The sequence below is a fragment of the Leptidea sinapis genome, chromosome 36, assembly GCF_905404315.1.
Source record: "Leptidea sinapis chromosome 36, ilLepSina1.1, whole genome shotgun sequence".
NCBI lineage: Eukaryota > Metazoa > Arthropoda > Insecta > Lepidoptera > Pieridae > Leptidea > Leptidea sinapis.
Genome location: NC_066300.1, coordinates 1,895,985 through 2,040,163, shown reverse-complemented (window position 1 = coordinate 2,040,163; position 144,179 = coordinate 1,895,985). Strand labels below are relative to the sequence as shown.

General features: G+C 35.9%; 2 protein-coding genes across 3 annotated transcripts; both read right to left on the bottom strand.

Annotated features, from left to right (window-relative positions):
- Positions 1–33,349: 33,349 nt before the first annotated feature.
- Positions 33,350–138,345, bottom strand: LOC126975585 (fibrillin-1-like). 2 transcript variants are annotated; one of them, XM_050823536.1, is made up of 57 exons: positions 138,228–138,345; positions 99,146–99,300; positions 87,603–87,685; positions 85,116–85,250; positions 83,955–84,059; positions 82,449–82,556; positions 80,548–80,726; positions 79,331–79,492; positions 78,468–78,555; positions 76,922–77,077; positions 75,568–75,742; positions 74,744–74,881; positions 74,210–74,326; positions 73,528–73,744; positions 72,563–72,773; positions 72,133–72,237; positions 71,514–71,773; positions 71,209–71,386; positions 69,311–69,418; positions 68,403–68,572; positions 68,085–68,217; positions 67,589–67,750; positions 67,151–67,485; positions 66,534–66,690; positions 65,879–66,031; positions 65,334–65,514; positions 64,598–64,790; positions 62,686–62,859; positions 61,365–61,531; positions 60,485–60,624; positions 60,138–60,254; positions 59,663–59,809; positions 58,762–58,878; positions 58,181–58,284; positions 56,956–57,211; positions 56,749–56,842; positions 56,049–56,279; positions 55,381–55,498; positions 54,154–54,269; positions 53,454–53,623; positions 52,736–52,937; positions 51,059–51,178; positions 50,075–50,232; positions 49,629–49,729; positions 48,782–49,021; positions 48,053–48,272; positions 46,088–46,270; positions 45,480–45,588; positions 43,496–43,623; positions 41,741–41,870; positions 40,538–40,685; positions 39,718–39,862; positions 37,830–38,036; positions 37,277–37,431; positions 36,706–36,945; positions 36,198–36,288; positions 33,350–35,515 (listed from the first exon to the last, which is right to left on the bottom strand). In XM_050823536.1, exons 1-57 carry the CDS (start codon positions 138,228–138,230, stop codon positions 35,145–35,147), a joined length of 9,066 nt encoding a protein of 3,021 aa, XP_050679493.1. In that variant the 5' UTR covers positions 138,231–138,345; the 3' UTR covers positions 33,350–35,144. The 2 variants fall into 2 exon arrangements, with proteins under 2 accessions (XP_050679493.1, XP_050679494.1); XM_050823537.1 differs by having other exon boundaries at positions 71,272–71,386.
- Positions 138,346–140,382: 2,037 nt separating this feature from the next.
- LOC126975539 (uncharacterized) lies at positions 140,383–143,755 on the bottom strand. Its single transcript, XM_050823468.1, has 3 exons — positions 143,157–143,755; positions 141,929–142,291; positions 140,383–140,435 (listed from the first exon to the last, which is right to left on the bottom strand). Exons 1-3 carry the CDS (start codon positions 143,752–143,754, stop codon positions 140,383–140,385), a joined length of 1,014 nt encoding a protein of 337 aa, XP_050679425.1. The 5' UTR covers position 143,755.
- Positions 143,756–144,179: the final 424 nt, after the last annotated feature.

Below are 144,179 nucleotides of genomic sequence, written 5' to 3'. Positions count from 1 at the left end.
TGGTAGGTACGTAAAGTAAATCATGCTTTCTTAATGTTCGATTTGGAGTTCGTAACGCAATCATGCAGAGGAGTTCAGGACAATCCACCACACTTTGGGCTATTTTTACAAGAAACCTAATATCAGTCGAGTCTCTTCTAAGCTGTAGTGGTAACAGATGAAATTTCTGACAGCGCTGAGGGTATTAAACTCTAGGTACTCTGAATTTATAACAGAGGAAACGAGTGAATTTCTTCTGAATCTTTTCTATATTATTTATATATGTGACATAACAAGGGTTCCATATTTCAGACGCGTATTCTAAGTGGGTTCGCACATAAGCACAGTAATGAACTTTCAACGTTTTCATTTGCTTGAAGTCCTGAGATGACCGGATAACAAATCCTAATGCTTTGTATGCTTTCTCAGTAATATCATTAATATGTTCACTAAATGTTAATTTGGTATCAAAGGTAATACCTAAATCTCTGATGGTTTTAACACGAGATACATTTTGGCTTTTAATCTCATAGTGAAACTGAATTGGTTCCTGTTTGCGAGTAAAATTAATAAAAAGCATTTCGCAACATTAAGGTCCAATCTATTGAAAGCACAATATTGGTCAAGTCTCAAAACATCTTCTTGCAGATGAAAAGCATCGCTAGTGAAACCAATAGATTTAAAGACCTTCATATCGTCAGCAAAAAGTAGAAATTTAGAATGTTGAAAACAAGTGTTGATGTCGTTTATAAATATTACAAATAAAAGAGGCCCCAATAAAGACCCTTGAGGTGCTCCAGATGGAATTTCAACCCAGGTCGGTGAATACCCATTTAAAACTACTGACTGGGATCTATTGTGGACATATGACGTGAACCAACGGTAATAATCCCCATGAATACCTAACGCAGATAGTGTAGCTAATAACAAATTGTGGTCAATGCGATCGAAACCTTTACTGAAGTCAGTGTATACCGTGTCAACCTGATTACCGTTATCTATAGCTTCAGAAACAAAGTCACAAAAAACGACTAGATTCGAGACTGTAGACCTACCTCTGAGAAAACCATGCTGCTGTGGAATAAATACGTGCTTAATTTCATTATATAATTGATCGAAAATGATTCGTTCAAAAACTTTCGCTAATAAGCATAGCTTAGAGATGGGTCTATAGTTTTCAACCACGTTTTTTGGACCTTTTTTGTGGATGGGGGTGATATAGGCTGATTTCCACATATCAGGGATTAACCTTCTAAACCTTCTTTTAATGAACGTTGGAATAGTATGCTGACTGGGACTGAAAGTTCTCTAGCGCCACTGGTTAAAAGAAGAGCAGGAATTGTATCAGCACCCGCTGATTTCTTAAGGTCTAATTGCTTCAACTCCTTGTACACATGTGCTGCTGATATTGCAATTGAGGATATGCTGCATGGTGTGAAATCGATTGAGGAGGTAACAGACGGTGGCTGGTCATTAGAGGGTAAAAAAGTAGAAGAGAAATAGGTGGAGAAGAGTTGGGAACTACCTTGTATATTATATATGTATATTATATTGTGAACAAATGTGCTCTACGCTGGACTATCTTCGGATATCAAAGATGCAGGCAATTTTAATACATTTAAGCTCCGTTTAGGCAAATGTATTATTACAGATGACACTTACCTTATCTAGCGTATACACTTATCGTTAGTTTTTTAACCTACGTTTATCAAACGTACAATTCATAGATTATTATTTACAAACATTCCTACATGTAAGTGACAGTTTATATGGTTTTGATGAGAGAAAATGATCTTTTTTTTTAAATGGATTAGGAGGACAAACGAGCGAACGGGTCACCTGGTGTTAAGTGATCACCGCCGCGCACATTCACTTGCAACACCAGAGGAATCACAAGAGCGTTGCCGCCCTTTAAGGAAGGTGTACGCGCTTTTTTTGAAGGTACCCATGTCGTATCGTCCCGGAAAACAAATGACAAACAACAACAAACAATCTTGAAACCAAACAAAATGCAATTCAACGTAAATGAAACCTACGGAGGCAAATTCGCGGGCGTTCGCTTGTATTACATAAAAATATGTCTGCAAAGTTGAAAATTGCTTACTATTCCAAATTGCTGCAAGTTTTTTAATATAATAAAAATATTTTGTAAATGTTGCTCCAACATTAATATTCTTGTTCAACCCTTTGATAAAAATGTTCTTACACTTTTCTTCCTTTAAAAGTTTCTATGACATTTCGTATTCACTGGCAGCGATGAACGTGGAACTTTATTTAATAATGTAAAATCCTTTATCCAGCAATTTGAACAGTTTGCATTCACTAAGACATATTCACATGTTTTTGCAGCTGTGAGTTGTGACATTAATTAGACAACGTTTAAATATCTATAATTCAGTTTGGAAATAAAATGCTTTTGTTATTTTAACCTTCAAGCCAACACTATCACTGTTTATCACCTTATCGAGAATATTCGTTACTCTGTTGCGAAAATACTTCATGCTACAGATACCAACAATTACTTAAATACCGTATAAAAACTTAGATTTAAAAAAAATTTAAGCCCCACGTGAAATTTTTTAGTAATACTGTTACAATCAAAAGCAATTAATGACATCAATGTATGTATCAGAATGTATCAGCGTATGTACTGTGCCCACCCCTATTGGAATACGCCACATACATACAGATATAACATATTCATAAATAAAGTCCGGAACTGCGTAAACTCACTTAGTATAACTTAAATAATCTAGATAATCAATCACAAATTGTATATATTTAACATGTTTATTTGTAACATTCTTAATAAATTTAAAGTTAAAAAAAAGCGTTCGTCTCTGGATGCAAGGCAAGAGAAGTGATAAACTAATCTAAGTTGAACAATTTAATATTGAACTTTGTTTAACTTGAGAAAATATTAGGTTATCACTTAAATTTTATGTATATTAATACGATAATGTAAGTAAATGAAACTTATTAATTAAATCATTCATTAATTACAATATATATTTTATTCTTCGTTACAATTCTTGAATTCTTAATGAAATCTTTAACATCCCATAAGAAGTTATCACTTCATTACTAAAATTAAATGAAAGTCTACTTAATGCACAATAAAATTAAGGTTCAAAATAAGTTGCAGTGAAATAGTTGGTATTAGGGCTGCATCACAAGCGGAGTTTGAACTAATACCACGTCTTAGGTGTTTTAGATTTATAGTGTGTTAGAGTTTTAGTTCTTGTGGGAGAAGCCATAAATTGTGACGTAACTGTAATATCGAGTTTGGTAGTTAATGTTCGGACAAGCAAAAACAAGTTGGGAATTCTCTTGTGCTTAGAGTGTTAGTACTTTGGTGATATTATAGATATAAGATATAAGCTGGAAAGTACGAATTGATTATTAAGTATTTAAATTTAATATTTAAAAAAGATCTATGGTTATGTACGGTGTAATCTCTCTGATCTATGGTGCTAAACCTTTTTTGGAATTCGGCTTTTATTATTACGGCTTATATTGGGAGGCTGGAAGTCATCAAACCTGCACACAAGACGATTCGTGATAACCATAGAAAACAGCTTATATACATGGCTCAGAAGTGATAACATGCGTCTACAGTTCTTCAAAAGCTTTTTATCCCCCTTTTTGAAGAACAGCACAACTATACTTCTGTGCTATGCATGCGGAGTTTTGCCCTCGAGAATAACGGAATTGATAAGCTTCTGGAGGATCTTAAGCACTGGAGTACCACCAGCTCTTAGAAACTTGGCTGTAATTACCTCATCACCCGGCGCCTTGTTATTTTTAAGCTGTTTTAGGGCCATTCCAATCTCGTACAGGCTGACTTCTGAGATATCTTAATAGGTGCCCGTGCAATCGTGTATAAAATAATCGTTTGTGTACGTACAACTTCTGAACCTCCCTCAAAAGTTCAGGTTTAGAGGAAACGACCCTTCAGTCACCGGTCTTCAGCTTCGTCAGTTGGCTCAGAGAATACTTTGGAGCCTTTGTTACGCTCTATGGCCGCCTTCACACAATCTTAGTTGTGGCGGCGTTTATACCTAGTCTTGCCATAAATGATTAATACTGTATGTGTTAATTTAATACATAAATATTAAACAATTTAAAAAAAAATCCTTATTCGAAGTCGTCTGCATTGGCTGCAATACAATCCTTTAAACAATGAGGAACTGACCTCAATAGAAGGACGAACTCTTTCCATGGGAAAATTCTTCACTGCCAATCGTACGGATTGTTTTAGGGACTCTAAATTATCATGGCGTTAAGAGCAAGCTGTATTCTCTCAAACTGACTATAAACCATAATCCAACAGATTAAGGTTTAGATATATATAGTCTTCAGCTCTGATGAAGTACGAGACGTTCGTTTCCAACCAAGACTGCGTAGACCGAGCTTTATTACCCGGGCCGAATCTTGCTGGAAGAACATGGTGTTGATAAGGGGCTTCATTACCTTCTCAAGTATGATATCTTGATACACTTATGCCGATGTTTTGATTAGCAAAAATATGGCGCAGTCACTCTTTTATAGCTAATACCCCACCAAACCATCACTGAAGTCGGATAGTGACCACGTTGCACTCTGTCGACTAATTCTACAGCTTCCTTAGAGCTTTGAGCATAAATAGGATCATGTTGTTAGTTAAAATGATACTCAATTGTAAAATTTATCTCATCCGTAAACAAAATTTATCTTTGACCTCCCTTTGTGTACCGCTTTAGTAGTTATTTCGATTTTACCAGCCTATTCTTTTTTAAATCGTTAGTTTAGAAATGACCAGTACGTCTCTTAGAGACTGCAAGTCCTAAGTCATCTTTTAAAATACGCGACATAGTTCTATGTGCTATCCCGCTCCCGAGATATAATATTTTGCTTTCGGACAGGATTTCTTCGAATTCTTTCCCTTACTGGCTTACTTTGACCACCTCTTTCGTACGAACACTGCGTGGATGGCCAGATCTTTCTCTGGGACAAACAGAAGAGTTCTCATTGTACCAATAAATATCTCGGTACACAAACTTTTTACTTATACCAAGCGTATGGAGAGTTTTAAGAATTGCATTTGGCTCCATACCTACTTTGTGTAATGTAATCACACCGATTCGGTTCTCTTTATCACCCCACTCCATTTTAATATCGCAAAACATTGTAATATAAAAATTATAGATTCCAAATTCAAATGTTATGTTTATTTTTAATTGTAATCGTATTTATGGCCAGACTAAGTATATGACAAGAAAACTGAAACATTTGGATAACTGTATTTATATAAATTGTCCTATATTGGACTATATGAACAGTTAACGAATATTCACACTTAATATTAATTGTATCACCGTTCTAGGCAACTAAAAATAATAAAATGATATTATACTCGCATTAAACATACTATTTACTTTATAATAAAAAAAGGGAACTCCAACCAACTTGAAAATGTTGAAAATATTTTTTTTACGTTTTAGTTACCTTGTTGCGTAGTATTGTATGGTTAAAGTTGGTGTTTTCTCTGTAAACTTTGATTTCTTTAATCCATTTTACCGTATATAATTTTGTGATTACTATTTGATACATTGTTGAAAATGTAATATTACTACATCTACCTAAACACCAAGTATCAAATCATTAACTTTACTGGTCTCTGACATACAAAGTTGACATTGAAACCACTTCGTGAAGATATACGGTTTTAGTACGCCACCAAAGTAGCCCAATACAAAGTAAAACTAAAATTAACCTGAGCAAAGTTGCAGACCGTAAGTTAGTCCGCAATACCCAGAACTGGCTCAACTTGTTAATTTACAATCGTGATAGATCGTTAAGTCGATTTTGGCGTGATACAAACCCGGCCTGACCGTCGTCTGTGTTTCTAGAAGTGAGGCAATGTAACAATGATTGTAGTAAAATAGCCGAGATGTCGTATCTCACGGACCACAGCTATTCTAAATTAAACTCTGTCCAGAAACTACCTGGCCGGTGCCCACCTAGATTAAACTTTGAACACGACCTCCACTTACACCGTGCCACCGAACCCCCTAACCACAACGCACAATATTACCAGCTCTTAGATTCATTGCGTGCTATAGTAACTGCATTAAGTTCTCTCCCATTATAATACCTAAACTAATAATATTTAGAAAATGAGCCTCAATGTTGATCCATGAAATCTGTATCTAAAAGAGCTTTGTTTCACTATCAATAAATTTCAAAACGTTTTCATTATTGAATTTCAAATATAATATGTTAGGATAACGGATATTTTAATCACCATATGAATTAAAATTTATTATCTTTAATACTTTATTATACATTATTACTTTAAAAGTTCAAAATAATATTATTATATGAAAATAGCCCCAGTCAACAGTCTTTGTAGTCAACCCAAATGTTTTTAAGTATACCCTCAATTTTATTACTGACCGCTCAAGTACTAACCAGTAATATGTATGATAGACAAATGTTATTTATTTTCTCGTAGAACTGTTAATTTTTTTTTCCATAAGTTAAATTCTTATATACGCTTTTATGTATTGAAGTTATCTGTAAAAAAAGAATGTATCTGGAAGTAACTAGTATTAAAATACAGGCCCGGCCTAGTTTAATGCTAGTGACAACTAAAATAATATAAAATATTTTAACTAATTATTAGAAACACTACTTATCCTACGGGATTAGTGGTGCGATTATTTTCAAAAGCATTGTGAATATTTGAAAATTATTTTGGTGTATTTTGGTGTTGTTTGTCCAGAAAAATGTCGTGTATGTTCTATTACTTGTATTGTTATTATACTATAATAATATTAAGTAGAATTAAGTGAACTAAGTAATGTATGAAGGATTTATAATAAAGAAATACAATATCTCTGTCTGTATGAAAACAAGAGGTGTCGTATATCAGACATCAACGGACGAGCTCTCTTGATAGTATCGTTCCTCCTGATTATAGTGCCTTGCGTACGTACCAAGCGAGTGTTATTTATTTTTAAAATCATATCCGAATTGCCTTTTGGCGTTTTGTAGATATGTAGGACATTGTAGATATTTTATCGCTAGCACGTCATGTTCTTTTCTAAATTGTTATAATTTATACAGGAAACCATACTTCACTAATATAAAATTTCGGCAGCACTTTGTTGTCTAGCATTCTTCAACTTCGCATTTATTTCCAAAACGAGATCTTATATCAGAGTCCGGTAACGCATTGTTATTTCAAATGTCCATGCTATATTAACATGAACATAATATCAGAACCAGGGGCTTGCATATCATATAGGCAATTAGGCAGTGCCTACCTTGCTATGAACCTTAATAAATATAGCACTAGTGTTAAAGTTAATTTATTACCTACGGTAGGCAGCCTACAGATTGCATATACGCAAGCAGCGGTTCATACAACTTATGTCGTACTGCCGGAATAAAACGCAACTACGACTAGTTAGATCTAAAATGCCTACCTTGCTAGATAAACAATGCACGAACCGTTGATTATTAAATAAGAGAACAATAATTTATTCCGCCTTAGACGCATAAAACGATATCATGGTCACTGTGTTGTTACGCATCGGTGTAACAGCAGGCGCACTTAATTCGGGCTCTTTAGAACGGGCGGCCTCTCCTCGTCACTCTAGATTTAATCAGGCCAGGACTTGTAGTTAACGGCCACAGTAAAGCAATAAGATCGCTTAAGCCATTATGTCCCTTATTTACAGCTCTAATCCTGCATATCAATGTCAATTGTATTATCATCATTTCGAAATTTATTCTAACTATAATTATTTTTACTCATAGAAAATTATAACAATTAATTTTAAGAATATCTGGACGACCGAGACTTGCTCGGATATTTAAGAATGTACAAAATCTGGATACAAACCCGGGTCTTCTGCTTTTCGGATCACCCAATGTCCCATCTGAGCTATTACAGTCTTGTATATAGTGGCGAAATTCACCTTTGTATTCAAATGTTATTATACCTGTTTCTCATTAAAACACGGTCAAAACTACATTTTTTTAAATTGAAACCTAGCTTGATCGATTTATCATCCCCGAAATCCCCTGTATACAAAATTTTTTGAAAATCATTGGAGGCGTTTCCGAGTTTCAGATTATAGTATATATACAAGAATTGCTCGTTTAAATATGTAAGATATAAAACAGGTTACTAGCTTTTAAGATACTTTAAATACCAAATACATTACCAGAGGCACAAAGTAGTGATAGTGACATTCTTATTACCTACACGGAATACTTTTTTTTTAAAGTAGTACAAACGAGCTTATTATGATGGTAATATGTGATCACCGCAGCCCATACTCTTATTGGTATTATACCAGAGGAACAAGAACGTTGCGGACCTTATAAAGCATGGAATAAACGTCGAAATTAAGTGGTGGAGAAAGTTTCTTCACAATATATTATATGAAAACACAAAGTATTATTTAACTAAAGCATACATTATATTACAAGTGGGAGTCTCCATTGCACAGGATGCCGGCTAGATTATGGGTACCTCAACGGCACCTATTTTTCCGTGAAACAGTAATGTATAAGCATTATTGTGTTTAGGTCTGAAAAGCACCGTAGCTAGTGAAATCACAGGGCAAAAGAGACTTAATATCTTATGTCTCAAGGTGACGAGCGCAACTGTATAGCCGCTTAGAATTTTTGGGTTTATCAAGAATCCTGAGCGGCACTGCACTGTAATGGAAAGGGCGTAACAAATACCATCAACTGAACGTCCTGCTCGTCTTGTCCCTTATTTTCATAAAATAAAAATAAATATTATGTGCCATTTTGCTCGATGAACTTTTACCATATTGTATGCAGTGACATGTTCTTGTTTAGAAATTTTAGGGCTGCAGATCTTAATAATGGGACAAGTATTTCGGCATTCCTCTCTTGTAGTTAACCTAGCCTAAAGCTTAATAATTCTGAAGACAACAAAACAGGTGGTAATCTGGTCAGGTCAGGAAAGCATTTCCAACCCCCGACCAAACTCTCTTAATTATTACTATCCTCTCTATTGATCAATTCAGTTACTTTCTCTCAACTTCTTACTTTAATCTCATAATTTTTTTGGCAGTAGAGAGCTTTTTTTAAATGGGCAGAAACTGTTTGATAGTCTATTCCCTGTTCTTCACATTATTATGTCGTAACTAGGTACTACTTTGACGATCTTTCACTCAAAAATATCTCACCCTTGCGTATAGGCTTCCGTTATGATCAAGCATGATAAAGTTATGAACATAAACATAATTCTCTGTGAATATTCTGTCACACAAGTCTAATAATAAATGGTGACTCTATAGAAATAGAGAATATGTCCTTAATTTTTAGCCCTTTTCATTTCCTTCATAAGCGCTTTTGAAATAGCATGAAAGATCCATAAAATAATGAAAACCTTAGTATCAAAAGCTAAAACACTAATTAATTTGTATTCATTTGATGTTTAATCTCCCCTCAATCTCAATTACCTAGTTGCAAGATATTCCTCCTTATTTCCAATCCTCTTTACAACACCAAACAACATAATCATATCATTACATCGTCTTATCTGACAAACTTGTACACTTAGATGAATATCCAGAATTGTAAATTTAGTTAATGTAATTTAACTCTGTTATAACTCGGCACTATTATGTTAAATAAATGTAATTGTAAGCTTAGAATCTGCTTTGTAATTATAAGTATTTTTCAAAGTAATCACCAGGAATATGATATTCAAACAAAACAAATCTTATAACTATATTTACAATACTATGACTACATAAAATTAAAACTATCATTACGTGGAAGGGTACCAAGAATACTGGCAGCATTCCGCGTTGGATAGCTAGGCTGATCCGTTGACCGAGATAGATTTCGGAACAGTTTAATGATAAAATTGTTACCATTTCCCTAAATTAAATTGTTAAAAAAGAAACAAAGTATACAACAATCACTAAATGTATACCGGGTAGACATAAAAAAATATATAGTACAGAAATAAAATTTTATGAACTATGCGGGACTCGAACCCGTGACCCACGCGTTCCTTGCGAGGGATTTTACCAACTGAGCCAACCATTCGAGTCACGTATCGTCATAAAATCTTGAATGCTTTGTTCAACTCTCAGGTTGTGGCTTCATCTACAGGATCTACTCTACAGTTGATAACCTGCTCAACCCAAATATTTGCATATTAGGAAATTGACTTGAGATGTCTTACAAATCTAAACAATTTGTTATGTTTCAAAGTGATAACCCTCACTTCTGGGGTTAAATTTACTACACAAACAAAATTTTATGAATACGATGCAGAACTCGAAAGAAGTAATCCATTTCCGAAACCTTTAGGTATAATATTAGCTACAAAATGTTTGCAGTGCAAAGTGGCGCAGGAGACAGTCATATGACCAAAATGAGGGTAGTTAGAAATTTTAATTGAACCATCAGATTTCTGAACCACAATCATTTTCACATTCATCGATCAGATTTCAAGATTCAATTCGTCCACATCCTGGAAACAACGTGAAAAACTTCACCCTAACTGTTGCGAGGAATAAAGTTGATTTATAACACTTAAGAAGAACACGGAACATTCAGGTGATAAGGACGGTGGTTGTGTCGTAATGTACGATGCTCTAAATCGGAGACAGGAATAAAAAACCTTTTCGCAACACTCTACATGATGGATGCGGAATAAGTTTGGATTACGTACTCGTATATGTCATAGTACAAGAGAACTTTGTTATATTGTAGTAGCTATCACGTTTTAGTCCATGTTGGGAACATTAATAACTGTGAAGACTTATCGGAACGGAACTCAATATCATTTACGTCAGTACCACACAGCACACACGCAAATTTATGTAGTAAAAAAACTTATTGCAATTCAAATTCAAATATTTTTATTCAAAATGATGATTCAAAATCACTTATTGAACGTCAAAAACTACCGCCCATTTAAAATAGACTGCTATAGACCTGAGATGAACGTTTGCAAGAGATTCAGCGGGTTTTTCTCAAATTAATTAATTTAAATGTACCATAGGTATTTCCTATGAACAGCAACATAGAAAACGAAAGCGAATCTATTATTATTGTAACCAATTTTTATTAGAGTCATAAACAGTCAGCCTTGGCCTTTGTATTTTGAATATTAAACTAGATGACCAATGATTCTCGTTTGACAAATCTTTGTTCATTATTGGACTGTAAGAGCGCTTTCGCACTACGTCCGATCAGAGTCCGATCCGTATCCGTGAAAACACGGTCCGGAGTAGTCATAGAACTATTTCTATAGTAATTTACGCACTAGATCCGGCTTCCGTCATCCGATTTCTTTCCGTCAACCGTAGAAATAGTTTTATGACTACACCGGACCGTATTTTCACGGGTACGGGTCGGATTCGGATCAGACGTAGTGCGAAAGCGCTCTTAGTCTATGAAATTTACTTTGAGCTTTTCATGGTACATGCACTAATATTAGGAGTGTTTACTCAGCTCTTTTTTTATTGAAGAGGTAAAAAGTTTGTTTAATATATGGATCGACTGCTACATACCATCAGCCTACACTCAGATCACCGGGGCCCGTACTTTCTTGTGTTGCCGACCTTATAAAGCATCGAATTCTTTCCCTCAAAGTGAATGGTAAGGATGTCTGGTCCATGCGTGAACTCACGAATGGGTGCTGTATTTGTTGGATTCGATTACTAATTATGACAGCAATTACGACTATCAAGTTCACGAAGCATTCTTACACAAACAAAGATTTCAAGCTCTACAGCTTGATGTATCCAATATACGAGAATTTGTATTTATACTGTATATTTTTGATTAGTTTTTATGAAATTTTTCATATTCAAAACGCTTTTAACTTGTAACACGATTTATATATTAGATGTAGCATCTTACAAACTATTTTGTTATGTGTATTGTGTGTAGTGTAGTTTTGATTGATGATGATTAATATAATATTAAAGATAATAACCCTTGAGATTCTTGTAAGTTCTAACGAGTTAGTAAGTCTTTTGTTGGTTTCTAAGTCGAGACTTAGCCGACTAGTGGGCATCATAAGTTTATGTCTGTTCTTGGTGTTAACATTATGGTTATGACAGTTTCTGGCAAATTCACTTATGTGCCTATGGACATACATTACATTATCAAGATATATATATATTGAGAGAATATATTGTGATATAAAAAATAGCTTCTCTTTTAAATTCATTTTATCATTTTATCTTAAAAATCCAGTTTTAATAATATATATCAGTTAGGTACTCGGATTAAAGTACTGTTTTGAATTTCTGTCGAGAAATTTTACAAAGAGATTGCCAAACTGCGCTTCTCGCAATAGCCCGTCTGTACTCTCAAATTCAACTTTAATACCTTTAAGTAACAATTGTTACTTTAAGAACGTCTGGTGAATGCACTCACTGTTATTGGAGTACAGTACAGTGTAGACCTTATGCAAAGTTTGCACACACTTAGCAACTAATGATTAGAACTTGTAGCATCCACTAAGCTTCGTATAAAATTATTGCATTGCTAGGCTAAATACTTGTAGAAGTAAATATACATACTTTCATATACATCCTACTAATATTATAAATGTGAAAGTTTGTATGTCTGGATGTATGTTTGAACTTCTTTAACGCAAAATCTACTGAATAGATTTTGATGAAACTTTATAATAATATAACTTACACACCAGAATAACAAATAGGCTATAATTTATAAAACTATAGTGTGAATTATACAAAATATAAAAGAAGTGTGATTGTTACTAATGAATACAACTAGCGCTATCTTTTATCAACTAGCAAGCAAAAGATCAAAACAATTTATATTGCAAAACAACGTTTGCCGGGTCAGCTAGTACTTTCATATAATGGTTTCACTGTATTTAGTACATTCTGAACGTTGTCTACACGTAAAAAGTCATTTGTTTCCTACGCTATTATTATTATATTTACCGCTTTGCATATCAAAAAACCAAAATTTAAATTATGTATCTATTTATCTATTTCTCACTGCCATTTTTCGAAAATGCTGGACCTATTTTGACGAGATTTTCGCTGGCTATATATAACCTATGTTAAAGAGTGGACTAAAGTTAAAACAGTACTCTCTAGTACAAAAATAAATAGTAGTAGTAAAATCTCAAAAGGGATTTGTAACCAATACATTTGATATGGAAAGGATGCGCAGTATTGGCGATTGACTTTACGCAAGTGTGCGAGACAAGAAAGTAATCACAATAAAAAATAATAAGAATCTATAACCTGCAGAGATAGTTTCAGCTAACGAATTAATACTTAATAATATTAATTAATTATTTTCATAAAAAAAATCATATTACTAGTTGTACGTTTTGATGCGCTAAATGTATGCGAAAACATTACATTTATACATTACTTTCTAAAAAATGTGTATATAAATTAAATTTCTATTTTTATAGCAGACGTGAAGAATAACAAATTATCTAATACATTCCTCTTTTTACTAAATACTTTGAAAAAAATATGATTAAATTAATTTAAAAGTACACATGATTTAGTCACTACTAAACTGATGTGAACGGAGCTTAATTTGAAAGAAAGTTGTGCAAGCGTTACACAACTATCATATTAAATGGAGCTTAAATTATGGAAATACTTTCGTCATTATGTTGTTTGTCTAGTTTCATTTTATTTTAAATTTAACTTGTTACAATTTTGTGTTTTCCCATTGCTAAAAATCTTAATCAGTTGAATTCTTTCTGAAAACCTCACGCAACGTCACTTCATTTTATGTTACTCTTAAAAACTGTTGGCTATCACGGTGTGCCCGGCAACTTCTCAGTTAATATTCAAATTAAACCAATGAAAACATCTATAAAAAAAACGATCAATAAATTTTTATAAATATTTTTATTGGTGTCTCATTTGTTGTACCAGAAGAAGAATAACAAACAGACGGAGATATTAGTTATAGTAAAATTTATTAGTTTAATATTTCAAATAATTCCTATTTAAATTCAGATAATAACCTAATTTTGTTAGATAAACTTTTTTTGGGAGGTTTAATCCTATATCTGATATCTGAGATAAAATACGTCAATTTCCTAATATGCAAATATTGGGGTTGAGCAGGTTATCAACTGTAAAGTAGATCCTGTTGATGAAGCAACAACGCTGTTTGTGGCTTGTCTTGTCTTGTCTCCCACGCTGTGGGAGGTGTCCAACATATCATTGATATGCAGACGACAGCACTGGTGATGCCGTATACACGGGCCATGCAGGTCTCTCTCGGGAAATCGTCGACCAGTGCCGGGAGAAGGTCGCGGAATGGGGAAAATTGAACCTTGTCCAATTTAACCCCCAGAAGACTCAAGTTTGCGCGTTTGCCACTAAAAAAACCCCATTTGTCGTATCACCGCTCTTCGACAACACTTCCCTCAAAGCCTCGCCTAGTATCGGCCAATTTCGTGGTCATCTGGAAGGCAAAGCCAAATTGGCTTCCAAGAAACTGGGCGTCATTAATAGAGCACGGCAATACTTCAAGCCGGCCCACATACTAGCGCTCTACAAAGCGCAGGTCCGGCCACACATGGAGTATTGCTGTCATCTCTGATCTGGCGCACCCCCATTATCAGCTCGATCCATTTGACCGCGTGCAACGCAGAGCAGCTCGAATTGCCGGGGACCCAGTGCTCTGTGAACGGTTGGATCACTTGGCGTTGCGTAGAGACGTCGCTTCATTGTGTGTCTTCTACCGCATTTATCCGAGGGAGTGTTCCGAAGAGCTGTTTAATCTGATTCCTGCCGCCGAATTCCACCTTCGCACGACACGCCACAAGTTAGGATATCATCCTCACCATCTGGATGTGTGGCGGTCCCCCACAGTGCGGTTTTCAAGGAGCTTTCTTCCACGTACTACAAAGCTGTGGAATGAGCTTCCTTGTGCGGTGTTTCCGGGACGATACGACATGGGTACCTTTAAAAAAAGCGCGTACACCTTTCTTAAAGGCCGGCAACGCTCTTGTGATTCCTCTGGTGTAGCAAGAGATTGTGGGCGGCGGTGATCACTTAACAACAGGGGTCATCTGTACGCTCGTTTGTCCTCCTATTCCATAAAAAAAAAACCTGGTGAAAGGGGAAATACGTCAGATATGAAATTGAATATAGCCATGAGTTATAAGCAACGGTGGAATAAGAACAGCTGAATATAGAATCAGCCAAGTACAGAAAGTGCTTGCGCAAACGAATAAGAACCATCTCCAAGTAAAATGAAAGAAAATGAAGAAATAATCATAAATGACTTGGAAGTCAATCTTCTTTCATCAACCGTTTTCTACAGTCGACCAACGTCTTATATTGAATTTTGTGTATTAGAATATTAATAATATTTGTTTACACTGGTTCTTTAACAGCTCATAATACTCTCTGATCCACATCATCAGAACATCAGGTAGTTTAAGATAATAAACAAGAGAACGAATATTGTAATAATATGAGTATATAAGTGAATATTGCAGTATACTAAATAGATACGGTAACAAAATTCTTAAAAAACTTGGCACCGATATATCCTAAAGATAATAGTCATTGTTATATATGTATGGGATCAATAAGCATTAATTGTTGTTTGTCTGATAGTAATTGTAGATATCCTCAGCAAATATATTGATTTCTGGATCACTGGGAAGATTCTGAAGCCAGTTTAAAGTCTTATTGAGTTCTCTATTTATAGTGAACCTGATTTAATTTGTTCCTAAAGCATTCATACTCTGAAAAATCTTGAAATGAAAATAAATTAGAAACCTCCATCGTTGACCGTTACCATTCATCACAAGCCTCTACTAGAGACAAGGAAATGGTGTGATACATACATTGAAGGATGTATATACACCTTTTCATTATTGAGTCGAAGATACCCTAGAGAACGAGGTGTTTCCCAATTCGAAAATTAATTACCAACTTTTACGGTTTCGTTTCGTGCCCACAGCGGCAATTAATTACAATCATAGAGGACATCATCTAGATACATAATCTTGTTACACTGGCGTACTTCCGACCATACTGCAGACCAGTGTTGGGCTATAGAACAAGAAGGTACGTAGGTATTTTGTTCGGCTTATTACAGCCATTTATAAGCTATAAGTAGGCATTTTTTTAAGGTACAAACTTTGTGATATGGAAAGTTTGAAGGTTTTCTAAAGTAACAGGTCTTTAAAAGTAAGTATAAAACCTCTCTGTCCTCCAGTTGCATCGCTAGCCTGTTTGCCCTCTTATATATAAAATGTACATAAAAACAAGAAAACAATCTAAAAATAAGGAAAAATGTTATGTCGAACAATATACCACACCACGACATTCTTTAACTTCCCACTAAGAATATCGCAATTTTACGAAAATTGGGGAATGGTGCTACCCCGTTTTTCGAAAATCGAGTTTTCATCAGATCTCCACGTTTTAAGATCCTAGGAAGCTTCCCTATTCCCGCGATAGTGTCCGTACGTCTGTTTATATGTACGTGTGTGTGTGTGTGTGTGTATGTATGGATGAATGTAAATATCTAACTCTTATAACTTTTGAACGGCTTGACCGCTTTCATCGCGGTTGGAGCAATTCGTTAGGAGTTAACCAAACTTAGATTTTGAATACAATTCGGACCGGTAGATTTTGTATGCTGTGTATAAAATAAATAATATGGGGCCCAAAATAGATCCTTGTGGTACTCCATTTGCAACCAGTAAAATCTCAGATGTCAAGGTAAAACAAAAACTGCTTTACCAATCAATTCCAAAAACAAATTAGCTCTTAACATCAAAAAACCACGTCGAGTGAGTTATCGTTGACGAAAAAAAACCTGACTAACTTGAAACTCAAGGATTCTTTATGAGGCTCAAATAACGTTAAAATCGGTTCATTCATTCAAAAGTTATTGGCAATTGAACATTCAAAAAATAGTATTTTATTAAAATTTTACCAGAATTTTGAGCGCGAAGAGCTCAAAATCGTCATAAGTACAATTTGAATCGTTTAGTTATGGAATCAGGGGGAAGTTGCGGGGATGGCCTTTAGGGTCAACCGTTTTACTATTTTTTTTAATTGGAAACATATTAGTACTGATAAACTTTCGAACTTGATTTGGTAGTATTATTCAGGCAGTTAAAAAATAAAACGCTACATAAGAGGTACTAGTAACGACATTGAAATTCAGAAAGAGAATATTTACGATGTGGCCAAAAGTTAGTTAAACTGAGGTGGTATTCAACTAGCACACTTCGTGATACCTTTCGCTGTTTCCATGGCCCCACATTGTATAAATTAATTTACCAGTATCCTCTTTGTCGCTGTAGCAGCGACGCGACGCGAAAAAGCCCCCGTACCTAATAAATCGTTTACGCTATAGCAATTGTAGTCAAGCAATTCACTGTACAACGTAATTATTAACATAATATATTAACATATTGCTGCTTTGTACTCGAACATCAAGGTTTATATTCGTTCACTCAGAAGGAATGTATTACATACATAAGTATCTACGCTTACTCTGTGGTATTACTGTGTCAAAACTCGAAAGACATTTTAGCTCACAGTATCACATGACTACAGTCGATATCATTTCATATTTGGTAACAACAACGGCTCGCTTATGTAGTCCCTCAGACAGCACTTAGTAAAGTTACGTTTTCACTTATTAAATCCAGTGATGTTTAAAATGTTACAAATAATGTTCAGTGTTGATTCCGCGAAGTGATTTAGTGAAATTAAGCGAAAACATATCATTTATACCGCTGGGCTAAAGATAAGCTTGTAACGATTTCATGCGGTACTTGGTGTCAAGCGGGATATCTGGCCCATATCAGCCTGAGAACTCGGCTCAAGCGTACTTGGAGTGATACTACTGGGAAATTTTCTACTTTTTTCTTCTCTTTCGGAGTGCCATTTGTTTCCGTTGCATAATTTTAAGTTTAGTTATAAGTGTCATTCAACGGAATAAATTTTTAGGAAATAAATGAGTTCTATGATTGCCATTAATCAGTTTACGTAAAATTAAATTCAAATTGTGTTTCGCTGCAGGAAAATAAAATATTATGAAAACAGTTCAATTCGAACCAGTGGTTGACAAACTGAGCTCAGCTGTTTTTAGGTGAATTTTATTAAAGATTTAGCAATGCTGATAAAAAAATTAAATGATTCCAATGCTGTATGTATTTTAGACTTTAATAAGATGCCTGACATTGAAAGCACGAACACAAATTGTTTACAATATGAAACTTCTGATTTTATTTAATTCAAATTTAAGACGCGTTAGTTTATGTAGGTACTCTTAAATAAATAAATACAATCGATAGATATACCAACACATTCTCTGTCAAAGAAGATCAGGATGCTCTTAAAACTAAAAAGGCAGTTTATCTATGTTAATGCCAGAATTCCCCATAATTCTATCTGGAAACAAATAAAATACCACGAAAAATGAAGATTTCCTCTAGGACTGCTTCGCGTATAATCAAATACCTGAAAACTTGGTGCATATCGTCGCTATACAGGACTGCCCTAAATCGAAAATGGCCGAAAAAGTACAGAAATATCCTTTTCACTGCTGAAAAAAATTTCGCAAATAGGCAGCGCTACAACAAGCAAATTGACAAACTGTACACTCAAAGCTTCAAAGACGCTTCTCAAGTGGAACTAGGTTATCATTCTTCATCAGTCATGGTTTGGTGGTCATGGTCGTCATTTTTGTGAAAAAGGGGAGAAGACTTCAGCTAAAATACACTGGCCTGCAAAAGTAAGTATCACACTTTTCAAATTAATTTTTTTTTCTTAACTATAGAAGGTAGAGATTTAAGATTAAAAACGTTTTGTTGCAAATTTTATAGGCTTTAATTCTTAGAAACTAAAATTATACATTAGAAACATTTTTAACTTAAAAAAGATAAAACAATGAAAATATATATTTTTAGTTTAGTGTAAAAAAATTCAACTAAAATGTATTACATGTTATTTAATTTTTAATAACTGGTATTGCCTCCTCGAGCTCTGATAACAGCTTCGAGCCGGTTTGGCATACTGAACACTAGGTTGCGGAGCTGATGTTGGGGAATATTCTCCCATTCTTCTACCAGGGCCTGCTTTAGTGCCCTGACGGTAGTAGGTGGTGGTCTGCGATTTCTGACTAGCCTCCCAAGCTCATCCCAGGCGTGTTCAATCGGGTTGAAATCAGGACTTCTTGATGGCCAAGCCATCACGCTGATACCGACCTCCTGAATATACTCTTGTACGATATGAGCCGTATGTGGCCGGGCATTATCATGCATCAGCATCGATCCATCACCCATATTTGCTAAATACGGCCCTGCATACTCATTGAGAATCTCTTGAGCATATTTTTGCCCAGTGAGGGTGCCATTTTCTATAGCTACTAGCTCTGTGCGACCTTCTGAAGATATGCCAGCCTATACATGTACACTGCCTCCACCGTATAGGACTCTTTCTGAGATGCAGGCTTGAAGGTATCGCTCACCAGGTCGCCTGTAAACATTTCGCCTTCCATCAGAAGTGTAAAGGGGGGATCGAGACTCATCTGCAAACAAAATTCTTGACCATTCTTCTTCATCCCACTGCACGTGTTCACGGGCGTAACGCAGTCTCGCTACTCGATGCTGTCTCCCGAGTTTTGGGCCACTCGCTAGTCAAATTTGCTTCAGCAAGTCTTCTTCTCACTTTACTGTCACTAATGTAGTACCTCCGGGTCTGAAGTAGCTGTTGCTGGACTTCAACTGCATTTTGGTGGCGATTTCTTAACACAGTGGAATTAATATAACGATCTTCTCGGGTACTGGTACACCTGGGTCTGCCATTACAAGGTCTCCTCAGATGGTGTCCAGTCTCTTCGTACCTTCGCTTTACCTTCTGGACCGTTCGTACCGTCACACCCACCATTCTTGCAGTGCGACGCATACTGATGCCTAGTTCCAGAAAAGCCATGATCCTAGCACATTCTTCAACAAGACCCATCAATCTTAAAAAAAAATTAAAACAGAAAGAAAAATGTGAATGGTAAAATTGTAATTCGGAAACGTCCACTTTGAAAAAGGAATGGTTTTGTTTTAACGAATATACGACGATACGACATGGGTACCTTTAAAAAAAGCGCGTACACCTTTCTTAAAGGCCGGCAACGCTCTTGTGATTCCTCTGGTGTAGCAAGAGATTGTGGGCGGCGGTGATCACTTAACAACAGGGGTCATCTGTACGCTCGTTTGTCCTCCTATTCCATAAAAAAAAAACCTGGTGAAAGGGGAAATACGTCAGATATGAAATTGAAAATAGCCATGAGTTATAAGCAACGGTGGAATAAGAACAGCTGAATATAGAATCAGCCAAGTACAGAAAGTGCTTGCGCAAACGAATAAGAACCATCTCCAAGTAAAATGAAAGAAAATGAAGAAATAATCATAAATGACTTGGAAGTCAATCTTCTTTCATCAACCGTTTTCTACAGTCGACCAACGTCTTATATTGAATTTTGTGTATTAGAATATTAATAATATTTGTTTACACTGGTTCTTTAACAGCTCATAATACTCTCTGATCCACATCATCAGAACATCAGGTAGTTTAAGATAATAAACAAGAGAACGAATATTGTAATAATATGAGTATATAAGTGAATATTGCAGTATACTAAATAGATACGGTAACAAAATTCTTAAAAAACTTGGCACCGATATATCCTAAAGATAATAGTCATTGTTATATATGTATGGGATCAATAAGCATTAATTGTTGTTTGTCTGATAGTTATTGTAGATATCCTCAGCAAATATATTGATTTCTGGATCACTGGGAAGATTCTGAAGCCAGTTTAAAGTCTTATTGAGTTCTCTATTTATAGTGAACCTGATTTAATTTGTTCCTAAAGCATTCATACTCTGAAAAATCTTGAAATGAAAATAAATTAAAAACCTCCATCGTTGACCGTTACCATTCATCACAAGCCTCTACTAGAGACAAGGAAATGGTGTGATACATACATTGAAGTATGTATATACACCTTTTCATTATTGAGTCGAAGATACCCTAGAGAACGAGGTGTTTCCCAATTCGAAAATTAATTACCAACTTTTACGGTTTCGTTTCGTGCCCACAGCGGCAATTAATTCCAATCACTAGATACATAATCTTGTTACACTGGCGTACTTCCGACCATACTGCAGACCAGTGTTGGGCTATAGAACAAGAAGGTACGTAGGTATTTTGTTCGGCTTATTACAGCCATTTATAAGCTATAAGTAGGCATTTTTTTAAGGTACAAACTTTGTGATATGGAAAGTTTGAAGGTTTTCTAAAGTAACAGGTCTTTAAAAGTAAGTATAAAACCTCTCTGTCCTCCAGTTGCATCGCTAGCCTGTTTGCCCTCTTATGTATAAAATGTACATAAAAACAAGAAAACAATCTAAAAATAAGGAAAAAATGTTATGTCGAACAATATACCACACCACGACATTCTTTAACTTCCCACTAAGAATATCGCAATTTTACGAAAATTGGGGAATGGTGCTACCCCGTTTTTCGAAAATCGAGTTTTCATCAGATCTCCACGTTTTAAGATCCTAGGAAGCTTCCCTGACTATTCCCGCGATAGTGTCCGTACGTCTGTTTATATGTATGTGTGTGTGTGTGTGTATGTATGGATGAATGTAAATATCTAACTCTTATAACTTTTGAACGGCTTGACCGCTTTCATCGCGGTTGGAGCAATTCGTTAGGAGTTAACCAAACTTAGATTTTGAATACAATTCGGACCGGTAGATTTTGTATGCTGTGTATAAAATAAATAATATGGGGCCCAAAATAGATCCTTGTGGTACTCCATTTGCAACCAGTAAAATCTCAGATGTCAAGGTAAAACAAAAACTGCTTTACCAATCAATTCCAAAAACAAATTAGCTCTTAACATCAAAAAACCACGTCGAGTGAGTTATCGTTGACGAAAAAAAACCTGACTAACTTGAAACTCAAGGATTCTTTATGAGGCTCAAATAACGTTAAAATCGGTTCATTCATTCAAAAGTTATTGGCAATTGAAAATTCAAAAAATAGTATTTTATTAAAATTTTACCAGAATTTTGAGCGCGAAGAGCTCAATAAAACATGCAAATTATATTTTTGAGCTCGATGAACTCAAAATCGTCATAAGTACAATTTGAATCGTTTAGTTATGGAATCAGGGGGAAGTTGCGGGGATGGCCTTTAGGGTCAACCGTTTTACTATTTTTTTTAATTGGAAACATATTAGTACTGATAAACTTTCGAACTTGATTTGGTAGTATTATTCAGGCAGTTAAAAAATAAAACGCTACATAAGAGGTACTAGTAACGACATTGAAATTCAGAAAGAGAATATTTACGATGTGGCCAAAAGTTAGTTAAACTTAGGTGGTATTCAACTAGCACACTTCGTGATACCTTTCGCTGTTTCCATGGCCCCACATTGTATAAATTAATTTACCAGTATCCTCTTTGTCGCTGTAGCAGCGACGCGACGCGAAAAAGCCCCCGTACCTAATAAATCGTTTACGCTATAGCAATTGTAGTCAAGCAATTCACTGTACAACGTAATTATTAACATAATATATTAACATATTGCTGCTTTGTACTCGCACATCAAGGTTTATATTCGTTCACTCAGAAGGAATGTATTACATACATAAGTATCTACGCTTACTCTGTGGTATTACTGTGTCAAAACTCGAAAGACATTTTAGCTCACAGTATCACATGACTACAGTCGATATCATTTCATATTTGGTAACAACAACGGCTCGCTTATGTAGTCCCTCAGACAGCACTTAGTAAAGTTACGTTTTCACTTATTAAATCCAGTGATGTTTAAAATGTTACAAATAATGTTCAGTGTTGATTCCGCGAAGTGATTTAGTGAAATTAAGCGAAAACATATCATTTATACCGCTGGGCTAAAGATAAGCTTGTAACGATTTCATGCGGTACTTGGTGTCAAGCGGGATATCTGGCCCATATCAGCCTGAGAACTCGGCTCAAGCGTACTTGGAGTGATACTACTGGGAAATTTTCTACTTTTTTCTTCTCTTTCGGAGTGCCATTTGTTTCCGTTGCATAATTTTAAGTTTAGTTGTAAGTGTCATTCAACGGAATAAATTTTTAGGAAATAAATGAGTTCTATGATTGCCATTAATCAGTTTACGTAAAATTAAATTCAAATTGTGTTTCGCTGCAGGAAAATAAAATATTATGAAAACAGTTCAATTCGAACCAGTGGTTGACAAACTGAGCTCAGCTGTTTTTAGGTGAATTTTATTAAAGATTTAGCAATGCTGATAAAAAAATTAAATGATTCCAATGCTGTATGTATTTTAGACTTTAATAAGATGCCTGACATTGAAAGCACGAAAACAAATTGTTTACAATATAAAACTTCTGATTTTATTTAATTCAAATTTAAAACGCGTTAATTACGTTATTAACTTAGAAATTTCCCGCCATTTAACATTTATTTCGAGGTTATGATTAAATTTAATTACAATAATGGAATGGGGTGTTACAGAAAACCCCAAACTTGCACAAAGTAGGTGTGGAGCCGTCAGTAATTTTCAAGACACTTTAAAAGCAAGGTACTCGTACCACTCGTTTATCGAACAATTTTTTTAAATTAAATAAGTTGTAAGCAGAAACGCAATTATATTTTTTTAAGTATGTTGTAGTTTATGTAGGTACTCTTAAATAAATAAATACAATCGATAGATATACCAACACATTCTCTGTCAAAGAAGATCAGGATGCTCTTAGAACTAAAAAGGCAGTTTATCTATGTTAATGCCAGAATTCCCCATAATTCTATCTGGAAACAAATAAAATACCACGAAAAATAAAGATTTCCTCTAGGACTGCTTTGCGTATAATCAAATACCTGAAAACTTGGTGCATATCGTCACTATACAGGACTGCCCTAAATCGAAAAAGGCCGAAAAAGTACAGAAATATCCTTTTCACTGCTGAAAAAAATTTCGCAAATAGACAGCACTACAACAAGCAAATTGACAAACTGTACACTCAAAGCTTCAAAGACGCTTCTAAAGTGGAACTAGGTTATCATTCTTCATCTATCATGGTTTGGTGGTCATGGTCGTCATTTTTGTGAAAAAGGGCAGAATACTTCAGCTAAAGTATATCAACATACTGTCTTAATTTAATATGCTTTTTAAAAATGTCCCTTGGACTTTCAGTAAGACCCTGCAACTGGTCTTTAGGGACGACTTACACAAGCTAAGCTGGAAGTCAACATTCCAGTCTTGGTCAAGAGCCTACCTGACTAACCCTCGTCTAGCCCAGATTTGAAACCATTTGACAACAAATTTTGGTTAGTTTTACAAGACATAGCCTGGTCTAAACGACACGCCAACATCGACTCTGACTCGACTTCGGATCCCGGACCATCTGTTAATTTAAGTACAAATTAAATTTATATTTGTTATCACAGTAGTGAGGGATATAACTTAAAAAATAATATGTTTATGAATTTAAAAACTTCCCATTATTTACAAATATCTCCATCGATGGTTACACAGAACAATTTACAATAAATGAGAAAAGATAACTTCATTCACATCAAAGCCGGTGAAAAAATTCAGCTAAATTAAATGCTTCATATTGTTTCACACAAGAAAACTTTGTGCGGGGAATTTTTAATATTTGTACGAACATTTGGCAACTCCCACATTTGATCCTCCGCTGAATGTTTGTAAAGCCACAGCGTCCATCCCCCCGCTCCGGACCTCACCTGCGGGGACGTCATACCTGTAGCGGCCCGAGTTGTGCTTATTGTTATTCATACATCATTTTCAAAAAAATTGTCAGAGATCGACAGACGGTCCTGAGAGGCCACTTCATATAAATGGTAATATAAAGTAAAAGAAATGGTAATTTCAAATTGCTGACCACGAACTTCTCTAAATTAAATAATATTAGACGAAGAGAGCAATTCTATAAATATGAGCGATGATTCTTTCTAGGACCAGTCTTACTTACTTAAAATATCTCCTATACCAGTACAGGAGATTATCTCTTAATCGTTATTTTATCTTTCCTACGAATTTTCACATCAAATTAACTTCGAATAATATAAAATTTAACGTGCGCACTACAGATATCAACAAACTATCTTTACAAACCACAATCTCCCTTATTTCTATTGGCATTCGATCCAGAAACCTCCAGCTAAAATCTGACAATAACAAGGCAAACTAGAGCCGCCCAACAATTTACGAAGTTCAAACTGTTTGAGAATTTTCATCTACATTTCGTCTGTAGATCATTTTATTTTGAATATTCCTGCGATGGAGTTTGAAATAACTTATACATGTTTCTGAAGATAATGTATTCAAAGGTTTTGTAAATAACTTCCGTTTGCAGTGGAACTCAGACACATACTGTTTTTATTCACTCAGTGGGAGGCTCTTTTGCTAAGAATAGCGGTTAATGGGTATCACAGCGAAGCCTTTTTCTGCCACCAACTAGTAGTGTGCAAGCTTTATTATACTTCGGTTTTAAGAGTGCCGTAGCTAGTGAAATTATGGGGCTAATTATAAGACTTAAGATTATATGTCATAGAGTGACGAATGCAGTTGTAATAGCTAGCCGCTCAGAATTTTCTATCTAGAATCCTGAGCGGCACTGTATTATAATGGGCAGCGTATCTTATTAATGCTTACTAAAAGGTGAAAATTTTTCTCATAAAAAATACTCTGATTGATCATAATGAAAGAATGCAAAATGAATAGAATAATGAACCCAAAAAAGAGACAGGAGAGGAAACACTGATGAAGTAAAATAGAAAAAAAAAACATAAAACTTGTGTCATTACAAGTAGTGATAATAAAGAGTTAATGAAATCAAATCAAGATTACTTTATTCATATAGGTCACAGACACTTATGAATGTCAAAAATATATTTTTCTAATTGAATTTACCGCCATTTCGTAATGGGTTGAGCTAACACTTTTTTAAATCAAGATTTACATTTTCATCAATTTAATAGTATAGTAATTTCGTATCAAATTATGATTATGATGAATTTAGTAGTACTTATAGATAGTTCATAATCAATATTATAATAGTAGTCATTTCATCAGAACTTTCTATACCTAGTTACCCACAGAGATATCACAGATATTTTCGTCCTTAAATCTATTTCTTCACTTATTTGTAACACGATCTCCATCGTTGAACAACACAACTCTCGAAAGCTTCCTCATAATTTTACTGTTATAAGATGGAAATTTTAATTTTCTTGTTATCTTATATTTTTCGGGATTTCGTTGAGTTCTCACAATTCGCAAAGTTTCTCGAACAACTTTGAAATATTATGTGGCCTCGCAGAACTCCGTAAATATAAGGGAGAGTTATTTCTCATTATTTTTGGAAATTTTATGATTAAATTAAAATTTGTTGGAAGCTAATAATTTAATGTTAAAATACGAAGTGTATTAAATTTATTTTACATATTTATATTAAGGAAGTGGAAAATAATTTACAGGTTAAGAAAGAGAAACAGGATATAGTCGATACCGCTGTTTTTCTTAGATTAACAATAACCTTTTAAGCACACTTAGTTCTGTCTCATAGGCTAAAAAATATACGTGTGCATTGTGTCATACATTATTTATTAGTCACAGTTGAGGGTGCTTAAAACTATACTTCGTAAGCGTAAGATTTAAAATCAAGAGTAACAGGAATTTTGACAGAGGGCAGCACATTGTCATACCATTTATTTATTTCTTAATTATTTCTAATAATGTCCCAAATAATTTAAATAGCATTATTTTACCAATATTGCTTAGCAGATATGTGTGGGAGGAGTGGGAGGCTCTTTGCACAGGATGCCAGCTAGATTATGGGTATCATAACGGCACCTATTTATTTACAATAAGGTACAACAACAGATAACAAGATAAAACTATAATCTAATAACACGTTCAACATATTTTTGTGATCCTGAGATCCAATTAAAGTTGTACACATCATTCAGCTAATAAAGTAAAAAAATAATAAGTGGACACAACAGAAATTACATAATAATGAAATTTAAGTTAAAAATTAAATTATTCTACGCAAACTAGCAAATTTTATAAAGAGTATTTTTAAACAAGTGTATATTAAAATTTATTGAAGTGTTTTGCGGAAATCCATAATTATACAAATGATTCGAGTTTTCTTTAGTGTTCGTGCCAGATTTTGGCAAGACAACACGTCCTGAAGATGCCTCATGTAGAGGCGAAACACGGGTCGAATTGTTTAAAGACAAATATTGGCGGAATTAACACTAAAGAAAACTCAAATCATTTACTGTACAAGTTTATACTTGTAAGGAATATATCAAAATCAGCACACATTTCATTATATTCTCTACAAATTCTCATAATCGGGTAACAACCCGATTATAACAATGCAATACATTATTATTTGAAGAATTGATCGAAAATAGACAAAGAATACGGACAGATCGTGTTGGCACTTAAAAAGTTTATCAAACTTCAAAGAGGACTATTTCTACCGTGAAGTATTAATGTGTAAGCATTATTGTGTTTCGGTCTGAAGATTAGCTAGTGAAATTACTGGGCAAATGAGACTTAACATATGATGTCTCGAGGTGATGACTGCTATTGTATTGCCGCTCAGAATTCTTGTATTTTTCAAGAATCCTGTCCGTGTTATTCATTGCTGAAGGTCGTGTTCACTCAGTTCAATGGTCTAGGTCACGGTTTTAACCAGCTTTCTCCACTCCGTCCTGTCCTCGGCTTTCCTCAGGACTGTTGTCACTTGGAGGCTTGTAAGTTTGGTAATTTGGACCAACAACGTGGTGAGCGGCCAATTGGTCGTTTTCCGTCCACTTTGCTTAGCACCGTCAGTTTGTCAGCTTTCAGGTTGACTACGGCACATTTGACCGAAGTAAAGAAGCCACGATGATAGCAGTTCATTGAAAGTCTGGTTTGATACCAAATTCTTGCAGGATCTAGTCATTGGTCTACTTTGCGCTCCACGGTATGCGCATCATTCTTATAATTACCATAAAAACCACTACAGATATATCTTCTAATTGCACCACTTTTCATGTTGTAACCATTACATAAGAACAAGGACAAACTCTTTCTATTGCAGGTGCAGTTTGAGTGTGATATGCTTTCCGTGTAAATAATTACTTTGCGCACATTGCAGGAAAATCAACTGCTCACTCAACACACATGTGATTATCGAAACCAATCTACAACATACCCAAATAATAAACACTAAATCAATGCTGTAAATAGTCACACTGACGGATATTCACATTCATGCTGCTTAAATATAAACTACCTACCTCAAAATATGGACAAAAATATAAAAATATTAATAAGTTTTGGTAAACATTTACTTTTATATTGTTTAAACTTTATCGAATCTGTGTTCATGAAAACTGGTTTAACTATGTTGAACACTTTATTGGTATAACATATTGCAAAATAACGCTGCAACTCATCAACTATAAGAAGGAGCCACGTAAAACCTGTTCAAGATTAGATAGTACTCATTAGATTGTACTAATTGGCAGCCGTGCTCTGCTTTGGTCAATATGGCAATAACCTCATAAGCATAACTAAATAATAACCACCAGCAAACGTGTCTTATCTGAAGTTACTCCTGTTTGCTTTCAGACCTGATCAAATATTTGAATACAGAGCTACCACATAACTGGAAACACAATTTATAAATGATGCATATAACTTACTAGGGAATACCAGCGGATCTTTAACTGTGCTATTAATGAATGCGAAGTAAAGTTGTTCCAAATTTAAAACTTTTTGTCTTTATCTTACCTTTGTCACTACAGAATTAAATGACAGGAAGAAGTAATTTTAAACTTCCAGTAACTCTTCATAGTGTTTCTTAATAAGACAGTAGGTGTAGAAGTATTGTGTTTAAAGGCTTATTATCTTCAAGAGTTGTCCTTTTTGTATGAAATTATCATTGTACCAACCATACCAAGGTATTACAGATATATTTTACAAGTTTCATCCAATTTTTCAAATACAACTTTTATAAAATGTTTTTAAAATACAAAAATATAAAACTTGTTGAAGACAAATGGACATGGACACGAAATGGCATTCCGGAGAAATGGCCAACAAATTCACGATAACCAGCACTCAAAAGAAGAAGCTTGAAAAAGTAAATTAAACTAAGGTAGTTAAATATTTTATTAGCAACTTTTCGATAGCTATAAGTCTCTATATATTTTACTAGCTGACCCGGCAAACTTTGTCTTGCCATATAAATTGTATTGATCTTTTCCTTGCTAGTTGATAATAGATGGCGCTAGTTGTATTCATTAGTAACAATCACACTTCTTTTATATTTTGTATAATTCACACTATAGTTTTATAAATTATAGTCATATCATTGCATTATCATTTAAAAGTAAAGGTGTCACCTATGTTATCACGAGACCTAAAACACTCACGTTGGCAAACGGTCATTATTCACATAAATATAATACGAACATAAAACTTAAATTTTATTTCATTTCTAAAGCCGGAAAGAATACAAGATTTGCGAAATGTCCAATTAGGCGTGATATCCACGAGAAAACCGCTGGACTTTCCTCGCGAATATAAAATAGTGGAGCCTCCAAATATAAACCTAATCCCCGCTGCCGCATAATTAAGTGCTTAATGCGCGTTCGCAAATCGCGAGCGAGACATGTTTGTGTTTCTATTAACACCCTTAACTCAACTGTATAAGATTGTAAATGCAATGTACTGATAATATTTCAGTATTGTTATGCATTGTTATAATTTTTCAGTGTCGGCGACTCGCTGAGGAACATTCAGACGTTTATTACCAACTTGTCTGAGAAAGAATTAATGGCGTCTGGTATGTTCTTGAATATTTATTTGAGTTTTTAACTTTTTAAGGCTCACCTATCTCTCTGATAATCCATAAATAATCTGAGAAAAAGAGAAAACTGCTCTTGGTCAGTTTACGTATACTCCATCCACAGTTTGCAATAGTTGTAATTAGTAAAATAACTTTTTCACTCGATGCATGTTTTGTTAGTCATTTGACCCTAACCATTTACTGTTCAATATGACCAGCTATTTGAAAGGGTAGAATACGCTGTTGTTGGATGAGACTTACGTCTACAATCTGAGACTTACGCGGCAATAAATGCTGAGGATTTGTTCGTACAGGAATGTTTAAATGATAACCCACATGTTAATAACCATATGCAAAAATATGGCAACTGGAACAAATCCTCAGCATTAATGAAACCTACTCTGCAAATTGAATATTATTTAATTGTAACTATGGGAGCCAAATCAATACCCCAATACACAAGGTGATTTGGAACATTAAAAAGTTTGTAGTAAGGAAATTAATCAAATTACAACCATAAAATTAAGCAACATTATACATACATTACAGATTATATTCGTGTTTTTTTATGAAAATAAGGGACAAGACGAGCAGGACGTAAGCTGATGGTGATTGGTACGACCTGCCCTTTTCAATGCAGTGCCGCTCAGGATTCTTGAAAAACTCCAAAAATTCTGAGAACTGCGCTCTGTACCTTGAGACATAAGATGTTAAGTCTGATTTGCGCAGTAATTTCACTAGCTACGGCGCCCTTCAGACCGGAACACAGTAATGCTTACACATTACTGCTTCACGGCAGAAATAGGCGCCGTAAGGGACTGCCTAAGTTAAAATTGAAATTTGGTTTAGTATGAAACGTGCAGTAATTTGGCATAAGTTTGAAATAGTAGTAATGACAGTATGGCGATTGGCGACGAAGTATAAGCCAACTAACTTTGAAAGCAAACAGTTGCTTAAAACGTAGTGAATTTCGGCTATCTCCTTTTTTAATTGATTTAATTGATGGCGGCGCCACAGTGACACTGTTGACATCGTGCGCGTATTTAAATTAACTTTTTATATAACCAAGCGTTAAAAATTGTGTAAAAAGTGCAAATACATATAAAACTAATATTACCATCCTTGGATAATATAAAAACTAAGTGTTAAACCTACGAAACTAGTATTAAAAAGTATAAATTACGATACATCAAAAGTGACTCATAAGCTGTTCAGAAGTGGGCATCAAGTCGTGAACAGTTAAATATACTACTGTTGTGTGCGAATATTCATCAAAACTAAGATAAGTACCTATTTTCAAAAGTAGAAATACCAATTCTATTCAAAATCCAATGTTAATGGTCCATATGCCATTGTCTTAAAACTATAATTGTCAACTATAAAATAATGACAAAACTACTTGAAGTTTCACAAGTTGCAATAAGCATATTTGTACTATATTATTAATTGATATATTAATAATATTAGTACAATGCTAACTCGGAAAACATTAGATCGAAAAGAAGAAGCAAAACTACAAACGGCATTAATAGAGTTACAAAAAAGCCAAGACCTATGTGCCAAATTAATTACTGAAAGGGATGGCAACGAAAGGGAATTTATGAATGTTCTTGATACAAATCAAAAACCAAAAATTGAATTGTCATCATTACACAAAGACTATACGAATATTATTGACGATCGGGACAGGCTACAAAAACTTACTTACTTCTCAATAATCTTAAACTTACTTCTCAATAATCAGGAGTGTATGATGGAGTATGAACAAGCGCTCAAAAGAATAGTTACTTTGGAGAAGGAACTTAACATTGCTAACACATTTATATCTAAATTCGAGGAGGATTCTCAGAACACGACATCTCAACAGACACAAAGTTTATACGACAAACTTTTAATAACAATCGACAGCCAGTTACAATTTACGAGCAGACTACGCCAAATAATTTATTAGCTACATGTAGCGGTAACAAAATAAAAATATATGTTAAAATAAATAAGTGTATTCGAAAAACTCAAAAATTAATTAGTCAGAATAAACAATCGGTAAGGAAATTATACAAACAAACTAATATTAAATTAAAAAATAATGTGGAGAAATTAATTACAAAACTAGAGAGCGATAGATTAAAATATATAAATGATACACAGTCACTGTAATCTATTATATTAAATTTACAAAAATCGATACAATCTTTGATTGATAAACTACTGAAACATGTGTCGCGGTGTTTGTTACCAAACTCCTCCGAAACACCTAAACCGATTTGTATGAAATTTTGTGTGCATTTCGGGTAGGTCTGAGAATCGGCCGACATCTATTTTTCATACCCCTAAATGATAAGAGCGAACGACCCCTAAATATATATTTTTTATGTAAAAAAAATATTTTTATCTTAGTATGATTAAGCATAAAAAAATAGATACAATTAAAAATTTTCACCTATTCACAATCAACAACTATTTTTTTATCGCGATTTTAATATTATTCTGTTCCATCCACATTAGATATCCCCAATAGAGTTGCAAGATGGCAATCAAATATAATAATTATTGTAGAACGATAAATTTTATGTAAATATTATACCACAAAAATTAAAAAAAAAATTATATGGCAATACAACGTTTGCTGGGTCAGCTAGTATATATATATGAAACTATCGTTCTGGGTGTAAAAACATCACGTATTTAATTATTGTTGCAACAATTTCTAAAGTTTAAGTAAAGAAGTTCTTTAGAATCGTTGTTTTTGAAACTCGATGAAACGAAAAAGCGAGACGATAGAGGCGCCGTTCCCAGCTATATCCGAGGTTTTCTAGGGTGCAGACATCGAATTTGGGATAAATTTTGAAATCCAAGTTGTCCGCCGTGCAAAATTATTATTTCAACAATATGGATATCGTATCCGAGGTTCTCGAGGGTGCAGATAGCGAATTTGGGATCATTTTTTAAATCGAAGATGGCTGCGGTGAAAAATTCTTTTGGGGTTATACGTATGCGTGGTGGTTATAATGATAACCCTAATGCCAAACATGTGGCACAACAAATCTTTCGGAAATTGTTGTGCCACATGGAACTTAATTCGTTGAAATCATAAATTTGCGCGGCGGCCATCTTGGATTTCAAAATTGATGTCAAATTCATTCTCGGCACCCTCGAGAACCTCGGATTCGATATCAATATTGATGAAATCATAAATTTGCGCGGCGGCCATCTTGGATTTCAAAAATGATTCCAAATTCGTTCTCTGCACCCTCGAGAATTGCACGCTCACGGAGTCGCGGGTAAAAGCTAGTATATAATAAAATTAGCCGCAAATGCAGCTAATGTTTATAACATTTGTGACTGTCAATTTGTTTCCGCCTTATCTGTCTGTTACCGTTTGAGACAACAAGTGTTGTAAATTTTAAGTAAAACAAGATAAATATTAATAAAAATTTATTTATTTATAGATACTTTCACATACACTTACAAGCTAGGTTAACATAATACAATTTCGAACGTATGCACATATTTACAAAATAATCTAACCCTATTGAATCTTGTAACACCTAAAAGCCTTAAATAGGTACCTATAGTGGTTCTATATAAATATAATAATCCTTATTTTAAATTAGTGATTTATTTAAAAGTAAAATAAATAATTCTTTAAATTTTATTTCGTTCATATGCTTGGGCATACTCCTTAAAGCCTGTATTTGTACAATGTCCACAAAATATTTAAAGACCTTTCCAATATTATAATTCAGTACTTATTACTTTTTGAGTTCAAATGATCCTGATCTTTTGAATACTAATTTTTAAGCAAGAACTTTATTTTGTCTTAATATTTTATCATATTTATTAATAATAACATAATTATATCTCCATACTAACTGCAGGGTAATGCTGCAAAATTTATTTATAAACTTTTAATCTCTAAATAACGTTGCAGCAAAATTGTTAAATGAACACTTTTCTTACATGCTTTTACAGTTTTCAAGATAATTTCCTAATTCTTATCACAAGGCAGTGAAAAGGTTAGTATACATTAAAACATCGATTGAATCATTCAAGACTAACGAATATCGACTAAATATATTCGATCCCAAAGTCCGTAAGTATGTAAATTATTATTGTAGATGAACATTAAATCATATAGTAATCTCTCAAATTTAATACTGCCGAGCTCTTAATGCTTTCGAATTATCGTTATTCGACTGTGTGCAAGGCTTTTAGGCTAAATGCTACAAATCATGGAAGGAAAAATGTCTTAATAACTTGATTTCAGATTTTAGTAGATAGAACTATAGTAATAAAAAAAATATACCATGAAATCGTATTTGTCTTGACTTAGGAAAAAATTACTATTATTCAACGAATAAAGATGATAAAACATATTATTAAATTGATCTTTCTTATATAGCCTGTTCAAAACTAAAGAGTTAAATAAAATTCGTAGTTTCACATGTTCAACGCAAGATGGCACTCATTGCAAAAATTTACAAAACTCTTATTAATTATAGCTTAGTGAATACATTGTAAGAAATTGCAATTCCCGACTGGTGCTTTGGCAGTGAATTGTTACAACCAGTTAATTCATAACGTTTTTTGTACCAATAGACGACCCTTAGGTAATCACCGAAGTATTCACATAAAAATTATTTGATGAATACAATCCCGCCAACCAAGTAATAGACAAGTATGAGATTTTATAATACAGAACAAGTACTTACAAAAGGACAAAATGAATAAGCAATAGTATTATGGTAAACGAAGCACACATTGAATGTAAACTTAATCTGGTTTCAAACTATAATGATTGACTAGCGCGAGTGGTTGCTGCGGTACGAATTTTGGACAGCTAATGATTTAACAACTACGTCTAAAGGATGTTTATAAATGTGCAATTTTTTTTTCAACCTTTTTTGCGGCTCTGTGCTTATGCCCCTTTTATCCATAAGTTATTCAACTTCACACACAACGTTTAAATTTCTTCAGGAGTGCTGAAGGTTTCCCCGCGCTGAATGAAGCGTTAAGAAAATTATGTGCAAAATCTTGTCTATACTAAATTACCATTTTATTATGTGACGTCAGTATGTTAGTATCCGTTACCGTGGTTCCATACAGCTTTAGTTACTTGTTTATATCTCAATGTTACTCAATGCTTTTCTTATTTGATAATGGTTGTGTACGCGCGCGCTCGTATCTAAGGGTCGAGGAGTTGTCGAGTACGCCCGATCAAAGCGTGTTGGGCGAGTTTGTGGTGTCGGGTCCGATACGGACGGACACGTAGAGCCTCAGCGGCGCGGGTACCAGCTCAGCCTGGCGTCGCCGCCGCGTCTGCGTCGTCACGAACCTGGCTTCCACCTCCAATTGCGTCTCCATCACGTCGGTTGACTTTAGGTGTTTGCGCAGACGAAGCGCCCACGTGCCGTCCTTCTTATTGAGAATGAAGCGCTTCTGAGGGTCGCCGTACGCGATGCGATAGTGCGGCCGTCCCTGGCCCTCGGCCGCTACTAGACGCATCAGAGGGACTCGGCCCCACGTCTGTCTGGGAGTCGCCTTCACCACGATCAACTCGGCTTCTGGTTCCAGAAGCGAACGACGACCTGAAAATATATATTAAAAAATATATATTTTATAACACTACTACTAGACGAGGATTCAGATTGTGAAACTTATATTTAGAATCACAAAGCTGTTTTTTTTAGATGTAATAGTCGGATTAGAATTTCTGAATATTAAAACTTAAGCCGTCTTTTTAAATCTAAAAGGAAAGTTTAAGGCATCATAATTTATTCTTTTTTCAATTACTCTAGACTCAGGTATTCCTAGAATTTTTTTAGAAAAAAAATTAGGGTGTGAGGCACGATCCAGCGGAATCCAGAAGAATGCTAAGAAACAAATGAATAAGATTGTGTAACCTTTATCTGCCTTTTTTTCACTGTATGAGTCCAAGGCCTGACAAGATCAAATTTTTATAATAGTAAGTATATTTATCTTTATTTTTCAAAGGATTTCAATGGAAAAATTAATGCAGTCGATGTATGAAATTGTGCATGGGCCTCATTTATGAAAAAATGTCACCGCCACAAGCGATTTATTGAGGACGTTTTATTGAACATAATTCGAATGTTGTTTTATTTAAATATATTATATGGATCACGTAACTATTAAATCCAAAATTCAACAAACTTCTTTGAATTAAAAAGAAAGCAATTTTCTTAAAAAGTAATGCCCAACCTCGCCTGTTCATGGACATATGAGTGATATATTAAGGAGTATACTCACGCCGGCTACGCCTCCTTCGTCTCCGCACGAGCGTTGTACCGTTTGCGAACACGATGCCCTCCTCCGGCGCGCGTCTGTGACGACCGTTCATCTGTCGACATCCCTCATTCATTAGAATCGGAATATATTGTTATCGGAATTAGTCTATAGATATAACACAATACATTGCAACAATATAATATGACGTTTCGAATATTATTCATTTTAGTTTAAGGATATTTGTTTTGATAACTATTTGTATTTGTATGATTTTTTTTTTCATGCAATGCAATTGCGATGGCTACCATACAATTCTACTCCGTATGACGGTATGAAATGAACCGTGGGCGCTTGTTGCATTCAAAAATATTGGGTACATTATTTACGACTTGACACAATATATAAAATTTGTAAGCAAAAAATATCTACAGTTACTAATTATTATTCGTCATGTTAATTTAGACATCGTGATGCCTGTACAGCTAGGCTCTTCCAAAACATAGGGTGAAGATATAAATCTGGTCTTTACCTTACAACTGAAGCACCCCTCGGTAGATATGAGCTCATTATCTCCTCCAATCTTATATTGGTCTTTGACTGGGAAGACGGGCGCGTCCCCGATGTCACCCGCGGGGAGAGAGGGGTCCAGTGCGGTGAGACAGTGACCAGCACCAACCAGCTGGTACCCCGCGGGGCAACCGCACTGGTACGAGTCCCCGAACGGCGTGCAACCGAATAGACAGCTAGCAGTCGCACACCCGCCTGCCATCTGCATCAAATGATTTTAGTAAACGAGGGTACAATTAGAGTGGATGGTGGGGGATGAGACCGTATCAAAACAATTCAACAAATGACAGCTGTCAAGTAATGTATGAATGATTGAATGATTTTGTTTCCGTAACAAAGATTCCTTCGATGTATTTATAGCTGGTTAATTATTGGTGTATGATCTCAATAAGTCATATCCACTAGCTTAACGCATTTGCAAAAGGAAATATGTAGTGTAAATCTCCAATATTAGCTGCCACATTGGAGATGTGGCTAAAAGTTTATTTTTTAAGTACTGTAGATGTATAATAAAAATGATAACATTAAGGTACCTGCAGACAGACGGCATGTGCGGCGTGCCAGCCGTAGCCAGCGGGGCAGCCGCAGCGGTAGGCGGCACCCAACGGGAAGCAAGGAGCGTCGCCGCACGGGCCAGCGGCGCACACGTCCTGCGGCACGCAACCACCACTCGCCGACCGTACCGAACCTGTGCATATTATTACAAAAATATTAGGACTATTAGTGTCACTATTTATCTTTAAGTACACTTTATGTACAGTTTCGAGTTCATAGTACTAACAAACCTTTGATTGGGCAGTTTTATCATGAAATGTGTGGCAGGAAAGTGAAAGGTGGGGGAACGTTTGGGGAAAGATAACTTACCAGTGTGAGGCTCCTTTGCACAGGATGCCGGCTAGATTATGGGTACCACAACGGCGCCTATTTCTGCCGTGAAGTAGTAATGTGTAAACCTTACTGTTTTACACTACATTGCAATGGGCATGTCGTATCAATTACCACCAGCTGATCTTGCTCGTCTCGTCCCTTGTTTTCTTGATAAAAAAAGATAAATGTATAATAAATCGAGATTCTTATGGCACTCACCGGGCGGACACTCGCAGCGGTACCCTCCGGCGTAGTTCCGACATGGCGACTGACAGCGTCCGTCTTCACACTCGTCCCGGTCCAAGCACCGCGTGCCGGTAACATCCAGACGGTAGCCGCGAGGACACACGCAGCGGTACGAGCCCAGAAGGTTCACACACTTACCGCCGCTCGGACAAATGCCTTCTTCGTGACACTCATTTATATCTGAAAATTTATAACAACGCTCAATGCTTGCGTACACCAGTGTTACATAAAGGAATGCTACGGTTCTGTTTAATTCAGGCTTTTGGACAGAGATAGAAAGAATTAATAAGATAACATTATTATCACTGACACCACAACTGCTTCGGAAACAAATGGGGCTCTGAAAGAGAAGAAGCGGCGCAAGAAACTCTCCCAGCATTATTTTGCGCTCTTTTTAATCAAATATACAATATTGTATTGTCATTGCTTCTGTTATAAAATAATCATAATCTAGTCCCAGGCTGTCGGATCACTTAGATGTTATACAGCTGTGGAGTAGTAGGATTTACGACGGAGCCATTTTTTAATAAAACATTTAAATTTATTAATAGATAATGCCTGAACAGTGGCTGACTTTATTAAAAAACATTTACCCTTAAAACTATTATGTATTTTATGAAGCCTACTAGAATAAGTTACAAGCAATCCGTTATTTCTATTGTTATAATAATTAAAATCACTATTAAGTGCAAAAAGGTGACTATTTTTGTGAATGTATATTAAATTTTCATATTTTTTTCTTTGAGTGACTGTCTATAACCTAGCTGATACATAGCACGAACGACTCTCTTTTGCAAAGGAAACACTATATCAATGGAAGGACCGAGAATAGAACATAATATTTGTGTTTAATTTATTGAAGATAACACTTCCAGCTCTCTCAACCTACCGGATTTATCGCTAATCTCACTATCCAATGACTTATCGTACATAAATCTTGGCTTTGTTCAACTCAATAGTTGCAGGTTAAGATACGTTTTTTTAAGATTTTGTATATAAATAAAAATGCCTAAATTTAATCCGGTAATATTCTTAAATCTTATAAATAAAAGAGCTCATACGAACAGCATGAATTTACTTGTAGCCGATTGTGAATGATTAAAGAATGAAACGTGCAATTTTATAAGTCGTCTAGTTGATCTAACATGTTCCTACTATAGTCGCAAAATACAGCTGACTCTTGGACATCAGTGAGGACTTGGTCACCTCTTACGACACCCTGGGATGGCCTTATACTTTTTGAAGTTATACTTCTTTTCGCACGTTATTCAGAAAATATGAAAGTGAAATTTTAAGATGCGCGCGCATCACTGTAACAATAGTAACAGGGTGAAGTTGGTTCCTAAAACTTTCTGACGTTTGCGACATTCGTTAACTTTTTTTGGTTTCATCGTCCATTATTAGGACAGGCAAAGGATTCAAGCCCGTACAGCCGTATTCGTTATTTAATAATTAATTGTCAAAGCCATATTTACAATATTTGATTGATTTGATTTGATTTGTGATGCGCGCGCGTCTGCGCACTGTAACAATAGTAACAGAGTGAAGTTGTTTCCTAAAACTTTCTGACGTTTGCGACATTAACTTTTTTTGGTTTCTTCGTCTATTAGTAGGACAGGCAAAGGGTTCAAGCCCATACAGCCGTATTCGTTATTTAATAATTAATTATCAAAGCTATCTTTGTAAGATTTATTACAATATTGTTTTTTCTACAAACGCAGAATTGCACGAGGAATAAATAATTTTAAGGATTTTTGCTTTGTTAGGCCAAAGAAGCATAACTTCTTGCGTGCATACATAAGTACACACACACTTGTTTTACTTCATAAAAAAGGAAATACGAGTATCACTGTTTGCTTACCGACACATGCATCGCCACGCTTCTCGTAGCCATCTTGGCAGGAGCACTCGTAAGATCCGTCCGTGTTTGCGCAGTTTTGTTGGCAGGTGTGCGTTCCACGCGTACACTCGTCCACGTCACGACACCGGGCACCATCTTCATCAACCTGCACGCATTATATAATATCATAGACCTACAATATACTAGCATATAGACAAACAACGCGTAAAAAAAGAAAGCAAATCTATTGTAACCGTAACCGATTTTGATGGGAACGTCATAAACAGTCAGCCACACTTGGCATTAGCTCCTCAGTTAACGTTAACACAGTATAAATAAATAATATTATTTTATTAATATTAAAGGTAAAGGTTTGCATAAGGTGTAGTAAATTTAATTTTTAGTTACTTGATAGTTTTTAAGTTAGTTTTTTTATTTTACTTTTTAGTGTCAGTTAATAAAAATAATATATAATCAACCTGAATGAAAATTCCTAAAAAAGTCGTACACAAAAAACAATTATATCATCCATGTAGACAAAAATTTCAATAAAAAATGTTCATAAAATGAAAAGTACTGGACCAAACTATGTATTAGTATAACTAAGAATTACGTCAATCGGATCATAAATCGTTGTAATCGGTGTACATATATAAAAAAAAACCGATCGAATTGAGAACCTCCTCCTTTTTGAAGTCGGTTAAAAACTGGTCGAGCATTATCGGGCTGCCAGGTCATAATGTTTACTAAAGCGTATTTAATTAGATGATTTCTAAAATTATATTTACTATACCTATTCCTTGACAAAGTAGAGAGAAAAAAACGTTTTATAATAGTATACCTCATATCCAGCTCTGCAGAGACACTCGTAAGACCCTTCGGTGTTGGTGCACAGCTGTTCGCACGGACTGCGGACAGACGCGCACTCATCGATGTCCGCGCACGTTCCTCCCATAGACTTGTAGCCCGGGGAGCACACGCAGCGGAAACTAAACAACGAGAAACATAACATGATACACATATTGTTTCTATATTAGAGACTAGCAAGTGGCTAACTTGATTGAAACCAGCTGCCCCTTTTTTTTTTAACCACATTGAAAGTTTGTTATTGCTTACACTGAGTGCCATCTGCCAATATCAGTGAAAATATGATCGGATTCAAAAAGTTTTTCGAAAAGAGAGCATACTTAATGGCCTCTAAACAAACACCTATTTAACATAGGTGTGACAGCTCTTTATGCAGAGGATGCATAGAGGTGTGATTAAGAAATGTGTGTGGTTAAGAAATGTGAGCACGTGGCTGAACCTCAGGCACAGTTCTAATCTCCAGTGTCGCTCCCAGTCACCTACATAATTCTGAATAGGTTCATTACTTTATGGTGCGGTCTGAGCTGATTGGTGTGAGATGATAAACCAACATATATAGTATATAGTTCTAGTCTCCAGTGTCGCTCCCAGTCACCTACATAATTCTGAATAGGTTCATTACTTTATGGTGCGGTCTGAGCTGATTGGTGTGAGATGATAAACCAACATATATAGTATATAGTTCTAGTCTCCAGTGTCGCTCCCAGTCACCTACATAATTCTGAATAGGTTCATTACTTTATGGTGCGGTCTGAGCTGGTTGGTGTAAGATGATAAACCAACACGTACAGTCCAATCAAGAGTCTAAGTACGTAATAAGCCCAATCAAACGAAAAACTACAAAACGCCGAGGACGTGGGGTTGTTCAACACGTGCCATACCGTAGCCTCTATCCTTAACACAACCGTATATGTGGCCCTGTTATTTTTCAGTTCCGGTAGTCAGTCCTTGTAGTTCAGCACATCATATTATTGTGTCATCATCGGACATGTCCGTCGAACGCAGCTGAGAGCCACGTTACTATAAGTGTGCACAGTTGCTTGGAACAACACTTTTAGATCTCAATAGAACATGCGAACTCTTAAGGTAACAACACTCAACTTATAAGTCGCGGCTACGGACGCATCTATTCCGTAATATATGAATATTTGATTTAACCTGACACTCGAATACAAACCTGCCGATAGTGTTGACACATCGGCCAGGCGCGCACAGTCCTGGCATCGCAGCGCACTCGTCGATGTCTCCGAACACATCGGGCACTAGCGCCGTCTCACTCGCACCGCCCGGGAACTTACCCCCGCCGCCTGTGTTCATCAACATGTTTGTTATTAACCCATAAATATTTATTTATTTATTTATTTATTTATTCAGGAACAAAACAGTCTTTTACAATAGTGAGTTACAAATATACATATGCTAGAAGACAAAACAGTTCCATAAATTAAATACTAATTATGTTTACAATGGACAATAATGCAAAACAAAAAACAACAAACAACATAGATATTTTAAACCAAAAGTAAAAACTACAAAATTACAATGTACAAAACGAAAATTTAAACAGTTATAAGAGTATAGTTAAGAACAGGACATAACAACAATGATTTTATTATTTAGAGTTATTAATTTTTTAAATTGAGTATAATATCACCTACTATTTTCTTATATTTTTGTATATTTAATGAAAATATATCAATTTCAGTAAGATGTTTATTGTACAAACTACAAGAGCGCCTCACAAATGTATTTCCTGCATAATTGCTTTTATAAGGTGATACATAAAATGTAATCTTAGAACAAGAGGAGATTCGCGGTGTTATAAATTTAATTAGATTTATATGTTACATATATTCACACAAACATACAAATACATATAAATACTATATCACTAAACTCGCCGGCGAGTCCAATCTCTCTAGAACCCAATTAAAATAAATCTTAAAAGCTCTTCTCTCCTTTCACGCCACCACAGAGTCTGTCCGAGGTTCAAGTTTTCTTAGAAGGTGCCCCGGCGCTGTGAGCTATAATGATTTGGCCTCGACGGCCCCGATCCGCCGTCGTTTCAAAGGCGTTTGAGCTACCAGCAGAGAGTTTTTGCCGGTAATGGGTTTTTATCTGGGTGTTGCCATATGGGCCCTATCGTCACTGCCTTAATACGACGACATAAATGAAATAATGTTTTTTAACCCTCTCGAAAAGAAATATATAGTATTCTGAACTCGGTTATGCTGGAAAAGCTATTTTCAGCTATCAGAGTTGACTTGAAAATAAACATAATACTCATCAGAGATAATTGCTTGCAATGCCGAGAAGATAGTATTTGATTTATCACTTTGTTAGTTTGATAGAATGAGTTCTAAGTCAATGAACATGTATTACCAGAACCATAATTATATATAAAATGAAAAACAGAACATTATTTTACAGCAACTACTAAATTTACAATATTTATTACATTTTTTGCTATAAGCCCTCTAAGGTACGCGTATTCCAAAATGCCGTCTCAATACGTAATCCACAACAAAATATGCTGTTGCCACATCATATTATTTTAATTTCCAGGTGGATAATATGACATGACTCCGAAAAATGGAATGGGTACCTCAAAGGAGAACAATGCTGTGATTTTGCTAGAGAGCATGGGTGGTGATGATAATTTACCACCAGGTGTAATTTTCTTCGTCATGCCCATTGGCCTCCCTAATAAGAAACTTGTACACTTTTATGTGCTTTATGGACGAGCATACCTATGGGTCACCTCGTAATACGTCAAACAATATCAGAGGAATCATTGGAGTATGCCCGGGAACACTTCGACAGGAAGTTCCTTCCACAGATTGGTGAAAGAGAGGTCTTGGAGAATCTCACCGTATAGGATTTGTCTCAATCCAAGGATATAAGGAATTCCAAGTGAAAAAATAATCTTTACCAGTAATTCCACCTTTGGTGATCAGGTTGGTGAGAGAGCAGAGGTCCGCCCGCTCCGCTGTGCCGGGCAGAGGACACAGCTCGCACTCCGCTCCCCATGCCACGCCCAAGGTGCAGCAACATTGTGCTCTGGAAAAACACGCATTTGTGTTACTTCTACAAAAATGGTAACTGGTTCACACTAAGAAGGAAAAGATGTACCTGTTTTTACGAAATCAATTAAAAGTGATATAATTAAGATAATAATACATCAATTATCCATCAAACTTTAATTTCAGATGCGGGATGTTTAACACACCTTATCAGCTTAATTTTTTACATTGCCTTGAATGGTTATCATAAAGATGTTTTCCTTCTAACTGTATTTTCCTTCCAGGGTCCTCATAAAACTTCGCATAATCAGCCATTACTTCTTACTTTAAATAGTATTATAATTGTTATTTTTTTATAAATTTTAGGGTTCAACCTTGATTTATTTTACTAGATTGCATTATTTTTAAAATATATAATATGTGTAAACTTTTGTGAAATTAGCATGTGTTAAAATTATATTTTTGACTTTGACTTTATTATTTGAAAGAATGGCGCTATACTTAGTCTGGCCATAAATACGGTTACAATTTAAAATACAATTTAAAATGTAGGTAATATTATATATTACCTACATTTGAATTCGGAAACTATCATTTTTATATGATTGTTCATTGAGTTTTCTCATTTTGGCGCCAATACTTTGTGATATTAAAATGGAGTGGGGTGATAAAGAGAACCGGATCGCTGTGATTACGTAACACAAAGTACATATGGAGCCAAATACAATTTTTAAAACTTTCCATACGCTTGGTTTTAGTAAAATGTTTGTGTACCGGGCTATTAATAGGTACAATGAGACTTCCTCTGTTTGTGACAGAAAAAGATCTGGCCGTCAACGTAGTGTTCGTACGAAAAAGGTGGTCAAAGCAGTAAGGGAAACAATTCGCAGAAAACCTGTCCGAAAGCAGAGGATTTTATCTCGGGAGTTGAAGATAGCACCTACAACCATGTCGTGTATTTTAAAAGATGACTTAGGACTTGCAGCCTAAAAGATACGTACTGGTCATTTCTTATATGGTAATTTAAAAAAGAATAGCGTGGTAAAATCGAAACAACTACTGAAGCGGTTTCCAAAGGGAGGTCACAGAAAAATTTTTGTTTACGGATTGGATTTTTTTTACAATTGAAGCTCAAAGCTTTAAGGAAGCTTCCCAATTAGTCGACAAAATACAACGTGGGCACTATCCGACTTCTGTAATGGTTTGGTGGGGTATTAGTTATGAAGGAGTGACTAAGCCATACTTTTGTGAAAAAGGTATCAAAATATTGGCACAAACGTATCATTCATACGTTACTTCTCAAGATTCTTGAGAAGTTAGTGAAACCCCTGAACAACACATGTTCAATAACCAACAATGGTCCTTCCAGCAAGACTCGTCGCCGGGTCATAAAGCTCGGTCTACGCAGTCTTGGTTGGTAACGAACGTTTCGGACTTCGTCAGAGCTGAAGACTGGCCGCCGTCTAGTCCCGATAGCGGATTAAGCCGCTGTATTATGATTTATGGTCAGTTTTAAAGAGTATGGCTTGCTCTAAATGCCATGATAATTTGGAGTCCCTAAAACAATCCGTACGATTGGCAGTGAAGAATTTTGACATGAAAAGAGTGCGTGCTTCTATTGATGGCCTCAACGTTTAAAGGACTGTATTGCAGCCAAAGGAGACAACTTCGAATGAGCTTTTTATATTTTAAATTCTTTTATATTTATCTATTAAACTAACACACTGTAAAAGTAATAAATATTATTTTCAATAGAAAAATCGTTTTTTTTTTCTATTTGCAGTATTTATGGCAAGACTAGGTATTTACTAGGTACTTATATACTTATATTGAAACTTGAGAATGGGAATTAAACCGTAATATAATATTAAGTGCAGTAAGATAAGGACTTACTTGGTGACCTGCATGGGCGGTGTAGGCGTGGAGGCGAGCGAGCTGGGCCAAGGCTCGGGCACACAGCGTCCAGACACCAGCGAACGGTGACACATGCCAGTTCTGTGGTCTGTAATAGGTGGGTGGATCCTTAATTATTTTTTATTTATGACACAATTTCGGGGGACCAAAAAGGCGTGGTACAGATTATTTTATGTATAGGTAGTTCATAAATTAATCTTTATTTGGGGATAGTTGATTTATAAGATAAAAGCCTTAAATAGCGTAGCCTTAAATATACAATTCTCGGTCGATACGCTCTTCACAGAGCGTTTCAATAGGGGCAGATGTAATACGCCTCACAATGTTTCGCCAGCACGGCACTGAACAGTTTGATCTGGTCGGTCCTTCACATAGGTGACCTTCCGCGAGGTCTAAAGCTTTTCAGTATGTAGCACTACACCCGGCGACATCCGCTCCCAATCGATGGCGGATTGCAACTGGCCTCCCGTTGTACTGTACATTATTTATAGGTATAGCACTTAATGTCACACGGATAAATATATATGTATATATATATATATATATATATATATATTTCAGACTAGATGTAAAGCCACTACAGTTACCAATGCAAGCGTGTCCGTCGTCGCTGGGCTCGTAGCCCGCGTCGCAGTCACACTCGTAGCTGCCCTCGGTGTTGATACACACGCCGGGCGCGCACTTGTCACCGACCTCGCCGCCCTCCGCGCACTCGTCGATGTCCTCGCACGCGTCTGCCGCGTCGTGCGGCGCCGACGTGCGCTTGTAGCCTGGAATACCACACGTGTCAGTTTGTTAAGGTCTTCTTAAAATAACATACGAAACACAACCCAAACTAATTTAAACAACCCTGCATGTAATTGTGTAATGTGTTCAGCACTGGCGTGCATTGGTTTTCTAGCAAGGTAAGCAATGTAGATCTAACTAGTCGTAGAACCGCGCTCTTGTCTGACAGCACTAGGTTTTGAAATCTACATACTACAATCTACATACATCTACATAGTTGTTTGTGTTTCGCATGTAGTTTCCGTATCATATGGTCAACCTAATAGTTTAGTTTGTGTCATTCGAGGAACAAGTATACCTTAAACTGCTTTCTTATTTTATTTCAATAGCCTAAGCATGCGTGTTTATTTAACAAAAAATATTTGTTATTAATATTCTTAGATTACACATACTTTCATTTTTACCGCCATCTAGCGGTAAACACCCATACTGCAATCATTTACTGTCAAATCTAAAATTTCATGCGTTTATGATAATACTTATAACTGTAATTATTAATGAAAACTCTCAAAAAAGTAAATTTTTTGAAACGTTTGTGGCTTCGAAAAAGAACTTTAAACTCAAATCATAGACGACTTCGACAATCACGACCTTTGTATAAATACTATAATATTGTATTTATACAATATAAATTGTATTGTATTATAACGATAACGGAACGAAAATTGTGCAAAAGGATACGTACATAATTTCTGTAAACAGCCCGTATTTTCGCCACAATCGCAACACTGGAATTTCTCCATTATATTTTAATTCCTTACTATTTACCTATTTTAAACACAAAACACACAGCAACTACTTTTTTTTTCCAATACAAACACTAATTAACAATAGACAAATCAACACAAAACAAATAAATAATGTAATTAGCTTAATAGTTCACGCCCGTGATATAAAGTTCACGAAAACAACTAAAGAAATGGCGCTGTCATTGTTGATATTGAATATTATAATTTTATTTCCGGAAATGTTATATTTTATATCTCACAATCATGAATCACGTCATGTGCGATGTCAACACTCTTATGGAAGCGCAATAAGGTTTTAAACTCGGACACTAAGAGAACGAGACACGTCATAATAATAATTATGCATAAATCATAATGTAGGTATAATTTTTTTTGTTGCTTTAATTCGTTTAACAGCTGCGATTGTCATTTCGAAGTAAGCGTGCTTACCCCGGATGTGTTAAAGATGTCAAATTGCGATGGTCTTATTTAAGAACGATATACATAGTAATTGTATATTTTTTGCTGTCGTCGTATGGGTGCTGTGGTACCTTGACAAATAAATTTTGTTATTGAAATTGAACGTATTCTACTAGGCTCGAGTAAGCATTATCGGAACTGCTTACCGTGAGTATTTAGTATATCGCGTAACGAAAAATTTACGGGTTGGGTGTTCAATAGAAGTTCGATTATAGAATAAAATAAAAGAACTAAATTTATCTGAATTAACCTGGTATCTAGTGTAGGTATATTATTTAAACTCTAAATATGGTAGGTAGGCTATGCCTACTGGCATATATGGAATGCACGCCCCTGGTGTTCAGTTCAGTATAATATTTTCATATTCATTCAGCTTTTATGGAAACTTGGATACATTCACATAAGTATTTTATGCAAATCTGATTGATATTATTAAGATTTTGGAGCCAATATATGATTTGCGGAACAATCGACTTAATCATATTTTGCATTGGATGTACACTTGTACACATGATCGTTCCATCAAGCGCTGTTTACACACAATGACATTAACCATACCTTCAGGACACTTGCACACGTAGGAGCCGACGATGTTCTCGCAAGCGTGTGGACAGGCGTCGGCGTCATCGGCGCACTCGTCTACGTCGCGGCAGTGTATGCCGTCGGCCGCGAGCGTGAACCCGAACGGACACGTGCAGCGGAACGAGCCCGCCGTATTGTGGCACCGGAAAGAGCACTGCGCGCGACCTTCCGCGCACTCGTCAATGTCCACGCATGTCTGACAATCCATAGTATCACTATTAGCACTAACAATTATATATTTAATGTGGGTTGGGGAGTTTTATTCGATATCATGGTGAGGAAACGATTTGGGAAATAGGCCAGAAGTTGGTAGTTATTTTGGCATATGTATTTATCAATCGTCTTACTGTGTATAGTTTCTATCTTTATCTGTTTAACGTCGACTCAATAGTTTATCATGATTTAAAAAGCAAAATGTGAACTTTTTAATTTATGACACTTGTTAAAACAAGTGTCATAAATTAAAAAGTTCAAGTTCGCAGTTACGATTATAACTGCGAAAACTTTAGTAGTTCTGTAGTCCTCAGATATCATTGTAGTTAGTATGCTTGTTATTTTGAAGAATGAATAAAAATGACATACACGTTTATAGTGATCGGCCCCGTATAGCAAGAGAGTTAGAGCAGCGGTGAGTAGTAACCATCAGGTGACCCGCATTCTCGTGTGACCTCGCTGTTTCTTAAAATAAAAATAGCTTCTATTAACCTGTTCAGGTCCCTGCGTGAAACCCTTGTTGCAGCGGCACTCGTAGCCGCCCGGCGTGTTGGTGCACGTGCCGTTGCCGCAGATGCGTGGCTCGGCGACGCACTCGTCTGCGTCCACACACACGAGCCCGCTGGCGTCCAGCGTATAGCCGGCCGGACACGCGCAGCGGAACGAGCCGTCCGTGTTGATACAGCGCCCGCCCTTGCACACGTCTGGCCGCACCATGCACTCGTCTAGATCCTAACAAAAGTCAGAGTGATATAATTAAACTTTGGTTTTGGTTGATATATGTATCAACATAAACAAACTGTATCACCTGAATTTTATATTATCATATTTCCGTATTGCATTTCACTCTTGAATCATATAGTTAATTAATTAAATTAAAAGATCGCTTTAATGATTTGATGAATTTATAGGTTTTAACATTGTCTCACACAATTAATAAAAAACCTTAGGTACATTTATACGTCTAGATAAAATGAGTTTAGAACTAACCTCTATTTTGAGCAATGCACGCACACTAACACAAAGTGTCATACAAATGGCGAGTGTAAGACGTAGCTTGTCACGGACACTAAACTAATATTCCTGGTCTGTTTCTATCGGTTGTTTAACGTATAAATTATCTAAGGGAAATACATTAAATTTCTACAATGAAATCAAAATCTTTCATGGACAATGTTTGAGACCATGTCAAATCTTACCTTGCTCCGGTGATTCATATATTAACCCTTCTGTACATTTAAGTGAATTTTTGTGCATTTTCCCTAATAGTTGACGACTCGGGTATGCGCTTAGTAATACCATAAATAAATATATTCAAATAAAATAAAATAAAGCTCACTTGTGTGAGATTGGGCCGTCCCATCCCACCCTGGCATATCCGCAGGAATTCAGGAGAGTCAGGTGTGGGGCATCTTTCACAGTACCGACCCCAAGCAGCACCTTTAAAGATACAAAAAAGTTATAAGTAAATGCTAACACGAAAGTTCATAACTTACTGAGGAATTTATTCTTCAATTCGATAGCAATGTTAAAAAATTCAAATTGATAGATTATAAGTGGTTTCCTTCCTCCACAAATATATATTACCATATATTTATATACCACAACCATCTTGTGTTGATCTTCATCAACACAAGATGCAGCTTTTCGCCGCTCTAGTGTGATGTGTGATGACCGTAAATGTGATGCAATATTCGAGCGCGGAAAGGTGGAGAGTGAAGTGGAAGATACATCACGTTGGTGCACAGATTACGTGACCGAGGTGTGTACAGGATAGACACTCACCCTCTGAGCAGCAGCACTCGGCGCGGGCCAGTTGGAGAGGTCGAGCGCGGTGACAACGACCGACGTCCCATTCGTCGTAGCACAGCTCCTTGCGCTCATCCACACACACGGCGCTTGCTGAGTCAAACCGCCAACCGGTGGGGCAGTCACACCGGTACCTTAACAAGTTTATTTGCATCTGTTATACAATTATGTAGAGTAATTCTTCAAAACACAACCAAGCCAAACTTCGATTTAGTTTTATATCACACACTTATCACTATAAAACTACATTCTGGCTATTCAAATTTATCGCGTGTCTACCATAGAATAAAATAAAACTTATATTCTGAAAGCAGAACTCGAGATTATCACGGTCTCGAAGGACCTAAAAAGTTATAAAGTTCATAGCTAGAAAACTAAATAGAGGTGTTCTATTGTAGAATTTACCAGTGTAGGCTAAATCTTAATACTAAATAATAACTAAATAATTTTTAAAGAGGTTTGCAACAGTCAAGGAATTGTTGTGCCATAAAATGCGACAGTAGGCAATGAGTAATATGACAAAAGGCATTAAATTTAGTTGGGAATATTACGCTGTTATTTTATTATTAATATAAATCTTAATATATATAGATTACGTGACACGTTGTTTGTCCGCGATGGACATCTAAACTAATGAACGGATTTTAATGGGGATTACTTCATGTAGTGCAGTTTGGTCCAACTTAAGAGATAGGATATTTTTATTTCGATTTGGGAACCATAATTATTTTTATTTTCTATATTTGTTTTGTATGAAAATATTATCTATGAGAGAATTTTGTGACACATTGTTGTGTGGTTTGACAGTTCCGCTGTGAAACAATTTCATTATAACAACAGGGAGCATTTTTACGAAATAATTCTTGATGTTTTGAATTATTGGTAAGTTCCTATAAAACGGTATTTTTTTATTATCTACAGAACAACGTCTGTCGGGTCAGCTAGTATTATATATATTACCCGCCGTTGAAGTTATGGCAGTCCCCACCGGCACACACATGCGGCAGCTCGCGGCACTCGTCTCTGTCGACACAGCGGCGTCCAACCGCGCGCCAGCCCGCACCGCACGTACACTCGTATCTGTCAACAAACTAACGTCAAAACAACATTCACCTCGCCGAATCGAATAATGGTGCTTGTACTGTTGTGTTCAGCTAGTGGTGAACACTTCACTAGTTGACTAGTATCCTCGTTTATCCTGTACCTACTTCGAAGTAATATACTATTTTTTTTTAAGAAAATAAGGGACGAGACGAGCAGGAAGCACAGCTGATGGTAATGGATACGCCCTGCCCATTACAATGCGTGCCGCTCAGGATTCTTGAAAAACTCCAAAAATTCTGAGCGGCACTACAACTGCGCTCGTCACCTTGAGACATAAGATATTAGGTCTCATTTGCCCAGTAATTTCACTAGCTACAGCGCCCTTTAGACCGAAACACAGTAATGCTAACACATTACTGCTTTACGGCAGAAATAGGTGCCGTTGTGGTATCCATAACTTAGCCGGCATCCTGTGCAAAGGAGCCTCCCACTTGTGCACATACTACAGGTCAAAATAAGAAATGGAACATGTGTTAAAATATTTCAATGGTTTTCAAAGTTGTTTGCGTTAAAATAAACACGATGTCACAGACAATGGAACCATTGACATTTGTTTTTCGATTGTCTTTTTGAAATGCCAAAGGTCTCTTGGGCATCTCAAAAAGCGAATTTATCCGAGAAACAGATATGCTTATTATTTGATAAATGAAATTTGTAAAGCCCGGTTTGAACTACAAGAATCCTATTAATATTATAAATGTGAAAGTCTGTCTGGATGAATGTTTGTACTTCTTTAACGCAAAAACTACTGAATGGATTTTGATGAAACTTCACAAAAATATAATATATATATTTTTTGTATTAAACTATCGCGTGAATTATACTTAATATGGCAAAACAACGTTTGCCGGGTCAGCTAGTGATCTATAAATTCCACACTATCCGTAAACTTCCATCTATTTCTGCGATTATTTACATCAATAGCTAATATTATAAAATACTCAACGCTAAAAATAGTAACTCAAAACCGCCAAAAATAGTATCTAAAAACAGTAATCAAAAACCTAAATTAGTAACCTATACTCTTTAAGCTCCCGTAAAATTTTAGTGAGCCTTATTGTCATAATATGTACTAAAAAGTAGGTTTAAATTTGACATTAATAATTGTCGTACTTTAACGTTACCTTATTTCTGACGAACGGCGTAATAAATATTTGACTCTTATTTGAATCACATGCATATACTCTTAGATCATTTATAATTCTAGATAGACAGCTGTGAAAACGTCGAAAAATGGATGGAAAGTCGGATGACAGTTATCCTCTATATTGAGCAATGCACGCACACAAACACAAAGTGACATACATATCGCGAGTGTGAGACGTAGCTTGTCACGCATGTTTTCATCGGTTGCCTAGCAGTAGGAGCTTCCATCTAGACCATAGTTTCTCAACCTTATTTTGCTCACCGCCCACTTTGAGAATATGTTGTTTTCGTGTATTTTTTTGCCTTTTTATACTATAATTTTTAATCTACCCACGCCCCATCTGCACCATCTCAATACATAGTGAGTGTAAGATGAAGGTGACAGACCCGCCGTTGGTGTTGGTGCAAGCGGGCGAGCCGTCGCGTCCACACGGCGCGGGTAGCTCGGAGCACTCGTCCACGTCGCGACAGTTGCGGCCGTCGGGCGCCAGTGTGTAGCCGGGCGCACACTCGCAACGGAACGACCCGGCCGTGTTGCGGCAGCGGCCATTGCGGCACACCATGCCTCCCTCGCGGCATTCGTTTATATCTACAGATAACATTATATATTGTAAAAAAAAATGTTTTCTTTTCTGTTTAATGTCTCTTTAATTTCGGTTATGTAAAAGATAATCTCAAAACCTAATTAATCAATTCTCCTAATTAATCTAACCTCCTAGTTAATCTAAGTTTGCTTGGGATGTACTTATATCTTTTTTTAGTATGGTACAGTATATTATAATTGTTACAGAAATTAAAACGTGAACTGACTATATATTCCACTATAAGTTTGCATGCATTATGGGTTAGGATAAGAGCACCTGTTAATTATAAGCCAACAACATCTTATTATTACCTTATCTTGCAAATAAAGATGATTTGATTTGATTAGAATGTTGCATTATCATCGAGTCTCATTATTTAACTCTCTCTCATTTTGTATATTTTTACCAGTTATGAAATCGAAGCGATTTAAGACAAAACAATTCATGCTTATTAAATATATGATATGACAGGAGCCGTATAAAATTAATCTCATGGTACTAAATTAAAACTTTCTACGAACCGACACAGTCGTTGTTGGCACCAGGCTTGAAGCCTTCGTCACAGTGGCACATATAGGAGCCAGGAAGGTTCTCGCACGTTCCGTTACGACACATCGCTCGTGGCCGGCTGCACTCGTCCACATCGCGGCACGCATTGTCGCGCAGTGTGTACCCGGCTTTACATTCGCATCTATATACATAATCAACATTTAAATAACTTCATCAATGAATTAATATTTGCTTACTGGATTGAAACTCTAAGTCAATAGTGATCGAGAAATATTTCATTAATACAGGCGAATCAATAATTTCCACTAAGCAATTGGATAGCTAAATATCGGACCTAGAAGCAAAAGTCATCTTTGTGTCGTTTGGTGTCGAGACACTTGGCCCGTCGGGCCCAGATGTGCCATGAATGTACAAAGTACTGACTATCCTCGCGCCTCAATAAGGCTACTGGAAACCCAAGCGCTGTCAGCTATCTCGGTCAACGGATCAGCCTAGCTATTTATCGCGGAAATGCTGCCAGTATTCATGGTACGCTTCCACGTAATTATATTTTTAATTTTATGTAGTCATAGTATTCTAAATATAGTTATAAAATTTGTTTGATTATTAGATCTTAATACTTTCAAAAGTACAATACTTACTGTAAGTAATTTAAGCTCTAAAGTACCAAAAACTTTTCCAATTAAAAAAAAGACAGTGTAGACAACATACCGGTAAGATCCGAGCGTGTTCCTGCAGTCGCCATGCTCACACAGACGCTCATCGGAACACTCGTCCACGTCTTCACACTCGTCAAGAGAACTGGTGAGCCGGTAGCCGGGCGGACACTGCACGCAGATTTACATCAATTAGTAAACTTGGGTTCTACACTCATAATATGAATCCTCTATAAAAGATTCTGAAACAGTTAGCTTACTGCTAACTTTAAAAAAGCCAGTCCTAGTAACCATAAAATCATCCAAAGGAGTGTTATTATGAAAACGGATGATGGATGATGTAATGGTTATTAGGAAATTGGGTGTTTCAATGTTGGCAATAAGTTAACCGTTTTAGAATGTTTAATAGAGGATTTAAAGCATGGGTGTAGTTATAATAAATAAATCCATCTTAATAGCTTATCAGTTTAGTAGAAATAATTAAACGGTATCATTACAAGTCCTGCATCCTTTGCGATAAATGGAACGCTTTGTAAACACTCTACATGTAGAGCGTTCAAGAAAAAATTTAAATGCGCATGTTGAGTTAGTCTTTAGTACCTTCATGCAATTGGAATTTCTTTCTCTTTTACTTGAAGATACTTTGTTTGAATCTGTCCTTACAAAAAATAATCTTTCAAGCTTGAAAATAGATACCAATCACTGGGGTCTTAAGTATTTTGAAGCCAGCCTCTCTAATTGTAGCGGGACATTATCTTGATGGAACAAAACAATTTTTGATAGCTTTCCTCGACATTTCTTAACAATTTCATTAAGGAGTTCTTTTTCTGGTTCTCTTCTAGCAGAACTAGCATGTCGAGATAAGACGAGAAAATGTGTAGAGATAATTTGCTTGTGCTGCGCATGCTAGCGAATCTGGACTGTAATTTTCTTTCTGGATTATAATGTTAAAGCCACGTTTCATACATCGTTGTAACAGTTCCAAAGTAGCTCAAAAGAAATTCGGTCGGTCATTTTGTTGACGACGCGAACGAGGGTCATATTTGGTGGAGTTTTTCTTCCACGCTTAAATTCCGCGCGCGTACGTACAGCTAAGAGTTTGCACCTCACTGTCACTTTTCATATGCCGTGAAGTTTTATATTCTCTGTGGCCAATCGCTGTCTAACAAAGAGCATGTAACATATTATATAATCACTTCATCTTTCACGAAACACAAATAACTTTTTGTTTAAATAAATAAATATAATTTCACTTAAGATTGCAATGTGATGCTAGTATTACCTTGCATTCGTAGGTGCCGGGTAGGTTGACGCAGTGCGCAAGTCCGCGGCACGGCGCGCGCTGCTCCGCACACTCGTCGATGTCGCGACACAGGTGGGACGTGTTGTCGTGTTCGTACCTTCAAGAAACGACACGCCATCTTGTATTGTCTACCCATAACATTGACAGCGATATATAAAGGCATCACAAAATTATATTGCGCTCATCATCCTGACTCAGGATGTACGAGAATTATTTTACTTTATATCTAGTTTAGCTTGGTGATGGTCGCAACCGCAGCGAAAGCCAGTTCAAATGTCATGACAGAAACTAAGTTTTTTTTTTTAAATAAGGGACGAGACGAGCAGTTGATGAAAATTGATGTGCCCTGCCCATTACAATGCAGTGCCGCTCAGGATTCTTGGAAAACCCAAAAATTCTGAGCGGCACTACATCTGCGCTACAGTTGTCAAATCTCATTTGCCCAGTAATTCCACTAGCTACGGCAACCTTCAGACCGAAACATGTTAAAGTTATTTGCTGAGCAGCTGTGTTAGAAACACAGTAATGCTTACACATTACTTCTTCACAGCAGAAATAGGCGCCGGTGAGGTACCCATAATCTAGCCAGCATCCGGTACAAAGGAGGAGCCACTGGTAGGCTTATTTAGCTTAGTGTGGTGATGTACCCGTGGTCGCAGCCGCAGCGGAATCCTGTGGGTGTGTCATGGCACACGCCCGGCTTGCACAGTTGCGGCATGATGTCACACTCGTCGATGGGGCGCGTCTCGTTGGTGACGGGGTTGATGTACTCGCCAGGCTTCTCGCCACACAGTGCCACGTGCTCGGGAGACCCGCGGTCGGGGCACGCGGTACAGGGGGCGCCCCAGGCGCGACCGACCGAGCAGCAACATAGATATCTGCCAAAAAAAATATATCATTAAACAACTTTAAAGTGCCAGGCACGCTAATAAAACTAGGATAATAAAAATCGAAATAAAACTAGGATAATAGAAATCGCTTCTATTTTTAGTCTCACACAATCAATATATGAGCACATCTGCAGGTAAATTTCATAAAATAAAATCGTTATTCTTTCGTAATAGTTTGTTGCATAAAAATATGCAGACTGTACAGATGGAGTAAGCCGACATTTTTATCTGCACGGATAGTAAGTGTTAAATTAAGGGATGGAAACTTGTGGTAAATGTGATATTTCTGTATTTTAATGTGTGAATTACATCATACAGGCACACCAACTAGAGTAGTTGTTTGCAGTTTATTGCTCTTACCATTGCATTAGTAGAACTCTTAAATCGAAAATAGACCAAAGGATTTCGTATAAGTTAAGTGATAAAACGTCTAATATCTCTAATCATGCGCGAGTACCTAGTTTGAGGCACTCCCACCGCACCGGAACAGGTCCCCGAATACTCATCCCACTCCATGTAACACTGCCGCTGCCTTACGTCGACGCACTCCTCTAGAAAAATATAATTACAATTATAATATTAATAATTTTGTGTATACATACCACACTCTACTTAGTTATGTATATTTATTTTAATGTATGTGTAATGGCAGTGCACTACTAACTTCCGTTGGGCATGGCGACATATCCCTCGGGACACAGGCACACATAGGAGCCGGGCAGGTTGCGACACACGCCAGGTCCGCAGACGTCAGGAGCTGCGCACTCGTCCTCATCTTCGCAGCGGGAGTCCACCAGGCGCCAGCCCGCGCCGCAAGTGCACATGAACGAGCCGAATGTGTTGGTGCAAGTACCGTGCTCGCACAGTTGTGGGTGTTGAGCGCACTCGTCGATGTCCGCCAACGTCACCACGTACGATGGCTGCACACATGATATGCTCAATACTCACTCAAATAACCTTAGATCATTTATACGTCTAGATAGAGTCTCTTGCTGTTAGACAACCGATAAAAACAGGCCTGGCTTAATACTTTAGTGTTCGTGACAAGCTACGCCTAACACTAGTGTGCGTGCGTGGAAGTTTTCACAGCAGTCACAGTCTATCTAGACGTATGTATGTCTAGACGCGCAAATAACAATAACAACATTAGCAGTTTGTGGCAATATAAACTGCAAGGACAAGAGAATAAGTGGCTAACCGGATAGAGTATCAAAACTGCCACCAAAGGATATCTGCCATATGGACATGAAACCCATATAATGGCCATTGAACAAGTTTTTTTTTTAATTTTATCTTCGAGTGCTAAACAATCAGTAAACTAATTTTTTTTGCGTTGAAATTAGCAGCAACTAGCAAGAATGTATAGACAGAGAGTCATGAAAGACTATTCAAACAAATTTTGAATGTTATTGGCAAGATTAAGGATGGTATGAGTTCAGTAAGTAAATAGTCAAAGGGAAGTTGAACAAAACAGCTATTAGACCTGCTGTTTTGTGCAGATCAGAGTGTTGGGCGACTAAAAAGCACCACATAAATAAACTGCACATGACAGAAATGCGCAAGCTACGCTGGTCTCCGGATGTCACATTTCTAGACAAAATTCGAAATGAGTACATCAGAGGAAGTTTTAAAATTGCTCCAATAGTCGAGAAGATCAAAGGCCCCCAGACGATCATAATATGGTGAAGTTTGCCCTAGACATGCCAATAACGAAGAGTACGCGTGGAAGACGACGGTCCAAAAAGACTTGAAAGAAGCTCATTTAATAGCTAACATGGCGCAAAACCGTGCCGAATGGAAGAAAAGGACAAGGAAGGCTGACCCCAAGTAAATGGGGAAAAGGTCTAGGAGGAAGAAGAAAAAAGGTAAGAGTTCAATATTCAACTTACTGGTTCCAAAATCGGTTGATAGCCTGGTCCGCCGGGACACAGTTGCCGATACGCTTCTGAACCAGGCTCCGGACATAAGTCACAATAATTACCCCAAGCGGCACCTAAAATAACATAATATTATAGTCCTATAGGTCTTATCTATACTTCTAATTTGATTATAGGATTTCAGCAAATTCTGGCTCAAACAGCGTTAACAGCCTTTTTTATTGTAAAGCTACAGCATGCGGACGCCCCAATCTTTTAAGGTCCTCAACAAAGGATGTGTTGGTAGCAGGCAACATACGACTAATACCTAGTTTTTTAAATATCTAGAAAATGTCCGACAGCTTCATACCAACTTTGTGCAATGAAACCACTGCAATTATGTTTTCTTAAACAACTTGTTCCGTTATTTTGATTTGAATATCAATCTCGAAACAAATTTTTTTTGGATTATTGGATTTTATTCTATTCTAAAATAACAAACGCGTTCCAAATTTGAATTAAAAAACTATTTGAAGTATTTAACTTGTGCCATTGTTTATCGCCAGACTAGTTATTTATTGAAAGTAGCAGAAAAATTAAAATCAAATTCTCACCAATAGAACAACAACATGCTGCCATGGTTCCGTCTTCGGAAACCTCATCTTCGTCTCGACACTGCTCCGTTCCTGAACGAAGATCCACTTTACCATAGCATCGCGCCTTGCGAGAATCTGAATAATAAAAATAATTGTATAGAAGTTAGTTAGTTAGAAGTGGTCCATTATAAAATATTAATTAACTTATATACAGATATACTTCCATACAAGCAAGCTTTCCTTTACGGAATTCTACTTTGCAAGTTGCCTCACTTCTTCCAGTAGCATCATAACCAAAGTTGTTCTCTTATTTCTCTCATGCTTTCTTTTGAACTGGCCCCTTTCTAACAGATATCAATGTCTTCTTAGAATGAACCGTGTCCAATACTTCCTTCCAACTTAGCTCTATCTATTCGTGCTAGTGCACTCAAGTAACAGGTCCATCCATTCTCTCTGTTGACTTACTGTCGCTGAACTTACTGACTAAGAAAACAATTTATTATAGTGAACAATATTGTCAGATGAACTTCTATTAAGTTCATCTTTTTCTTTCCTTTATTTCACTAAACCATTTACATACTTCTTACAAGCTTTATACATTTCCTTCCATTATTTTTCAGTGTTCCGTTCATTAAATCCATCATTCAACTTGCAATCAAATCTGTCTACGCTTTCTTCTAGACTTTTACTTTCTTTGGCAACAATTTGAAAATTGTAGAACTGTTCCACCGAACGCTTTTAATAAAACATTTTTGTTCTATGTTTTACTATGAAATAATTGTAACGAATATAATGTTACATAGTCGATCTTTATCTTCTTTTCTATATACAAATAATAATACAACATAATAAAACATTTGTGCCACCTACATTATAAAACTTCTAATAATTTTACATAATAAAATATAAAATGGCTCACCAAAGCATGCTGTACCGTCGGACAGCAGCTCGTAGTTGGGAGGGCAGCGGCAGATGTAGGATCCCTGCGTATTGATACATTCACCGTACTGACAAGATTGTGGTGACTTGCACTCGTCCACGTCAGTGCAGTTGAACCCGGGCATCACTGCGATAATAAGCCATTATTAAGACCATAATAATTTTGTATACATACATCGTATTTTGAGAATGAATCTTTTCACTGATTTGAATATTTCAATATGAAATATCTTCAGATTTTTTTTAAACTTAATTTGTCACAATAAACTTTCAACTAGTTACATAAATGTAAACAACTTCAATTACTTGTTAATAAATTCATATCACTAGTTGGGGATATTAACATCTAGGTGCCTCACAGGGGAACATATTAGGCCCCAAGGTTCTTTTTATTGTTACAAATTCATTATAAAAAAAATATAAATATTTACAAATATTAACAATTAAATACTCACAATCATCAATGCTATCAGACTGGTATCCCTTATCGCAAATACATTTGAACATCCCGTACGTGTTGACACAACGACCAAACACGCAGACATTGTCGAACGTCGCACACTCGTCCATATCTGTAAGTTTATTTCATTGTTTGAATTAAGGATTACATATCATTATTTGCGGTAGGCTTAGTAAACTAAGCAAAATCTATTTTATGTGTTTTCTTTAATTTTCAAATTCAATTTCATTCAATAGTATTGTTTTTTGAAGGAACTAAAAATATCAATAAAATTGTGAACAGTCAATAAAATCAAACGTACATTGCTTTACCATATTAAAACATGCAATATGAAATACACACCGAGACAAGAGCGTCCGTCCTGAGACTTGGTGAACCCTACGTCGCAGTCGCATTCGTACCCGCCGGCAGTGTTCGTACAATGACCGTTCTCGCACAGGGTTGGGTCGTTCGCGCACTCGTCAATGTCCACGCATGAGTATCTGCACAATTTAAATCACGCTTCTGACTCCGTGGCATATTTAATTTGCAACTCAATTCATAATTCAATCACAGACAGTATAATTCGGTGCGAATAACTCTTAGTACAGTGACATATCATTGTCTTTTTTTTATGAAAATAAGGGACGAGACGAGCAGGACGTTCAGCTAATGCTAATTGATGCGCCCTGCCCATTACAATGCAGTGCCGCTTAGGATTTTTGAAAAACCCCAAAAATTCTGAGCGGCTGAGCTGAACTACAACTGCGCTCGTCACCTTAAGACATCAAATGTTAAGTCTCATTTGCCCAGTAATTTCACTAGCTACGGCGCCCTTCAGACCGAAACACAATAATGCTTACACATAACTGCTTCACTGCAGAAATAGGCGCCGTTGTGGTACCCATAATCTAGCCGGCTTCCTGTGCAAAGGAGCCTCCCACTGGTAAAGTTAGTTGTTGTCTAGTTCCCATCAATTAATGTTAGCTGGGTAAGCCTTCAAGCTTTTTTTTTAGAATGGAAGCTATAGTATGGCTGTCCATACGATCTCTCAGTATGTAAATAATTGCTCATCGAGCGGTAGGCTATGACTTCCTTTTCTGCTGGATTCCTCTGCGGAGCCTCCCACCATTAAAAGAGTTTTCTATGCCCTCTTTAAGTTCTATAATACTTCGATTTGTAGCGGCTTATATTATTACAATGATATTAAATGCCGATGGTTGAAAAAATCCTCAGTTCATACCCGTCTCCTTTGTATCCGGTGTCACACAGACACATGAAAGAACCGTCGGTATTGCGGCATGTGGCACGCGGATGGCAACCTCCATTGTTGGTCAGACACTCGTCTATGTCTTCGCACTCTGAACCATCGCCGCGCCATCCATCTCGGCAGCGACATTGGAATGAACCCTGGAACAAATTCGGCTCATAATTATAAATTGGTACAGTCAACTATTGCTTATAATAAAAAAGAAAAGATCTTTCTATGTTTGTTTTTGGAAAATAGTATAATTTTGTTATTTCGAAGCCAGAGTAGGAGAAATTTACTGACTTCACGTGCTACATCCTCGCATCATTGTCGCTTTCCATCGAGATAAACCCTGGTTTGCAAAAAAAAAGCAATATTTGGTCACTTTCCTTTTCACTATAAACTAAATTTAATACAAAAAATATTGATCAAAAGTTTGTATGTAAAATTCCCTACTTCTGACTCATAGCAATCTTGAAACCGTAATTGTTGATAATAGACCACAGTAATTCAAGAATTCCGACTTCCGCAACCTTATAAAGAGATATAACATAGTATGTCAGTCTCGTGCCAGAATTTGGAGAAGACAAGCAGAGAACGTAAGAGGAATATAAATGAACGTTTACTGGTCATTCATCGTTCTGGGTGAAATCAGAATATACTTGAAGATCTATTCTATTCTTAGGCGTCCAAACCAAAGAACCGATTGAATGATGGGATCTCGTTCATGTACGGAATTTTTAAGTGTATATCACATCCAGGTATATTAAACCTTATTAATAAAACTTTAGTAAATAAAACCTTAGTAATTATAATTAAACAAACTGAGCATTATCCCCGTACCTCGTACATCTATTATTAATAATCTATATTTTATTATTTTCTATTATTACCTTTTTGTGCATGAACTGTGTTTGTCCCAATTTGTGGTCCAAATCTTAAATAATTTATACGTCTAGATAAAGCCTCTTGCTGATAGACAACCGATAAAAACAAGCCAGGTTTATTACTTTAGTATGCGTGACAAGCTTCGTCTTACACTCGCGATTAGAATGTCACTTTCTATTAGTGTGCGTGAATTGCTCAAATATTTTTTTCAACGTCTTCACAATCTACCTAGATGATCTAAGATCCAAATAAATAAATAAAAATAATGAGCCCTAAAAATTACAAAATTGATATAAAGGCCGGCAACGCATCTCTTGACACCTGTTGTTGCGGATGTCTATGGGCGGTTGCCAGTTGGCACTACCCATCCCATGAACGTTGACCGTTTGCTCCCTTTTATATAATAAAAAAAATGAGGATTACCAACCGGCAAGTTGATGCAGTCAGCGGAGGGGTGACAGTCACAGGTGCCCAACTCGCACTCATCGTCGTCGGTGCAGGCGGGGCCTTGCTCGGGCTTCACGCTGTACCCGTCGGGGCAGCGGCACACGAAACTACCGATCGTATTCCGACACTCGCCAGCACCGCAGAGCTCTGGGATCTACATTAACACACTAGTATCTTAGAATATAAAATATACATATAAAGTCATAGTTAAAAAAAATTATTCAATTACGCTTAAGCATTACTGAATCAACCATATGTTGGGAAATACTAGAGCTCGTGAGAAGAACATACAAGAAACTCAACGGCCACTCTTTTCAATCAAATAGAGTATTTTACAAAAGCTGTACATAACAATGAGTAATCATGAAAAGTAATAAAGAATAAAATGTATAAATATAAATTATCTTATACTGGATTCATCAACATTTAGAGCTTGAACTCATTGTTTGTGTAAAGTTGCGTGATGTCAAAATTAGTAGTGGCATCCAACAAATACCATGATTTATTAACTATACCAGGTCGATCTGGAACCACAATCTGTACCCGTTTACGAGTTGAAGGACATGGACTAGCCATCGCTCAATTTCACATTATTATCACTATAGTAAAAAACAAACAAAAAAATGCTCGCATTTTTATTCCAATAGTCAAGAACTGATATTCAGAGACATATAGTCACCACAATAAGAAACAAATAACTTCTCCTTTTGTTAACGTGCATCTTGGTTGATAGCTTATTAGTGAGTGTTTTCATCATCTTTATCTTAAATAATACCTCTCGGTACGCTTTATTGTTGAAATCAGTAGATATACAACGTGTTTTAAGTAGTTGTAGCATTTAAAAATTGTTCGCAAAAATGACTCATTTTTATACGCTTTATATTAGCTTCACCTGTATGTTTGTAACCGACTTCTTTGGGCGCGATTTTGACCCACTTTAAACGGCTAGATTTCGTTCAAACTTTGTAGATTTATCGAGGACCGATGACATTACACTAATTTGATAAAATTATTAAATTTGCAAAATATTATTTTTGTTAATTTATATAATTTTCATTTATAGTCGATAAGGCAGGAATTGATGTTAAAGTACTTAATAGTTTTAAAATACGCTTTAATAGAATATTTAACTAAAAAATGATAAATAAATAATAGTTAAAAAAAAACTAAAAAGCACGCTTTATATAAAATTCAACTAAAAAATAGAAAATAAATTTAAATTAAAAATAGTGTAAAAAAATATATTTTATTGTAAAAAAAAGGGTGGGGTGTAGAAGAATTATTATTTTAATAATATCTTAAAAAGCACCCCACGCTTTTTTTTTACAATAAAATATATTTGTAGAAAATAATTAGCACGACTTGTCCATAATAAATAATAGTTAAAAAAAAACTAAAAAGCACGCTTTATATAAAATTTAACTAAAAAATGATAAACAAATAATAGTTAAAAAAAACTAAAAAGCACGATTTATATAAAATTCAACTAAAAAATAGAAAATAAATTTAAATTGAAAATAGTGTAAAAAATATATATTTTATTGTAAAAAAAGCGTGGGGTGCTTTTTAAGATATTATTAAAATAATAATTCTTCTACACCCCACGCTTTTTTTTACAATAAAATATATTTTTTACACTATTTTCAATTTAAATTTATTTTCTATTTTTTAGTTAAATTTTATATAAAGCGTGGTTTTTAGTTTTTTTAACTATTATTTATTATGGACCAGTCGTGCAAATTATTTTCATAAAAAGTGCAAACGATCACATAGATAGTTTTTCTAGTATGTCTTCTTACACTCCTCCGTAATGATAGTTTTAATTTATCGTAATCATAAATAAATTGTTTATATAATTATAAAATGTTCTCTCTGTATGCAGGTGTACTCACGTCCTGGCACTCATCGACATCCTGGCAGGCGGGGCGCGCGTCAGGCGGCGAGGCGAGCAGGCCTTCGCCACACACACAGCGGTACGAGCCGGGCGTGTTGCGACACTCTCCACCGCCACACACGCGCGTGCCAACCGCACACTCGTCTATGTCGCGGCACGAACGGCCGTCCGCGCGCAGGTGCCACCCCTCTCTAAGCAACACACCGAGCGAAGACTGATGAGACCGTTACCCAAATGGCTAGTGCTTAACTCGAGAGCAGACTTTTCCGAGAAGGAATTGCAGAAGTTTCTTTGAATAAATCATTTTGAAGTCCTCAAATTAGTCCTCAGTCCGAAGACGACCTTAAAACACTGCTTTCATGAAACCAAACTTAAATGAATAAAACCTGAATGTTGGACTAAAAATGAATACCAAAAAGACTAAAATAATTTATTGATGTGTTATGCAATATCCAAGATATGAAAAAAAAATTGCATCAGACAGCATTTCAAATTATCTATATATGAATGAAATATGAGATGTAAAATGTAAAAAACACACTATAGACCAAAATACCAACAGATTAGAGGCTTAAAATTTAGAATTTGCTTATATTAAAAAGGCGTTACGGTGTTTGAGCGGGTGTTCCAGACACAATATGAGTTTTCAAATAAGTCGAGTAAGACATAGAAACGGAGGACATAGCTATCTATAAAGTTCCTTCAAAATATGATTGATTCGGGAGATTTGTCACCTGCACGTGCAGTGATAGGAGCCGGGCGTGTTAACACAGTTGTGCTGGCAGCGAGTGGGGTCTTCCTCACACTCGTCGATGTCCTCGCAGTGGGACTTTACGGTACTCTGCGCGTAACCCTCGTCGCATACGCACTGGTACGTTCCCATCTGATTTTCACACGCTCCGTTACTGCAAATTCCTGAAGGGAACAAAAGTTTCGTGCGGTTATGAATAAAATAGTCGAATAATTTGGGATATTAAAACTTTCATGAGTCATTATTAAAATATTTATTAATACGACTTTACTAAAGTTTTTGTCGGTGTCGGTACAAACTACTTTCGGACCATAAGTGTCTACTTATACTACTACTGTCTAGTAAGAGGTGGGACGTTATCGCGAACCCTTGAGTGTGGTACTCACCCTGATGAAGGACCGACAAAAACGTGAGTAAAACCGTATTAATTAATAATTTTTGATATGATAAAACTTATATTTAGGCACATTTAATGATCGTAGTTAATCCGCAGTCAATGTGGTCGATGTGAAATAATATAAGACTCACCCGAAGTGATTGAGCACTCGTCCACATCCTTGCAGGAAAGTCGGTCTGGCGCAAGTTCCATGCCCGGTCCGCACTCACATCTAAACGAGCCCGGAGTGTTGACACACCGACCGCCGCGACACAGAGCGCGATTTTCGGCACACTCGTCAATATCTAAAAAAATAATTTAAACTTAATTTTCCGCTCATATTGACATTTTATTTTTTTTCCTTTTAAAAATACATCCGAATTAACAATTTTTTTAAATATTATCCTTGGTATTGTACATGTATAACAATTATAAGAACAGTAAAAGTAAAACCAAACAATGGAATGAATTCTTTGCGTATTGTTTCCGTCAATAAGTCAGCGTCAAAGTTCTGTATTTGCCAGAAACATTAACAAGTAAAGTTGATACTTAAAAGCAAGCACATGTTTCGTCTTGACAGACATGTAAATATTTCAGTGGTTTCGTTTTATAATATTACAACCTAACACAATCAATTAATTACTGCTACATTTAATTTGACCAACATAAAGCTATACCTAAAAGACCACAAAATATACAATTACAATAATTAATAATAATATACTATAGTATCCTTCAAAAAGTACACTTCTTGTTACAAGAAGGCACAGACTCTATCCCATAGAATATAATAAATTAGTTACATACCAATGCAGATCTTGGACAGTTGCTCAGTGGTGTATCCGTCGCGGCACACGCACTGGAAGCTGCCCTCCGTGTTGCGACACTCGCCCGCACCGGCACCGCACACATCCTCGACAATCTCGCACTCATTCACGTCCACGCACGTATGGTTTTGTGAGTCCTGGTTATAACAATAAAATAATAATACTAGTACTAGCTTCCGTGAATTTCTTACAAAATTCGAGTAAGGTGAGTGTAAGAATTAATCTATATTATATAATTATAGGAGTAATTAACAGCTAGTGAAATGTAATTATTAAATAGGTAGAAGTAACGTATAAACCCAAAAATGCACACGGTTGCAGAGATACAATAGGAAAGTCTGGAAGGCTCGTGTTTCTGGCGAGGGACATTTAATGTGTAACAAAAACTTATTCATTGTCAATCAATTAATCAATCAGAAAAAATTTAATAGGACAGATATCTTCAGGTATTTATTTAGGTTCGACAGAAAAGTACGTTTTTAATACAATTATTTAAACCACAATTATTTAGACGTCTAGTTAAGAACAGACACGATGCGCAGAATGACAGATTAAGATACTAGTTCAGTTAATGTCAGATGTTTAATTGTAAAATACCTTTTCATATCCTGGGAAGCAGTCACAAGTAAAGGTTCCGACCATGTTACGACACCTGCCGTGTCCGCAGAGTCCAGGGAAAGCCGCGCACTCGTTTACTTCCATCTGGCTAGGAATAAGTGGAGGCCCTCTATCCATGCCTCCTCCTATACCACCCCAGCTATCTGTTCCATTGTCCCATTCGCCATCGTCCCAGCCGTTACCAAAGTCATCACCTCCACCTATCTGGCTCCAAATCCCGGTTCTATTTGGATCCCCAGGACCGGAACCAGGTCGTGTCCAAACACCGGGTCCCTTTGCGTCCGATATGCAAAGGTTACGGTAGGCATCCGTTCCTGTACATTATAAAAAAGGTTTTTTTATTCTGATCCACTGAGAGGAGCAGGAGGTTGTGATCATCAATCATTTTGGAACAAAATGAAAATTTGCATATTGTACCTTTTTTAGGACAGGGTTCACATCTAGAGCCACCCCACGCCTTTCCCAGCGAGGAGCAACAGCATACCGCTCGGTAGACGTCCACCTGTAAAGGTCCTGAACACTGCCCGCCAGAGTACTGCGTGTAGCAGTGCTCACGACGAGTGTCCACACAACGGCCACCTGTGATACAATTTATTATTTAATTTTGGTGCCTGTTTTCGTCATAGTGTACCAGTACTATTTGTTTTTCGATTTAAAAGAAGCCGTAGCTAGTAAAATTTCGGGGCTAATATTACTTTTCGAATGTCTCAATGTAAGGCAACTAAGGCAGTTAAAGTCAAGTTGGTTTATAATAATCCTAAGCGGCGCTGCATTTATTATCCAATACCATGTCCGAACCTAAAACTGTTTGAGATGAACAGTTAATTATTTTCCACTAAGTATTGTTTGATCCGCGCAACGAAGAAAATCTTAAGAAAGTTGAAACGGAAGTTTATTTAATATAAATACGCACCAGAAGCGTCCAGGGTAAGTCCAGGCGGACACTCGCAGCGATACGAGCCGTCCGTGTTGACACACTCTCCACCCACGCATAGCTCTGGATCCAGCATACACTCGTCTATATCCCTGCATGTTGACCCATCCAACTGTAATATCCATACACGGTGACTTAGAATATCCATAATATAAAATGCTGACGACATTGTTTAATATTATTACTAGTATGGCAAAAATTTTGTTATAAGAAATGAAGGTTTCCGCTGCGACTCCCTGCCGTATCATTTAACAAGACCTAAGGCTGGATGGAGACAATTCATAATATAGCGTTTACCTTAGCGAATCCTTTAGGGCAGGGACAGTGTTCGGTGTCGCAGGGCTCACATGGCGACCCCCAAGCTAGCCCCAGACTGCAACAGCACTCCTGACGCAGGAGGGGGCCCGGCGCTGCCGCCTCGCACTGACCGTCCACCACGCGACGCCAACATGAACCCCGACGATTGTCTGGCAATACATATAAAAGTCAATTTTCAAATCGATTCCTTGAGAATTCTTTTTGGAAGGGAAACATCTCGACAAAATATTTTTTCTCATACTAATGCTGTTAAAGGCATATTATGATTGTGTATACAGCGTTGTGCAGAATTGATTCTCCCTTCTATTTTAATCACCTTGGCTCATACTCTCTTACCGTTTCGTTAGTAAGTTATTTGAATACTGATATAGCTGAATATAATTTCCAATTCTTTATTACCCTTCAACTGGTCTACGAATATATTTTGAAATCTAAACAATTTGAGCCTGAATAATTTTTCTTCCTATTTTTATTTATTATTAATTATGACAATATGACTAATATCAGCCTCTTAAAACAATAAGTCAGTGAGGTAAGTGCGATATTATTATTTATATAGTGTCTGCTTAAAATATGACGTTTCATATTACTATCTATTTCTTGCTAAAGCAGAAACCATATGACAGTACAAAGCAGAACTATAATTGGCTACCGCAGACTAAACAAACTTCGACATGTAGATTCTGCCGTGAGAAGTGCTGGAATAACTTTACTTCGCGTTTGATAACATATGGGCACAGTTAATAAAAGATCCAAAAAGGGTCACTTTGTCCGTGGAAACAATAGCCACCCAAAAAGAAATACTATGAAATACATATACGTAAGCAAATAGTCCTTCGAGCCGAACGGCACTCGAAAGCGCTTAGTAAAATTTTGAGTAAACTGACCAAGACAGTGTCGCTGTGTGGGGTCTAGCACGAAGCCGTGCTCACATTCACACTCGTAGCTGCCGTGTGTGTTGATACAACGTCCGTTGTCGCAGGGGTTCGATTGTTCTGTTGAATTACACCAAACAAAAAACTGAGCTGAATTCTAAAGCAATTCACATCCTCACACTGAAAAAATATGCGCCGTGGTATTAACATTATTATAGCTTAAGTATAAATAATTTAAGCTTTCGGTATACTTTATTTTTACCAAATGCAAGTAATATTTAACTGAATACAGTTTATTTTTACGATATAATATGTAAATTAATCTGATATTGTTTATCAAATAATTGTAAAGTTTTATGTTTAAAAAAAAAGCTATTTATTCCAAAATTGACAAAAAAAAGATTTCAAATTTATTCTGGATTCTGAATACTGATTAAAATAAGTAATTTAGTATTTGGTATTAAACTTTTTATTAGTAGTTGATATTAGATTTTTGCTGGAGCAGTGTAATGGACACGGTTGCATGTTTTGAATGACTTTATCTCGTTAAAAGTTTAATACGTTGATAATCTTTGTCGATTTATTAATAATGACTGATAAATTAAAAGTAAAAACAAATGGCTAAGAAAATTTCGATAGTTGGATATTAAAAAGGGCCTCTTTTACATGATATCTTGAAATCTTAGCAGCCTTTAAATTTGTTGCATAGCATGTTGAACTTCACAAAATAGTTACGTTCGGGAAAACACAAACAAGAATTTTCTTGCATTTCAAAAGAGGCTCTTATGTCAAAATATGTTATAAGTAGATTTTAAAGCTATGTAAAATATCAATAATACTTTTTGGTATAATAAATTTTTCTGTACGTTAATGATCAATATTTTTTCGACTTTTCTTTGTAAATTTATACTTACGATGCCACTTTTCCTCGCCAATTGAGTTTAAGCCATAGTTTTACGAGAGGAATTTTTGAATATTACAGTACATCGAAATTCTCAAACTTCACATTTGAAATTTAAGAAATTTGAATGGCATTATTCTCTTTTTATCAATATATTACATATTTAATATATAAATAATTACACCATTTATTATTTATATTTTAGAGGATTATTGATATTTTAGATTATTGATTTTTTAGTATTATTTCTAGTCTAGTCGTGCAATTAGCAATAATAAAATGCGTTAAACATTCCCCTTTTTATGTAATGTCTCGATATAGGCTACATTCACTCGAGTCTTGAACACATAACTCATTAAAATACAAGTCATCCGTAGTACTGCAAAAGACAATCACAGATACCGATCAATTTCCTATAAAAGCCATGAATGAATCTATTAAATACCACATAAAAAGGCATAAAAGGCATTTATTTTCTCAAAATTGATTCCTTTAGAATTCTTTTTGATGTCATTTCTAATATACTGGATAGTAATATCGCTTCGGAAAATATGTGTTTGATTTTTATTATGTGTCTGAATGAATGGAAAAATTTAAGGTATTTCAGGGTCTTTACATAACATGATTAACAGGCTTCAGCGTAGGATTAAAACACTTGTAATTCAAACTGATCGCGCATTGACCTTCACACTGATCGTCTGTTGGGACCACAGAACAGTTTAAAGATATTTGGGACCCATATTACGTAGGTATATAAAATCATCTTGAAAACTACACAACGTGAAAAATGGGGTGCTTCCGTCAACTTGGGCGTCTTCCAAAAGTTGTCGGCTTTATCTCGGGCTAAAAAGCCAATAAATAGTAGAAATCACCCGAGCAGTATAGAGACCTAGAGACCGAGAGAGTAACAATCAAGTAGATATTCATGAGTGTGTTCGAGACTCAGCGGGTTATGTGACGTATTGGATGGAGCGTTGGCGGCGTTTCGGTGTGTGTGTGAGTGTGTAACCTGCACGGCTAAGGGGGGGAATGTCACCACGCTGGGCGAGGTCGTCGTAGAAGAGGGCCTCACCCTCGCACTCGTCCACGTCGCGGCACAGCTGCTCGGCCGGCTCGTGACGCGTGCCCGGCGGACACACGCATGTGAAGCTGCCCGCTGTGTTCCGACATTGGCCGCCCGTGCAGTACTAAAGAATTGAAAATAAAATATATGGAATATCAACAAGGGAAACCAGAAGACATGAAATATAATAAATTTGCGAAGAGATCTTCTCCTTAACTCATCATATCTAATAGAGTGATCAGGTAACTTACCGACTGATGCATATCACATTCATCGATATCCCTGCATATACCATCCGCATCGGGATGATATCCAGGGTCACATATGCACTTGTAACCTGGTTCCAGGTTCTCGCATGTTCCGTGCGGACAGATGCCTCGAATCATCGTGCACTCGTTGATGTCTGCACCACTGTTATCCTTGCTCGCTCCCTCCGGACACAGGACTTCATAGTCCTTTGTACCGCGGGCGGGGCACGCCTTGCAAGCTACACCCCAGCCCAGGTGGAGTCCTATTTAAAAATATAATGGTAAAAATTAATTTATCAAAGTTTCAGTTTTAGTTAAAGTTTCTGTTTCAGCTAATACTAAAATTTTGACAGAATAAGAGCACAAACGAAAAACCAGACGAGTAACAGGAGGCGATGTCGGCTTTACAAGTACTACACTCTTCTTCAGATTGGTTATACATGAAATAAAATGATTTGAAAATAACTCTGTAAAGAAACACCTCACATTAAAATGGAAAATCATGTTTAAAATGTGAGATGTGCTGTTGAAATTCGGCGGTTAGTGGTTGAGTCGTTTGCAGAGTACTGGAACCCCAACAATTGATGTAGCTAGATATTATACTTCATAGTATAATATTTACCTTTCCCTGCACTACAACAACACTGGGAACGGGTCACAGGTGCTGGCCCAGGACCGCTACACTGACCGTCTTCGAATTTCTCGTAACACAGATCTTGTACTTCATCTGAAACAAACATTCTCCCATTACCAAACTGATGATTATGATAAATAAATTATTTATAGTGTGATTAATTGATGGATCCAATGTACTCAATAACTTTTTTCAGCTTCGGTAAGTCGATATGTTTGATTAATTTTGTTGGATCACTTTTTTTAGATTGTAATTAAAATATTTCGTAAGAAGATGAATTTGCAAATAATGATACAAAAGTCGCGATGAGTTTCGTGCCAATTCTTCAAATTACAGCTGCACCTTTCTGAAGTGATGTTAATTGTAAAATAGAAAACTGTTTGACCTAAATGGATAGATTAATAAAGATTTGATATACCTAGACAGGTGCGGCCGTCGTTGCTGAGCGTGAAGCCGGGCAGACAGTCACAGCGGAAGGAGCCGGGCGTGTTGTGGCACCGACCGTTGCGGCACACACGCAGTTCCGAGCACTCGTCCACGTCGATACATGCGGCACGGTCCGGCGACGGACGGTAGCCTGCCTCGCACACGCACTGGAACGATCCCTCGCCATTCACGCAGCGACCGCCCTGCAAATAAAACAAAACATATAGAAAATAAAACTAGAAGCAAATATATCTTACAATGCAATCACCCACAGAATTGCACAACATTTTATTTATAATTCGCTAGTCCTAGTAGCTTTAAACAAAGAAAATATTCAAACTGATTAAAGTTGAGAGTAACACTACATTAATTTGAGTTTAAGAGCTTTTTGTGTTTCATTAATATATGAATGTATAATATACAAATACTACATCACACTTATTATAAAAACGAGAATAGTTAAATTTACTCTAAAATTAGTTGATAAATCAGCATTTGATTACATTGTGATGTGAAATAATTGTTAAAAAACATCGAATGGATACACGTGCGCTGAGACCTATAAATACGGCCATACTGTCGACACTCGAGGCTCGAGTTGAGTCAGATACGCTGACGTCACACATTTTAAAAACAATGCCGAGGTTCCTTCTCCATCATATATGATAATTATTAATTGATTGTATATCTTGGCCAGTGAGTTTATTATTTTCTATATTAACTCTGATATTGTGTAATGACCATTCAATAGTGTTAAGCCTAAGCGTTTTTAAAGAATGATTAATAAAATATAATATATATTCAAAAAAAAACAAATCCTAGGACTGTATTTATAATTTATACTGTGATTACATTAAATTAAATATCGTAATTACAAAGAATACTGATTAATAGTATGATTAATTGAATATAAAATATGTTCTACGAATATATTAACATAAGGCTCGAAGGACCAACCTGACACAAGCTCCTGTCGGCACACTCGTCGACGTCGGCACAGAAACCGGCCGCCGTACGCGCGAAGCCGGGCTCGCACAGACACTCGTAACCGCCAGGCGTGTTGCGGCAGCGTCCACGGCGACACACGCGCGGGTTGTCCGCACACTCGTCCACATCGGTACACGCGTGTCCCGTCTGTGTTGACTCGTAGCCGGGGTTGCAAGTGCATTCATATCTGCCATAAGTAAAATAATATACATCTTTCTTCCGTTTGGGATAGACATTGGATTTTTGGCGTCTGTTGAATCGAAAACTCGGGAGTCACCCAGGCGCCTTATAGATCTGACAGGTGATCCGAGATCTGGTACGGACCTCTGTCACAGAATAAGTTCAACAATCAGGCAGAGTTAAAGTTGCCAGCTTCTTGGGCACCTTACTTGCAGACTGCTTTAGTATATCGTTTATTTATATATGTATAATAAATAATTGGTTTATTTCAATGATACATTTCATATTTTCAATTATAATAATAAAATTTTTGAATAACACTTGTAATGTGGTGAATACTGTTCACTCATTATTTATGCGGATGTGTGCTGTTGTATGTTGTTATTTATTTAAGTCATACAAAACAAATTTACTTTGAATCGAAATTGCAAGAATAACTTTTACTAAAATCAATGTAATAAAATTATCGTACCCTCCGCCGATATTGGTGCACACGCCATTTGTGCACATTTCTCCGTCTGTCAATTCACACTCGTTCTTATCGCTGCATCGTAAACCATTCTCCACAGGATCAAATCCAGGGGGACACCTGGAAAACAAAAAAATATACTACAAAACGTGCTTCCTTCGCACAGGATGCTAGCCGATAAACTGGCATAGTTTTGACACCAATAGCGGCGTCGTAGGCAATAAAATTGTTGACCTACTGGGAATTAACATACGGGTATTTTAGCCCAAGGTGACCAGCGAAATAGCAGTGCCTGTCAGAATTTTGCATTTTCAGCAACTTTGCATTGTAATGACCGGGCCATATCATCTTACCATCAGGTTATTGTCACAGATATTTCAAATTCAATTAACTGAAGAAAATTTCAAGAAAAGCTAAATGTAAACGGTCAAGTTTAGAGTTTGTAGTTAGGATGAGTTGTGAGTATGTTTGGCCATATACAATTGATTGAAGTGTATATGATGGTGTATCTCGGGAGAACTAAAACAGTATACATACTTGCATTGGAAGCTCCCCGGGGTGTTAATGCAGGTACCACCCTTGCAGTACTGCAGTGCACATTCGTCAATGTCGATACACGTGGGGTTTCCATCTTGAAGAGTACTCTCCGCTCCCGTCCAACACGAACAAGAGTATCTGCAAACATTAAGCAATTCCCGTAAGCAATGAGCAGACTGGAGTGGTAAATAAGTTTTAATTATTGTCTGTAAGTTCAAGAGAGGGAGCCGTAGACCCTTAACAGAAAATTAATGTAGGACATGCCCCAATTTGAAGCTGCCAGCTTGTACACCGTGGCACAAATTCAGGTTTCTTTTTACGAAAGTAAGGGACGAGACGAGCAGGACGTTCAGCTGATGATAAATGATACGCCCTGCTCATGACAATGCAGTGCCGCTCAGGATTCTTGAGAAACCGAAAAATTCTTGACGACACTGCAATAATTGCACTCGTCACCTTGAAACATAAGATGTTAAGTCTTATTTGCCCAGTAATTTCACTAGCTACGGCGCCCTTCGGACCGAAACACAATAATGTTTACACATTACTGCTTCACGGTAGAAAAATACGCCGTTGCGGTACCCATAATCTAGCCGGCATCCTGTGCAAAGGAACCTCCCATATTCCATAAAACCCAGGACGTATTAGTAAGAATGAGCAAGTTACGTCCTTTGACAATTTAAACGTGCTTATTGCTGCACGTACAACAAAATATTATCGCCTTAACTAAAAGAAGTTACAGAAAATTAAATACTGTTTGATTGACTCTTTTAGATTTCTCTTAAAATAAGTCTTCGGTTTCTTTCCTTGATCCTTCCACTTACCCAACATCCTTATCAACACAGTCTCCCAGTCCACAGATACCGTTTCTCAGCATGCACTCGTTAATCTTAGCTATGGGGTGTGCGATTTCATCGCCGTCCCCGAAGCCACCACTTGTGTCATTTCGCCTCCAATCTGGCGGGATTGCACCGCCACCGCACAGGTGACTCCACTCCACTGAAAATTTTAACAGTTAAGGGTTTTATTCTATTCAAAATTTTCTTAGATCTTAAAACACAAATGATAAAGGGGGCGGCTCAACAATATCTAGCTCAAGTACAAGCAACTCTATTTTAAAATCAGATCTCTGAAGAGACAGGAAGCTAACAACGTTATACTTAGAATTACAACGTTATGATACTTGGCTGCTGATGAGTTTAAAGCAAAAGACTTAACAGAACCCAGTCTGTTCATTGGGAAAAGCCGGACCTCACTGATATAGCCCAGATGGTTGGGAAATGGAGGTGGTATATAGTTCGACGGACAGATGGCCGTTGGGCAGTAAATTCCTCGAAAGGCGGCCACGTACTGGAAGACGTAGTGTTGGTAGGCCCCCACAAGATGGACCGACGATCTGGTCAAGATCGCAGAAATAGGTTGGATAACCTTATCTTAGAATATTCACATTTCCATACATGCCTGATTTGCCACAGGAAAACAAAATAAGATATAATTTGAACAATATGTTAACTCTACTGTCTCATTCTAATTATTTGACATGTAATGATAATAAATTATCTAGTAAAATACAGATAATAGACATAAATAATATAAGTTTAATTATAAAAAATGTAATATATTGACATCTGATAGGTTACACCTATCTAATTATTATAAAGGACAGATAGCAAAATCGCTATCATATTATTTATTTTATAACACAGCCAACTATTTGGCAATCCCGTCTCCTGCTTCTTTTGAGCAGGTTAGTTGTAAGTTGATAAGCACTGCTTCTATTGAGCAGTGTGATAACTTTTTGGACTCCGCTTTTATTGAGCGGAGTAATAATTTAATAACCACTGCTTATAGAGCAGAGTATTAATTTAATAATTAATACTTTGTTAATGTTACTTTAATTGTAAAACATATTTTTGATGAAAAAAAAGCCCGCTAAGTTTGTTGCGCCCATTCTTCTCAGGCTTGAGGCATTCATTTTGGAATGGGTGGTAGTTTTTTTTTTGACTTTCAATAAGTGATGTCACATCCTATTTTGAATAAAAATATTTGAATTTGAATTAGAACCCATCATCATGGCAATCTTTGGGGAAGGCCTTTGTTCAGCAGTGAACGTCTACCGGCTTCTATGATGATGATGCCCGTTAAGTGTAGAAATGTTCTTTGGCGAGTGACACTCACTGGAGCCACGCGGCGGGCAAGGTGTGCAGAGCTGTCCCCAGGCGCGACCCATGTTGTACCCGCAGCAGCAGTCTCGGTTGGAGAGTGCCATGCCCAGCTTGTCACCGCACTCCCCCGTCTCACTCAGGTACGTGTAGCACGCGTCCACTCTCCCGTCTGGAAGTATCATTACATATTACACAATGCAAATAATTTATTTTATCTACACCCATGCTTTAAATCCTCTATTAAAGATTCTGAAACAGTTAGCTTATTGCCAACATTAAAACACCCAATGTTTTAATAACCATTACATCATCCAAAAGAGTGTTGTAATGTTGTACTGAATTTCATAACAACACTTTTATTTTTTTTCATTCCCTTCATGCTCAAAGAGTTTTAACAGACACACATTCGTATCCCCGCCATTTTTCTTCGATATTTTTATTGATTTGTTTACAAAAAATGAGCGATTAATTTCCAAAAGAACATAATATTCAAGTGAATTTTAATTATTGCACTTTCCAAAGGTAAATAACTACTAAAATATTTCTAATTCTTTCATTAATACTTAGTTTATTTGTATATAATCAGTAATGGTTGATATTAGGTTACTACTATGACTGGCTGTTTTAATGTTAGCAGTAAGCTAACTGTTTCAGAATCTTTTAGAGGATTCATATTATGGGTGAAGATAAAGTCTTGTATGCAACTGTTGATAATTAGGTATTAAAACACTCATGTGATACTATTATCACACTCGGCTTCGCCTCGTGAGATAAATCCACAACCGGTTTTTTAATACCCCTTATTACACAACAGTTGCATAAATAACTAATAATTCATGTATTTTCTTTATTCAATATTTTCGTGAGAAAATATTAAGTAATACTTATAGTTTTTATCAAACTATACCTTTAAATTTTTTCAAAGAAGTAACCTTGCTCTACAACTATGGAATAGCTATCGCAATAGGTAAACCATTCGTCATTTGATCGCTGATAGCAATTGTGACTCTAAGGCTGAGATCTATAGACCTTACTTAGATTTTACTTACGTAAAACGCAGCCAAGTGTGATAAAACGCGAGGTTGACTTTTGCATTGAGTTGTCTAAGCTTTACCTGAGCATAATTTTAGCCTTAATTTTTTTAATGATAATAAGGAACGAGACGAACACGACGTTCAACTGATAGTAATTCTTACACATTACTGCTTCACGGCAGAAATAGGCGCCGTTATGGTACCCATAATCAAGCCGGCATCCTGTGCAAAGTTGCCTCCCAAATATCACACCAATCCATGTGGTACCATTATTTCATTTATCTGACAGCTGTGAAAACGTCGAAAATATTTGAGATTTACAGTTAACCTCTATTTTGAGCAAAGCACGCGAACTACCACAAAGTGACGTACAAATCGTGAGTGTAAGACACAGCTTGTCACGCACACTAAAGTAATAATCCTGGCCTGTTCTCCTCGGTTGTCTAGCAGCAAGAGGCTCTAGTCGTATAAATTATCTATGGTACCAAATAAATTAATAGTAAATCTGTTTTTGAAATGACTCACCAATGCAAAATTTCTTATCCGGGCTCGGGATAAAGTGTGGATTACATAGACAGTAGTAATCACCTTCAGTGTTCACACATTTTCCATTCTGTAACATTATGGAGATTAATTACTTAGATATCAATTTGTAACTTTAATGTTACATATACCCACATTTCTCAGCATATCGAAGCAGCTTTAGGTATCTGAAGATTTTTTTAAAATAAAGATAAGGTTTTCATTTTTAACCGACTTAAAGAATGTGGAAGTATACAATTTGACATATTTTTATTGAAGTGAAACTTCTTCATCGACGTTTTAGAGACATTTCAATTCAATTTCAATGTCGTCACGATGTTCGGTTACGCGCCATGTTGTTTTTTTTATATGAAAATTCAGTATAGTGACGTAAAGAATAATATATTAGTCTGAAAGTAAACAATTTGTTATTTTTAAAGTAATATGCCTCACTTCTGCGATTAATTATACAAATTAAATTTGTAACCAAAATTTATAAGCGATGCAGGGCTCGAACCCGTGACCTCTCGGGTTCCATCCAAGTGCCCTTACCAACTGCGCCAACCGTTCGAGTAACATATAGTTCGTAAACTTCGAAAGTGATAAAATAAAAAGACTATCTGTATGCTATAGTAATAAATTAGCTTTAATTTAATACGTTTTTTTTTCTTAAGCCTTTTCTACCCAATCTCTGTTAATTTGTAAATAGTAGAAAAATTATATATTGTCATAAAGAAGTTTCACTTCTTACCATGTACTCTGTTATACACAAATTTTTTTTTGTGTGTAATAGAGTATCAAGCTGTGTTAAAAGTTATAAGAGTGACAAAGATTTGGTGAATTAAATAAATTAATTAGTAACTTACTGGACAAATGTCGGGGTCCTCACACTCATCGATATCCTCGCAGTTGTTGGAGACAGGATGCCGCCTTTGGCCGGCCGGACACTCGCAGGAGAACGATCCCACAGAGTTGATGCAGCGACCTCCCTCACACAGGCCGGGAACCGCTGCGCACTCGTCTATGTCCTGAAACGATGGTACACTCTCAATACTCACGCACTTTACTACACTTTATATATAAAGCCCTTAAAGGGAAATGGCATTACGTGAGTGATTTTACAGGATTATTTTAGCTACAAAAAATTTTTAGAGATGTTATTTCATTTGATAATTTATACGTCTAGATAGAACCTCTTGCTGATAGGCAGGGCATGTCAACAGGCCATGTTTATTGCTTTAGTGTGCGTGACAAGCTACGTCGTGTGTTAACAGCTGTCACAGTTTATCTAGACGAGTAAATAATATAATAATAAAATATAATATTTAAAATACAGTTTTCAGACTTGTTTTATTTGTGCGATACTTGTTAAATTTGTATATTTCTATATTGTTTATCAAGTAATATGTATTTGCTAAGGAAGTTGCAAGATATTCCCAATACAAGTGTACTAAGACAACTTACTGGGAAGTCTCAACCACTAATATGTATATGCAATGTTTGAAATAAACGAAATTTATTCTATATATTATCTAAGGTTTTTTCATATAGAGAGGATGAAAATGGCTTGAATGTTCAAGACGGAAATTTTGAGAAAGGTAAACCTGTCATTTTATCCAGCTAGGTACTTAAACCTAGGTGAACGATTATAGGGGACGTGATTGATAAGAGTAATGCGAGTAAAAGATGCCACGGAGGTGTCGCAGTATCATGCCTAATGGAATAAGTGATTACATTTATAAACCACAATATTATTATTGTAGAGACTTTCAGCTTTCTGACACAAAACAACTGAAAATATACTTAATAAATTGAAGCAAAGTGAGAAGCGCTACTTGATTTACTTAAAACGCAATCATTAATATTTTATTGCTATGTAATAACTTATAAATTATGTAAGTATCTGTATTGTTTCTTTACAAAACATCTATCTACTAATCTATATTAGATTAACATCTACAAATTTTCCAATTACAATGGACAAATATTAAAATGATTAAGTATTGATGTTCATGGAACATTTCTATGGTAAACAAACCCTCTTTGTTTGCTTTACATTCAAAAGGATATTGGAGCAACTCACTTGACATTCTTTAGTAGCCAGGTTCCTGAGATGTCCCTGGGGACAGTCGAGGTCCCCGCAACGCTCGCAGGGGTGTCCCCAGGCCACGCCCACTGTCGCACAACATAGTTGTTTCGTGCAAACCACGCCCTCTAGAGCTCCAGTACACAAAGCACCGCGGGTGTCAGTGTAGCACGGACCTGGAACACACCAAACACAGAATTCGTATTTATTCCTTATGATAATAAGGGACGAGACGAGCAGAACGTTCAGCTGATGTTAATTGATACGCCCTGGACATTACAATGCAGTCCCGCTCAGGATTCTTGAGAAACCCAAATATTCTTAGCGGCACTACAATACCTTGAGACATTAAATGTTAAGTCTCATTTTTCCAATAATTTCACTAGCTACGGCACCCTTCACACCGAAACAAAAAAAGTCGCCGTTGTGGTATCCATAATCTAACCGGCATCCTGTTCGACGGAGCCTTCCACTGGTAAATGTCCTTAGTCACCTCTTACAACATCATTTCCCTATTGTTTTGATGCCCCGGGGAAGCACAAGGCACGTCGTATTTATTCATTCAAATACCAACTCAAACATTTGATCACATGATATTTATTTTAATTGGTAGGTAATGTAGAAAATTTTGGGGGAGGCCTTTGTCCAGCAGTGGATTTCTTTCGACTGATGATAATGATGGCTCGCCTATTGGTGAGTAATCACCACTCATACTCACTTGCAACACCTAAGGAATCAGGAACGTTACCAATATTTTGTCTAGAAAAGCACGTAGAACTGAATTGATCTGCTTACTCTTCTCATACATACAACTACTCCTTCCTACTGCTGTTGCTGACAAATACACAAACAATACTATAAAATAGTTCTATATCCATGGTTCCGTTGCTAAAAAATGACGTAACTTATTACCTCAAAATAAAATTAGGCCATGCTTACGTGATCTAGATTCTAGATAAGAAAGAGCTTTATATCGACCTCTTAGCAAACATTTCAAGGTTAAATGTAAGAATTATAATAAGAGTGATAATTATAATTACTGCTGGATCTGAGATGTTAACAATCATCATCATTTAGATCAATTTAGAAGTGTGATATATTAAGTCATCATTCGCAGTTTGCAGCTCAATTACGAGTATATTTATAGATACATATTCAATATAGTATATTTGTAAAACACAGCTGAATCATTAAACAGGTTATCGTAATTTACTATCGATTCTAAGCTCTTACAACTTTAGATGTACCTATCAGCAATGCATTTTCGTTTCTTTTACCAGCAACAGTCAGCCAATATACCAACATGTATTCTAGAACATCTGTCCCATTATTCCATCAGTTTCCATCATCAAATGCTAACGTGCCTTTATTTTTGTATCTTCTCTCTATGGTTATCCTGTTTCATAATTTCAGTAATTTTTGATGACTCAGCCATTTCGAATTGTTTTTCATTTGTGTCACTTATGTTTTTGCGCGATATCATCATGCAGGAATCACTAAGTTAAAATCTTGCTGAATAGTGCTGGATTATGATATTAAACGTTTTTGGATTACAATCTATAGCACAGCACGTATTAAGATTTAGATAAGGATATTCTTGTCTTGCTAGCGGAAGCTTTTGTACCTTTTGGTTTAGTATGCCTAAAGATAAATAAAATAAACGTGGTTTGTTGTAGGAGCTAAGTACTTGTTTTTGGTTAATCTGTAAATAAATCCACTAAAAGATCTCTTCATTTACATCTGTCTCTTTAACTTATATGACGATTGCGTAACAAGTTTACGTTTGCAGTTTTGAAGCTACAAAACTATGGAGCTTCTAAAAGAAATGGCAGGGAATTTCTTCAAGGGACTAACTGATATTGTGTATTTGAAATGTACAGTAATATAAGAGTACATACCGGTTCGTCGATCGATCTCACAGCGAGTGCCTGACAGTCCGTGGAAGCACACGCAGCGATCGGGCGCGATGCAGCGGCCCCCGTGGAGACACGGCTCGCGGCATATCGCTGTACATTATTACTTGTTACAGTCTATTATCACTTTTAAGTCCAATCTATATATATAAAAATGAATTGCTGTTCGTTAGTCTCGCTAAAACTCGAGAACGGCTGGACCGATTTGGCAAATTTAGGTCTTGAATTATTTGTGGAAGTCCAGAGAAGGTTTAAAAGGTGAATAAATAGGAAAATCCTCGGTATTAATTCCTTTAAATTCCTTTGATGTGTCCATACATAATTTCTATGAGAGAATTTATTGACGCACGGTTTGACAATTCTGCTGTGAAACAATTTCATTACGACAGCAGGGTGCATATTTTACGAAGTAATTCTTGATGTTAATATAATATATTATTAACAAATACATAAAAAAACATTATTTTATTTATTATATACAGAACAACGTCTGTCGGGTCAACTAGTTTTAAATAATTATTAATTTTCTTTATCAAAATATTAGTTTCCAAGATAACTTTAAAAATCTAAAATTAGAAACTAAGAAAATCAAAAAAGGTCTCCATTTAATAAACCTTGTGTAGGTAGAATTAAGAATAATGACATTATACTAACATATAATATGTCAAGGGTACCATGTGGTACTATCGCAGTACAATATATAATACTATGTCTATCTTGAATAGTACTTTCATTTAAATTAATTTAATGAATGTACATGGTGTAAATGGAATACGTAATACGAAGGAAGCCGGACCTAGTGCGTAAACTACTATAGAGATAGTTCTACGACTACTCCAGACCGTGTTTTCACGGATATGGATCGGACCTGGTGCGAAAGCGCTCTAATAGTGTTTAGAGGAACGAAACAAAAATAAAGGCCTTTCGTATGCTTGGCCTTCTTTATAAATGTCTTGTAAAATCTATCTTAGAATATGGCTCAATTGTTTGGAATCCATTTTATGTGAAAAAACTTGAAAATAGCATAGCAGTATACCTACACTTACTTGAAAATCGTCGAACAGAGCGAGATATTAAATTTATGAAAAAAATTCTTAACTAATTTATAGACTCCATTTAAAAAAAAATTTTTACTTCAGATGTCCTAAGGTTGGTACTAGAAATAAGTCATTGTTTTATATCCCATCAACAAGTAAAATGTGCAAAATAATATAAAAGTTAATAATATTGATTCATATACTTGCTCGATCACACAGTTTAAAAAAAATATTATAGAATACTTGTATTTATAATTTCCTTTAAGCTAGCAATAATCCGTTTGTTGCATTTTTCTTCAAAACGTTTGTAAGTATTTTTTTTTTGTTTGTCATGACTTTGACTTCTCAAATGATATGTTAATTAGTGGAAACTTTATAGGTGTGTGTGCAATCTTTTATGTATTTTTGTAAATGTTTTGAATACTATTTGTTTCCCAAATATAAGTAATCTTACGTTCGGTACAGAACTCCCCGCTCCAGCCGGGTGCGCAGGCGCATGTCCCGTTGGTGCACGACCCGCCGTTCATGCAGATGCGGCGACATCCGCCCCGAGCACGAACTGCACACAGATTACACAATAAATAAATGTCAGAGTGACAGAGTATACATAAAAAATATAGAATAAATTCAATATTATGTGAGATATGAAAATTCTTCTCATATTATTATTAGGTATATTAGACAGACGACTCCTTTCACAACTGTAAGTATCTATAGAAAAAACTTAAAATATATTTAATTTTAATGTTTTTGAACAATTTATGATTTGATAATAATATATCATCAAAGCGTAAATTGTTCATAAATTACTTACTATAATTTCTATTTACATAAAATTTTATGGAGGCTCTGCAAGTTCTACATTTATATACAAACTTTTTACAAAATGTAATTTAGCAGATTGTTATTCATGTTAAAGAGTCTATAGATGGAGAACTATCTCTTGATATATGATAAATTTGTTTTGTATTTGATCAGATTTTAATTTCATTTCAATATATTTTTCGTATTATTAGTGAATTGTCCCACTGCAGCAGACAAAGCGATGTACCATCGACTTTTTAGAATCGAATAGTAAATAAGACATAAAAGATGTAGATTCCGTGCTTACAAACGAGATATAGTTTACAAGTTTATCGCTGACTACTCACACTGCCCGGCTCTATTATTCTCACTACTAGACGCAGCGACAAGAAGTATTAAAATACTCGCTTGGAGGTCAAAAAGACTAGCCGTGCGTCTCCCACCGGTCATTCTCTTCTGCTACTTACTACGACTGCGGCAGTATCGCCTGCGCTCGTACGCTCGTTATTTCTAGCCACAAAACTATCGGAACTAAATTCGCTTCTAACTGCTCGCAAAGTCGTTTCAATAGCCTAACTATAATCGCTTCTCGTTCATTTATTTATTTTATTATTCATTTCATGTTTATATGTATTTATGTATGTTTAAGTAAGTATATTGTATTAAATATATCGTTGTCTTGTACCCAAAGTACTGGTTATGCCTTGTTTGGGCCAAGATAATTTGTGTAAAAGTGTGTCAATATTATTATTATTATTTCCGACAATGGAACAAGTCCTTAAGCACGTTCACAGTAGATCGCCATAGTTACCAGGGTACGGGTAGTATCCTCCTCCACCACCCCCTCCCCCGGGGAAGCACGAGGGTGCCTCCACCCCACCGGGACAGCGACACATGTTCGGCGCTATACACGAACCTGGCGAACCGCAGTCCGGACGACATAAAGCTGGAAATAACAAATGTAATATTACATATCCATAAAAGATCTTAACCAATCCAAATTTTAGTATCATAGTACAAGACGACCTAAGGAGCAGCGTAATGGGATACAACAGGCCATCATTGAAGCCTTTTGATTAATGATAGGTCTCTGGTTAACATGTGCCTGTCCTATTCAGTCTGTTATCCTTATTCTCCAACTCACTTCAAACCAGAAGAACAGTACAAATGGACTGCTATTTTGCAGCAGAAACAGGTGTCATTGCAGTACTGTCCCAGACTAACACTGTTAATTTAATACATCGTATTATAACAATATAAAATGATATAACAGATTTCAAACATCACTATCTGGAGCTACGGCATACCTACAGAGAGGTTTTCATGGAACTTTCTTCCATGCTCAACCAAATAGTTGAACTTCCTTGTGGTTTATTTCGTGTAAAAAGTATGTTTGCCTAACTTATAAATTCAAAGTGTTATATTCAAAATTGTATTTTGGAGTAACTTGGTAAATTAAATTGGTCTTATTAATAAAACAGTTTGTAGATATTTGCGGTATACAATGAAAAGGCTCCGACATTGAGATAGGCGCACTACAGGGTTCGATCTTTGGCCCGTTTTTCTTTTTAGTCTATATTAACGATCTTCCATTTATGTTAAAGAAATTTGCTGATGACACGTCACTTTTATTCTATTTCTATCGACCTGAAAACACTGCGCAAGTATCAATCAAGTACTTTTCTTCCACTGCTAGCTAACTTGTGCCTATCTTATTCTGCGCAAGTATCAAGTACAAGTCCCTTCAGTCGTGTACATGTGGCAGAGTGATTCTGGCCATGCGGTTATGATTTCTATTGGCTGCTTTTATAGCGATGATTTTCCATGTCTGTCAGCTAGTTGCGTTGTATGATCAGGCAACGATGGGACTCTCAGTAGCAGTTTTACCCAATGTGACGTGACAGATGTCCTACTGCAACACTTGATTCGCCCTTTACTTCAACCAATTATTTGTACTTCCCATCAAGAATCGTAATCTATATATGTATATAAAAATGAATTGCTGTTCGTTAGTCTCGCTAAAATTCGAGAATGGCTGGACCGATTTGGCTAATTTTGGTCTTGAATTATTTGTGGAAATCCAGGGAAGGTTTAAATCTACATCTATATATATAAAAATGAATTGCTGGTCGTTAGTCTCGCTAAAACTCGAGACCGGCTGGACCGATTTGGCTAATTTTGGTCTTGAATTATTTGAGGAAGTCCAGGGAAGGTTTAAGTCTATATCTATATATATATATATAATTCTTGTGTGCGTGTGTATGTCACTGAACTCCTCCTAGACCGATTTGAAATGTGAATAAATATGAAAATGCTCGGAATTTAAAAAACAACGATTTTGATGTCCCCCGTCCTTCAGAAATCAAATTAAAATAGTCGTTTATAATGAATAACTAATTAGATCATAACTGTGTCTGTCTGTCAATATCAAATTGAAACCTTATCAATAGCCAGTATTTCTAGAAAAATCGAATATAATAATAAAATTTCATTCATACCGAGTATTTCTTTTATTTGTTTTAATAAAAAAATGATTCCCTTTGTTTGTTTTAAATTTAATTTATACAAAAGCTTAGGTCTTTTTTATCGATTGAGTCATTACGAAGTCTACTTATTTAAGTAGCTGTTACCCGTGACTTCGGACATATTCATCAGTAACTATATTAGTGGATGTTTCAATGCTGCCTCATGCATTTATACAAAAATTGGAGCTTTCGTAAGAAGTTACTTTGTAAATTAAGTCTTTTAATTTTTCGGGTTAATATATTATAGCCTATGAAACTCACAATGTGGCTATTGGTAACAGAAATTTTAAAATCGGTTCAGTAGATCCAGAGTTTAGCCTCTACAATCTCACAAACTTTACCTCTTTATAATATAAGAATAGATTAAGTTAGTAAGTATATAAAATTAGGTTATAAATGCTAAATGTTATAAAATTCAAGGTGCTTTCTAATACGTGTAGTAAGTGCTGAAGCTGTGAAATGAGCTTCCTTTCGCGGCGTTTCCAGGGCGGTACGACATGGGTACCTTCAAATAAAGCACGTACACCTGTTATTCCTGAGAGAATGTGGGCGGCGGTGATCACTTAACACCAGGTGACCCGTACGCTCGTTTGTCCTACGTTTTCAAAAAGAAGGTTATATAAAATGTTTGAAGATAATGTTCTACTTCTTCGCGTTCCGTGGTCGCTAACCTTCGGTGAGGAGAAACAGCGATTAAGAACTCACAAAACCCCTCTCTCAGGTTTTCAGCCATTTTGAATATTTAGATGATTATTAAAATGGAGATCACTTACGAACTACGCATAGTAACGAGTTGGGTCTGGACGTCCACCCTGGACAGCAATGCGTGCTGTTACGACTGCGGCACACGTGGGGCCTGAAACAAACAAATAATAAATAAATAGCTAAGTCTGTTGGATGAATGAGGGCAGCGCGGATCCATCGTCATTGCGGTCTTTGGGGGAGGCCTTCGTCCAGCAGTGGACGTCTTCCATCTGAAATGATGAATGATGAGCTAAATCTGTGAGTTGATCCTAGGAACAATGCCGCATGAAACTATACTATTACGCCACAAACGAAAAAACTCGTGAAAATTTACCGAATTACATAATTGTTTGTAAAGATAATAATATAAGGACCAGGTCAGGGTTTGAACAGCTTACAAAGATGCACGTTCCCTTCGATTATTGGTCCGAAAAATTGGTAAACGGTGAGTGTTCCGAAGAGCTGTTTGACCTGGTTCCTGCCGCCGAAATCCTTCTTCACACGACACGCCACAAAGATATCATCCCCACGATCTTGATGAGTGGCGTTCCTCTACAGTGCGGTTTTCAAGGAACTTTCTTCCAAGTGGATTGGGTTGGTCAGGATACGACATAGATACCTTAAAATGCGTACACCTTTCTAAAAGTTCGGCAACGCTCCTGTGAATCCTCAGGTGTAGCAAGCTAATGTGGGCGGTGGTGATCACTTAACATCAGGTGAGCTGTCCCCCTCATAAGTGACCTTTATTTACCCAAAATGAATAAAGTGATTTTAATTTTATTATATTTGTAGCTAGAAAACCAAGCATAAATTTTGTTACTATCCGCGATACAATGCTTAGAAAAGTGTACCAAGAATACTGGCAGCATTTCCGCTTTGCATAGCTAGACTGATCTATTGACCAAAATAGCTGCCAGCGCTTGGGTTTCCAGTAGCCCTATTGAAGTGTGTAGATCTGCGACCCCGCCGTGCTAAGTATTTCGACGGCACAAAGATATAACACTCACTGAGACCGACATATTTGCGACATATGCTGTCTTCGGCAATCGAAGCAGCAGCCCACGCACCAACTTATACTTTATATATATTGTTTCAAAAGTGTGTTCATACTTTTAAGTGGATACAGCTAAGAGCTAACGTCAAGCAGAAGTTGTAAACATTTGTTCAAACTGGTAATTAGTTAAACAAGTGTGTAAACGCTAATGATAGGAGTCACCTTGGGAACGTCGCTCCCACGATCATGGCGAGTCAGAGACACAATTCGCTGCGCTTCTTGTTGATCGCATCATTGCATCTGGGTCAAGCGGCCATACATCCTATTAAACCTTTAATTGATCACCCAACATCATCACTAAATTAATTTTGCATAACTTTGTGCGGTTTTCAAGGATCCCTCTCCGATTATGGAATGAGTCATTATCGTTCGGCTTGAATATTTCGCGTTGGATAGAAATGTTGGTTCTGTCTGTATCTTTTAACGCATGCATCACGGGAGTTCAAAATCAAATATTTTTATTCAAAATAGGATTTATTATCACTTATTGAACGTCAAAATCTACCACCCATGCAAAAGAGACTACCTCAGACCTGAGAAGAATGGGTGCAAGAAACTCACACGGCTTTTTTTTATATAAAATATGGATTACAATGTAATATCGTACAATAAACGTTTATAATTAAAGAGCCTGAGGGTGTTCGCTTTATTCACAGTCCGTGGTGTCATTAAGAAAATCGTTTATGCTATAATAACCTTTCCCACACAAACGTTGTTTAACAATTCTTTTAAATTTCGTAACACATTTGTTTTGTACATTTTCTGGGATCATATTGTAGAAGCATATGCATCGCCCAACAAAAGACTTGCTAACTCGACCAGACCGTTAGTAGGCATAACAAGTTTATGTATGTTCCTCGTGTTAACATTATGAATGTCACAGTTTCTAGAAAATTCCTCAATGTGCTTATGAACATACAGAACATTATCAAAAATGTGTTGAGAAGCAACAGTCAAAATGTTTATTTCTTTAAATTTTTCTCTTAATGATTCTTTAGGACCTAATCGCGCGAATAGCCCTCTTCTGCAGCACAAAGATAGTATTTATATCGGCCGCACTGCCCCATAACAATATACCATAGGACATAATACTATGAAAATAACTAAAGAATACTAATCTCGCCGTATCTATGTCAGTTAACCGTCTAATTTTCTTAACCGCATATGCTGCAGAACTAAGCCTATTCGCCAATCCTTCAATATTGGGGCCCCACTGCAATTTGGAATCAAGAGTAATGCCAAGAAATACAGCAGATTCCACTGGTTTTACAACCTCTCCATTTAATAAAATATTCGCATCTACATTTTTGACATTTGGCGCGGTGAATTTAATATATTTGGTTTTATGACTATTTAACAATAAGTTATTGGCGCTAAACCTTGATTTTTTGAAATATTATTGGCAAATTCCTATAAAACAGTGTTTTTTTCATTTTCTACAGAACAACGTCTGTCGAGTCAGCTAGTATTTATACATATTTTATCAAAAATTTTACTTCCGTTATATAGATTGATGACACCTCTGTTTATCTCTTTATTAGTGATATACCGATGTATACTCGTATTATACAATAAAATGTAGATTAAATTTTCACGTTTTTTTTATTACCTCTTGATAGTTTGAACTCTCGGTTATCTATTAGATACTGACTAGTAACCCAGTGAAACACACAGAACACACTATCTTCACTACTTTCTTTATTCTGTGGTATAACAGCATCAATATATATTTTTAAATACCAAGAATAATTCTAAATGTGATTAACATCTCGTGTAAACAATTAATGAAATAATATGAATGACAAAATATTGGCTATAAGTTTGTTATAAATGCTTATTGTGTACCAAACAAATCTTTAGTAAAAGACTGGTAATAGGTACCTGACTGTATAAGTGTACTGAGGTTTTAGTTGCCAAGAGATTGCTATTTCCGATAAATTTACGCGACAAATAAGGCTCTCTTAATTCTAGATTCGTCGCACTGCCTCGTAAATACCAAAGTCACAGTGCATGTAAATGTACTGTATCTTACTACGTTTTTTCACGTATCTCAGAAATACCCATTTAGATCTTTCTAGGACGACGCGTTTTTCCGAATTTTATCAGCCATTGCCCTTCAGGTATATCTAATTTTTGACCCTTTACACTTTATTTATTTATTATTAATCAATAATAAATAACATATTCATGTAATATTTATTATTCTATATCTTTACTTATTACCGTACGTATTCTAGTACATTATATTTCTCTGGGTGATAAACAGATATGTTAATTTTGTAATTCTTCATATACACTCATGCGAGTGACATAAATTATTGCATTATTTATACATACGAAAAAATTTCCTAATTAATAATAATAATCATATATAAAAACAACTAAATTATTTTAATACAAATTACGATAAATCTTTTCATATCTTGAAATCACTTAACACCCCATTGTATATCAGAATTTACTTTCAACTCTTTCTTCAACTTAATAATAGTATTTTCTCTGATTAATGCGAGTGTCACATTCAAATAAAACACTTTTTAAAGGATTTAAACGTGTGTAGTGTTGTGGGAGGCCTTTGTCCAGCAGTAGACGTCATCCGGCTGAAATGTTGATGATCATAAAACTTCATAATGACAACTACCTATGACAAATACTCTATAAATAATCTTGACTCATTGTATCTGCAGTCCCCCTGAAAACGAGATCTGGAAAGGTCTTGAAACGCCGGGTTAGATAAAATAATAATAAAAATGTAACTTTTACGCAAAAATCCAATTTAAACCAAAGTTACAGTTGCACGCGTTTTAATCCTTTAAACAGTGTTTTATTATAAAATATAATAATAATTATTAGTTCGATAAAATATTAAAATATTTTAGTTATAGATTTAAAAGTGTCATCACACTGTCATTTTATAAATCTACCTACCTAACTGTATTATGACAGGTGATCCCTTATATAACTCATAAGACATGATCAAGGCTGTGAGGGTCGGGAAGGCGACGACTAGTTAGTTTTCACGCTCACCAATTTTGTAACCGCATTCGTTACGGCTAGTAACCAGAACGGGTCACAAAGTTAATAAGATCTGGCACAATTTAGGCGTAATTCAAGGACGATCCCAGTACGGTGCGTAATTATATATGAAGTTTAGTTCGTGGGTTACCTGTCTATGGGTAAATTTATTGGCGTACTTAATAGCCGTGTTCGTACGAAATTAAGATGATTGCTCGGCAATGGCTACCTCCTACATTCCGACTACATAATTGCATGGTGTAACAAGTGTAATTTACAATAAATATTTAATTATACGTAGGTTATTGATATTTGTTTAAGCTTCATTTAAGTTGGTCTTCAACAGTATATTATTTTATTCTAGTTGATGAATTTCATTACTGATACGAGTATATCGTCGAAGATTCTGTTTAAGAGATATTCTTAACTTCTAACTTTTCAATCAGTATGGTTGTAGGTATGTATATAATACACACATCAAAAAAGTCTAATAAGCAACATGCATGATATTACAAATGTACCATTATATTAATTAATTTCTAAGTCTTTATTCACTCAAAGTGCATAGGTATGCAAACTTTTTTGTTATTGATGACATACTGGCTGGTTGTAAAATAAAATTTCGATTATGTTTTGTTTTTTTCATAAAATTAAATGAAAGGGAATTTGTTTGAATTTAAGTGCGTTTTTATTGCTACGTTTAGTCTTGATTTTATAATTGTACTAACCATTTAAATAAAGTTAGCGACAAAATTGAGTTGTTATTCTTTACGTCATGGAGCGACGTCATTTGACGGCAAATGAAATGCAAAGAGCTGTAGGGATGTTGCAAGCCGGAAGTAATCAATCTCAGGTATCTCGGCATTTTGGCATTAATTGAAGTATTATTTGTCGTCTTTGGCAGCGCTACAATAATACAAGGGAACCCGTTGAACAGCATTCAGGCCGTAAAAGGAGTACAACCACTCGGCAAGACGCCAGCCGATGTTAACCGCTCGAGAGATAAGTTTGAGGCTACAAAATTCAAGTGGTGTTGATGTAAGTCCCCAAACTGTGTGAAATCGACTGCATGAGTACGGCCTACGAGCTCGACGCCCAATAAGGTGCCCAACGGTACGTCACGGGAATCGCGCTCGTCGAAATGAAGGGTGTAGAGAACGCAGAACATGGACCCAAGAACAATGGGATGAAATTATGTTTTCTGATGAGTCGCGATTCGGGTTTAAGCCTGATACAAGAAGGGTGTGAGTGTACCGTCGGCCCGAAAATACTGAAAGGCTCAGGTGTATTCAGGAAGTTCATCCATACAGCGGCTCAACAGTTATGGTATGGGCGGGTATTATGAAGAACAGGCGAACTGAGCTCGTTTTTGTAAATAGAAACATGAACGCTGGAAATTACGTTGAGGATATTCTCAGACCTTATGTCCATCCATTTGCACAAACCTTTGGCTCCGATTTTACGTTAATGCATGTCGCGAACCAGTCAATACTTGGCAACGGAGAAAGTTCGGGTATTGCCCTGGCCTGCACAATCGCCAGACCTCAACCCCATCGAGCACGCATGGGACATACTCCAGAACGTGTTTTGAAGTACTTGGACGGAGTGACAACAACCCAACAGCTGAAAGATTTGCTACCGCATACCATTGGGAGCGAATACCGCAAGATGACATAAACAGTCTCTCCGACAAGTTCAGCAGAGGAGGCTATACTTTGTATTAAATTATCCTATTCTTTCACAATAAATTCATTTTCTTTAGAAATTTATTTTATTAAAAAAAATGTTTAGTTGCTTAGTTTGTTTTGTTTTTTCGTCATTGTTAATTTAGTTATTAAAAGAACTTATAAAGGCAACAGCTGTTATTTTTACATCATAGGACCCTAAAAATATTATTTAAAAGATAAAATACAACGTTATAATGTGAAAAACCATCCTTAAATTTAAATTAGTACATGTTGCTTAGACTTTTTTGATGTGTGTAGTAAAATGTTCGGTAGGGATGACCAATGAGCACTAGCAGCGCAGTAATGACTACGAAATAACGTATTCTTGTAATGCACCGTTATTAAAAAAAAATCGAAAACAATGTCAAAAATTATCCCACCAAAATAGCAAATCATCTGAATACCCATATAGCCGAATGGTTAAACCCTGACTACTAAGCTAGAGGTCCCGACTTCGAATCCCGGTAGGTGCAATCATTTATATGATGAATTTATATGTATGTTTCAAAGTCATGGATGTTTATATGTATCTATGTACGTTTAAGTAAGTATATCTATGTACGTAAAAATATCGTTGTTTTGCACTCATAGAACAGGCTATGCTTAGTTTGGGGCAAGATAATTTGTGTAAAAGTGTGTCAATATTATTATATTATTATTATTGACAAGTTTCGTTGAATTCACAGTTGTATTTTATAGATCGCTAGTTCTTTGCCCGCGCCAAACCCTGCCACCAGTATGTCTACATTTTGTCCTAAACAGGATCTTTGAAAAAAAGATTGTTTCCATTTATCATTGAATGCAATCGCTCGCTACTCAAAAATCACCCCACATGCATTCAACATAATCGGTGATGCAAAGCATGTTAAAAGCTGTGTACATTGCAATCGTCGCCAATTGCAAATTGATCAGATAGTGGTGACATCTGGCGCTGCGCGGCGTCATATGAGTCATTGGTGCGCGCAGGAATGTCGGCATAGTGTTCTCACCGCGGTAGCAAGCGAAGTGATACATTTATATTGTATAGGCCCCTTACAAATGAACCGCACTGCTAAAGTACTGAAGAATAACGAAGAAATTAATGTGCAGCCGCAAGCAGAATAGAATAGTAATATACTTAGCCCGGCCATGAATACTGTTACAATTAAAAATAAACAAAATATTACATCTGAATTTGGAATCTGTCATTTTTATATGATTGTTCATTGAGTTTTCTCATTTTGGCGCCAATACATTGTTCAATATTTTACGATACTAAAATGGTGTGGGGTGATAAAGAGAATCGAATCGCTGTGATTGCATTACACAAAGTAGGTGTGAAGCCAAATGCAATTTTTAAAACTCTCCATACGCTTGATATTAGTAAAATGTTTGTGTATCGAGCTATTAATAGGTACAATGAGCCCTCCTCTGTTTGTGACAGAAGAAGATCTGGCAGTCCACGTAGTGTTCGTACGAAAAAGGTGGTCAAAGCAGTAAGGGAAAGAATTGGAAGAAATCCTGTCCAAAAGCAAAGGATTTTGTCTCGAGAGATGAAGTTAGATAGCACCTAGAACCATGTATCGTATTTTAAAAGATGACTTAGGACTTGCAGCCTATTTAAAAAAGAATAGGGTGGTAAAATCGTAACAACTACTGAAGCGGTATGCAAAGGGAGGTCATAGAAAAATTTTGTTTACGGATGAGATTTTTTTTACAATTGAGCAACATTTTAACAAACAAAATGACCGTATTTATGCTCAAAGCTCTAAGCTTCCCAATTAGTCGACAGAGTGCAACGTGGGCACTATCCGACATAAGTTTTGGTTGGTATTTAGTAGCCATGAAGGAGTGACTGAGCCATACTTTTGTGAAAAAGGTATCAAAACATCGGCACAAGTGTATCAAGATACCTTCTTGTGAATGTAGTGAAAAGTCCTTCCAGCAAAACTCGGCGCCGGGTCATAAAGCTTAGTCTACGCAGTTTTGGTTGGGAACGAACGTTTCGGACTTCATCAGAGCTGAATTTACGGTCAGTTTTAAAGAGTACGGCTTGCTCTAAGCGCCGTGATTATTTGGAGTCCCTAAAACAATCCGTACGACTGGCAGTGAAAAATTTTCCCATGGAAAGAGTGCGTGCTTCTATTTATAACTGGCCTCAACGTTTAAAGGACTGTGTTGCAGCCAACGAACACTTCTTCGAATAAGCTTTTTATATTTTAAATTGTTTTATATTCATATATTATACTAACACACTATAAAAGTAATAAATGTTATGTGCAATTGAATTTTTTTTCTTTGTTATATATATGTATATATATATATATGTATATATATATATATGTATATATATATATATGTATAATATATATATGTATATATATATATATATATATAATATATATTTACCATAGGGGATGACAAAACATAACATATTGCTAGAAAACTCGGTAGACGTCATAATACTATAATCTGCTACATGAGTCCGTAAAGGGGTTATGACACGGGGAGAAGAACTGACGAAGAAACTCCTAGCCCATCTTTTGACAAAATTGCTTAGCCTACACAAAACCTATAAAGTAGCCCTTAACCCTAGTTAACCTTTAACACGTTACGTATAGTTTATTCTTTGAGTTGAGTAATGTTTTTACTAACATACTTTATATACATATACGTGTATTGTGAGAGATGGGTTATAATGTTTATCAACTTGAATTTATCCCTGTTTTATTATTATTATTGGGTATTTTAATTTCGATAAAAACCCTCTTTTGGAGCACAAAAATACTATGAAGTTATCTGTCTATTAAAGTTAGACTACGATACACCTTTTCTTATTGCCGAATAATAGTTATACGGTAGCGAAACCTGAACTCTAAACACGAAGTATTAAGAATCTTTCAAGATGTGATTCTACTGGAGAATGCTATGCATTCAGATGCTTTGAATGTTAAGTTATTCCAGCGCGTCTGCAGAAACCAGAAACTGCCGCTGGTCAAGATCCGCCAAACGGAGAAAAGTAACATATCTGGAATATATCATTCGTCATGACAGAGCTGACGGCCAGGTTCCTAATTCCTTGCGAAGTAAAATACGGACCGAGCAGGTGCCTCACCTAATGCTAAACGGCATTTATCCACAACAGTCGTGATTAGACCCGGATCACTCTATACTGCACCCGTTACCCTGATACTGAATAAAATTTAACAAATAAAACATCCGACTTAAAAAAAAATGCTAAAGCAATAGATATAATATGCTCTTACAAGTCAAGAGAAAGAATCATCGAAATCGATTCACCCAGCCGAAAGTTCTGACTCCGACGAGGTAATAATTTAATAAACATAAAAAATTTCCTTCGAATTGAGAACCTCCTCCTTATTTGAAGTCGGTAAAAACATGGTTTCATAATTGCCCGTAATTATCTTATTACCCTGACATACACCACCAGCATCGCTTTTGGCATAAATATGCGATAGCTCAAGTCCTAATATGCCACATACTATTTTGTAGATCTTCTAGATGGCGCCCCGACTGGTGAATCTAACAAGTATGCCAAGATTTACGTCAGACGGCTGATAGTGGCACAATCCTTGGGTTAGATCGTCTACTCTGTCTATTCGACATACGGATCGTACATTGTATTTTAGCAAAAAATCTACTTACTAAATAGCATTATTTGCTACAATATTCTGACAGGCGTTATTTTTTCTTTGAGTAAGGTATTATTTATTATTGAGGTAATTTGCACAGAAGAAGAAAATGTACAACACAAATGTGTTACGAAATTAACGATTTTCTTAATAACACCACGGACTGGGAATAAAGCGAACACCCTCAGGCTCTTTAATTATAAATGTTTATTGTACGATATCACATTGTAATCCATATTTTATATTTAAAAAAAAAGCCCGCTGAGTTTCTTGCGCCCATTCTTCTCAGGTCTGAAGCAGTCTCTTTTGAATGGGTGGTAGTTTTTAATGTTCAATAAGTGATTTTAAATCCTATTTTGTATAAAAATATTTGAATTTGAATTTGAATTTTAGAAGCTATTACTTAATACATTTACTTATACATTATTAGAGATTGGGACTTGTGAACACTACGGTCTTCTTGGGTATCACGTTAGAAAAAAAGCTTCAGCTCTAAGTTTAGAGGGTACACGAATATTACTACCGCTAGATTAGTGTTCTTCAGTAATTTTCACAGCAATCACTCAAAAAATTTAAAGAAATAAATAAAATGACTCTTCATTGTCAGTGCATTTGTAAAAATTTAGTATACACTATACATACACAAAAATTGTCACCTTTTTGCTCATAATAGTGATTTTCATTATTATAACACTAGAAATAAAGGATTGCTTCTAATCAATTTAATTAATTAATTCTAGTAGGCGTCATTAGATATATTAAGGGTAAATGTGTATACTTTTATAATAAAGTTCCAGCCACTATTCAGGCATTATTTATAAATAAATTAAAATATTTTATTAAAAATCGCTCAGTCGTAAATCCTACTACTCCACAGCTGAATATCTGACCGATCGAATTCGTTGAATAAAAGTACATATTGATTCGAATAAAAAATTGTGTGTGTACTCATGTACGTACGCTAGAAATTATTCTTCTTTGGTGAAATAAAACAAAATTAATCCTTGTGCTATTAATTGATTGTAGAATTGATTGTTTTAAAGAAGGTATTAAATACAACCAATAAAAATATTATTATACCTTCATAATTTAGTTAAATAACGTGTAGTTAAATATCATTAAATTTTTTTTATGCAATTGGAGAGAAATATAACTGTAAAAACACATTGGTACGTGGTGGACGATGTTTGAATATTTTAAAAAGTGTGACTCTAGCATAGTGGTGTGCTTCTTACAACACTTCATAATTATTATTGTAAGCCTGCTCTGACAAGGTTTAATGTCCGAAACTATGATTACCTACTTATGAAAGTTTGATGGCTTCTTCGAGTCGCAGCTTATGCTCAATTAGTGTTAGTAATATTAATTCTTTATTATATTATTTTATAAAGTGACGAAAAAATTCGAGTAAAAGATTTCGTCATAGTAGAACATTTTTAATAGCTTTGCATGACCTTAACTCTCAACAAATATATGTATTTAGGGAATAACTTGAGTAATACGTGTATATCATGTGCTTATATAGTTATCTAGTTGCAAATAGAGATTATCCTGAGCTAACTTAAAGAGAAACGTGTCTTCTAGCATAAGAACACTGCGTTAAAAGATCTTGCATAACATACCGTGCAGGAAAGGATTCTCTTGGGGCTTATTATGGAAAGGAATATAAACGAGCGTACGACCCATACGTAGCTGGTGTAAAGTGATCACTGCCCACAATCTCTTGCAACACCAGAGGAATCACAGGCGGCCCTTAAGGCAGAAGGACGCACGCACGTACGTACAAGAAGTAAGGTACCTATGTCGTATCCTCCCGGATACCGCACTAGGAAGCTCAACACACACAGCAATGAACTACATGGAAGAAAGTTCCTTCAAAGGTGGAATTTGGCGGCTTGAATCAGGTGAAACAGCTCTTTGGAACACTCCCAGTGATAAATGTGGTAGAAGACACACAATGAAGCTACGTCTCTACGTTACGCCAGGTGATCGAGCCGTTCAGAGAGCACCGGATCCTCGACAATTCAAGCAGCTCTGCGTTGCACGTGGTCAAATGGTTCGAGCTGATACTGGGGTGCAGTTACTTCAGCAGCATCACTTCTATACTGGGTATCGCTGGTACTCACTCATGCTGTAGTACTCACCCAACGAAGTGCGTTGCGGATCGATCGGCGAGGGTCCTGGCTCCGCGCTGCCAGTGCCTCGGACGAGGCGTGCTGTTCTGGCGCGGCTCGGCTGCTGCCGACGACAACAGCAGCGCTAGGGCCAACAGTTGCAGCCTCATTGCGACACCATCACCCTGCGACAAACTCTCAGTTACAGATGTGTGCATGCACAAAATATCAGGAGGCAGGATTATAACATTTATTGAAGGCAGATGTTATTTTTACGTAAGACCTAGTCAATGAGGGCTAGAGCATTACCGTATAATTGACCCCAATCCCAGACTCTTTGCTGCGACTGTGAATTATCGTCTATTTTTATTAGTTCGTTTAAAATATTGTACAGTGTTAATACTTCATCACAATATTTCAACAGTCACATACATAGTTAGGTACACAAAATGGTGATAATATTAAAGAAGATGAAATCACGGATGAGTAAAATAAGAAGGACTCTGTGTCACCTTACATAACAGTGAGGCACCAAAACAAGCCGGTAAACGTCCATAGCCCCACGCATACACTTACACTAATACAAGCCGATCGGCCGCCATTATGAGTTTTGCCATCGTCTGTGACAGATCAGTTTGCGTCGCATTAAAATATTTTAAAAATGCCGTCATGCGTTGTGAAAACTATAAAAACAATACTATAAAAGTATTTGTGGATATATGATTATTTATATACCGCACACACACTAGCATAAAGGTGCTTCACTTGCTAATATCACAGCGTGGAGTCCTTCTTTTTTTACTAGTCCGTGGATGAACTGTAAAGTTTGCCGGATGGAACAAAACTTGAATTTACAATTCATTTGGATCTTTTTTCAAGAAGAGAAGGCCAACCGAGCTTTCGTGGACACCTGGTGTTAAGTGACCATCTTCACCCACACTCCCTCCCAGGGATACTAGCACGCATTGCTGACCTTTTAGGATGTATCGCTTTCTTTGATGGAAACTATTTCCACAGCTTGGTGATACGTGGCCTAAAGTTCTTTTACAGCCGCACTGTGAAGGAAAGCAACTCTTCTATGAGATGGGGATAATATTGCATCTTGGAAGTACCCAAGATATTGATACGCAGAGGAAATACATTAGGAGATGTATTCCGTTCTTCTTCCGGCTTAAAATTTGAAGCTACATAGTCCAAGTTGCGGACACCCTGGCGTATACGTGTGTTTAGTAGTAGAAAGGAGTCATACAATAGTGACGATATATCTGTCAGTCGCGATGTGAACTGATGCTGATAGCTGCGGGTAGGTCGCGGCGGGGAGGAGGGGGGGGGGTCGCATCGAAGAATCCGTGCCGAAATGATAACGAGGGCCGACGACCCCCGCACACTCGTCCCGACTGTACACCGTGCACACTACACATTACACACGCTGTGTTTACTAAACAATATCATTTTTATGAGCGCCGCGTGTGATAGCAGACATTCACTATGAATACTTTACTACTTTATTAGAAGGAATGCTGTACGTGAAATTATCAGATTACTATGGAACACTCTTATCAGAAAACGAATGAGTGCCGCGTGTACGTAAGTAAGTATATCTTTATTTGGAACAAACACTATAAATACAGGTAAACATTTGCAAAATATAATTACAAATCATATGAAAAACTTAAACATGCCTAATCTAATTAAAATTAATATACATCAAGAACCAAAGAAAAATACTAAAGTAAGGCTTATTTTTTGCAGTGTTTTGTCCCATAAAGGATTGCTACCCAGTATAAACTGATTTTCAGTTGCTACATTCAAGAAGGCGGCTGTTGCAACTACAGCCACAAGTGCTAATAGCAGACATTCACTATGAACTACTTTATAAGAAGTATGCTGAACTTTGGACCACTCTTATTAGAAAAAAAAAAACAAAATGACTGACGTCACAGACACACTTGCAAGAACAAAATATGGACAGGAACATTAAGGGGAGTTGAGAAACGGAGCGCAAATGTAATGAATTGGTATGAATCCACAAAACATGAAATCGTCAAGGTAAAAAAAGAATAAAACAGGAGATGAGAGGACGACATTAAAAAGTTTCAGGCAATGGTAATGGCAATAGTAAAAGATTTCACGATTTTTCATTATGGAATTTGCTGACTGATCATATTTTTTGATACATCATTCTTCTTTTAACGACCATTTTGTACCGATTAACTTATAAAAAACAGTTTATTTGAAGTTAAAACTAGTTAAGTAATTACACTTGTAAAAAATAACTTAATTGCTTGTAAGCCGAATCAGATTTTTTTTTGATACGTACGTACAGAAAATGTATCTTTAATTCCTTCGTTCTCTAATTCCTTGATTTGTTAAACTTGATTTTATATAATTAATTAATAAGAACATGTTTCTATAAGAATGCATTCATGTGTAAAAATTCTTAATTGATCGGTAAAGAACTTTAGGACATTTACGATTATGAACAAACGAACATTACGTTTATAAAAAAAAAATATAGATTAATTCGAATGTGTTTGGGAGTTGGGACAATTAGATGTATAAACACATAAAATATGTGTTTATAATGTGTATACGAGCATTTGAATTTGAATTTCAGAATAACGAACAGAATCTTAGAACTAATTGAAATACAAATATGTCGACTTTGACATAGAAATGTTTAGATGGCGCCATGTATTGATATGCTTCTTACATTTGCGTTTAAAGGTAAGTTTCGGAATAGCTTTTTTAAGGGCATACATTATATAAAGATTCAAACGACATAAGTGTGGTTCAACCGTGTGTATTTTCCCTAATACCAGGTAAGATAGCAATTGTGCGAGACCATCCAAAGGTATTCCCGAAGATATTTTAATCAAGTTTACAATAAGAAATAAGGGACAAGACGAGACAGCCTTTCACTTATTAGTAATTGAGATGAGCAGTGCCAATCAAAATTCTAGTGACTTTGAGACATAAGATGTATAGTCTCACGAGCTCAGTAATTTCGCTAGCTACTGTGAGCTTGAAACCAAAACACAAATAGTCCTATAATACTACAGCTTGGCGAAAGGAAAAGACGTCGCTTTATTACCGATCTACGCGCCATCCAGGCAAAGAAGCCTCCCACTTTAAAACCTTTTTATATTTAAAATAATATATTGAAAGATATAACAAAACCTCATATCTAAGATCATTTATATGTCTAGATAGACTATGACAGCTGTGAAAACGTAGAAAAAATTGAGTTTAGAACTTTTTTTTTTATGGAATAGGAGGATAAATGAGCGTACGGGTCACCTGGTGTTAAGTGATCACCGCCGCCCACATTCTCTTGCAACACCAGAGGAATCACAAGAGCGTTGCCGTGAAGGTGGAAGGTGTACGCGCTTTTTTTGAAGGTACCCATGTGTATAGTCCCGGAAACACCGCACAAGGAAGCTCATTCCACAGCTTTGTAGTACGAGGGAGAAAGCTTCTTGAAAACCGCACTGTGGAGGACCGCCACACACCCAGATGGTGGGACTACCCTCTATTTCACCACAAAGTGTCATAGAAATCGCGAGTGTAAGACGTAGCTTGTCACGCACACTACACTAATATTCCTGGCCTGTTTTTATCTGTTATCTAACAGCAAGACACTATCTAGACGTATAAATTATCTGAGCCTTATATTATTAAAGCAAAGTTGCAGATGCCGTCGAACGTATTACAACCCTGAAATGCCAATGGAATGGCCAAGATAAGAAGGTTTTTTATAAAAGTGGGTTTTAGACCTAAAAAATTGAATATGACGGGTCACGAGAGCAAATTGGACTTGATTGGTGTGAATAAATCACAAAGATAAAATAGTGAATAGATTCTTGCTGACTCTTGTCAGTCAAGAGATTGCTCTGTCTATTGAATATCGATGTCTAAAAGAGTGTAGTGGCATCCGATGAGTCAATCCGAGGCCGCCCACAGCACCTTCCTCAATAGACGCGTAACCCAACAAGATGTGTCACAACCGCTAGCCTTGCTCCGCGTATACAGAGTCCAGTGCCCAGTGCCCAGAGCCCAGACACTCCGTGCCCACTCACCTAGACATTGCCACAATTTATAAACCAATTTGTTACATATTTTATATACCTGCACCGTACGGCCACAAATGTTAATGTTCTTTAAATCAAATGTTATAGGATTTTCTTGGTCTTAAATTTATCTAAGTCGAACTATTTAATATTGCAATTGTTGAAATTGAGAAAAGCTTAGATTATTACTTAAGGTTATTAATGATAATAAAATATGTTTTATTCTTAGTTACAATTCTTGATTATTAGTGTTACAATTATTAGTAACATTATTGAATCCTATAAAAGTAACAATTGGTTAGAGTGAGAGAGAAGGAGCCTGTCTACCGCTGCCGTATCCGTAAGAGAAGGGAAGCCAGACAGACTGACGCCATAACGCGTAACGTTACGAAGTTTTACCTCCCATACCAAGTTATTAAAAAAATTTGGGTAGTCACGACATTGGTATACTTATTACTTGACAGCTGCTGGATACTTTCAAATCGTTGAGCGACAAATAAAAATCAGGGAGATTTACAGCAGACGATAGAAGTTTGATATTGATTTCTTGGAATTGCCGTTTAATAAGAGAATGGTTTATTATTCGTATTTCTTATGAAAATAAGGGACGAGATGAGCAGGACGATCAGCTGATGGTTTCCCCCCTTCCCATAGCAATGCAGTGCCGCTCAGGATTCTTAAAAAACCCAAAAATTGAATCGTCTCTCAAAGTATATATTATATTCTCGTCAAAATATTTGACCTGGATGTGTGGCGGTCCTCCACAGTGCGGTTTTCAAGAAGCTTTCTCCCTCGTACTACAAAGCTGTGGAATGAGCTTCCTTGTGCGGTGTTTCCGGGACGATACGACATGGGTACCTTCAAAAAAAGCGTGTACACCTTCCTTAAAGGCCGGCAACGCTCTTGTGATTCCTCTGGTGTTGCAAGAGAATGTGGGCGGCGGTGATCACTTAACACAAGGTGACCCGTACGCTCATTTGTCCTCCTATTCCATACAAAAAAAAAAAAAAAAGATGTACAGTCTCATTTGCCCAGTAATTTCACTAGCTACGACGCCCTTCAGACCGAAACAACTGAATGCGTACACTTACTGCTTCACAGCAGAAATAGTCGCCGTTGAGGTAGCATACCCATCTAGCCGGCTTCCTGTGCAACGGAGCCTTCCACTGGTACTAGTTTTCTGTCTAGACAAGAGACAATACTACAAGCCGGCTCACGGCTCACATACTACTGCTTTACAAAGTACAAGTCCGGCCACATTTAGAGTATGACTCTCATCTCTGGTCTGAAGCAGCCCAGAATCAGTTCTTTCTTACATGAAAAGAAGCACAGACGAGCATACAAACAGGTTACCCGATGGTAAGTGATCACCACAGCCTATACTGTCTTGTAACACCAGAGGAATCACAAGAGCTTTGCTGATCTAAACTTGCATATGAAGTCAAAAACTGAAAACACACTGGTTTGTGGCGGGCGAGAATCGAACGGGCGCTTCGTGGTCAGAATTAATAAGAAACATTTGTGGCTTTTTTCCTTGCTTTTAACCTTAGATTAAAATATATTTTCAAATAAGATCAATTTTGTCATTAACTGTATTTCTCTGTTTTGATTTTTGGTGTGAAAACTTCTTTAGCGGCGTTGAGCACTTTTCTTGGGATGGGTATAAAATGTTATACTCGCGTCAGGGGGTCTATTCCCTTTTTCGAAACGAAACTTCGTAAACCAACGATTTTGAAACGAATTTTCGATAGTGACCCTCCTCTATTTTGTTTTCGGACACACCGAAGAAGTTCGGAACCATAGACAATATTTGGAACGAATGGTTGGTTAAACCAGTGGAAGGCTCCTTTTCACAGGATGCCGGCTAGATTATGGGTACCACAACGGCGCCTATTTCTGCCGTTAAGCAGTAATGTGTAAACATTACTGTGTAATGGGCAGGGCGTTTCAATTACCATCAGCTGTACTTGCTGCTCGTCTCGTCCCTTATTTTCATAACAAAAAGTAAAGGATCTGCGTAAAAAGCATAAGTGGCGTCTTAATAAAGTTTCATCCACGTTCAACCAAACGGATTTGAAATTCCTTTGGCTTTGCAAAAAGTTATGAGCAGGCAGCGGTTACCATTAGATCGGATACACTCGTATGTCCTTATCCTAGCAAAAATCTAGGTCATCATAAAAATAAGAACGAATCTAGTTGCAAATAATCTGAATTAAACTATTGTAACGACAAACGAAAAGGTAGACTTTAGTACAATAATTCGGCAAATCACGAGAGCTAAAGTTGTTATAATACTTTTGAGAGTTCCTTTTATGTTTACTTAATAAAATGTTAAACGTAAACATGTTCGGAGAGCTTCCCTGAACAAATAAACAGGGTGATCCTCACGTGAATAGGACTTTAATGAACACGGTGCGTCACATACACTTACACTATACTAGGGTATAGAAAAACTTATAAGAACATCTCTAACGAGGATACAGCAAGATAGAAAAGGTAAGCGAATCTTTTGCTACTGTAACAGAAATTTACTTATTAATCAATGATAAGTCGTAAACTAAAATTTTAAATTTAATTTAACGTAAATTAAAATTACTCACTCACTGACTCACTGATCGCTAGTTACAGAAAGGATCCTTAAAGTAAATGTTTAATTACCCTAATACCCAAATACCCTCACTTTCTTTTTCATTTTGACAGTCAAAGGACTCAAAGGTAAGATGTTATATAATGAAACATTTACTTTAAGGATGCTTTCTGCAACTAGCGGTGAGTCACTCAAAAACTAAAACATTTGTGAAAACTCAGAAATACGAATATTAAGTAGGTGAAAAATACCTGACAACTTATGTGCGAAATTTGATAAACAACATAATTATTATAAACAAACAAACTTATAAGACACACATTTATAATATTACAGTTAAGATTTATTTCTTGCACTGATGGCGTTTGTACGAATAGAAAACTTAATCATTATCATCAAATAAACTTAAAAATAGCTCTTACTACAAAACAATTTTCATCTAGATCGCTCAAGCCGATCTGGAGTTTTAAAAGCACATACAAACATACATAAATTTTGCAGAGCAGTGCTACTCAGGATTCTTTAAAAACCCAAAAATTCTGAGTGGCACTACAATTATTGCGCTCGTCATCTTGAGACTTAAGATGTTAAGTCTCATTTGCCCAGTAATTTCATTAGCTACGGAGCCCTTCAGACCGAAACACAATAATACGATGTGATTCAAATATCTCAGGGTATCTCAGATCTCTAGATATAATTGTATATACGAAGTGTAGATGCATCTTGTGTGGGCTCGTCGTTCAAAGGAACGAGTTCCAAGTGCGTACTTAGGCTAATGGGAGATGGCAGGAAGAGGTGCGAACACGTAACAGACTAGATCTAGTTCACTGATGGAGCTCGGGAACATTGGCTGGATAAAACAAGTAATTACTGTTCAAATAAAATATATTTTAAAGAATTAATGCGTTAATGCGTTAATAAAACCCATGACCTTACAGTCAGCGCGAGTGAGTAGGGCGTACAAATAATTATTAATTAATAATTGATGAAAAAAATATATTAGAAAAAAACAACCGACTTCAAAAACACTATTCCAAAACAATGGATATCATATGCACTAAAAAGTATAAAAATAATGGCGTATGTTTATACAATTTATTTAATAAAAAAGATTTATTCATAATCAGTTCAGCCAGTCGAAAGTTCTGAGGTAACAAACATAAAAAAAACATACCGACGAATTGAGAACCTCCTCCTTTTTTGAAGTCGGTTAAAAAATTAAGAAAACCACCCGATGTAATTGACTTGTCTACATTTTTGGAAAGAAAAATTATTTTATTTGGAGTAATATTGACAGAATGCTTAGGTTTAAACTTAATATTCCGAGGTCGATTTTTGTTATGTCATACACATTTTTTTAGGACTGCTAGTTATATTAATTAAGAGTAAAACGGTTAACTACAGTGAATTTTTGGTATTCAAAGTCGATTGAGGTCTCACAACGGGTGTATGATTAAGGTTTGTAAAACGGCTCCAAGTACTGTCCCGCAGCTGTCACTATAAAATAATAGTGTGATAGCCAATTTTATCCATAGTTCACTACTTAAGTTAATTCCTTTGATAAAGAATCTTTTGTATGGTTTACGAAGAATTTTTGCTCTTCCCAAAATAATCTACCTAAAAATGGTAAGTGAAGTTATTTAAATTGAAAACAATCTAAGTTTAATATAATAGATGGCATATAATATCCTACACGTTAAACTATATTAAAATGCAGCTAAAGTATTATGAATCATCATCACAGACATCACTTCCTAAATTTCTTCAAAGCCACTTTGCTTGTTTGCTTATTATGATTTCTAGAAAAATGTGAAATTGGCAATTGCCTGAAATTTTCGAACCCAGCTTCAACATAGGTACTATGCGAGACATAGAAACTGTACAACTCAATATAAAATTATTGTACTGCCCTATACATTTTTTATAAGTCATCTTATCTAACAACATTGTTCTAGTTATTCTATCGTACGGAACCCTTAGTACACAACTAGATGATCATTTGTCTATTTGGAAAAAAGGATCAAAACGAGAATTCTACATGATCAAAGCAAATTAATTCATAACACAAAGCTAGAAAAGTACATGTTAGACAGGACTACAAGCCAGCAATGATACTCAATTGATCTGTTATTAATGCGCGCGCGCCGGTCAAGCCGCAACCGCGACCGCTTCGATATAACTACAGAAAACTGAAGATATATTAAACTTTAGATCGCGCTGCCTATTTATTTATTATGTATGATATTCACACATGATTGTTTTAGTTCATGCTGGTCTTCAAGAACACGATAAGTATCATGTCATATTTTGAAGTTAAATACAAAATTCTTTTGCAAGAGACTCACGTGAAAGACATCTGCAAAACCGGAAGTCAAGAGATGCACTGCCAGTCTTTAAGGTGGGAGTATGCTCTATGCTTGGAGGTCCCTTAGTCGTAATTGATACCACAAAGTGGCTGTGCGAGGGAAAAGTTCCTTACAAAACACTTTACTTTGCTTGGTTTTAAGCTAAATCTGTTCTGTTATGTTATGCAAAGATAGATTCCTAATCATTAACAACATCAATTTATTCACAAACTTCAGCATGTTACTCCATCTGTAAATCTGTAAATAAATTGAATGGTTGTGTGAGAAGTTGATCTACTCCTACAATGCAGAGACTTCAAGATTGTCAGTCGATGTCTGCACTAAAATACATTATAGTTACACATTCATGTGGTCAATGTTTTAGTAGTGCTGGCTCCACATTTTCATAACCTCCTTTCATTATAACGACTGAAAGCTAAACAACAAAAGAGAAAGATTGTGTTCACCGAGCCCAGGTGAACAGAATTTTTGTTTTTCGACAGGACCTAACTCTTACGTAATTTAGTACTTGCGACTAATTAATCACTATTTAAAGTTAGAGATATTTTTTTAAGTTCGAAGTAATGTTATATTAAAATTCAAATATTTTTATTCATAATAGGATATGAATTCACTTACTGAACGTCAAAAACTACCACCACCCATTAGAAAATATATAATTTAAATAGCTTGATTACTTCCCAATCTGTTTCCAATCCCAATTTAGAAAGTCATAATCGTCATTATATTGGAAAATATAAGTACTGATTATTTAAGAGTTGTAAATGTTATTGTACACAACGCTCTGTCTACATAGTTTTGCAGCCAAACACAACCGGTCTCTCTGTACACGTTTATAACTCTACAACCCTTCATTTCCTTGGTGATACAGTTTTTACGATACCTCATTATTCATTCATCATCTTACTGGATAGTTTTGTTTTTTATATGTGAATACGAATATGATGATAATAGATGATCACTTTAGATAGGATCATAAAGTAACCTTCTTGGACAACTTTTGAGTTTTACTACAACAAGCAGATATGTAAATGAAAGTATTGCATTGATTGTCCTGCAAGAATATTACTTCTAACGTTGGATCTTTGTTGTTTTTTTTTTTTGTGGAAACTTATGAAACATTAACGCATACGGGTGGGTGGTGGACTGTCATGGAATGATATGTGACAGCGACCCATAATTTTCTTGTAACACCAGAGGAATCACAAACTTGCTAACATATACATATAACGAATACATAGGTATTGGATGGTACTGACTGTCAGGAAAATGTTTATTTTATAACAGCTTGCAGATTGTAAAATAATAGTGCACCAAAACTACTAAACTAGTGTATTTTTATCTCAAATTAAACATACCATCAATAATATATTATTTTCTTACCTTTTTGTTGCTTCTGAGTTGTGTGTAATCTTTACTTTGTAGTTAGCTTTAAGTTCTTAAATAATAATAATATTGACACACTTTTACACAAATTATCTTGCCCCAAACTAGACATAGCCTGTACTATGGGTACAAGACAACGATATATTTAATACAATATACTTACTTAATCATACATAAATACATATTAACATCCATGACTCGGAAACAAGCATCCATATTCATCTTATAAATGATTGCACCTACTGGGATTCAAATCCTGGACCTCTAGCTTAGTAGTCAAGGTCTCTAACCATTCGGCTATATCAATCGTCATTAATAATAAAAGAAAATCATACAACTACAGTTACTCTAACAATTTCTTATTTAAAAGTATCATAGCACAGAATAACCCTTCCACTTAAGAGATCAGAGGTGACCCCGTATACGGCCGCGGTATCCTCAAACTAATTAAATCCCACATTGGTATGTTCACCATTTATAACTGTCGCATTGTTTTGTTTCTACGCTCACATCTCCCGCAGTAATTGTCCGTCTATTAATTATTGTTCTACATTATTTATTGGGTAACATTTTTATCGCTACGTAATTGGTTCGGAGATTCGTCGGCGTTTCGAGAGACACACGAATTAAATTTGGAAAGAAGTAAACCTAACCTTTGTAGACGAATGTATTAACACTTCAAAGACGCATTGTTGGGTTCAGAGAATAGATAAGTTAACTCTGTTGAATTATTCATCACTTCTAAAATTTGTATGTTATTTATAAATGAAGTTGTTATTGAAAATAGGAGCAGCTTATATAAGCGACAGTAACTCTGTGATTAGATTAAAATAACATTATAGCAATAGCAATTACATCGTATAATATTGTATAAATATTTATAGTAGTGGCTTTTAATTGGCATCAAGTAGCTTAATTTTGAGATACTAAAACTACGGTATTAATTATTTTTAATATATTCTTATGCGTCATAAGTAAAATTCAATACTTTTTACGGATGTCGCTTAGCTTTTGGAATTCGGTTACAAGCTAACGCGTTGTGTAGAGATGTAGTTTCATTGTGCGTCTTCTACCGCATTTATCACGGGGAGTGTTACGAAGAGCTGTTTTACCTGATTCCTGCCGCCGAATTCCACGTCACTCCACAAATAAGGATATCATCTTCACCATCTGGATGTGTGACGGTCCTCCACAGTGCGCTTTTCAAGGAGCTTTCTTCCACGTACTACAAAGCTGTGGAATGAGTTTCCTTGTGCGGTGTTTCCAAAAAAAGCGCGAACAACTTCCTTAAAGGCTGACAATGCTCCTGTGATTCCTCTGGTGTGCAAGCGAATGTCGGCGGCGGTGATCACTTAACACCCGGTAACCCGTACGCGTTTGTCTTCCTTTTTACATCAAACAAAAAAATGTAAACAAGGTCAAGAAGAAAGAATGTATCCTTCCTGACGATTACTGTGTCCGCAGATAAATCGGTCTGTGAAACATACCCACGCAATTGCATCAAAAGATAAATAAAAAACTATTTTATTTCAAAGAATAGCGTTTTGGATTGAACCGGTTTTGTCTGCATATTGTCCACGTATAGTTCAAATGTCAGTGAACCGGTATCGTCTAAGTGACAGGTAGACATGAAGGCGCCACGCCGCGGTACTGCACTGTACGGTACACCACCGCGCCACCAACAATGATTGATGATCGACATCAACACACGGATTTCGGAGCCCGTGTAACTGTTCCACGGGTTGCCTGTTGCGCAAGGGCACCGCGTTTGTGATTGTCATGTTATCTAATAATGTGAACTCAGCACTTTTGCGGATTTAACATTTTCTATTTTTGTTAGTAATTCAAGTTTTAGGATTTTATAGGTAGTTGGAAGTCCAAGAATCTAAATAAATTGCTTCATCGGAGATTAAGTTATTGTCCAATACATTATTCGATAACTTAAAATTATGACGGCGCCTATTTCCGTGAAACAATAATGTGTAAGCATTACTGTGTTTCAGTCTGATGGGCACCGTAACTAGTGAAATTACTGGGCAAGTATTATAATGGGCAGGGCGTATCAATTACAAAAAGTTGAATGTCCTGCTTGTCTCGTCCCTTATTGTCATAAAAAAATGACATAAAATCAATAGTTACCATTGCGGTAATGTCATGTACCATCAAGAGGTGTCTCGTCATGATTGATTGTAACACGAGTTGCGGCCAGCTGTAGTTAACTCATTTAGTCTATAATAGTTTATACCTACAAAACTTGGATAATTTATATGTTTAGATAGAGCATATTGTCGCTAGAAAACCATTGAAAACAGGCCAGGTTTTTTACTTTAGTGTGCGTGACAAGCTACGTGTTACACTCGCGATTTGTATGTCACTTTGTGTTAGTGTGCGTGCATTGCTCATAATAGAGGTTCAAATCAAATCAAATCAAAATATTTTATTGCAAGTCACATTTTACAATAGGATGGTTGGTACATTAATCGTTATACATAAAATAAATAAGTCTTATACATTCTTATACTATATTGTAACTAATTCTCACACTTGTAATTAAAAAATTCGGGTAAATCGTAGAAGCATTTTGAAACTAAAAAATTTTAAGATGTCTTTTATATAGAGAAGACTTCTCTTTATTTTTAATTTCGTTTGGGATGTGATTATAAATTTTTATTGCCATGTGGTGAGGGCTCGATGACACTAATGACATACTTGTTTGGGGAATTTTTAATTTGTTTAAATTTCTATTATTTCGCTTGTTATTTGGTAGTGTTGAGTATAAGTCCGAATGTTTTTTAACAAATTTACATGCTTCTAGGATGTATATTGAACTAAGAGTTAAAATTTTGTGTTTAATAAAATATGGTCAACATGAATCCATCTGCTGAATATTTTCTAAAATTCTAATACATTTTTTCTGTTGAATAAATATATCTTTTATTTCACTACAGTTTCCCCATATTACTATTCCATATGATAATCTAGAATGTGCATATGCATAATAAGCAGCAAGGGCAGATTTGAAATCTGTTACGCGTTTTAGTTGGTAAAGAGCATAAGTAAAAGATGACATTTTGCTTTTTAATTTTTGTAGATATGGCTTCCATGTCAAGTGTGAGTCTAAATCAATTCCCAGTAGTGTAGCTGTGTCAACTGTTTCAAGTTGTGAATTTTTGTAAGAATATGATATATTTAAGGGGGATTTTTGATAAGGTTTAAAAGGCATAATTTTAGTTTTATTAATATTAAGTTCAAGATTATTATTATTTAGCCAACAAAAGATTTTGTCCATTTTAATATTTAATTTTTCTTCTAGTTGTTTAAAATTAGAGCATGGGATCAAAATAGAAATGTCATCAGCAAAAACAGTACAATCATCTTCTATTAAGTTAGGAAGATCATTTATATATATGAGAAACAATATACAACCCAACACACTGCCCTGTGGAATCGATCCTGATAAGTGAGCTTTATTAGATCTTATGTGGTCTATCTTTCCAGTCTCGAAGTTAGTATTTTCTATTTCAACATATTGAAAACGATTATTAAGGTAAGATTTAAACCATTTATGGGCAATTCCTCGAGTTCCTGAGAGAAATAATTTTTCTGATAAGATATCATAAGAGACTCTATCGTATGCTTTGCTCATGTCTAGCAGTAGGCCAACTGAATATTTTTTATTATCTTAGGTTAACTGCCAACCTCAATTTTTTTCCATGTTTTCATAACCGTCACAGTGTAATCTAGACGTATAAATGATCTTAAGTACAAACATTGAATGTGAATGTCAAAATGCTCGACCCGCGTAGACTAAAAAAATCATAGAGCTAATAATCTATATTATGGTAAGACCATAAAGACTTTCATTTATTCATAAAAACTAACCCCCTTATTCATAATAGTCTGCTAACTTAAAGCATTGCTAATTCTCAATCTGTCTTCTTCTATTGACCTAACTCAGAATGAGAAAAAACACTCCTTAGCGGCTGTTTTAAGTTAGCGGACCATTATGAATAAGGGGGTAAATATATATATGTAGTATAGGTATACTTGTTACAACGTGGTATTTAAAATCGCATATAGTGCTAAAAAATTCGTTATCTCTTCGATAACTTCATCGTCATATCCAGATGTGACATAAAGAAACTAGGACCTATATAATAAGTATATACCTAAACAATAAAAACCTATTCAGAAGCCTCGATAGCAAAATAGGCCGACATCAGTCAGAGGTTTCGTATTTGACGTTTGGTTTTCTACAACTGTCAGTTTGTAATATCAAGCTGGAGTCACATAAGGCTTAACGCCTAAGGACTTTTTTTTTATTAAATAGTAATAATACTAAACTAAACCACTAACGCATACATTAACAAATAAAAACTGAAAATTTATTGAAGTAGGCGTTACTTTGCGGAAATCCATAATTATATAAATGATTTGAGTTTTCTTTAGTGTTACGAGTAATTCCGCCATTATTTGTCTTTAAACAATTTGACACGTGTTTCGCCTCTTCACGAGGCATCCTCAGGACGTGTTGTCTCGCCAAAATCTCGTGGTGATTTTGATAACTCAAATCATTTGTATAAATAAAAACTGATCACGCATTGACTATGAGAATATTATATACATCACAAAATTCAGAACTAATACATCAAAGTGATATTTTTATCTGTTATTTAAACATTCAAATGAATAACGTTTTTAACACATTAACTTCGAATCTTATTTTTATATCCGAATTCTTTGAATTTTCCTTAGTGTTAATTCCGCCAATATTTGTCTTAAAAAAATCGACACGTGTTTCGCCTCTACAGGAGGCATCCTCAGGACATGTTGACTCGCCAAACGCTGGCACGAGACATGGAACGAAACATTTGGATAAATATGGATTTTCGCCTACTTGAATAAATTTTCTTATTTTTTAGTTATGTTCGAATAAACACAGCCTCTGGTAAATCATTAATCTCTGCTATCAATTCCTGAAATGAATGTGTTACGTATTACTAGAGACAAAAACATGTTCAAGAAAAACTAACAAAAACTCGCTTAAGAAGCAGCCTATCATAGGACAGTGATGAGATTGCGAATCTATAAGGTAGTGTGGAGGCTCGGCATCAATCATGATGATTGATATCTGTTATCAGGAGCGACACACGGACAAACATACGAACACGCTCTCGATATAGCGCGGCGTATAGGTTAAGACATCCATCTCATTACTAGGACAAGGTAAGTAAGATAAGCCACCATTAAAATAGTATGTCAAAAAAATAAACTCAAATCACTTTCTTCATGAACGGTCAAGGAAATGACAAGTTAAGTAAATTCAAATAAACTTTATCAAATTAGGCTTAAACTAAGCGCTTTTGAATCGTCACTATAAATATATACGAGGGCGGTACTGAAAATTTCGGGAATCAAGGAAGTGACACAACATTACTATTTAAAAATGTATTTATTGCTTTTCGAAGTATTCTCCGCGAAATTTGGCACATTTTTCCATACGATGGAAGCAATCATTGAAGCAACCATTCCATCCGTTTTGTAAGCGTCCACAGCTTCTTCAGGTGATGAAAATCTCTGACCACGCAATTTATTCTTTAGTGTAGGGAAAGTATAGAAATCATTAGGGCTTAGGTCGGGGCTTTACGGCGGATGGTCTAATAATTCTATATTTTCTTGCTCTAAAAACTCTTTTGTTCTGTGTGCGGTGTGAGAACTCGCATTCGTGTCGTGATGGAGGATGATGCGGCGGTTGCAGTTCTCTTTACGGAGTTCAGAAACGCTAGCAAACAAATGCTAGCAAACCATTCTGCATTAACCGTTCTTTGTCCCTCAAGAGGAATAGTCGCAACATGACCGGTTTTGGAGACAAACATGGCCACCAAATTTTTTTGCAACACTCCGTGAACGAACAATTTTTGTTGGCTTTAACTCATTTTCGAACACCCAAACTCGTGACTGGTTTTTTGTTTCGGGTTCGTACGCGTATATCCAGGATTTGTCACCTGATACGATGTTGAATACAGCATTTGAGGATCGCCCCAAGTAACGCGAGCCGCTTTTTGCTCTTCACAGAGCAAATGCGGTATCCATCGGGAAAACAACTTTTTTTACACCTAATTGTTCATGCAAGATTATTTGTATTTGACTCATGCCAATGTCTAAAGTTGACTGAATTTCGCGGTATGTCACATGTCGATCTTCCTCAATCAGCTTACGCACAGCATCAACGTTTTCTTTGGTGACTGCAGTTTTTGGACGACCTTGACGGAGATCATCACTGAGCTTGACACGTCTACGTTAAAATTCAGCAAACCAGCGTTAAATTGTGGTGGTGGTGATGGGGCTTCATCACCAAATGCAGAAATCATCCGGTCAACACACTGTTTTTGTAATAAACCACTTCGAAAGTCATAATAAATCATCGCTCTAGAATTTTCTCGAGTCAATTCCATTTTCTCAACGACTAAACAAGTTTGACAAGACCTTGTGACAAGACCGAGGTTCTTTTTTTAAATAAATAAATGATATTCGATTTTTAACACCGAGGGGTTTTTAATTAAAAAGATTTAAATATAACAGGAACAGTGGAAATATTCCTTTCCCAATACGTTTAGTGCAGCCTATGTATTTTAAATTACTGAATCTACTACATATGTTCGGAAAAAGAAGAAGATATGTACAAGAAACTCAACGGCCACCCTTTTCAACCAATAGAGTATTTTACAATGGCTGTAATATATATGATAAATTAGTTTGTAAGGTGGTACATCCAATATATGAATCCTTTTTGAATAATATCAAATATTACATAAATTACACTTATGAATGTCCAAAGTTTTCTTTTAACATTGACCCCATTTCTGAAAATGTTGAAAGGAAGTTCTAAGAAACTCATTGCCACTCGTTTTACAAATCATTGCAAATACAATTTATTTAAAGTAATGCAAAAAAAATACTCAACCGTCAAAGAGTCAATGTCTTACACGTGTTAGTCAAAAAAAGTAAATTTAAATTAGATATTAAATTATACAAGTAATATGCGAGCATTTTAATATCGATTAAAAAATATATAAATATACTTATTAAATAATTTATATTTTAAAAACATGTAGCAGTTTCTGGTAACAGGACCACCACAAGAAGTGTTTGTAGGTTTGCATGATAACAGCTACTAGAAATATTCCTGGATTGACCAGTATACAAGTTATGACTGGGTCCTGTTTGGATATCAGGATCAAAAGTATCTTAATAGTTTAATTAATTATATATTGACGAACACGAAACTAGCTCAGTGGTTAGGGACCCAGCCGGCTAGCTAGGTGTCCCGGGTTCGAATCCCGGTAGGCACAAACATTTATATGATGAATATAGATCATTGTTTCCGAGTCATGGATTTTTAAATGTTTTTAAGTATGTTTAAGTAAATAGTTTGTATTAAACATATCGTTCGTTGTCTTTGTACCCAAAGTACAGGCTATGTATAGTTTGTAGCAAGATAATTTGTGTAAAACTGTGTATATATTTGTAATATAATGTAATTGTAATATATTATAGTAATAATAATTATATAATATTTAATAGTAATTAAATACCAAAACTTATGGACCATGTAGGAATTGCACCCATGCCTCTCTGGATACGCCCCAGAGCTATATCCACTTAGCCAACCGTCCTAAAGACGCATTTTCTTAAATCTTGGTATCTTTGATCAACTTTCAACTTATGGTGCTACCCATAGAGGCATTAAATTAAAGTTTGAGGGAATTCACTTAAAAATTGCTTAAATATTTAGTCATAGGGAGATCAATCGGTATTAGAAACATAATATATGAGACTTACTTTGCATAAAACGTGGAATGTATGAGGTAGCTTCTCAGAATAAAGTTATTATAAAAAGGTAAACGTTATATGATTCTTATAAATTATTTTGTTACAAAATTCACATAACACCTGTATTTATTTACAGTTTGTGTATTCGTAACTTTTTTTGTTGCGTGCATGTCCCGTATCTCAGATTTAGTAAAATGCTGAGTGTGAATTATGATATAAAAGAGTGGAAATGATTTTCATGCCACTTCTTATCATGGAAGCTCTTCTTTTCCGAAATGATGGACAAAAATGAAATGTATTTAGAACTTTGACATTGAAATGTGTAATTTTTGACGTAGGTAAGTAAATCTTAATATATATAAATTACGTGACACGTTGTTTGTCCGCGATGGACTCCTAAACTAATGGACGGATTTAGAAAATAATACTATTACTTAATGGAGTGCAGTTTGGTCCAACTTGACAGATAGGATAGTTTTTACTTCAATTTGGGACCCATAATTATTTTTATTTTCAATATTTGTTTTGTATGGATATATTTTCTATGAGAGAATTTAGTGACGCACGGTTTGACAGGTCTGCTGTGAAACAATTTCATTATAACAACAGGGAGCATTTTTTACGAAATAATTCTTGATGTTATAAAATATTATTGGCAAATTTCTATAAAATAGTATTTTTTGTTATCTACAGAACAACGTTTTTCGGGTCAGCTAGTATAATATATTTGATGTCAAGAACAAAAAACTATAATGATTGCCGGCCTGCCCTCTAAAAGGTTAAACTAAAGACTAAAATATCGCAAGTCAAACTGAAAAGTAGAGATTTTTATAGGGAGTTAGTTATATAGCGATATAGTCTTGGCAAGTTAGCAAGTTCTAAATAGTGTTAACTCTTGATAAAGCTCCTAAAATTTTTCAATTGAAAAGTTCTTTAGCGGCGTTGAGCACTTTTCTTGGGATGAGTATAAAATGTTAATCTCGCGTCAGAACACGTGGCCTGAACAAAAATTCGTAAGACAATCGTTTAAATTATGGATGAAGTTGATTTTTTTGAGAGATAAACTTAATGTAAAATAATTGTAATAGTGCTGAAGTGGTAAAATTTATATATAATAAAAAATTAACATTTTTGTGTACCATAGCACAATGAATGAATATTGTTTTTTACCACATAAATGCTAGTACTTTTATACTGATAAAGTCTTTAATTTTAGTCTGATAAAGTCGTGCGAAATTATTCTCAAACCATTCCAAAATATTCAAAAATGCACAACGTTAATGCTTAGACACCATTGCGAATCTAATGAGCCATCACTCATATTTATAAGGATCTTAATATAGAATTAACACTTTTTTTCTATATATATATATATATATATATATATGTTTGGCAAATGGGCAAGAGGCTTACGGAATGGGGGAGAAGTGAGGCAACCGCCCATGGACATCCGCAACAACAGGTGTCTCAAGAAATGCGTTGCCGGCCTTTAAGGTTTGCTTTTTTCTTGAAGGTCCCTAAGTCGTATCTGTTCGGGAAGACCGCTGCCGGTAGTTGATTCCACATTGTTGGCTAGACTAATATAATATGTACACAGAATAACCTAGTGAGTGGACTTTGTATATCTATAGAATGAACTATCCTTACTTAAAATATTATTTTCTACATTATTGTAGGCTTGTTATTAAAACGTGTTTTTCAACAATAATTTCCTTTTTCTTTTTTTCCCAATAGTGTACTAAAATAAACTTTCCCAACAATATTTGCATTTGGTGCCAAGTTAAAAGGCGAAAAATATTGGTTTCTGGTAGTCATAGTAATTACCACAAACATTAAAAGGTGTAGTGAATCAAAAATTTAAATCAAAAAGGCTTAGTGTAAGCCCGTAACTTAATTTTGATACCAGTTCTAAAAGATTTATTTTATTAAGTACCAATTTTATAAGATGCATGCCCCATCCTATATTATTAATAATGTACGAGTAATATTGTCATACCCTCCTAAAATAGGTTTTCCTATGCAGTACTTAACTGTATGTATCTGTAATGTATGTACATGAGTGCATAAAATATATATGAATAAATGAATAATAATAATATATAAATCTTCAGGAGTTACCTCAACTACTCAGATTCCTTGATCAGACGTGATTTTACAACTGCGGAGACGAGAGGTAACAGAGCACAGTCACTGCTCCTCTCTCTTGAAACAACTATTGTACACAAACTTAATTTGTACCAATATTAATAGACGATACGGGATTCGAACCCGCACCTCTCGGGTTACGTCCCGGCGCTCTTACCAACTAAGTCAACCGTTGGCTTAGTTGGTAAGCCTGGTGAATCCTGCATCATCCATAAATTTTGATACGAATCAATTATGTTTATTTACAGTGAAAGCGTACTTAGACTTTGCTAAGACTATACTTACACAGAGCTTAGCTGAGGCGGATAAAACTTGGACATGACTTTTGCATTGGTCTGTCTTAGTTTAAGCACAGAGTAGGGATGGATACTTACTTAAATTTTTATTTTATGAAAATAAGGGATGAGACGAGCAGGACATTCAGCTGAAGGTAATAGATACGCCCTGCCCATTACAATGCAGTGCCGTTCAGGATTCTTGAAAAACCCAAAAATTCTGAGCGGCACTACAACTGCGCTCGTCACTTTGAGACATAAGATGTTAAGTTTCATTAGCTCAGTAATTTCACTAGCTACGACGCCCCAGAACGAAACACAGTAACGCTTACAGATTACTGCTTCACATCAGAAATAGGCGCCGTTGTGGTACCCATAATCTAGCCGGCATCCTGTGCAAAGGAGCGTCCCATTGGTAGAGGGTTTAAGCTTAGTATAATTTCAGCTGTCAAATAACTATTAAAACGAAATCAAAGATAATGCCAAGCTTACACTCAGCTAAGTCTTCGTAAGTAAATAAATCAAATCAAATCAAAATCAGTTTATTCACGTAGGTCACGGAAATGACACTTATGAATGTCAAAAAAAATTCTTATTGAATCTACCGCTACTTCGTAAAGGGTTGAGCTAATGAGAAGAAGAAGCAAGAACCTCATTGCCACTCTTTTATATCAAGATTTACATGTACATCGATTTACAAATCATTTCAAATTACAATATAATATGTAAAATGTAAAATGATGCAACAGACACACTCAAACGTCAAATAGTCAATGTCTTACACGAGTAAGTCAAAAAAAAGTAAATGTAAATTAATACAAAATTTATTGAGTACAGTAGCTGCATCATCCACATACCCCATAAATAAAATATTGTTCTCTATAGATCTCAGCCTTAATCCCAGAATTGAGCGATATCCCTTAAAAATGAAAACTATTGTACATCACAATGGTATTAAAATTCCTATAAATTTATTTTGTTTTTATATGCCTCCCTATCAGATAGTTACACAAGTGTAATCATAATATTCAATAAAGCAATGTAACTGACACAGAAGTCAGTTAAAATCGGCATCAAAACTCCGGGTTATCTCGTAACCTACTGACGAACATGATGATATTGTACTTGTCGTAATTATTATCAAATTCATAAATGCATTATTAATCGTGTCAGGGCCATTCATCAATTTGTGCAGATTTTCGCTTATTTCTAGTTTACTTACTTTAATTCAACGCAATTATTTCAGAAATTTTTTAGTGTTTTAATTAACAAACCTTTAAAATTGTTTAAAATCAGCAGCTGAAATTCATCGCGGACATTACGTTAAACTGCTAAATATCAAAACATGTAAATTTTCTTGAATTTAGCCCGCTTTAGAATTCGCGAAGTGGTACCTACCACCTTTAGTTTAGATTATCTGTGGGTACCAGTTAGAATTATTTAGGCTAAGAAAGTATTCTCACATCATAGCTGGTTTTCTAAGACTCAAAAATCAATCATAAATCTCGTAGACTGTGTAATTTTCTAACGGCTACAGTATTCCTGAATCGATTTAGGGGCAATTTTTGTTGGGCAATGTATATGCTTTTACATCATAATCCAAGAATCTGTACATAACAAATGTTTTACGCAATTCAAAAGAATAGTCAAAACATGTTTGTGTGGTTAAGTTGGCCATAACATAAATGACTTTCTCAATTGTTCCACCACACATTGGAGATGGAAAGACTATTTAGATGGTAGACTATATTAATAAATAAATATTATTTTACGGACTTATGTGTTTAGATGAGCTGAGTTCCTTCTCACGTCTGAAACATATATTTTCGAATGGATGGTAGATTTTAACGTTTAATGTTTGTGTTAAGTGTTTTTAAAATACTATTTTGGTATTTTAAATCTGGTAGACAATAGAGAAATTATATAACTATTTGCTCCTTCTGATTTAAAAAAAAACTGTCAGGGTTGGTCCAGACATTAGACATCTGTTTAGCGCTTGTCTGATTGCAAATATATTCATGCATTAAGACATACGCATTTACAGGGAAAGCACAGCTCATTTTTGGTAAAAAATACATAAATTATACCATAGCATAACTTAATAAAACTCACATAGGAATCCTGATAAAGCCAGCACATGTAGAGTTAAGTAAAACAGCAGTAACTTAAGTGATATTTAAGTTTGTCACGCGAGTGTTGTACGGTTTCACCAGCCGGTCGGGCCAAGTCCAAATTACAACTAAGCCGCTAACTTGAAGAGGAGCAAATTTAATTAAGCGATGGTACCGCTCTAATATAAAGTGGAATATGATTTATAAGAGCCTTATTTGAAGCTCAATTTAAACCTTGTTTAAATTAGAATATGTTTTAACATAAATAAATTTATGTATACGCAAGTAATTTTACTAAACAAAGTTAATTATTTTAAAGTTATCGTGAATTTAAATCATTATTTAACATTTGAATTTGGAATATGTCATTTTGATATGGTTGTTCATTGAGTTTTCTCATTTTGGCGCCAATACATTATATTTTCGATAGTAAAATGGTGATAAAGAGAACCGAATCACTGTAATTGCATTACACAAAGTAGGTATGGAGCCAAATGCAATTTTTAAAACTCTCCATACGCTTGGTATTAGTAAAATGTGAGACCTCCTCTGTTTGTGACAGAAAAAGATCTGGCTGTCCACGTAGTGTTCGTACGAAAAAGGTGGTCAAAGCAGTAGGGGAAAGAATTCGATGAAATCCTGTCCGAAAGCAATATATTTTATCTCGGGTGATGAAGATAGCAGATAGAACCATGTCGCGTATTTTAAAAGATGTCTTAAGACTTGCAGCTTATAAGAGACGTAATGGTCATTTCTTAACTGATAATTGAAAAAAAAATAGGGTGGTAAAATCGAAACAATTACTGAAGCGGTACGCAAAGGGAGGTCACAGAAAAATTTTGTTTACGGATGAGATTTTTTTTACAATTGAGCAACATTTTAATAAACAAAATGACCGTATTTATGACTCAATTCTCAGTCTGTGGTATCATTAAGAAAATCATTTGCGAATTTGGTTTGAGAATTCATAATATGTACGTTGATACGAAGCGTATGTGATTCCTCTGGTGTAACGTAGAAGAATGTACCGAGGTGATCATCATGTACCCTCAGGTGACCAGTATTTATGCTCGTTTATCGCCTCTTCCATAAAAAGCGTTTCTTGGTGCTTTAACTGAGAAGGAAATCATACACACGCCTGAAAATAAATTCAAGAGATATATAGTTGGCCAACTCGCACTGAGACACAGTAGTCAATAAATCCATCACCCTAATTCCTAATAGCTTAGGGTAAGCTCGAGCCCGCTTGGAACGTGTTTTTTTATGAAGATAAGGGACAAGACGAGCAGGACGTTCAACTGATGGTAAAAATTCTGAGCGGCACTACAATTGCGCTCGTCACCTTGAGACGTAAGATGTTAAGTCTCATTTACCCAGTAATTTCACTAGTTACGGCGCCCTTCAGACCGAAACACAGTAATGTTTACACATTACTGCTTCACGGCAGAAATAGGAGCCGTTCTGGTGCCAATAATCTAGCCGGCATCTGTGCAAAGGAGTCTCGCACTAATAAATATGAACGGAGGTCTACTGTATATGTACCACTATTAGAAAATCGATTTATTGTCACATCGTACTTCGTAACAGCGAAACGTCAATCTATTCGGAGCCCAATACCACCCAATACTTTCATGATATTTATATTGTATACTGATCACGTAGCAGTAAGTTGGTATATTAATTCCAATTAAATGACGTAGAATTACGTACGTTATTGTTTGGTCTAGCTTAGCTAGCGCGAGGATAACGGTTCATCAGGATAACATGGTAGGGCAAGAGACGCGTTACTGGAGGTACTGGCGAGTGGCAAGGCGATAATAGAAAGCATTGATAGAGGAGGAAGTGCGGTTGTGTTTCATCGTGATCAAAGCCCTCCTTGCACTCAGCGTGATATTAGATGCTCACGCGGCGCTACATAACGCGATATCTTAATGTGGACATGACAAAATATACCAATTGTGTATAGAATAGTACTAATAAATAAATAATTATAATTACATAAGTTGATAAAAAATGCTATGCAATAGCTTTACCGCGGCAGTCCCCGAGTGCCACACGTCTTTTTTTTAAAAAAAAAGGTAGAGTACCTTAAAGTAGCCAAATCATCATTACAAGTTAATATGCACTGGTATAAATAATATAGTGCTGCAACTAATCGGCTGGCAACTATGGCCTATATCTTGGCCTCTAGTATTGCGGATGTTCATGGCCGGCTTGTTTACACTTTATGTAAAATGAGACATTTGACGATTTTTCCCTCTTTAAAAAATAATGACAGAATGACTTAATGATCTCTTTGACTTTTAAATCTATATTTGATTTATGGAATACCATGCAATAATTATAATATTTTTGCATAGTAAATATTTTCAAAGTAAGTATTTCTAAATGATATACCGTGATTATTAGACTTTCTTTTAGACGTAGAATGACTTGATTTAATTTAAAACTATAATACATTTTGCAAAAACTCCTCTACACATATTTAAAAATTATAATGAAGTCTTATCCATATTATATATACTCAGCTCGCCGCGGCCGGCCGCAGGCTCTTGTTATGAAGAGGTTTATTTATCGACGCGCGCCGTTTCAACGTGTTCTCATGCACTTCGAAGTTCGGTCTGTTTCTATTGAACACAAGACCGAAGCCGATTCATCACCAAAACTCATATTGTACCGAACAAAGACTAAAGTAATAATATAGACGGAGATGATATATTTAGTTTGTGTCGAGTATAATTTTTGAACATTATATTATTTTGACTTTAGATGAATTCTTTGCGAATTATTTGAAAATCTTACAAAATATGCTTATAGAGCAAGCACTGAAATGAAATGGTATTTTCATCATCCATAAACTTTTACCATGTATTAATAAGTGTGTAACTCTTATTATTTATATGATATGATGAATGCTGGCTGGTATTACCACGATCGTTGCAGAGATTTACGGGTTCTGATAATTACAAAAAATACTGTAACTTATTTAGTTTTTCACGTTTAGTCTTTCGTGCGATTTTGTCGTCTACAAAATAATAAACTATTTATTACATTGTACGTAATAACGAATTAAATTAAACATAGCGAAAATTGGTGAACTAATGAAGTTCCGTTTCCCTTTTGTTCCCGGATATATGGTAAATTCAAAGTTTTCAAAGATTGCATTGGAGTGCTAAAATTAAAAGATGTTTATTTTCGATTCGATGCACGTTCTGTCTGATAACATTATTAAGTCTATAAATCATATTAACTGCATAACAAGCGTCTTAATAAGTCATAATCTGTTAGTTAGTGTAAAGAATGATTATTATATTACTAAAGAATAAGATAATTAGGAATTATGTTGGTTGTCAATTTTAGAAGTTAATTAATGACATAATTTTTTATGCTGTTTAATAAGTATTGTATTTAACAGTTTTTGGTTGAGACATGTAGTTTCCCATAATAAGGGCACATTATGCCATGATATCTGGTTGTAGTATATATAAACACAGCACTTTAATTATTAGAGTATATTTAAACTGGCATCTGTCATTATGACGGTTTAATCCTTACTAATATTTTAAATGCGAATTTAAGTTTATTTGTTACGCCCAAACTACTTAACCGTTTAGAACTAGTCTAGAACTTGGAAAAGGACATAGGCTACATATTAAAAATAGGCTTGAAGGGCTTGCAATAGGGGATGAAAATTTGTATGGAAGTTCGTCAGTATCGAAGATAAGGCAGTAACCTTGGACCTCTCGAATTTATCATTACGATAAACGATCTGCCGGAGCTCCTAAGGCACAGCAAATGTCTCCTTTTTGCAGATGACGTAAAGTTAATGCTCCAAATAAAGGAAAAATTGGATTGTGACCACCTCAAGAAGACAAGACGACATCTCAAAACTTATAGAGCTTATAGCAAGGAGAACAAATTGGACTTCAATCCTGCTAAGTGTTGTGTCTTAAGTTTTACCCGAGCCAGTAAACCTATATTGTATAACTACAAGATAGGCACGGATACAGTGCAGCGCGTGAAGCAGATACAGGATCTGGGTGTTTTGTTTACATCGGACTTGATGTTTAGAGAGCACATTCTTAAAACCTGCAAAATGGCCTATAGGAACTTAGGGTTTGTTTTGAGACACTCTAAAGAGTTCACTAATATTACAACCGTCAAGGTACTTTATAATGCACAAGTAAGGAGTCGTTTGGAGTTCAACTCGGCGATATGGGCCCCTTATGACGATAGGTACAGGTTGATGTTAGAGCGTGTCCAAAACAAATTCGTCAGGCACCTATACTTCAAGTTATATGGAGTATACCCATTTTACCCACTCATGTACCCGACACTGTTCGTGCTGGGTACGGTAGGATATACTGAGTTGAGCGTCCGTAGGGTTTTTTTTTCTAGCAGCGTATGTGGTGAAGTTGTTGCGCGGGAAGGAGCACAATCCGGGAGTTCTGTGCTGCTTGAGTCTCCGTGTGCCGGACCAGTACGTGTGGAGGCGCCTCCATCCGCCAATACTATCCATTCCGAAGGCGAGAACAAATGTTTTGGCAAAGTCGCCTTTAACTAGAGCCCTTCGCCATATAAATGAACTCCACAACAAAGTGGACATTTTTAGGTATACGTGGAGTGAACTCGCAAGGGTATTGTTATACGAGGGCAGCACTGAAAATTTCGGGAATCAAGGAAGTGACACAATATTACTATTTAAAAATGTATTTATTGCTTTTCAAAATATTCTCCGCGAAATTTGACATATTTTTCCATACGATGGAACAAATCATTGAAGCAACCATTTCATTCGGAAGTTGGGGTCTCCAAAATGGCCGTTTTGTAGACGTCCACAGCTTCTTCAGGTGATGAATATATCCGACCATGCAATTAATTCTTTATTTTAGGGAAAATATAGAAATCATTAGGGCTTAGGTCGGGGCTGTAGGGCGGATGGTCTAATAATTCTATGTTTTCTTGCTCTAAAAATTCTTTTGTTCTGTGCGCGGTGTGAGAACTCGCATTGTCGTGATGATGCGGCGGTTGCAGTTCTCTTTACGGAGTTCAGAAACGACCTGTGGCAAAAAAATGCTAGCATACCATTCTGCATTAACCGTTCTTTGTATCTCAAGAGGACAAATCGCAACATGGCCGGTTTTGGAGACAAACGTGGCCACCATTTTTTTTGCAACACTCCGTGAACGAACAAATTTTTAGGCTTTAATTCATTTTCGAACCCAAACTCGTGACTGGTATTTTGTTTAGGGTTCGTACGCGTATATCCAGGATTCTTCACCGGATACAATGTTGTATACAGCATTTGAGGATCCTGCATGGAATCATTCGAGAGTTCTGACGCACCAAGTAACGCGAGCCGCTTTTTGCTCTTCACAGAGCAAATGCGGTATCCTACGGGAAAACAACTTATTTACACCTAATTGTTCAGGCAAGATTATTTGTATTTGACTCATGCCAATGTCTAAAGTTGCCTGAATTTCGCGGTATGTCACATGTCGATCTTCCTCAATCAGCTTACGCACAGCATCAACGTTTTCTTTGGTGACTACAGATTTTGGACGACCTTGACGGGGATCATCACTGAGCTTGACACGTCCACGTTGAAATTCAGCAAACCAGCGATAAATTGTGGTTTTGGATGGGGCTTCATCACCAAATGCAGAAATCATCCGGTCAACACACTGTTTTTGTGTTAAACCACTTCAAAAGTCATAATAAATCATCACTCTAGAATTTTCTCGAGTCAATTCCATTTTCTCAGCGACTAAACAAGTTTGACAAGACCTTGTGACAAGACCGAGAATCTTTTTTAAATAAATAAATGGTATTCGATTTTTAAAACCAAGGAGTTTTCAATTAAAAAGAGTTTAATATAACAGGAACAGTGGAAATATTCCATTCCCGATACTTCTAGTGCAGCCTATGTATGTAGTATGTTATGATAAATAGTTGTATGTTCAAGTTTTTTGTATTTTCTGGTGTGATGTATTTTTGCTAATGTAATGTTTGGTTTATTAATTTTTGCTATTGTATGATTAGTTTTAGATTGATTTGTTTTTTGTTTGTATAAATGTTATTTTTGTGTTCGTAACTGTCGCATTAGGTAATACCTGTAATGATAGTTGCTGTGTGTGGTAAATAAATAAATTAAAAAATAAATACCTTCAAACTTTGTATTCAAACACTTGATAAGAAATAAATAAATAATTGTCGTAGAGTTTTTCAAATTTCAACCTGTGTGTGAATAAAATAGGGGATTATAGTTTGTATATGAAAGTCCAAACAAAACACTTTCACGCCTAACTCCGATTTCCTTGGGAATGTGCATAAGCTATCTTCTGTTGTAAAAAGGGTCATGAAAATTAATTTCAGAAACACAGAGGTCGCTGATCTCACAGATGAAGTCCAAACATGTCAATCTGGTCGTTATGTCAGCAGCAATGAAGCCGTGTGCTGGCTCTTTGGTTTCCATTACACGAAAGGCACCCCACCGTCACACACCTCCACCATCAATATATAAAACGAGTCACTGTTATGGCATTCTCTGTCCCCAAAAAAATATAAATTTGCAATTAAGTGGGTGAGCATGTATCAAAAACATTTAATTACAAATCTTTAAAAATACTCGATTATCCACACCCATTCCGTTTTCGATTCATTCATTTCAAAATGGCGTCGTTATTTTTGGCCGTCGTGCTAGATAAATTTGTGGCTTAACTTGGATAATTAATAATAATTTGAGATCTTATCTGCATCCCTATCTATGCAACTGTATGGATATTGTTTACAAGTTTCTCGGATGGCAGAGAACGAATTTGGGATTTGTTAAAGTCCAATACATGTTCCTTAGGAGTAAGGGTGAGATCTTAAGAGCGTTCTTAGACTTTACTCAGACTTTACTAACGTAAAACTTAGCTGAGTGTGATAAACCGTGAACTCGACTTTTGCATTGAACTATCTTAGCTTAAGCTTTTTAAAATTTCAGCTGTCCAATGACTATAAAAACGAAATCAAATATTATGCTTAGCTTACACTCACCTAAGTTCCTGCCATCGTGGGTCGTAGATGAGTTTTATTTCTAATATATTATTATACATATACTAGTTGACCCAGCAAACTTTGTAATGCCATATAAAGTAATAAAAATATTTCAATCATTAAAATTTTTGCGTTATACAAAAAAGATGACGACGGATTCTCAGACCTACCAAAAATATCGTACAAAATTTATCGTACTACAATAATCATTATATTCGATTACCATCTTACAACTTTATTGCGTATCTGTGGATGGAATTGAATAATATTAAAATCGCGATACAAATATAGGTGTTGATCGTAGACGGGTGAAAATTTGAAATTATGTGTATTTTTAATGCAGAAAAAAATAAAAATAAAATTTAAAAAAAAAATAAAAAAGAATATTTCGGTGACCCTTATCATTTAAGGGTATATACAAATACATGTTGGCCGATTCTCAGACATATCTGATATGCACCCAAATTTTCATGGTTTAGCCGTTTCGGAGGAGTTTGGTATCAAACACCAGGACACGAGAATTTTATATATAAGATTTAGGCACGTAACTAGATGAATGTTGGAGTGCTAAGTATGAAGCCTCGTGCAGGCGGCGTGTGGAATCCGAAACGATCGCAGAACAAACACCGATATCACAATTATCTGTTCTCTGTGTTTGTCTACGTGCTGTACTACTTAACGTACGCAGGCTTACTGATATACCCAGCCAACGTCCTATACTATACGTATTTTCCTTGTGAAATATACACAGCAACTAAATTTGATTGTGTGCTATGAACTATAGACAATATTTATATCTTAGATAATTTATACATCTCGATGGAGCACAGGAAGTACTGGGTAATAGGTACATTTTTTAGATGCTTTAATTATAAACCGACTACAGTCGGTAACTCTCTCGTAATTCCTCTGGTGTAACGTGAGAGTAAGGGCGCGGTATCACATCCCGCTACCGTTATCCCGGCGGAGGCGTTACCCAACAATTTTGGCAAAAATTAAAAAGATGCAACCACGGACTAGTAAAAAAATAAGGACTCCTTGTCACCTTACATAACAGTGTAGCACCAAAACAAGCCGATTAAGGTGTAAATACATAGGCCCACGCACACATTTACACTACTTCAGGCCGATAGGCGGCCATTATGAGAATTGACATAGTCTGTGACAGATCATGCGTTGTGAAAAAGTGTAAAAACGATACTATATAAGTATTTGTGGCCATATATGATTATTTAAGGGAGAAAAAATTGTGTAACTAGTATCCCCCGTAACCGCACACACACTAGCATAACGGTGCTTTACTTGCTAATATCACGGCGCGGAGTCCTTCTTTTTTTACTCGTCCGTGGATGCAACCAATTAGTTTATGATTTAAGTGTTCTAGTGGAAGATTAAACATTAAGTATTATCTAGAGCTTGTGGTGCCAGGTGAAGCTGGCTTAGTTAATAAATAATCATTGTATTTTTTGGATGCAATTACTAATAATGACAGTAATCACGCCCATCATGTTCACGAAGCATCCTTACACAAACAATGAGTTCAGGCTCTAAAGATTAATGCAATATACGAGAGTTTATATTTATACATTTAATTCTTTATTACTTTTCATGAAATAATTAATATTATTCAAACACGACTCATGTATTGGATGCAGCACCTTACAAATTAATTTGTTATGTATATTACAACCATTGTAAAATACTCTATTTGATTGAAAAGAGTGGCAGTTGAGTTTCTTGTATGTTCTTCTTACGAGCTCAACTTTTTACGAACATATGGTAAATTCAGTAATTTAACATAAATATTTGTAGTGACGATTCAAAAACGCTTGATGCCTGTTTGAATAAAATTTATTTGACCCTGACTAGTTGTTATTGGACTTACGTGCTTTAGCGGTGTACGCTCGTAATGCTCATGAAAGGGAGTTGCTTGGTTGTTCGTTCGAGTGTGTATTGTATTATACAGTTTTTTACCCTTTAAATTTATATATATACTATGGAGGACAAGCGAGCATAGGGGTGTTAAATGATCACCGCCGCCCACAATCTCTTGCAGCACCAGAGGAATCACAGGAACGTTGCCGGCCTTTTAGGAAGGTGTACGCGCTTTTTTTGAAGGTACCCATGTCGTATCGTCCTGGAATCACCGCACAAGGAAGCTCATTCCACAGCTTTGTAGTACGTGGAAGAAAGCTCCTTCAAAACCGCACTGTGGAGGACTGCCACACATCCAGATGGTGGGGATGATATCCTTATTTTAAATACCCTAATAATATTATATTATATATTATCTTTATTGACTGACCACTGTTAGCTTGTGCTTACAAATACTTTAAAGAAGACTTAAATCGAGTATTTTATGTTATTTTTCAATTAATACATTTGATATGGAGTACTAAAGTCAAAAAAAAATGTATTTTTCAGTGTGTATTTCTATAATAAAATTCCAAATAATATTAATTATCTAACATCCTCTACATTTAAAAAACAACTGATTCTGTGTTATTTGCATTACCTAGCTTATATTTTCTATTACTTAAGTTTCTTGAAATACATTATTTTGCAAAATTCATATGGCCTCACAAATAAACTTGGTGTATAAAAGTTATACCTGAGAATAAACCAAGAATATGCAAAATGTTGACTTTATCACTGGTAATACTGTTAATACTTGCAAATAAACGCGGGAAACGTTATACGTCCGAATAAACGTGGAATAAGCCAATCATAAGCGAAATGCCTATTTTGTAAACATTATGCATATTCTTGGATTATACTCAGGTATAACTTTATACTAAGTTTATTTGTAAGGCCGTTGGTATTTATTTTGATATAGCTTATGATGAGAGTAAACAGAAAAATGTCAAAACAGCACTTCTGCATTAAAAAAACCGTAAATTGATGATTGATAAATCATAATCATTAAAATTTTACTTTAGCTGCTTGTCATACTGACAATAGATGAGAGACAAGACGACATCGTTCAAGTAACTAAATTTGTTTCCCTGAGGGTTTTGAAGCTTAGGTTTTTTTATTTTGTTTTTATGAAATTAAGGGACGAGGCGAGCAGGAACTTCAGTTGGTGGTAATTGATACGTTCTAACCATTATAATGCGGTGCCGCTCAGAATTTTTGGGGTTTTGCAAGAATCCTTGCAAAACCCCAAAAATTCTGAGCGGTACTACAACTGCGCTCGTCACCTTGAGACATAAGATGTTAATTTTGCCCAGTAATTCCACTAGCTAAGCGCCCTTCAGACCGAAACACAGTAATGCTTACACATTAGTGCTTCACGGCAGAAATAAGCGCCGTTGTGGTGCCCATAATCTTGCCGGCATCCTGTGTAAAGGAGCCTCCCACTGGTAAAAGGTTTTTGAAGCTTTTGTTTTTTGTTGAAGCAAATGTAACAACCATCTTTTTACTGGCTTCCTGTATTAAAAAGAACTTTTCAAAATCCGAATATTGATACAAACTCAGCGCTATGTTTCATCTCATAAGCCATATACTACACTGCTACACAAAGATGAAAAACATATAGGTTTGCAAACATTACAATGTTCAGCTCGTTCGATGCTATTTGTTCAAGAAAATGGCAATAAAAGTTTACAATGGTGAATTATCTCTCGATGTAATTGTACAGTTTTGACAGACCTGACACCATTCAGCATTCATAAAGTCAACATCAGTCAATTCACAAATAAAAGTCAACATAAAAACTATAAATGAAGAAGCAGAACAGGTGACAGGTGTGGTAAAGGTACTGTGGTAAAGTAATAACATAAATGACTTTCTTAATGATACCACAGATTGGACATGGAGTGACCGCCCTCAGGCTATTAAATAATAAGTTTAATTGTACAATATTACTTTGTAAACATATTTATTCGATGAAAAAAAAGGCCGCTGGGTTTGTTGCGCCCATTCTTCTCAGGTCTGAGGCATTCATTTTGGAATGGGTGGTAGTTTTTCGACTTTCAATAAATGATGTCATATCCTACTTTGAATAGAAATATTTGAATTTGTAATTATTTGAACACATACTTAAAAGTATCGGGCTCAATCTAAGCACCAATACTAGATCCATTTTCGGATTTTGAATTTTTTTTGGAGATACATACAACTGTTTCTACCACAAAGTCATTGAACTCACTATCAGTCTTCGCTCAATCTTTATTGATGTGCATTAATGAGATAAAGAATACAAACTTTCGGAATGTAAGAAGAAAAGAAAACTCATTCATGAGTGTCATTTCCTTGACCTGTTCCTTGTTCATCAATAAAGTTATTTTGATTTGATTTAAGATAAATATATATTTTTGATAAATGAATCTCTCACTTACGTAATACAAGCTTTTTAAAACTATTAATATAAATAAAACAAATTATATGTGCGTCGTTGATTGATATTACCGCACTAGAGTTAGCAATAATCTTTAATAATTGTATAGACTATGTTATAATAATAATAATATAGCCTTTATTCAGATCTTAACTAACATAGATAACTAACAATACTCTAAAGCAATCATAAAACATTAGAAACAAAATAACTTATTCTAGTATTTGTATTTTTTTTTGTGGATCTGTTTGCCAATCGCCAAAAGCCTCCTCTAACCGTTTCCATTCGTTTCTTTCTTGAGCCACTCTGTTCCCAGTTACTCCTGCCACTTCCCTGATATCGTCCTCCCATCTTTTCCGGGGTCTACCTCTTTTCCTTTTCCCTTCCCTGGGATACCATCTTGTCAAGATGACAAGACTATGCTATACACTTGCATAATTATATATTCTTTGCCTATACTAATAAATTTTGAACGTATATCACGCTATATGATCTATAGTAAAGAAATAAAATTAGAGACAGATATTACCATTAAATGTTAATAATGCAATGATGGAAGTATATTAGTATTCTTTGCGGAGGACTGATAAAAAATATTATGTAATTACGCGGAATACTTTTGGTAAAGCGGGTGTTGGGAAGCTACTACTAATAAACTAATTTCGACAATATCTGCCTTATCTCACGCACTCACTTCGGCCGAAAGACGTTCACAACTGTACAAAGGCCTCCACCAAGAAATCCTGCACTGCTCTACTCCAATCTATTCCAGCGATCTTGAGCAGAACATCGATCCATTATGTGGGGGTCTACCATCACTGCGTCTTCCAGTTCGTAGTCGCCATTTGAGCCAGTAAAGTTACTGCCCCAACGGCCATCTCCTCATCATCTCTTGAGCTATGTGCCCTGGCCACGGCCACTTCAATTTCGCAATCATCTAGGCCATAGTTTCTCAACCTTATTTTGCTCACCGCCCACTTTGAGAATATGTTTTTTTCTAGAGTATTTTCGTGTATTTTTTTGCCTTTTTAGACTATATTTTTTAATCTACCCACGCCCAATCTCAATGCCCCCTAATTTTCTCTGGGTCTTCTACTGCCCCCAAGAAAGTCTCAAACGCCCACAAGGGGGCGTTATCGCCCACGTTGAGAACCTAGATTCTAGGCTATGTCGGTGACTTTGGTTCTCTTTCTGCCTCATACTTACTTAAAGATAAAATGACACTAATAACTAAAAATGAGGCAAAGGGTATAATAACAGTGATTGTAAGGAAGTATTCATTCGTAAGTAGTAACTAAAATATTATATTTCTGTACTTTGAAATTTGTACTGAATATGAATCATATTGATAGTGTCGATGGCGGGTTAGCGCGGGATGTTGATAGTTGAATAAATCATCATAATTACCCGTTTAAAATATTTATTATATTAATATTATTAAACCGGGAGTCTTCTTTGTGCTTGATGACGGCTTGCTGGTTAAAACAGCCTTTATCTGCTGTAAAGCAGTAATTAAGCCTCAGATTTTCTGTCTAGATAGAGCTTCTTGCTGTGACGCAACGCAAAACAACAAGCCAGGTTTATTGCTTTAGTGTGCGTGACAGCTACGACTTACGTGCTCGCGATACATCAGTCACTTTGTTTTAGTGTGCGTCTGTTTGTTGAAAATAGAGGCAAACAGTTCGCCGTTACTTTTTTCAACGTGTTTACAGCTGTCCCAGTATATTTAGACAAATAAATTTTCTAAGGTGCAAGCACTACTGTGGTTTGGTTTGAAAGGCGCCGAGTCTATTGAAAGTACCGCGCTAATGACACTTAACATCTCGCTCAATTGAATTGCTGGTTAGAATTATGAGTTCAATCAAGGATCCTGTGCAGAGCCTATCAGTTACTATCAGGTGAACGACTTGCTTGTCTTGTTACATTTTCTCGTGAAAAAATTAATAATTGTAAGCCATTACCAAACCTTACAACAATTAATTAAAAATCTTCAAAGAAACTTCCCTAAACTGACATGTCTGTGGTGAGGATATCTTCATGGTTACAAGGTTAATAAGGGGATCAAGAGATGCGTTTGCTGCCCTTAAGCTGGTAGTATATTATAAACTTGAAGCAGGTAGCTTCGAGCATATAGTATACTATTATATAATAATAAATAATATATAATAATACTAATAATAGTATATGTCGTATCGATTCATATTGGAACGAAATTTTATAAAAACAAAAGGAAGTTTCTTGTGCCCGTTTTTCTAAGTTCTGAGGCGTATATTTTTGTATATCGTACTTTTGACAATTTTATTACAACACTTTATTTATTATTATATTTTTAAGACGATGAAACTGTAAATATTGATTTAAAAGAGCACTTTTTTTGTCAATCACGATTTGAACTGTACATTTTGCATAATTCCTGATTTCAGTAACAGAAAAGATTATTTATCATCTAATGTGTATTCATATTCTAAAGTTGAGGTGAAATAGCATCACAGGTAACGGAATTTACTACCTACTAACTTGAGTGCATGGGATATACCAAAAAAAATTTCATATTAAAATAAGGCAAAAGAATATTCAGGAGTCTGATTCGCAACGATCAGTGGAATACTTCCGCCGATGAGTTATTGCAATACCAGAGAAAATACCTGATTGTTCCCAGAGCGTTCAAAGGCGCGTGGCACACCAAACAAAATAGTGCTTAGCTCTAATTGAAAGATACGTTCAAAACTTAGAAGTTCGCGAAAACTTGTTTAGATAATTTAACACTTTTTATAGTTGGAATCTCAAATAATTTTGATAATATCTTCTAATGTATGAAGTTCTCGTGTCATGGTGTTAAACATTGAACTCCTCCGAAACGCCTTGACCGATTCTCATGAAATTCTGAGTGCATATTGGGTAGGTCTGAGTATCGGACAACGATTTTTCATCCCCCTAAATGTTAAGGGTGGTCCACACGATTTTTTTGACATTTTTTTTAACTTGTTTGATTATGAGTCAGCATTAAAAAATACATACAACTTCACCCATCAACAGTTACTTTTGTATCGCGATTTTAATATCGGCAATACAATGTTTGATAATACTAGTTCATTTATATTTTTACTACTATTCTCCGTATAGTAAAATTTAAGAACTTTATACGTAATGAGAAGTAGGATTTTCAATTATATTTAGATAACACTATCTCCCAAATGCCAACGTCATTAAATTATTAAAACTTTCGTGAGACTTTGGTAATATTGTAAATCAGTCGGTTTATATAACGATGTCATATCAGAACTATTATTATGAATAGTTGTAAAGTATGTGGTATCAGATTCGTACATGTCTATTTAACCTTTGATCTATGAAAAAGTTAAATTCATGATGTTAATTACGACTTTATTATATATTTAAAATTTATTATATAAAGTCCTACAACTAATCTTCAAAAAACCTTATTAGAACCTTAAGCTCTGTTGTTTTTTGTAAATAGCTATAAATTGACAATGGTACATAAATTATACATATTTATGTTTTAACGTAGGCATCTACACAGAACTATTAAATTCCCACGTTAAACGATTCTCTGACTCTTTGCAAAAATGGCAATTTATGACCATTCACCCATGACGACCTGTATAGCCGAGTGGTTAGCGATCCTGCCTACTAAGCTCTCTAGCTTGGTTTCTCTCCCCCGGGTTCGAATCCCGGTAGGTGCAAGCATTTATATGATGAATATGGGTGTTTGTTTCCGAGTCATGGATGTTTAAATGTATTTATGTATGTTTATATGTATTTATGTATGTTTAGATAAGTATATTGTATTAAATATATCATTGTCTTGCAACCCAATACACAGGCTATATATGCTTAATTTGGGGCAAGATAATTTGTGTAAAAAAAGTCTATCAGTATTATTCAGTTTCATTCAGTAAATAAATGAATAATTTTATGTTATTTATTTTGCATAATCCTAGACTTCGTTTTTTAAATTACTTCCAACTTCGCACTTACAATTAGCTCCGAAATTACGCGAGTTGCCACTTGCCACAAGTTTGTCATAAATAATAAAATACACAATGGTAAAACGTATTTTCTTCGATATTATTTTAATAAATAGCAAAATGCAGCATACGACATAATTCTCTCCATTTACTGAGCGGACGAGATATATAACATAGGATAGGATTGCGCAAATTATTAGCCTTCTGCCTTTCCTATTTTGATAACAGAGTTGGATAGACGCAGCCCTGGCCTCTTTACTGAGGAAGTACCACATATTGTTATTAAACAATCAATATTATTGGAAATAGACGCAATTATGCATAATTTCTCTTCGTACACCAAATATTGGTAAAAACATAAAAACACTGAAACACACATTCTCATACTATATAGGCCATTTTTAAAATATAGAAGCAACCTACAAAACTATTAAGTGTGAGAGAATCTGACAAATTGTTTAATTTTTTTTATGGAAAAGCAGGACAAAGAGCGTACGGATCACCTGGTGTTAAGTGATCACCGCCGCCCACATTCTCTTACAACACCAGAGGAATCACAGGAGCGTTACCGGCCTTTAATTACGGAAAATACAGACTATAGACTCTACGCTTACGTGTCCCTATGTAGAGTTTTATAATATGTAAATTAAATTTATTGAACAATGTGACTTTAAATCAGTTTAAGTTATAATAATAGCTATATGTTAGATAGTGCGTGAACACATAGATAATTTGCAAAAGCTGTCCGAGATAAGATAAAGTTTATGCTTCTGTTATTGCTCATCATAAATCTAATTTTTCTTTATTTTAATTTAGGCCGGTAATGATAGTGAAATATTTGAATATCGAACATTAAATGAATTGAACTAGTTATAAAATTTAATCGAAAAATAAATCTGCCTATAATACGATACCTATTCTAGCATGATGCCGACATATAATCCAAAATTTTATATAAAACACAATTTACCATGCCACTTAGAAGAAGTAGATCCGAGAAGAAACAGTTCGTTGTTCGCGTAAGGTAAGGGCGCGTTATAACCGCGCGGTATTCACAAGCGACCGACTGCGGCGGCGGCGCGCTAACCACTGACAGAAATTGCGAGCTTTATCAATGGGATGCGATGAGATGAGAATTGAGAGCGGCGCACGCGCACGGCCGACGTACATAGCTGCCACAACTTGGATCTTGTGCTTCCGTGGCGCTTTACCTAATAGCCTACACCAGGGGTGCTCAAGCTTGAACTGCTGGCGATCTACCTCAAAATTTGTAGACTACGATCGATCGGCTCTGAGATGCTTCAAGTATGTGTGATGAAGGATTTTTGTCTAGGTAGAGTGTCACGATGACATAGAAATTAGTTTTGCGCAAAATATGCATTTTTTTAGTCAAGGTAAGTGTAGGTCTGCTCTTAAATGTCAATGAAAAAGCTCATAATTATTATTCAAAATTGCGAGTTTATTGGTTCTTACAAAACAAACGCGCTCTAAAGTTCTAAGCTTAACTAAAGAGTGACTTTGTATGTTGTAGCGTGACACTGCATGTCCTGAGCATACTTTTCATAAGATGGTACGTAATTACCGATTTTAGTTTATTGTACTGGATTTTTTTCTTGAAATCGACTCAAAAAGCACTCGCGATCGACCTGTCCATCCCGATCGACCGTTTGAGCACCCCTGGCCTACACACACGATCGGATTTGGTACGTCCGAACTATCGGACGCGGTATGGTAGCGGACCATATTCTATGATATGTCGCATTGTACATCGCACTAAATTATTAATTCAAATTCAAATTCAAATATTTTTATTCAAAATAGGATGTGACTTCACTTATTGAAAGTCAAAAACTTCCACCCATTCCAAAATGAATGCCTCAGACCTGAGAAGAATGGGCGCAACAAACTCAGAGGGCTTTTCTTTCATCGAATAAAAATGTTTACAAAGTAATATTGTACAATTAAACTTATTATTTAATAGCCTGAGGGCGGTCACTCCATCCCCAATCTGTGGTATCATTAAGAAAGTCATTTATGTTATAGTAACCTTTACCACACAAACGTTTTTAAACAATTCTCTTGAATAACGTTATATTTTTGTTTTGAACATTTTCTGGGATCTTATTACCGGATTATTATTACCGAAATGATTATGATGACCGAACCGAGTACGACGCCGGACCATTTGGTGCGAGTTTGGCCGTACCAAATCTGACCATGTGTTTAGGTTATAATATTTGTTTGTTGATAGCTGATCGACCGATGTTCTGGCGCGTGCGTTCCTCATCGATCATCGCACTTGATATAACCTAGTTTGTTTACAACTGACGTCATCCTTCCAAATACTAGCCGGCTAGCGCGGCTATATAGAAAACTCCATCAATGTATGCGATGTATATGCTTCTACAATATGATCGCAGAAAATGTACAAAACAAATGAGTTACGAAATTTAAAAAATTGTTAAAAAACGTTTGTGTGGGAAAGGTTATAAACGATTTTCTTAATGACACCACGGACTGGGAATAAAGCGAACACCCTCAGGCTCTTTAATTATAAATGTTTAGTGTACGATATTACATTGTAATCCATATTTTATATTAAAAAAAAAAGCCCGCTGAGTTTCTTGCGCCCATTCTTCTCAGGTCTGAGGCAGTCTCTTTTGAATGAATGGTTTTTGACGTTCAATAAGTGATTTAAGTTTTCAGACTTAATATTTATTTACATTCAGCTTGATAAATTCTATGAGATTATAGATAGAGTCCACACAGGTATACATCCAAAGGCATAAAAGGCATATATTTTCTCAAAATTCATTCCTTTAGAATTATTTTTGATTGCAGTTCAAATACTGACACCGCTGCGTACACAAATGGTGCTCTGAGAGAGAAGAAGCGGCGCAAGAAACTCTGCCAGCGTTCTTTTTTGCGCTCTTTTTAATAAAAATATACAATACAATACTGTCATTGTTATTACTATAAAATAATCATAATCTAGTCCCAGGCTGTTCGATCGCTTAGGTATTCAGCTGTGGAGTAGTGGGATATACGGCAGAGCCATTTTTTATAAAACTGGTACTTTATTATAAAAGTATACACATTTACCCTTAAAGCTATTATGTATCTCTTTACATCGATAAAGCAATGCGTTTTAAATTGCCCAAATTGATTGTTTGAAATACTTGCGACATAAAGAATGTTTCAGTTAGTTTGATAGATTGAGTATGATTATTTAAAAAAGGGGTTTGGTTCTTACATTAACTGACAAATAATATTTAGATTTTTTGAAGTGAAAACTTCTTTAGCGGCTTTGAGTACTTTTCTTGGGTTGGGTATAAAATGTTAACTCGCATCAGGACATGTGGCCTGATCGAAAATTCGACGAATTGACGAAATTAAACGAATATTATAATAACCACATTAATGCCAGTACTATTATTATCCATACTAATATTATAAATGTGAAAGTTTGTATGTCTGGATGTATGTTTGAACTTCTTTAACGCATAATCTACTAAATACATTTTGATGAAACTTTACAATAATATAGCTTATACACCAGAATAACAAATAGGCTATAATTTATAAAACTACAGTGTGAATTATACAAAGTATAAAAGAAGTGTGATTGTTACTAATGAATACAACTAGCGCCATCTCTTATCAACTAGCAAGCAAAAGATCAATACAATTTATATGGCAAAACAACGTTTGCCGGGTCAGCTAGTTATAAATAAAGAATTCCTGCGAAATTATTCCCTAACCATTCGAAATATTCAAAAATGTACAACGTTAAGGACGCGTTCTCAAAACAGAGAGGTATCGAATCGCACTACTACACTGACACCGCTCAAACACATACACGTACTTAAAGTTAATTGCGGGAATCAAATGAATTTGATACTTTAGCAAGTTTGAATTTTATTTTTTTAATACCTTTGTATTTTTGATAATTGGTTGATGTATTCGTTTAGTAGTTAAATATTAGAATTTTAGATGGCAATTCTGTCGCATAACGTCGTGTGCAGTAAACGCAGTTTTTTTTTAATCCAAGATGGCCGCCGCGAAAAATTATGATTTCAACAATATGGGTATCGTATCCGAGGTTATCGAGGGTGCAGAGAACAATAAGATAGGTCTTTCAAAATCAAATTTTGAGATTTTTTAATTAGATTGGTAACGGAATGTGTTTTGTACATATTGTGAGTGTAAAGTCGAAACGTAAATATTTCTATATTTAGGGAATGAAGAATTAATTTAGCATGTGGAATATTGTTAGACAGGCCTTTTATAAGATAATTTAAGTTTATGAATGAATTCTAATTTTGACGATATAAATGACACCCATGAAGAAAATTTTGTAGATTTCATAGGCGCCATCATGGATTTCGATTTAGGCCCGCTATTCGTTATTGTTGACCCCAAAATCCATGAAAATGACACCCATGATAAGAAGTTGGTAAATTTTATAGTCACCATCTTGAATTTCGATTTTGACCCGATATTCGATATTTTTGACCCCAAAAACCATGAAAAGGACACCCATGTAAAGAAGTTGGTAAGTTTCATCGGTGCCATCTTGGATTTCGATTTTGACCCGATATTCGTTATTGTTGTCCCCGAAAACCATGAAAATGACACCCATGAAGAGAACTTGGTAATTTGCATAGGCGCCATCTTGGATTTCGATTTTGACCCGATATTCGTTATTATTGACCCCGAAAACCATGAAAATGACACCCATGAAGAGAAGTTGGTAAATTTCATCGGCGCCATCTTGGATTTCGATTTTGACCCGATATTCGTTATTGTTGACCCCGAAAACCATGAAAATGACACCCATGAAGAGATGTTGGTAAATTTCATCGGCGCCATCTTGGATTTCGATTTTGACCCGATATTCGTTATTGTTGACCCCGAAAACCATGAAAATGACACCCATGAAGAGAAGTTGGTAAATTTCATCGGCGCCATCTTGGATTTCGATTTTGACCCGATATTCGTTATTGTTGACCCCGAAAACCATGAAAATGACAACTATGAAGAGATGTTGGTAAATTTCATCGGCGCCATGATGGATATCGATTTTGACCCGATATTCGTTATTGTTGACCCCGAAAACCATGAAAATGACACCCATGAAGAGAAGTTGGTAAATTTCATAGGTGCCATCTTGGATTTCGATTTTGACCCCGATATTCGTTATTGTTAACCCCGATTTAATTTTATTTATAATTTTTTGTATATATATATATACTTATATAAATTTATTGCCAATGTTTATGGTAGCAGTAGACTTGGGATTATAAATATATAAATATTTAATTCTCAAAGTCTGTGTCTCGGTGTCTAGAGAATACCATCGTTGAGAAGTAAAATTCCCAACACAATGCTGACTAGACACCATTTTGGTTCTGTAATGTCCATAATATTGTTATTAGTAATAAGATTTCTGTATTTTTGAACCAAATAAAGTTTTTAATTATTAATTAATATTATTAAAAAAACATGAAGAGAAGTTGGTAAATTTCACAGGCGCCATCTTGGATTTCGATTTTGACCCGATATTCGTTATTGTTGACCCCGAAAACCATGAAAATGACAGCCATGAAGAGATGTTGGTAAATTTTATCGGCGCCATGTTGGTTTTCGATTTTCACCCGATATTCGTTATTGTTGACCCCGAAAACCATGAAAATGACTCCCATGAAGAGAAGTTGGTAAATTTCATCGGCGCCATCTTGGATTTCGATTTTGACCCGATATTCGTTATTGTTGACCCCGAAAACCATGAAAATGACACCCATGAAGAGATGTTGATAAATTTCATCGGCGCCATGTCAGATTTCGATTTTGACCCGATATTCGTTATTGTTGACCCCGAAAACCATGAAAATGACACCCATGAAGAGAAGTTGGTAAATTTCATCGGCGCCATCTTGGATTTCGATTTTGACCCGATATTCGTTATTGTTGACCCCGAAAACCATGAAAATGACACCCATGAAGAGAACTTGGTAATTTGCATAGGCGCCATCTTGGATTTCGATTTTGACCCGATATTCGTTATTATTGACCCCGAAAACCATGAAAATGACACCCATGAAGAGAAGTTGGTAAATTTCATCGGCGCCATCTTGGATTTCGATTTTGACCCGATATTCGTTATTGTTGACCCCGAAAACCATGAAAATGACACCCATGAAGAGAAGTTGGTAAATTTCATCGGTGCCATCTTGGATTTCGATTTTGACCCGATATTCGTTATTGTTGACCCCGAAAACCATGAAAATGACACCCATGAAGAGATTTTGGTAAATTTCATCGGCGCCATCTTGGATTTCGATTTTGACCCGATATTCGTTATTGTTGACCCCGAAAACCATGAAAATGACACCCATGAAGAGAAGTTGGTAAATTTCATCGGCGCCATCTTGGATTTCGATTTTGACCCGATATTCGTTATTGTTGACCCCGAAAACCATGAAAATGACACCCATGAAGAGAACTTGGTAATTTGCATAGGCGCCATTTTGGATTTCGATTTTGACTCGATATTCGTTATTATTGACCCCGAAAACCATGAAAATGACACCCATGAAGAGAAGTTGGTAAATTTCATAGGCGCCATCTTGGATTTCGATTTTGACCTGATATTCGTTATTGTTAACCCCGATAACCATGAAAATGACACCCATGAAGAGAAGTTGGTAAAATTCATAGGCGCCATCTTGGATTTCGATTTTGACCCGATATTCGTTATTGTTGACCCCGAAAACCATGAAAATGACACCCATGAAGAAAAGTTGCCAATTTTATAAGCGCCATCTTGGATTTCGATTAGACCTTATATTTAGAGATGAACTTATAAATCACTAATTCTTCAAAAAAATACACATAATTTATTGAAAATCTGACTGCATAC

Coding starts and splice junctions, on each gene's coding strand:
- LOC126975539 (XM_050823468.1), bottom strand. CDS start 143,754: ATGGGTGTCATTTTCATGGTTTTCGGGGTCAACAATAACGAATATCGG. Junction 142,292..143,156: donor TTACCAACTTCTCTTCATGG/GTGTCATTTTCA, acceptor ATCTCTTCATAG/TTGTCATTTTCATGGTTTTC. Junction 140,436..141,928: donor CAAAATCGAAATCCAAGATG/GCGCCTATGCAA, acceptor TTATGTCGCAAG/TATTTCAAACAATCAATTTG.
- LOC126975585 (XM_050823536.1), bottom strand. Junction 67,751..68,084: donor ACTTACCCTGGACGCTTCTG/GTGCGTATTTAT, acceptor ATTGTATCACAG/GTGGCCGTTGTGTGGACACT. Junction 55,499..56,048: donor CGCTGCGGCTGCGACCACGG/GTACATCACCAC, acceptor CGTTTCTTGAAG/GTACGAACACGACAACACGT.